This window comes from Pseudorca crassidens, chromosome 14 (assembly GCF_039906515.1).
Source record: "Pseudorca crassidens isolate mPseCra1 chromosome 14, mPseCra1.hap1, whole genome shotgun sequence".
Taxonomy (NCBI): domain Eukaryota; kingdom Metazoa; phylum Chordata; class Mammalia; order Artiodactyla; family Delphinidae; genus Pseudorca; species Pseudorca crassidens.
The window spans coordinates 79,903,835-80,048,013 of record NC_090309.1 but is presented as its reverse complement, the minus strand read 5'-3'; the positions used below and the strand labels follow the sequence as shown (position 1 = coordinate 80,048,013).

The window sequence follows — 144,179 nt, the reverse complement described above, 5'->3', positions numbered from 1 at the left end:
CTTTATTGGAGTATAATTGCTTTACAATGGTGTGTTAGTTTCTACTTTACAATAAAGTGAATCAGCTATATGTATACATATATCCTCGTATCTCTTCCCTCTTGCGTCTCCCTCCCTCCCACCCTCCCTATCCCACCCCTCTAGGTGGTCACAGAGCACCAACCTGACCTCCCTGTGCTATGCAGCTGCTTCCCACTAGCTATCTATTTTACGTTTGGTAGTGTATATATGTCCACGCCACTCTCTCACTTCATCCCAGCTTACCCTTCCCCTTCCCCGTGTCCTCAAGTCCATTCTCTACATTTGTCTGCGTCTTTATTGCTGTCCTGCCCCTAGGTTCTTCAGAACCATTTTTTTTTTTATTCCATATATATGTGTTAACATACGGTATTTGTTTTTCTCTTTCTGACTTACTTCTTGTTCTGATCTAAATCTCAAATTAAAGCACGAACCTTGTGGTTTATAAGGTACATCAGGCAATTAAGTTTCGTGGTTGCTTCTTTATATCGAGGCTGCAAAGATAAGCACCTAAGTTAATTACAGAAATGTCACTAGTTTGTTTATTAAACATCTTCAAATATGATTTTTTAATGGGGATGAAAGGCAGATTCAACTGTATATGAAATACACTAGACAGGGCCTGTCCCAGGCTGGGTGTCAGGAATCAGAGAAGAATACTTGGCAATTCATTTATTGAGCCTATATTCATGTTTCCTTGGGGAAGGGTCATCCTTCCTTAATTCAGGTAGAAAGTTTGATGTCTTGATCCTAGGTTGTTAGTATGACAACCTAACATACTAACTGAGCCCTGGTCCCTCTTGGGCGAGGCAGGATGTATGAGCCACAGATGGACATGTGCCCATCATCTTAGTCCCTCTATTGATTGTCCAGAAGTGAGTTTAATGAAGACAGAATGTCTCCTGTAAACACATCATTATTCCTGATCAAGGAAGTGTAAACAGAACCTGGCCTGGGAAGCAGGCTCTTGGTCTCTCCCTACCACAGACATGAAAATGCCCAGGCTCCAGGGATTTGCCAAGAGTCTGGAGTCAGTAAGGAAACTTCCTGGAGCATAGGGGGAGGACCCAGAAACCGGACATGCCGAGAGCTCCGACAGTGTCTTCAACATCAGATCTTATTCCAAAAGTTGGAAAGATGGAATTAAAACATGAATAGGTGAACCTTATCAAAAAAATTCAAATAATCTTAAATGCTTAAAATGATGATCTAGAAGGAATGGAAATATATCACAGAAGCATCTGCTATAAGAATACTTTGAATGATAGGAACTAGAGTGGGATTCTGTTTACCTGATCTTACTAAAAGCAACATTTATCTCTCAATGTCCTCAAAAAAATCATTAGAACTTCTTGATTCTTCATTTATAGTATGTAATCCATCTACTTTGTATTTGTAATATATACTCTATAAACTTTGGTTAATTTGCTTTTTTTTTTTGATGAAGGTAAAGCTGCTTAGACAACTATAAAGTGTCAGGTAGATACAAGGGGTTATATTTATACAACGTCTAGCTCATCAGCCCTTAATAGGTGGTTGCTCTTATAATTGTTATTATAATTATCATGATCTCCATCATTCGCACCATTTAATTACCTCTGTATAAAGTGAAGGGTGTAAGTATGTTTTAATTAATAATGTAATAATGGATACCTCTTATTGATTGTAAACTATGTGCCAAGTCCTACACTAGGTGCTTTGCATACAAATTAACATTTTAGTTATTGCAGAGACCCGGAGACAACGACATTATGAGCATCATTTTACTGAGGCTTGGGGAAGCCAGGCATCTTGTAGACAGTCCACAGGGTCTATTTGGAGGAGCACTGGTTCAAAGCCAGATCTGTCTGACTCCACACACCTTGCTTTTCCTGCCATCTCGTGCTCCCTGTTTTGAAGAGACGGACAACGCATTTTAGAATTATTTCAGGTTGGTATGTTTCCCCCTCTAGATATATGTCAACTGTAAGACCACCTGAAAGACAGGCTGATCCTCCTTTCTGAAAGACAATGCAAGCCTAGAGAAGTCCCTTGGAAGGTGACGATCACCCTCCCCATTTCATCACCCTCGTCCTGATTGTTGCTATTCTCATAGGCACGGACTCCAGCTTCATTCCATTAGCGTCTCCTGCGCACCATCCCTGCTCCAGCTATTTGTGAGCATTTTACATTGTAAACCTGCCTTCCCACCCTAGATCAGCCCACCAATTGCCTGAAAGCGGTCCTGTGGCTCTAGTATCTCCCTGCGGTCATAATTAGCTAGGACCACAGGCGGGATAGAGCAGAGATGCTTTCTGTGTCCTGCACTTTCTCCCCAAAGCCACAGAGTGGCTGCATATCAGTTACGCTCAGCAAAGTGCTCTTTAGATACACTTGATTGCCTCCAGTAACAGGAAGCTCACTACCTTTAAAGGAAGCCCATTCAATTATTGAAAAGCTCTGGTGATTTGGAGATTGGATATAGGCATTTCTTCTTCTTTTTAAAATTGATATATAATGGACATACAACATTGTGTTAGTTTTTGGTGTGCAAGATAATGATTCGACACAGGACATAGGCATTTGTATAAAAAAATAAAGGAACACAAGTTGGTACACACTTTCTAAGTACAATTTATCAATAGGTATCAAGAACTTTAAAATTGTTCTTTCTTTTCAATCTGCTGATTCTAATTCAATCAGCTAATTTTCTTCCTCGAAATTCACGTTACCAAAAGAAACCAAGATGGTGGAAGAACTGTTGTAGTTTTAGATGTCAGCATTATATTATTTATAATAGTTTAATGAATACATGCAATAATTAAGGATCTCAGTGATCTTAACTCTTACTCAGACAGCATGGCGTGTAGATCCTGAAAGATGACTTATGAGAGGAATGGTTCTTCACCATAATTCCTCAGTAGAATGTCCCAGACCAATTAAATGAGAAACTTTAGGAATAAATCCAGACATTAGTCTTTTTTTTTTTTTTTTTTTTTTTTTTGCGGTATGCTGGCCTCTCACTGCTGTGGCCTCTCCCGTTGTGGAGCACAGGCTCCAGACTCCGCGGCAGGTGGGATCTTCCCGGACCAGGGCACGAACCCGTGTCCCCTGCATCGGCAGGCGGACTCCCAAACACTGCGCCACCAGGGAAGCCCTAGTCTTTTTTTCTTAAGTTGCCCTAGTGATTCTCATTGTGTAGCCAAGGTTAAGAGCCATTCTTCTAGAAGTTATATAGTCATCAAAATGGCTTGTTTAAGTCGCTAAAGCTCTAGTCTTCAGAAAGGGAAGCAGGTGAGAAAGCAGGCCACCCGCTTTCTACTGCTGTGGTAGGGAATCACTGTTTGGCCCTGGTACCCCAGGGGCTAAGGGGTTCAGCACTTGGACCTTCCCATTGCATCGTACTCATATCCAACCATCCAAGGGCCCTCATGAGCCCCTCATCCAGATGAGTCTGCAGCCCTGCTGGGAGGTCCAGACAATTTTGAAGAGGGAAGGCTCCGAGGTGACAGGCAGGCTGGGGTCTCTTTACTTCGAAACTCTGGGTTTCCATTTCTTTTGTAAAATGAAGATAATGACTCCTGCCTGACAGGGAGCTGTGAGGTTTGAAGCAGAGAGTGGGGATGGAGACTTTCTATGCTCTGGACCAGATGAAGTACCCACACCACCAGAAGTCAGCTTCGTGGAGGAGGAAAGAGAGCGCTTCACATGCACCCGAGTGTGGGAAGCGGACAGGACAGACTGAGCTCACCTGGGGACTGTACTGAGATCAGCTCCTCCCCGCCTACCCCTCCGCCTGTGAGACCCCTGTGCCTGTCCATTTCCTCCAGGAAACTGACCAGTGGTGGTTTTTGTGCTAGTCAGCCAGCCTTCCTGGTCCTTCACTGCCATCTGCATTCCTTAGAGGTACTGGCGTCTCTTTTAAATGCCATCCAGGAGGACCAACATTCCCACTTTTATCCCCTCTGGTGATTTCTTTTGCACAAATTGGAAAAGGCATCAAAAAAAAAGAAAGAAAAGAAAAAGAAATCCACCAGTCAAACAGCTCTTCCTTTCTCTTCAAAAATAGCGCTTCTGGGGCTTCCCTGGTGGCGCAGTGGTTGGGAGTCCACCTGCCGATGCAGGGGACACGGGTTCGTGCCCTGGTCCGGGAAGATCCCGCGTGCCGCGGAGCGGCTGGGCCCGTGAGCCATGGCCGCTGAGCCTGCGTGTCCGGAGCCTGTGCTCCGCAATGGGAGAGGCCACAACAGTGAGAGGCCTGCGTACCGCAAAAAAAAAATAAAAAATAAAAAGCTCTTCCGGTCCCATACCACAGGTAGGGGTGTAATTCACACCTTCTGTTCTTTGAGCGTCTATGTCCCTCACAGTGGCGGGTTAAGGCCACTGTGAGATATCTGGAAGGATTTCTCTGAGAACCGGTATTTAGATCCTCCAGATCTGGTTCATTTGTTTGTTGCTTGTTTACTCATTCATTCATTTATTGAGAATAAGCAAATGTTACCATACCTTGCAGAGGGCAGCTTTCTTGGACAGACACTTGCCTGAAGTCAGAGGCCAGGCAGTTGGGAAGTAGACAGCAACATACAGCCGGAATCTGCCCATCCCTCGGCACCACCACCACACTTCCCCTGGTCCCAGCCACTGCCACCTCTTCTCTGGTTGACCGCGGTAGCCCGCTAACTCCTCTCTCCATTCTCTCCTTTCCTCCTGCCCACCTCGTGGGCCAGTCTCAAAAAAAGTCAGAGCGCCCTTTTTTTGTAACCATTTTTAAAAATTGAAGTATAGTTAACTTAAAATGTTGTTAGTTTCAGAATGCTCTTTTTGAAATGCAATTTAAAGTATGTCGCTTCCCTGCTCAGAATTCTACAGCGACTCATCATTTCGCTCAGGGTGGAAGCCCCAATCCTTATGATGACCTGGCAGGTCACTGGATCTTGCCCTGCCCCAGGACGGCTCTTAGCTCTCTGGTCACTATCCGCATGCACACCCACTCCAGCCACGTGGCCCTTCGCTCACCCTCCATCACCTCGGGTGTACGTCTGGGGGTGCTGTGCACTGCCACCCCTTCACTCTTTTCTTGCAATCCCAATTCAGTGCCCTTGATGTGCAGTCTATTTCAGAATGCTGCGTTCCCTGCAGCCTCAGCACAGGAGACAGCAGGGCGGTCTGGAGTTTGGACATGTTCAGAAACACTAGTCTCTTCATTAAGGATTTCCTCGTCTGCTTCTACCTGAAGCCAAACATCTGGATGGAATATGCAGAAGCCAGACCACATGTCTGGGGGTTCTTCACATGCTAACAGAACACAGACCATCTGGGGACTGTTGCTGTTTCACTCTTCATCCTTGTTAAGGTTCAGTTACTTTAAGTTCAACAAACGTTTGTTTACTCCAGCTTTTTGCCTTTTTTTTTTTTTTTTTAATCTTTTCAATAGAGAAATGAACAAGTCCCACCACGAAGGAACTGACAGGCTAGAGGAATGGGTGACACGTCACAGGTAATTCTACCCAATTCCACCCAGTGCCACGTGAAGGTCCCAGGTCTGGATCCAGCGGCTGCTTCATGGAGGGACGCCCGAAAGACAAATCAGAGGCCATCAGTGAGCTGGAACCTCGGAAGCTGTAGTCTTTCAAGGTAATGAAACTGAGCCCAGAGCTCAGTTGTTGCCTCTGTACAATGAGGGGAACACCTTTGGGGTGTCCAAGGCTGGAGTGGACAGTAAGGAAAAGAATTTGAGGTCATGGTATAGGGGCACTGCTGTCCTTATCAGGCAACAGGGGAGAGGTGCATGCAATTTACAAATCCTCTGACTTTAAAAGTACAGTTTAACCCATGGGCTAATCAAATGGAAGGGTGTTAGCCCTTTTGAAAGTAGATCCTCCCTTGCTGTATTTACCGGGTAAACATTTCCTCATCGCTTAAGACGCAGCGTAATTGCCCTCACCCTCCTGGAGAAGTCTTCTCAACTGTGAGTACACTGGCCATTTCTGTCTGTCTGCAGCCACCTTTCACCAGGCTAAGTTCTGCCATACTTTCGACCCCACCACGTTCTCACTGTTTATGTCTGGGACCTGACACAGACCAGATGGAAGGGAATGCGCGTCCCCCTCCCTGGATCCTCTAGGGCTGGGCATCTTTTGCACTCCAGTGTGGCACCTTCTCCAGACACCCTCCAGGGAGCAAGTTCTGAAGGGATGACAGGGAAGGGACAGAAGGACCCTGCATGGCTGAGATGGGAGATATAGGAAGACAGGGACAGTGCCCGGGGGCACACATCGTCAAGCCCTCGGGCTTTCTCTCAGCACAGAGGACGTTTTTGGACATGCACCGCTCTGCCATGGGTAGATATGGGGCATCTTGGGGGCACCTTCCTTTGTTTTCCAAGCCTTCCATGATACATGCGCTATTTTTTTAACTGTTTATTTTCTATTGGAGTATAGTTGATTAACAATGCACTATTTATGATGATAGCTTTAAAAGACACTAGGCAAAATTCTGATGCTCCCAGACACATAGATTATTGTTCTTTGGTCTTGCAGGAAACCCTTCTCCCTAGTATCTATCAGAGTCTCTGTTCCTGAGAAAGCAGTAGAATAATCAATTGCCTGCAAGGCTGCACAGGAAAAAGAACTTGATTGAAAACCAGAGCAGATGATTCCATCTCCCATCTGCTCTGAGCAGGCTTTTCTTCCCGGTCCTTTGGAATCTTTGGCCAGCATGGCTTCTTGGTAGCAAGGGTCCATCTCCACGCTGGGAATGGCGAAAGGCAAGTTCCTATGCTGATGCCAGATCTTCTCCTACCCCAAATGCTGCCACATAACATCTCAGAAAGTTGTTCCTCTTGTTCTGTCTAGATTTAGAGACTGGTTTCAGCTGCTGACATGGCGCTTCTACTGTCTGTCCAATCTGAATGTTGAGTGTGGTCAAACCCAGCTGTGTTGATGGGTCAAGTCTGCTCAGCCACAAGGAAGGGGGTGATTGGACCAATCTGTCACTTCAGTGCTTTTCCCTGAGCGCATTCTATGCACTGAGGCTTGTGCCAGGAGCCTGAGGGGAACAGAGAGGGACGCGACTGAGTCCCCCCACACGGGAGCTGGGGGTGACAGAAATAACATAACTCAGGCTGAACATGTTCAAAAGCAAGATGCATTTGTTTTGCCTACAAACTCACTCCTATTTTGTAAATGATCCCGCCCCCTGACCCAGTCACTCACTCATACCAGAAACCTGACGTTCATCCTGGATTTTTTCCTCTCTCTTCCCCCCCAAAAATGATCCTAAATTCTCTAGATTCTTTTTCTGTTCCTCCTTTTCCATCTTATGAGCTCTGCCTCCGTCCAGCCATTTCTTTGATCTCCCTGAATCTCCCATGCCATCCCTTCTACATGACAGCTCATGACAAATTTCCTTTAAAAAACTTGCCAGTGACTTTCCATATCTTTCTGGGTCAAGCATGTCCAGGCATCTGAAAACCAGGTGACCTCCATGATGCAGCCCCATGGGACATTTCCCATCTCATTTCTCCCTCTTCTCTTTTGGGAGTCAAAGCAGGTTCTTTACACCCTCCAGGATTCAGTTCGCTTTCCCAATGCCTCCCGCTTTCTTTGGTGACTTTCATCCTGTCTAGAATGTATCTCTTTTTGTCCAAATACTACCTGTCACACCTAGCTCAAATGCCACTTCCTACAGGAAGGCTTCCCTGATCTTCCAATACGAGGGCATCTTTCTCTCCTCCAAATCTCTTGAAGACTTTGAAACCGACCAGGACCCTGTGAGGCCCTCCCGGGTACGAAAGCCTTTCCGTGTCCCCTGTTTCTTAATTATACGATAAAGGCTTCAGCCTCCTAGACCTTCCCTGAGTTCCAAAGAGCAGAGTCAAACAGTTGCTAATCAGGGAAGGGAGGGAACACAGAAACAAAGGAGGGATAATTAAGAAACTATAGTGCAGCGATTAAAGCAGGATCCTGGTTTCTTCTCAGGGAATATACATAATACCTTTGAGTTCTTCTGCAGGAACTAAGGCCCCCCACCCAGGTGGAGGATGGCAACTTCACGTTGAGCACAAGATCCTTGGAGCACAACCCTGTTACCTCACCGCCAACCAGTCAGAAGAAAGTCACACATCCTGCAGCCCTCACCCCAAATTTTGCCTACAAAAACTTCTCCCTGAAAACCTTCAGGGAGTTGGGTTTTTTTCCGAACATGAGCCACCCCTTCTCCTTGCTTGGTCCTGCAATAACCCTTTCTCTGCTCCAGACTCTGCCATTTCATTTTGTTGGCCTCACTGTGTGTCAGGTACACAAACCTATGTTTGGTGACAACTGTTTGCAGAAGCTTTGTAACTAGAGCAGAAGCTTGAGATAAAACGAGCTTGGGCTGGAAATTTGATTAAGCCACGGAATAAGCAGGTGCTCTTAGGGGGTTAACCTCTCTAAGCCTCAGTTTTTTCATCCATGAAATGGAGAAGCCTCATGCTTCCTACATTTGTTGTGAGGGTGAGAGATGACATATGCAAAACACTTAGTGCGACGTCCATTAGTAGGGGTTTGATAAAGGGTGGGTATTATTATTATTCGAGGCCATAATTATGCACTCGCTCTCTTTAAGTTATGGGGGTATTGGCCAAGGCTCCTGCCTGAGACCTGAGTGCTTCTCAAGGGGTGAGGGGTGGCTGTCCCAGGGCCCGCCTGGTGGGTGATGAACTGCTGGGGACATGGCGGGGGGGGGGGGGCGGCGGTGTCTGCTCTGGGGCTGCTGAGGGTACAGAGCCGTCGCAGAGAACAGCAGGCTCAGGGCTCACGCTATCAAAGGCCTGAGGCCCCAGAAGGACCAGCTTGTTTCATTAAAACAAAGAGAAGGGTTTCCTTGAAAATCCCACCTCTTCCCAGATTTCCCTCTCGGCTGCTTCTGTGGTCACACATGTTTCCGATGAATCCACATTCAAGTGAATTTCGGTCGACAAATAACTCGATACAGCTCTTTGGTGGGAGAGAATTCCTTCGGGATGAGGTCATGGTTTGGCTACAGTAAAATTAAAAATAACCCAGAACCCCCCGCCGCCCGGGCTGGCTTCAACCCAGGACAGTGCATTTGGGAACCATTATCGGGTTTATCGGGGTAACGTATCGCAGAAAACCTGCTTCTGTTTATAGACCATTTTATTATTCCGTTTTGACATTTCCCTTTTTTCTTCAACCTTTTTCCCCCTTAAGCAAATATCTATTAGACCGAGTTGAAACGTGAGCCATCCAAACATACTCTTTTTCAACTTCAGGCTAAAGCAGGTCTGACTAGAAGCAGAAATGCTTAAATGAAAAGTTATGATTTACTTTCTTTCTAAAGGGAAACAGTGTCAGAAAGAGAATTTTATGTGACAAGGGAACATTCGGAGCACAGAATGACAGCTGGCAGCTGACACAGGCCTTGCCTGGGAAAGGAGTGATACTTAGAAGGCTGGGCATGATCCCACCCGGCACCTCCCACCCCCAGGCGCACCGGGAACCATGCACAGGCAGAACCTCAGTTACTTCCAAAACGGCAAAGCTCCCGGATTGGATTGTAGGCATAACGATGGTCAGATCAGGAAGACAACTTTGCAATAACACAGCAGTCTTTGTGCCCATTATCTTACTGTTGGATAAACTGAGGCCCACAAGGTGGCAGTGACTTGCCCAAGGTAACTCCACTGAGGTATGGTATTAACGGGGTTGGGTCTTAGGCCAGAGCTCAGATGGCATGAGCTTGAGGGCCAGCTCTGCCCCGTGATCTTAGGCAAGAGACTTGGCTTTATTGTGCCTCCAGTCTACTGACTGACTGTAAAATGGGATAATAATTTCTGTCTGGTTTGTATCATACCGCTGAGGACGATCCAAAGAAGACCCAGCTAGTATAGCAAATATTTACCGAGTGCTTTCTACGTGCCCTGCACTGTTCTAAGCCTTCACAGAACCCACTTACCACTCACAGCAAGCCCACCAGTTAGATACCAGAATGATGCCCATCCTGGGGATGAGGGAGCTGAGTGAGACTCAGAGAAGTTCAGTTACATGAGCAAGGTTACGTCGCCGGAGGATGATAGAGGCTTGATTTGAGCCTAGAGCGTCCCACACCAGAGCCTGTGCTCTTGACTCCAACCAGTGGGTCTCTGGGACCTATTAACTCCGAGCCAGGATGCAAAGGTGAAACACCAGGATTCCTGCTTCCTGCTCCATGGCCTTTACAGGACCCTGAACTGCCCCAGCTTCTGGAGGGGGAGGTGGTCAGCCTACTTTCCTACCCTTTCTCTCAGGCCTGGGGCAACAGATTAAATGATGACATGGAAAGACGGTTTGAATTCTCTTTGCATGCATCTGAGTACAGACCTGAAAGGCATGTGTGCTGGTGAGGGCTGGGAGTTCGAGAGGCGGGCCTTTCCTGAAGGAGGGCTCCCCGCCGCCACACACACACACACACACACACACACCGTGGTTGCCGAATAGCGCTCTGCCCTTGCGTTTGCTCCCCTCCCCTCTTCCTCTTTCATTTCGATTTATTGCTCCCAGGCCTGACTACCTCCTGGCTTGCCTCTTCACAAGCCCCTGGATTCTGGGATGATCTGATGACCTGGCCCCCAACTTCCTCTTTAATCTCCACCTTCCTCTCCCTTTCGCCCTCTGGGTGTCTGTGTGTGTGTGTGTGACCAGTTCTTGAATGCATCAAGTTCTCCCCCTACCTAGGGGCTGTTACGTCTGCCCAGAATGTCCCACACCCCACACTTCACCCTTCTGATCCTGGTCCAAACAGCTTTCCTCAGACACAACTTCCATGCTCCTCAGTCTTATCTCCCCCAACATCTCCGTACTTCTCTCATAGAACCATTTCTTTCCCTTTGTGCCCTTCTTACCCTTTGCACTCAGACATGTATTTTTTAAATCTATCTCTTTATTTAGACCAGGGATCTACAAACTCTCTATTACTGTCATAAACTTTTAATTACAACCCACATGGCCTACGAATTAAAAAAAAGAGTTTTACATTGTAAATGGCTATGTAAGCACCTGCGGAGTATCTTTGATTTTGCTTCTTCACCTTGCAAAACCTGAAATATTTTTATTTATATTTATCTTTTAAGATGAAGTTTGCTAACCTGTTCTAGACCGTGAGCCCATTACAGCAGAGACTGGATGTCTACTCTGCATATCCAGTACATGACCCAGTGCCTGGCGTGTAGTCGATGTTCAATAAATATCGGTGTCCTGAAATGATCAATGGATTCTTTCTTCCTTCTAGCTCCCCCCAGGGGGAGGCAAGAAGTTTAGTAGGAAGACTTCACGCTGCATCCAAAATCTCATTTGAACTCCAAATTTGAACTCTGCTGTTTACTAGCTGTGGGACTCTGGATAAGTCATTGTCTTTGAACCTCAAACCTATTATCCTTTAAGTGAAATTAGTAATTGGAAGGATGCAATAAGGTGATAAATACAAAGATGACTTAGCAAAATGTAAAGACCGTATAAAATATTAATTACTGTCATAATAATTTACGTTATTGTGCCAAATGTCAATTTATCACCTCTCAGCTCCCAAGCACCTTTCATTGCTTGCTCTGTGATAATGGAGAAGGACCCTGTACATATTTTCTCTTTGCCAGTTCACACAGCATTTAGCGCTCTCGGTACAGGGCGCTCAGGAGACACCTCAGAAGGAAGGGGCTCCTCCTCTTGCTGCTGTGCTGCTTCTTGCTCCTGTCATTCTGCTGCCAGCATCACATTCGGGGACATTCACCAGTGCTTACTCCCGGCAAGTTTCGGTTGTACCTCTACGGACAATTTCCCTTTGATTTTCAGTGGTAGCTCCGTGGGCAGATCCCCACTGAGTCCCCCAGGCAGTCCAGTGGCCAGCTTCCCAGCCTGGCCCGCACACAGTAGGTTCCCAGCTTGCCATTCATGGCTGTGGGTCCCCACCCATCTGTCTCAACCTACCTGTCCCTAGACGGGGTATTTCCTTTCGGCCACTTTCAGCTGAAGTTCCCTACTCACCAGCCTCAGCCTAGTGTCTGTGGACCAGCGTTGACTTGGGGTAACACAGTGAACTTCCCTGCCATCCAGCAGAGGATAAACGGCACCTTCCCCAGCGAGGTGACGCCCATCCTTGGAGAGGGCCTCTGCCTTCCAAGTTTATTTCTTCCGTAGGTGCTCTCCGTCAACCTTAGGGAATTCTTTAGAGTACTCTTTACTCCTTTATAGATTACTTATAACTGTTATAGTTAATAATTCCTTATATTTTTTTCTGTTCAAATAACTGTATGCCATCTCTCTCCTGATTCAACCTTGACTGAGACAGAATTGTTATCGGGAATGGTCTCAGGAGATAGACACACAAAGTTGGGATTCAGGAATTGGCTTGGTTGTGTCTCTGAACTCGAGTGTAGTGCTACTTTTTGCCAATAGGAAATGAGGTGCTAGCAATCCATGGCATGCAATGGCATCGCCATTAGTCCAGCTGTCGCCTGTGGTTGAAGATGATAAAGTGCCAACGGAAGACATGCCTTGGAAGCCCGTGGCCTTTGCGGCAGTAATGATGACAATGGGACTGTGGTGTGCGAGGGGGTCTTCAAAGTGCACTTGAGCCATTACTGAAAGAAAGTGACAAACGCTAGTCCTTTCACTGTCAGCTCAAATCACAGATTGAGGAGCAGAGAGCTTCCAAGACGGTCCTAAAATATGTTCTCATTTCTTACAGCTTCAGGGCTGATATGGTGGAAAAAATCAACAAAAAATTTATTCCGCAAGTTACTGAGTTACAATAACAGTTGAATTCAGAGTCTTGCCAAGTTTCTCATGCGAAAGCGAGGACACTTATTAGGAAAGATTAGGAGACTAAAACTAGGATTGAGAACACCTGGTTGGCCACAGATGAAACTGACAATCTTAAGCTTCCAAATCACTCTGGATTTCCCTTGGCACCGAAATTAGCTTGTTCTCCTGTACACTGGAGTTAGACCCACATTCCTGTACCTGAAAACCTTATTATTTAATTTTACCTGGGGTAGATGACTTAATAGTGGACAATCAATCTCTTTAAGATCTACCACAATCGCCCTCTGTTGCCAACAGACCCACAGTTAGAGTCACATCATTTTATGCTCCAGAGATAAGTACATATTAAGGCCCAGGTGGAAATAGCTTACACCCAGAAGAATGGAAATTGTGCTACTATATTGGCAGAAACTTGGGGAACGTGAGTAAGAATGGATTTTATGGGCGTTCAGCCAGGGAGGGTAGACTATAACAATAGATTGGACCAAATTCATTGGTATTACTAGAAGTTCCACATAACATGTTAACTCATGCATCCAGGGGTGGCTCTAACAGCTCACTTGGGAGCTGTGAGCCGGCAGGAGAGGTGGGGTTTGTACAGTGAAGAGATACAGAGAATTTCTGGTCTCATCTCCACCCTGCAAAAGTCCATGACTCTGCTTGGGAAAAAAACCACATAGATCCATGTGAAAACGAATCAAAAATAATCTCTCAGGAAGGCAGCCACCTTGAAACAGCAGGAAAATAAGCAGCATAAACAGTCAGAACTGTGGCGCTCAGGGAAGAGAAACTCTTACAGGCTGGAGGACTGTTCCGTGGAAGGAAGGAAAGGGCTTTTCTGGGAGCTGGAGATGCCTAGGTTTGAGGAACCCAGGAGAATAGTGGTAAGTGAGAGCGAGAGGCAGGTTTTTAGATCAAGACTGAAAGTGTGGCCACAGACCAGGGCTCATGAGATCTGTGGAGCTCAACAATTATCCCACAGATGCTTAGGGCAACTCAAGGCCCCAACAGGGCACTGACTCCTAATGTGTAAAGCACACCCCCTGAGCTCAGCATCTTCAACCTGTGCCCAGGGCTGTAATGCCTCCTTTCCAGATCCTAACACGTTAGGCATGAACTTTACACTTTCCTCCCGGAGCCCATACATCCGGGCATTTACTGTCATCACTGTCTGATCCAAGAGCATCCGGGCTCTGAAGAGTAGGAATCACCACAGCTGCGTGTTAACCTCCTTGTTGATTCTAGTTTCTTGTCTGAGGAATAGACCTCTTTCCTGAGGTGGCTGGATGGAAAGTCTGCTCTTTTTAGGAGAGATGCTGCTCCTACCCTAGAAGTGTGGCCGACACTCATACCAATGGCTGACAATCACAGTAACTGGATTTTGACAAGATACAGTAGACCTCTCAGAAGAGGTTACCCACGTATCATCAGCACGGAAAAAAAAAATCAGTGGACTTTCTTCGTTCTGCCTTTTGGACGTTGATGTCCACGGTATTGTCTTACTTTAGCCTTCTGACCATTTGTCATGGTTGGTTAGTCAAAAGTGCTGCTAAAGGAACTATAACCCTCCCAGGGCAAGGTGCATGGCCAAGAGGAGGATATGCATTGTATCTGGCTCCAGATTGGGGTGTGTTTAAAACCTGTTACGGTCGGATGCTGGATCTTCTCTCCGGAAGCTGAGCTGCTCTCCAGCTGGAGACAGTCGAGTCAGCGCAATGGGAGAGTCACTCAGTGGGCCAGGTGGGGTCAGAAAGTCTAGCTGACCTTCCCCACAAGGAGGTTCTCCTACCATTCTTGTCTGGGATGATCTGATTTATATCTTTGATATTGAAGGCAGTTCCTGATATAGGCATGTTGCGTTGGAGACAGCAGAGAGCAGGCAGGGATCTAGCCTTCACCAGTAGGTTGGTCACCATCACAAACTGAAGGAGAAGGACCGGGAAGTGAAGGAGCTGGACAACACGGCGCATGAAGGAGAGTCGAAGAAATGGGGGGAAGAAGAGAAATGTAGACAGGGCTTAGTCAGTGTCTCCGGACCTCTGGGAACTGGGGGTAAACACACTTTGCTTGGTTTCAGTTTCTACCCATTCCCTTCCTTCCAAAGGACTGTAATGGAGAGTAAATAAATGTTTGAATAATGAAGGAAGATCCAAAAAGTAGATCCAGAATCAAGTGAATGTAAGGTAAAACCAAGATATATTTTAGTTGAATATAAAGAATGCATTAAAAATCAATGTCAAAGAGCTAATTGAGCAGTGTTCCTTTGGAGGGATAAGCTCCCCACCACTGGGGTGTGTAGGCATCAGCAGAATGGCCCATTCCTAGGAGTGCCATGAAAAGGCGTTCTGAATGGCATAGCACCCAGGGACACAGGCCAAGCTGTCGCCCTCTGGATTTATGCTGGTCAAGCTGTGAGATACACAGGTGAGGCAGTCACTTGGGATTGCCGGACTCCACAGACCACAGCAGGGAAAGGAGGGCTTCCCTTGTTCACGATCCATTGCTAAATTCATGAATGTTAACAACCCTGATTGGTCAGTATCTCAAGCTTTTCTCTTAAGTAAAGCACAGACCTGTAGAAAGAAACAAGAGAAGACACAGAGAGCTGGGTGACTGCCACAAGGCTAAATTGGATATGCCATGAGTAATAAAATAAAGATGAAATATGCCTTATTATTTGAAAATTTTCACTAAATCTATTAGAAATATTTAATTGCAGCTATAAACGTTGTCATCAAAATGGCCTACCCTAATGTGAACATAAAAAGAGTAGACAATGAAATCTTCATTAGTTAAATAAAATTTCTTAATTTAATGGAGTGTCATCCTGATAAAGTTAAATAAATATGGTTTGCTCTGTAGTTTACACATGAAACCCTGAAAATAAAAACGGTTCAAAAGAATAACACTCTGTCTGTGTTTCGCTCATTCATTCATTCACACAACATTCATTCATTCCATGCCCTCACTATAGTTACTGCAACACACGAGCTGTCCAATGTCAGAGCCGGAAGGACCCACGGCAATACGTGAGACTCAGTAAACATTCCTACATGCACAGATGATTGTCAATGCTCAACCAGGGCTCATTCAGAGGAAGAAACACTGGGGACCAAAAGTGCTTGCACTTTATTAGCGATAAAACATTTCATCTGCAAGGATCTTGCTTTAATGGCAGCATTACAGTCATTATCTGTCCTCACTGGGGCAACTGCTCAGTGTAGATGCCAGTGACTGTGTTAAATTGAACATGGGGTGAAAGAATGAAGACGATTGGATGCCTGTCTCTCCCACGACTGCATGGCACTCATTCCTCACAGATCTCAAAGTGAGTTTAGAAACTCCATTAACTGATAAAAGTCCCAGCACAGGACTTGCTGTAGGCAAGTGCAATAACATCGGCCCCGGTGAAAAGGTGGACCAACCCCAAGGACCCAGCAGGTGGCATTATTCCGACCTTAGGACATGGGCTGTGTTAACCAGCTGGTGTGTCCAGATCCACTTGGTAAAGGATTCCCTTTCCCCTCCCATCACACCTCTACTTTGATTGAGTGATAGTCATGCACACCACCTGAGCTGAAATCGATCCTGGATCTAGATCTAGTCTTCAGAGATTGACTGACATCATCATTTCTCAACCCTCCATTCATATCCCCTCACCACCTCATGAAGCTCTGTCTTCCCTAGCTCTGAAACATATCAGTCCCTAGACTGTGGAGTCCCCAAGGCCCAAGATCCAACTTTGACTTTACTTAGGGCCATAGCAACTGGCAAAAGCTAGCATGTAGAGAAGAACCCCACAAGATGATGAGAGCCACGCACGCTGATGGAGAAGCAGTGTGACCCAATCTCTCACTTCTCATCTACACCGTGGCGATTTATCACTGAGCCTGGCGTCCTGCAGGACGCTTCAACCTTTAAACCTTCATACATACTAGCTGTGCAGACATCCATGTTCAAAATATTGCCCACGTTTCCAGGCCCAGTTTATGGATCACAGGCGCTAGGGAGATGGCCCTGATAAAACTCCATCTTCACAACCTATATCCCCATTCTTTAGGGAGTCAGAACCATAGAGCTCCTGGGAAGCTTCCATAACCTCTGAACCAGCAGTTTTCAAAGTGTGAAGTTCAGTGTCTTTGTTCTATAGTGCTTCACAGAGATCAGGCAGAGATCACACCTGCTCAGGTAGGTGTCCCGACCCATCACCTCCACCGTGTCAACAAGCGCGACGTATGCTTGTTTACCGGCTGGGATTCTAGTTAAGTTTTTATTTGAACAAAGGGGTTTTTAGGCAAAAATATGGAAATCCAAAGGTCTAAATCAGTGTTTCTTAAAATAAATCACATCGATGCATATGGAAAATGAGGGTTTCTTGGCTTCTTGCAAAGAAATTCTGATTCAGTAGGTCTGAAATAGAAGCCAGAAAAGTGCTTTGCAGAAAATTGTCCAGGAGGTTTTGACACTGACGTTTCAAGGACTGGGGAGCTTGCAAGCCCTCTTCCATAGAACTTTCAGCCATGTAATTCCTCTTCAATAGAACTTTCTGCCATGATGGAAATGCTCTCTCTCTCTGTGTCACTACAGTAGTCATCATATGTGGCTACCGAACATTTGAAATGTGGCTAGTAAGACTGAGGAACTAAATTTTAAAATTTACTTAATTTTACCTAATTTAAATTTAAGTAGTTACATGTGGTTAGTAGCTACCACATGGATGGTACAATACTGATGTTCTCCCTGTGAAAAAGTCTGCCCTGTAACATCCTTAACGGTTAGACATACATTTTTTTTTTTTCAAAGACCTCTTTGCCTACGACGAAACATTTTCGGGTTGGGTTGCATTAATTAATTTGCTTATCTCCTATTTAATATGTATCTGGAATATATGGATAAACAAATTAGGGTCCCTTTCTTCAAAAAGCTCAGTATCTAGTGAGGAAGATTTTAGTCAGGGAAATCAGCAAGTCCAGTCACGTCAAAAGAAGTAAAGAGATTCCGATCTTGGCAGACTGATTTTAATTCATTCTGAGTCCTTCAGTTTCTAACATCCACGAGCGCTTTATATCAGGTAAGTTTCTGCTTCAATAGTTAGAGCCGCTATGGAACTCCAGCAATCACCTGCTGATGGGGAGGACCACGGCAATTAAAGGCACAGGCTCTGGAATGAGACAGCTTGGGTCCTAATCTTCCATCTGATCTTTATTAGCTGTGTGCCCTTGGGAAACTTATCCAACCTCCCTGTGCCTCAGTTTTCTCATCTGTAAAATGGGGATAGTACTATCACCTACCCTCAGCTATTGCTGTGAAGAGTAATTGGGATAAAGTATGCTAAGTGCTGAACCCACTGCCTATACATACACACAGTGAGAGCCCATAATCGGGCAAGTTTCTGTAGCACAGTTATTGACAGCGTGAACTCTGGAACTCGGCTGCCTGGTTTAGAATCCCAGACCTGCCACTTACAGCTCTGAGAACCTGGAGCATTTACTTTACTTCTCTGTGCCTCAATTTTCTCCTCTGTAAAAATGGGATTTATTAAATGGTAGGGATCGTGTAGAGAGGTTAATATGCATAATTAACTTACGGTCTAGCTCCTGGTACAATGCATAAGCATTTATATTTATTTGTACCCTTACTGCTAATTGCTGGTTTTCTCTCTTCAGTCTATATTTTCCAAGCCATCCTCCCACACATCAGTCAGAATAATCTCTGAAAGGCAGAAATTTGACCGTGTCATGTTTCAGTTTAAAGTCTTTCCATATCTTCCTATCACCCTCATAGCCTTTCACTTTCTTGTTTGGCCTCACCTCTCGTTGGGTTTCCATCTTTTATCTCCCACCTCCAGGAAAAACAGAACCCATATGCCCCATCCATATAAAGCCCCTGATGGTGTTATGGCCTCTTGCCTTTGCACGTGGTGCTTTTTCTATCTGAAACAGTTGCCCTCTATCCCTTGCCCCTCTGGGGGGTATCAAAGCCCTTTGAGTCTTCAAAGCTCAGCTGCCTTTGCCAAGATAACCTCCTTGACTTCCCCGCAACCAGGCTAGGTTAGGTTTCCCATGTCCTTCCTGTCACGTGACTTTCTGTTTATCTGTATCATAATACTTATCGAATTGAATCATATTTATGTCCCCCCAGTAGAATGTGAATTTTCTGACTTTCATAACCATATCATTGGCAATTAGCACATGGGTTTTATACTCAATGTAACTAAGTCAGTAAGTGAGAAATAAAAAAAAAAAGGGGGGACCGAGTTCTGGGCAATAAATAAAGGATATTTTCATAGAGAACTTCCTCCCTTTTATCCCTGGGTCAATGATCTTCACTTATCACCACAAGAATTCAGAGATGCTAATTTGACACCCCTTTGAAAAAACTGTACATGTGAAACTATAATTCCACAGGTACAGTTTAGTTATCTTGAGGTTACAAAATGAGCTAATAACAGGTAGTTTAAATCAACATAGCATGCATGGCTGCTTCTCAAACAGCCCAACTCTGTCTAAGGCTAGAAGGGGACATTTATTAAAAACACTGGCAAAGTCTGTCAGAGGGAGACCTTTCATATCCATAATTCCTACCATCTGTAACATCTTATGTTACATAAGATCCCAAATTACCAGTAGCAGTGTTAATCCAGCATCTGTCCTAAATATTTTTAGATGTTCCTTATATACTCTACTTAGCTCCCCTTTCTGCTTTTATAAATGTATGTGCTTTACTTGCCACAATTAATTTTATGCTGACTTTATCATATCATGGGACAATCCAAAATCCTTTGGGATGATTTTTCAGAAGTAGTATAAGGTATAAAAACAAGTTATATTGAAACCAAAGAAAAAATTCCAAGTCTCTTAATTAAAAAGAGGGATTCAAGTTTTCTCCTCCCACCATAAAGTATTACACATATAATTTCCTACAGGGTTATTATTTCTATCTAGATAAGAAGTTACTCTATAAAATTTGTGTTATTATTTGTAATAAAAGGAAAAAATACACTTCCAGTAAACTATTAATGCTAACGATTTCAGATTGCATCTATTCTGTTCTTCATCTGCATGAGAGAGTTATTTACTCTTCAAGTTACACTTTGACATAAAGAAACTCTTAGTCAAATAAATATGAGCTATTATTTACCGTCTGATAAATAAGAAGGTTCTACACCTCTGCATCTCTGTGTCTTTTGTAATGGTAACATGATCTCATATTCCTGAATAGCATTGTCTGCCTTGTGAAGTACTGAGCTACTCTTTGATACAAATTTAGAAGCAAAGGCTGGAAATTATACCCCAAAGAGCCTTAAAAAAATAAAACCTTATCATTGGCACACTTTACAAATGGATGGAGATGATTTTGTGTGTAACGTACAAGATGGGCTCCCACACCAGACCCCCGAGGCCTATCCAAGATGCCAGGGGCGGCTTCAGTAGGCAGTTCCCATACGCACTGTCAGTGGCCTGCCGGAGGCTGGACTTTCTCTCTCCACTTGTCTGTTTCCTGGCTTTCTCTGAAATGAAGGAAGGTTGCTCAGTCCATTCACAAGTGCAGCCCAGGGGGCTGGCAAACTGTGCATGGGTGCTCCAGCATCCAGCCTTCAAGGAGATGATATTTAGGAGTTTCTGTACAGCTCCTTAGAGAGTTTTCAGAAGGACTGGGCCCTTCTTGCCCTCAGAAGTAACTTGCTTAACGGCGCATCTGTTATTAGGTCCTCCTCCTGCCCTGTCTCTTTCTCTCTGTTCTCCTGCCCCTGCTCCCTGGGTTCATCTCCTAAATAAACTACTTGTGACTAAGTCCTAGCATTAGGCTCTGCTTCTGGGGGGAATTCAAACTAAGATATCAGGCTACAAAGAAAACCTTGATTAATTCCAAAATGATAGCAATGGTATAGGTCACACATTCTGATCATGATACAATACTACTAACATAAATGACAAAAACTGGAGTACAAAGCCCAAGAAAATCCTTAACTCTTTAGATATTTAAAATTACGCCTAAATTATGCATAAATGGAAGAAAAATTACACTCAGAGTATAAAATAACCTAGTAAAAATGATAATGATGTGAAGCTAAAGGTGTTATCATAGAAAAATGCATTTCCTAAAAGAGTTTTTTCATGAACAGAGGAAAAAAAACCACTAAATATTCCACATAAGACATCATAAAAATAAGAAATAAGAAAGGTAAAAAATACAATAAGGAACTTTAACAAAGTGGGAAATAATGAAGATAAAAAATTACTACAATAGACAATAAATATGACTAACGATTGGTCACTAGGTGCAAGGCCCTTTGTCACATTTTTATAATTAACATAATTTCACAGATGATAAAATTGAGGCACAAATAAAGTTGCCCAAGATTACACATTTAGTAAGTTAGGTGACCTGAATGAAAACCTAGGCTGCTGTTTGGACTTTGAGTACCTTCCCTCTCTTAAATCATGAACTGCTCTTCGATAGCTACTTCTTACAACATACACACACATGCACGTGTGCATACATGTATATACAAACACGAACAGATAAATTATGTTTTTGTCTGGTCAAGGTAAAAAAAAAAGAAACACAAATTCAAAAATGTTAATTCTAAGGAAGTAGATGTAACCACAGGTAAAAAGAAAATAATAAAATAATGAATAATTTCTAAAAGGTTTTGCTATTTTTAAATGTGGATAAAATGTACCATTTTCTATGAAAATGTAAACTACTTAAATCAAAAGAAATGTATAGGGCTTCCCAGGTGGCGCAGTGGTCGAGAGTCCGCCTGCCGATGCAGGGGACACGGGCTCGTGCCCTGGTCCGGGAAGATCCCACATGCCGCAGAGCGGCTGGGCCCGTGAGCCATAGCCGCTGAGCCTGCGCGTCTGGAGCCTGTGCTCCGCAACGGGAGAGGCCACAACAGTGAGAGGCCCACATACCGAAAAAAAAAAAAAAAAAAGAAATGTATAGACTACATGAACAAACCTCACAAATATGGAAAAATTCAACACTACTTACTGAGAATACCTGCCTAAAAATGTCAGTTGAGATGGTTTCTTAAGTGACTAGTGTTAGATCTTCAAATGGTACATAATTATTATTTTTTAAATTACAGAGTTGATTGAAAAACAAAGATTCTTTTAAAGAAGTCTCAGATGTGGATTACTATTTCTATGACATATTTGGGCAAGAAAAAAAATGAGACCTAAGCACAGCTGTTCACCACTAATCTCTCTGGTACCACCTAAATCTGAGAATGGTATAATGGAGATGGGAACATGGTAACATGCAGGAAAGAGTAACTAACTTCGTTTGGGTAAAGCATGGAAAGAGTCAAAGAAGAAGAGCCATTTGAGCAATGTCTTAAAGGATGAACAGGATTTCACAAGACAAGTTAGGGGAAGTAGAATTTCAGGCAGAAGGAACAATGTTATTAGCAATGTTATAAATATGAAGAAAATAGATGTTATATCAGAAAACTGTGAATGTTTTTTATAGCATGGAAAAATGGGATGCACGCTTGATAGAAGGTAAGTGAGATGGGAAAATTAAGTTGTTAGGTTTGATTAAGCAGCGTTTCTGCAGAATGCTAATGTCCATGAGAAATCATAGATGTTCTGTGAAATATGAATTCTGTAGACAAATACATTTAAGAATTGCTACATATCATATGCTCTAGCCTCCTGTGGAGATTTACAATGAATAAAAAATTCTAGTAGAAAAAAGAATAAGTAAATAAAATAATCTGTTTAACCTGTTTCACAGGTACTTGAAAATTGATTTTCTTTTCATGGAACACCAATTAACATCTCCGAGACTATAGTTCAGGGAACTTGCTAAAGGCAATAGTACGGCACAACATTGTCAAACATATGTCACAGAAAGATGTGTTAGCTGTATGCAGAATGGACTAGAGGAGGGAGAAAGGAGAGGCTGAGTGACCTTCTAAAGAAGAGATGGTAAAGCTTGGAGTAAATAAAGCAAAATGAACTGAGGAGAATTTGACAGATTTTGAGAGCTCTTTAAAAAGGATATTTGTTAGGTCTTAATAATCAGCTGGAGGAATAGGGGTAAAGAAGAGGAGAGATTTATTTTTATGAGTTTGAATTTTAAAATATTGTGAATATGAAAACGCAAGATGATATATGGGCCTTTCCAAAACTACTTCCTGCCCATCTTATGTGATATTCAAAAGTCCCAATACAAAGAAAAATGCTTTTCCAGCTACCGTGAAACTTTAATTTTATAAGGAACATATTGTCTTGATAACCAGCGTTCTAGAGACAAAGTTGAACCAACGAATAGGACTTATGGATTCCAGGGTACGTGGCGGTGGACGGTCAGGGCGACAGGCCTAGATTGCTGTCCAAGGTGCTGAATTGATTGGTCAAGTTATTGGAAATTGCTTCACTTGCGTTTCTGCCTCTGCCTCAAGGTCAACTCTCTGATGGAGTAGCAGCCTAGCACCAGACCAAGCAAAACTTCATCCAGCTAGCATGTCTGCCCTTGCCGGAACTAGCTGACTCTGACTTGTGGTCAAGACAACAGCTTGATTTCTCAGTTGGACTCCTGGCAGATCTGCTGCAAGCTGCAAACTCTCTGTGTCCACAGAGGCTAAAAATACCCTGACAGGTAGGTAAACATTTCCTCCACGAATGAAGTCGACCAGTCAGAGGAGCTGGTAGTTTGTGGCTGCGGATGGCTGTGAGCTGTAGAAATTAATTATCAGGGTCTCATTTCAGCACACTCAAGTGTCAGGACCCTGAAATTTTCTCTCTGCAAGCAGCTCCTATTGGCCACTGGCCTATGTTGATCTTGACACTCTGTAGGTCACATTTTCTGCCCACAGGAACTTACAACTCTAATGGACAAACCAAACACATGACTTAAAGTACTGTGCAGTGGCCTATATTTAACATCAAATACATTAAATGCATTAGGAGGCAAAAGTAGAGGATTAGCATGGACTGGGTTAGTTAGGTAAAGCTTCATGGAGGAAGTGGATCATCAAGTTTACTTGAAGCCCAAGTAAACTTCAGATAGACAGTGAGGAAGAGGGTGTGCGTTAAAGACAGCATCACGGGAGTGGAAATGCCCATGCAACATTTTGGAGACAGTAAATACTCACCTGGTTCAGCCTAGAGCTCCCTATCCTTTCATCCTCCCCACCCATATTCACATGTAACACCACCACCTTTATAACTTCTCCCCATAGTGATAGCATTATTTCTATCACACAAAAGGAATAAAAAAATCCTTTCAAATCTACTGAAATTTGGAGGGAGATAATTTTATAGCCTCCTCCAAGTACTTTTGATATTTTCTAGAGACAAGCTTCTTCAAGGTGTAAGAAGCCTTTTAGAACTACCAGTCCTCGAGTCACATCATTGACAACTATAGCTCTTGGGTGGCTTAGGAATGTTAATAAAATATAGCTTCTGACTTGAGAAAAAGCCTGTTATGGGGCAAACAAGGACAATTTAAAATGAACAGAAAGTGCAGGCAGAGAGAAAGAGGAATCTGGAAATATGCAATTTGATAGTGAAAACTGGAAGATCTTGGAGAGAAAAGACTATTTTGAGAGTACAAGAACTTTCAGCCTAAAAGGCACTTTCTAAACTAAATTCTGGGACATCAGGCAAGGGAAGAGCTAGAGTAATAAAAACGCAGTCCCAGGAACCTGATGTGACCAGGGCAGAAAAATTCCCTTCTTTGGAGTTTGACCTGTGAGCTGGAGCAGACAGAATGGCCAAGACCTTTCTGTTTACTGCGTAAGAGGTACGTGTAGGATGTACTCAGTCAGGGGGGAGGTTACTAGTAGCAACCAGGATTTTGGTGTTGGATAGATTAATGTGCTTAATGAATATGACTAGTTTAAATAAATTAATCAACATTATACAGTATTATTTAATTGGTCATTTACATTGTGATGACTAATTATCCTACACACCTTTCAAAGAGCAAACATCTAGAAATTGTCTGCTTGCTGCTAACTTAAAGCACGAAATCAGGGCTGACTACAGATTGCAAATATTCACCCGGTTTCAGGAATGTGCCATCTGAGCTCTTCACCATCCTTCCAAGAGAACTCTGATTACAACCAAATTTCTGGTTGGTGTGAAGGATATTCAGTTCCTCACCAGCTGTGCTCCTCTTGACACACTTATGCTTACTCATTTCTTTTTCATGTCTTTTGACTCTCATCACTTATTTAATTAGGGTCTCTCTCTCCCCTTCTTCTCTCTCTCTCCTCTCTCTCTCAAAGGCCCCATTCATTTTCTTTCTTTCCAGCTTTTGTCCGTTTATACTTTGTGTCAATTTACAGAAAATTTACCATTCCTATTCATTTCCCTTTGTGTTTTGTATATGGTCTCATGGAAGGTCTCTACTGGGGACTCTAACCCACTGAGAGCACACACAATTAGGTCTCAGGTGATTAGCTTGAAAGGTTCAGGGATTAAAAGTAATGCTCTAGAAAAGTTTCAGTGTTTAATAGTTAAGAGAATAGCTTTAGAGTTTACGTTGCCTGAAAAATGAACTTTTGTGGAATAGGCTATTGCTAATTTTGCCAAATCCATAAAGTGCTACTGTACTCACGAGAAAAAATAAAAGAGCAAATAAATGCTCTTGTATTTCTTGGCATCCTTGAATAAGTAGGTCTCATGCAACTCTAGATATCAGTCACGTATCTCCGTATTTTATGCCTTTTTAAAAAAAATAATGGGGGTCTTTGCTGAAATGAATAAATACAGCTGGTACCAAGACTAGTTCATTTTGGGTATTTCAGATTTTGGGTATATGAAATAATTGAGGTATAGAGAGGTGAAGGGCAGCTGGTGTGATTTCCTGGTCCGCAGAGCAGGTGTTCAGCAAACATCTATGTTTAGTAAGTATCTGTGATCATGTGCTTCCTACCCACTTAACCTTGAACATCATATAAAAGAGATGTATTTTTAAATATATGTACCAAACTTTAATTTTCATTTCACACTCAAAACTTCTGTACAAAAAGAGGCAAAGCAGGCAAAAAAAAATTACAGGGACTTCAGCAAACAATATACAACAACTTTTAAACAGCTTTGTGTATGCAGCAGCCTTTATAGATGTAGTGGGGAAATTGGGTTCCAAAGTTTTTGTTTCTTGAAGATAAAATTCCAATGTTTATTATTAACATCTAGAAAAATTTGTATCTGTCTGGGATACAAGACTGAATGAGAAGTTTCTGATGTCTACTGCACCATTAGATTCCAAGATTGAGAGAGCTTCATTTTTCTTTTGAGAAAGCATGAAATTACTGTTATTTAAACGTGATGATGTATTAAAAACCTCAGTTTACCATTAATAACTTGATACAATGGTGACGGCTAGGAGCAAACACCGATGAAGCATGATATTAACTAATAGTTAAAGGATAGTATCCAGGATTCCCTTTCTGGTTGTTAATTAATACTCCAGCCCCAATGGGCCACCACAATTCAAAACATTCATTGTCACTTTGTTTTCCTAATGCCTAGTGGCACATAAAATGTTTCCAAGAACAAAGTTATAATGCCAAAGTAGCAGTGCATCTGAGAAATGTAATTTTCACCTTGTTGCTTGCCCCAAAATAAATATCTGAGTAATGGAAAACACTTTTATTTGAAAACGACGAGACATGAAATATGAAATATAGTTAACATGGACATGGATACTGTGGCTAGCACTTTCCCCTGAACCACTCACAGGCTGTGGACACATGTGCATGCAGCACAAAAAGCTGTGATTTTTCAAAGATGTCTGATGCCTGGTGGACGGTCTGTTAAAAGAATTTGTCTCCCACAATAGCTCCGGAGTGGACCCAAGGCCCATCACCTGTTAGTGATCACAGACATTCAGTTAACCGTCCCCCTGATAGTCAGAGGCAATAGTTCAGGTCCTGGGCGTTTGCGAATCCACGTACTAGTGAATCTTGGCTTTGAAACAAGGTAGCTTGGCTAAATCGGGGCAGACCGGCAGCCTCTCCCCTATGTTTGGTCCCATTTGATAGAAAGTCTAATTAAAAATTATAAACGTGCTCAACTATTTACTCTGCAAGTCCTTTCCCCTCTCCAAGACTTCATCTCCTTCCCTGATATGGGAGGAAAGTAAACCCAGTGACGATAAACATTGAGTGCATCTATACCTCTAGTCTTGACAGTTGTTTCCCAAAGATAACATGGGCCTGCCAAGTAAAAGAATGTTTCTTAAGCTGAATATTTAATGAATTTGTTTACCCAGTGTTATCCTAATTGCTGGCTTCCTCTAGGGTTTTAGAATGCCTAGGTTTGGAAAGGTCTTGAAAGCCATCTAGTGCATTTCTGTTCTGATGAGAGGACCCTCATCCAAGCAGCTGTACTTGTTCACCTGGAAAAGCTCCAAGGAAAAGGGCCTTTCCTCTACTCGTTGACTGACGTTTAGATGCAGGCTGGGTAATCTGTTCTGTCACTTGAATGGATTTCTTTGTGAAACATAAACAAAACCAAAGTGTGTCTCTCCTCTTCTTGGAGGACTCAAGGGAATGCCAGCTGGCCACCAAAGTCAGGAAAGTAATGGTGTGACAGCTCATTCCTTGGGACATTGTGAATGACACCAAATCCTGATATAACCAGACCCAACTTTGGGAGTTACCATTCCCTGGGCAACTCTTTCCTTCCATCAGAAATAGGCAAGCAATTATATGGTTCAGGCCGAGGGGTTATTTAAAAGCGTCCAGTACCACCCCCATAGTATGTATGCATAGGCCACGTGGTGAAAAAGAAAGGGCTGGAGTCAGGAACGAGGCATCCTGGGTTCTAGTCCTACATGGGGGTGATCCTGTTAGACTTCATCCTCTGTCTCGTTTTTCCACTTGGAGACCAGAATAGAAGATCTCCAAGATTCCATTCTAAACTCTGTCTGCAGACACAATGACCCTTGTCATACTGCTAAGCATCAAGACAAGGTGGGGTGATGCTTACTGGACTCTACTTACAAAGGAAGGATGTGAGAGTCAGTCTTTTTAGTGGCTCATAGTCTTGTAGGACTACTGGAGATTATCTGTTTTATTTGCCCATTTTATAGAGGAGGAAAGTGAGACACAGAGACCTTAAGTGAATCTCCCAAGATCACTCTGTGAATCAACAGGGCGAGGACTTAACCCAGGTACTCAAGCCAGAGTTTATACATTGCAACAAGCTAGCAGTTGGGTCATAAAGGAGCTGCCATTTAAATATTAGATAACCAGAAAACGAAAATCTCCCCTCTAAGTTCCTCTAGTTTTCTGGTAACTAATTAAGTGTCTAGGTCTCTGCTGCCACATGGATGGTCCCCAGAGGACGGGGCTCCTATTAGGAGGGGGTGTGTACGCAGTGCTCCACAGACAACAGGAATGTTAGCAACCTTACCCACAATTTTAGCCAGAGCTCCATTTCCCTGTCCCTGGAGACAGAAGGTTGAAGCAGAGAGATGACTGTCCTGTCGCCTGGGTGCCCTTCCTCCCCACCTGTGCCCCACTTCCACGACAGCCACCAACCCATCCACAACAGCACATCTATCTATCCTTGCTTCCCTCCCATGAACTGATGCAAACACACTGATTTTTCCTCTTGCAAAATGGAAAGGGAACATTAGGGGGTATAAATCAAAACAGGAAGAGAGTATGCTGATAAATAAAATACATGCAACAAAAAAGTTGCACGTGTGCTGCGCTGTCTGAGGAAAGAGAGGGGGTGCGCTGAATTCCAAACACTTGGCTTTGTGTCTCCACGTGCATTTGTCTTTTCTGGGATCCCTCTCTCTCTGTCAGGATAACAGCTGTGTTTCTTGTAGTTGAGCTGACCCAGGAAATCAAATACTTTGTGTTTCTATAACTATACTTCCCAGAGAGATTACACATCTAGAATTAAAACATGACCACAAGCTATTAGGAATTTCTGATTGTTAAAGGTGTAAGGAACTCCAGTAGCAAAGATCAATGTCTCCAAAATTTTCCTTTTGGAGAAGCGGTTTTCCTTTCAGCCATCGAAGATAAGGCTCTCCAGTCAATTTATGCTCTGCTGGGTTGAGTCAGTCGGGATACAAATTAAGGTCCATATATTTCAGGGACAAGAAGGAAACGGTTATGTAAATACACGAGTATTAACATCAATCTGTATTAAATTATGTAAACATATACATCTTCTGAGGTCAGTTCAAAGATCCTCTTCACTGAGCAAAGCTTTACTGAAGCATGGCTCGAATCTGTTTGGAAGTCGATTCATCATTCAAGTGTTTTGTAGTGAACCTGGATGGAGAGAAAATGATGGCCGTCAGTGTGTAAACAGCACTCTGAGACAGCTTCGATCGTGACTCTCCAGCTCATCTTTACCTTGGGAGACTTAACTGATATTTAGAAATCAAACTTGGCATTGGTTCTTTAGACAAAGAGCCACACTTCAATGCCCAGAGCAGTCTCAGATTTAATATATATATATTTTTTGCGGTATGCGGGCCTCTCACTGTTGAGACCTCTCCCGTTGCGGAGCACAGGCTCCGGACGCGCAGGCTCAGCGGCCACGGCTCAACGGGCCCAGCCGCTCCGCGGCATGTGGGATCTTCCCGGACCGGGGCACAAACCTGTATCCCCTGCATCGGCAGGCGGACTCCCAACCACTGCGCCACCAGGGAAGCCCCAGATTTAACATTTGATCCTTCCTTCCAAAGGAGTTTTATGTTATGGTTATTAAACAAGTAGATCTTCCACCTAATCAAATAATTTCACGGAGGAGACACAAGCGATCTCATTTTCCAGGGAGGCAGACTTCACGTGCTTGAGCGCAGGATCTTGGCCATCTAGGCCACCCCCGCTGAGACACAAATATTAAAATATGGGTTTGCATATAACAACATTACCCAACACTTAAACTGTTAGGGTTTTCTACTTTTATGGGAATACTTGTCCTCCTTGCCACCACAAGGGGGCACGATGGCAGGTCCATATACTGAAGAAAAGTGGTGTCGTTTGTCTCCTCACATTAACTGGTGTAGATAGTTCATGAAAAGAAAGGAAAAGAGAAGTAACATGTAATAAAATCCTGACCGCGTCCCAAGCACTCCATGGAAGTTTTCCACTCGCACTAACTCTTTGTAGGACAGGTTATTGCCTCCATTTTACAGATGTGCAAACTGAGATTCGGAGACGTTAAAGACCCGTTCCAGATGACAGATACAACGACGTATGATCTGTAAACAGTTTGTGATTTCTGATTTGGATCCAGGTCTGCCTGCCTCAAAAACCTGTGTTCTTTGACTTCCCCACAGTGTCTACAAGAGACACCAAATGCCGAGGTTCAGATGGAACTCACAGCCTACCGCAGTGCCCTGCTCTCGAAGCTCTGCTTGACTGAATGATGCTGGAAAGCAAAACAAACAAACAGAAGCCAAAGTCTTCTTACTGAGTGTGGAAAGCCAGCCTTTTGTGAAATGGGCACCAATGGAGAAAACCTCGGTTTACCCACAGAATCTGGAAGGCTCTTGGGTTAAAGCTACATCTCTTCTGAAATGATGACTTAGCAACTTCATGAAAAAGGATTAGCCTCAGTGTGTAATTATGCATTTCATGTGCATCTCAGTTTCTTCATTTATTAGATGGGGTAACAGATCTTATCACTCTGACTTGTGATGATTCAATGAGAGCAGGAAACATGTGTGTTGTACGTGCATAGAGGATCACTGCTCCATCTCACTTATACTTATTGAACATTGACTACACGCATGAAGTTGAGAGGAACTGAGGGAAATCAGTTGAATGGTGATGATGAATCATTCAGATGAATGAGACAGCAGGGACCATAAACTTTCCAGATTACAATCCCGACTGTCATGATTCAGCAAACTCCTGTGGATACGTCACAGCTAAGAAACGAGAATACCTCCCCTGAAGTGGATTAAGCGCACGTGTCCTCGGGAAGAGAGCAGGTGCGCGGGCATGACGCGTTAGCAGCGAGGAGACGTCAGGAACACTCGCCAGCTACAAGGGCATCCAGACAGGGGACAGCAGGGTTCTCAGCTTTGGAGCTGCACGTACGACTCACCCAGGGACCTTCAGAGCAAACCCACACACACAAAATGGACGCCTGAGGCCCTAGCCCAGTGATTCGAACTCATTTGGCCTGGATTGGACCCTGAGCGTCAGTGTTTTCAAAAGCTACCCACATGATTCTCCTGTGCAGCCAGGGAACCACAGGTGCAGGGGGAAGTGAGACCGGGGAAGCTTCTTCTTCTGCAAGTCCCCACCAACCACAAAGCACTGTGGCTGGGAGTTAGGCCTTTGACCTGCGGGGTCACCCAGGCCTGGGTTTAGATCCTGGCTCAGCCATCTGCTGTGTGACTTTGGCCAAGTGAGTTGACTTCTCTAAATTTCAGTTTCTTCCATCTGTAAAAAGGGGATGATAAAAATGGGGCTGACCTCAACAGGCAGTTGGGAAGATGACATGTATTAACAGATGCAAAGGGGTTAAGCCTGGCATTCTAGCCCTCGGACCCAAACAGCACCTACATTTGCAATGGTTCGGAAGGGTTGGCTGCCCCACAGGGCTGAGGCTCACCTGAGGGCGTTCAGCAGCCCCTCCACACTGTCTGGGGCCTGTTCCTTCAACACCTTTATACAGCCTTTCATCTAGAAGAAAGCACGAGAGTTTGTTAATACCCCAGTAATTCCATCGTAGTACCTGTCCATCACAACATCTGTTCATAATAATATCACATTATTTCTTCCCATAGAAATCAAACTCAGAAATGTCCAACACACCTTCCTACCCCCTCAGGCCAGTGAGGTGTTTCTCTGGGCTTCTAGAAGGTTCTGTGCCAGTTTTCTTATGATACTGCAATCGAACATTCTATGTGTCTGACTTCTGGGGACAGCGACCTGATTTTGATTTTCTTGTCTTGGACTCCACAGCCAAGGGGAGAGCTCCTCCTCTAGCCTGTGCTCAGTTGAGACTGACTGAATGAATTGCAAACCTGATCGTTTTATGTCATCTCTCTGCCCAGAATGCTTTTCCTCCTTCAGCTGTGTGACTGGTAAACTCAACAACTTAACAAATTTTTTTTTTCTTTTTTTTTTTTTTCGAAGGAAGAATCTGGAAAGAACACCATCACTCATTTTAAGCTCAGACGTTCATGCACTGATTTGGGTATACTGTACTAAGGGCCTCTTTTATAAAGGTCACTTATAAAAATGTTCTTGTATGTTGCAAGTTTTTTCCTAAAGCCCTGATAAACGCTGTTGGATTGATGGGGGCAGCCAGAAGCCCAGGGTTGAGAATCATTTGGGGCCATGTTTAGGCTCATCCAGAAAGAATGTCGTGGTCGATCAGAGATGCTTGTCATAGGTGCAGGATGGGGTCAAGCTCAGAATGAAGAGATTTGGTCCCTCTCCCGAAAGAGCTCATAGTCTAGTGGGAGAAGAGAGACAAACAGCTCATTATCATCCTGTGATATGTGTTCTTGTAAAAAGTGCCCAAGGAGGAACGGGGCCATAGATGAGAGAAGAGGCAGAAGAGCAGTGGATACTCTTTGGGAATTTCGAGTTCTATTTCAGGCTGATGAAAGCCTTGAGTGTGAATAACAGGATGCAGCCAGAGGTGTAGTCAGGGCCAGATTCAATGTGGGTTTAACAGCATGTTCGGGAGTTGGGGGCCTTTACCTGTGGAAAACACCCGTGATAGGTGTTAAACAATCTAGTAATGTGATTCATACTGAAAGGGATCGGAGGAAGCACGACTGGAGATGCGAGGGCCAGTGGGAGCCCCTGAGGGGGAGGGTGTGAGAGCAGCAGTGGGTCAGGGCAAGACGGGAGGATGCATCTGAGGTCCAGGTCACAGGACGCGGTGATGGAGAAGGCGTGAAGGTGAAGAGGGAAGAAGACAGTTCCTAGGTTCTGAGGGACAGTTCCAGGTTTCTGGCTTTGAGACTGAGTTGGAGGAAGGTGAAATACCTGAGACAGGAACCCGGGAGGAGGAGAAGCAGGTCTATGGGGGAAAGGATAACCTTTGATTTGAGGCCGGCCATGCCTCAGGTGTCCAAAGGAGGGGGTGTCTGGAATTCTGGGTGAGGCTTGGGCTGGGGACCACGGTTTAGGGGTGATTCTGTATTGGATCATTCCATACAAGTTTAAGGAAATCAGTTGAAAATGTCATGTCACTCCAGCCTGCTTTCCTGACACCCACGATTAGCATCAGTTCTCTAAATGATGCATAACCCTCTGGGCCTCGATGACTTTGCGCTGATGATTCCCTCCGCCTGGAGTACTCTTCCTTCTCCCTGTCCATTTGGTAAAAATCCTCAAGACCCACCTGAAACGTCACCCTCTGCCTCTGCCTCTATGCAGAATGAGTTTCTCTCTCACCTGGGTTTCTAGAACTCAGGACCTCCATTTTGGACTATAGAACACATTCTTTGTAAGTGCAGGTAACAGGATCTATTTCAATATTTGCTTTTTCACAGTTGATGCGGATACCCTAAGGATTTATAAAACAGTGCAAGTAGCTGCTGGCTTAGAAGCAGACTGGTATCTGGAAAGAAACCCTTATGTCATCAAAGAAAAATGGCCCATCACGTACACGTTGTGCTCCGTAAACCTGAAACTTTCCTAGAGACACATACAATCTTCTACGAAAAAACCTTCTTAGTGAGACATACGTGAACAAATGGACGTCATCAAGACTGGGTAGGGATAGATCTAATATTATATAACGTTTATAGCCTCAGCAGAAAGACTTAGTAAATAACAAGCAAGGACAAGCTTTTTAAAGGCTAGGGCTACAGGACATAATGGTACCCAGTGTATTTTTAATTACTGACTCTGTGACAAGTTAACAAAAGACTGTGGTAAATGAGAATGTCCTATGAGTACTAGGTAATCAATTCAATCCATATTCAAATGATATTCACGGGTTATTAACAGAGCTATTTATACTTAATCTATAGCATAAAAACGTTAAAGCCTCACATAGAATACAGTAAAAATATTTATTGGTATGAAAAGACTTCCATAATATACTGTTATGCAAATTAAATATGTTTTAAAATAGAAATTAAGGCAGGGGGCTAATCTGTTAAGTATATACACACACAAACATCTATATAAGATGAAGGGACATATATATGTGACACACATATTGACGGTGGTCATCTGTCCATGGTGAGGTTACCACTGATAAATGTAATTTTCTGTGTTTTGGGTTCGTTTGTTTTTTCTGGCTGCCCCGTGCAGCGTGCGGGGTCTTAGTTCCCTGACCAGGGATCGAACCCGCTCCCCCTGCAGTAGAAGCATGGAGTCTTAACCACTGGGGCACCAGGGAAGTCCCAATTTTCTGTATTTTGATTTCCTGTATTTTCCCAATATATAAGTTATATAAGTATTTATTTTCTTGATAAATAGAAATAATTACGTTAAAAATAATGAAGACTCTCTGAAGAACCATGGCTAGCTATGCTAGGGAGCCAGAACCTCAAAATGAGTACTCCAAGTTGCATTATTAATGGATACATTTTCTTGCAATCTTTAGATTCACGGCCCCTCTGGGCACATGGACCTTTGTCTGCACAGAACTAGAGCATCAGAGATGCTGTTCTGTATGGATGAACGAGCATAGAGTGCGCACGCCCCGACTGAGCCGCGTCAGAATCAGTCGGTACCAAGAGGTCCTATTCCGTACTGAAAAGGCTTTAAATTAATACAGGGATACGCTACTGGGTGTCACTGCAGGCAAACACTGGGCTGAGAGGAGCCTGTTTTATCCCACAATCAACAGGAAATCACCTGCACACCACAATCATTTGTTTTCCAATCATATCCATTCATTCAGCAAAAGCTATATGGAGTATCTATTGAGCGCCGTGCTGTATGTACCGAGGACACTGCCAGGCATTGAAGCAGACATTAGGTATACAGATCTTGGTCTCTGCCCTTGTCAACAAACTCAGAGTCCATGAGGGAGTCAGAAAACCCAAAATGGTAGGCGCTCTGGGCCCGGAGGAGAAGCAAGGCTCTGCTCCATGCGGGGCACAGGAGGTGTGCTCCAAACGAGGTGACATGTGAGGAGTGTCTTAAAAGAATCCCCCCATCAGAGAAGAGGGAGGGCACTCTGGGCAGAGAAAAGGGCTCAAGCATATTCCAAGGACAAGAAAAGGCATGGGAATCAGGCAGAGCCACCTGCAGGGATGGTGGGAGAGGAAGCTGGAACGTTGTGTGGGATTTGACCGCGGTGCCTTGTAATCTAGGATGAGACACATATAACATATAATATATGTTTCTATGGCACACTGGGTAAGCTGAAGGGGCAGCCTGCAGCTAGGGGACTGTTTGCCTCTCAGCTCCTCTACAGCCTGAGGGAATCAGCACCTCCACATTCCCCTGTGTCTCTGAGGTTGGATGTGTTTGCTGCACACATATGAACAGGACTGGACTTCTTGCTACGAGGAGAGCTGCCACGATGGGGCCTGCATCTGGGAGAGTCCACTCCCGCGGCGGGGGGTAGGGAGTGTGGAGGGGAGGGAGAGAGGGAAGCAAGGTCTGTTTGACAACATTTATGAGCTCTTATTGGGAAATCACAGTTCGTAACTATTCTTACATCGATCTTGGATGTCTTGCAGAAAGCTCCCACGGGGTGGACGTGGTCGTAGAGGATGATGACCCCCACCATCACCCTCATGCAGAACATCAGCGTTTCTTCGCTTGTAAACCTACTCCTGTACTCCCTGGAAGAGAGGACAAGTGGCAGAGATACTACCTCCGTGACAGAGCACGTTCATCTCTGGCTCCACAAATGGCTACTTCAGTCTCCTCCTATCCTCCCTGGAGAACAATTCCAGACCTGCAGAACCAGGTTAATAAGCTCTTAAAGAAACCAGCGATGGTAATTCTCCTTGAGTCTATCTGACCATTGTGAAAACAAGGTAAATTAGAGGGCAGTAAATTCTCTTCTGCCCTCAGCAAGCCAGCTCATCACGTACATAAGTCCCCCGCCCATCAATCTTGAATATTTTATAGCAGGTCTCTCTGGCTGTCCTAGATTATAGAGAATAATGGCTTCATTATGGAGAAAACGAATCAAGTTCGTTTCTATAGAGCAGCTACCGTGTCTCCAGTCTGGGTAACTTCTTTTGTAAAGATACAGGCTGCAGACTGAATTACATTGGCAAAGGTACCTACCAGAAATTACATACCATTCATTGGTCTGAGAGTATTTGTGGAGTTTGAATTTTGTTCACCTACCTTGACAGGGTCACTGATGATTCAGGTAATTCAAGCCAATTCTAGAGGCTTTCTTAACATCTACTTCATTACGGTTTGTCCCCACAGTGATGATGATTACTATTTCCATCTTGGAATAAATCTTAAATATAAGTGAACTATCTGAAATTAACACCACCTTACATTTGAACAGAGCACCAAATTTTATAAGGCACTCTTGATGCCTTTGGGCCTCCCAAACTCTCTGCATCATAGATGGTATTATGGGAACCTCATCAGATGAGGAAACCAAGGTCCAGGCAGGTCAGACCACTTGTTTATGGGCACAAAAGGGGCTACAGACATACGTGGAATAAGTGGAACCCTGACATTGGAGTGTAGGTTTTCTCATTACCATACTGCCTCAACCTCAACAAACTCAACCATTTTTTAAATCTAGCAAGTAATTTAAGTGCAAGGAAACTGTTGCATGCACGAGAGAGAGAGAGAGAGAAAGAGAGATCTTCATTATCATTTTTGCAATAGCCTTACCACTTCCACTCTTGGTTCGACATCTTCTCTCAAATCCTTTCTCCAATATATTTATAACACACCCAGTCATTTAACCCAATCTTCCATCTGATCCTTATACAACTTCTCCTGCATCTTTGATTTGACGTTTGATTCTGCCATCTAACAAGCTATGCAATCTTTGGGAAGAAGTCAGTTAATCAATTTACGCCTCATCTTCCTCAGCTCTAAAATGGGGATACTACACCTTGCACCCAGAATTCTTTATGAAATTAATTCAGTTAATATAGAAGTAGATGTTAATATGCTGACCCACATGTGAGATGTTGTCACCACCGTCACCATCATCACAGAGACAGGTGAACTCTTGACCACGAATACACCTCTGATTTAACTTACGGAGTTTCCAGCATGACTTTACAAACGCTCGTCATCGTACTGAGGCAGTCTGTGGTATTCTCTATTGGCAGCGTTTTGTTCTAAACGGGAGACACAAATGGGTATTAGCCCTGTTAGTAGCTTTTACATGCAATCGGGCAAAAGGCACCTCGTTGCTCGACGTCGCTTACTTCGGAGACAAAGTGCATGGTGGCGTTGCTGAGGGTTTTCAGCATGGGCGTGGCTTCTGCATAGAAGAGGGACATTCGGTTGGCCATCTCATTGTTGACTTCGTTCTCAATGTCTAGCTGATGAAAAGAAGACGAGAGGATGCGGTTGATAAAGAGATGGTCAACATCTCAAAACAGTGTCCTCTGGAAATGGAATTACAGACAAAGGCTCTGTCTTCTCCCTGTGCCCCTCCCGATGCCTGGAGCATGCGTGTGTCAACCTGGGAGTTCCAGGGACTCACATGCATGTTGTTGATGCGGTTACGACTGATGGTCCTTCTGTAGTAGCTGAAGTCATTCTGAATAGCCGGGTTCCTCATCTGAAATTCAGAAGGGAGGAAAGCAGGTCATCTCTCAGCATCAGGTGCAGGACATGCATCAGAAGCCTGGACACCAGATTCCGCACAGATACCAGGACTTCTCTTTGTTACCCAAGAGTCAAAGCAACTTCTGGTTAAAAATAAATACTCGGGGCTTCCCTGGTGACGCAGTGGTTGAGAGTCCGCCTGCCGATGCAGGGGATGCGGGTTCGTGCCCCGGTCTGGGAGGATCCCACATACCACGGAGCAGCTGGGCCTGTGAGCCATGGCCGCTGAGCCTGCGCATCCGGAGCCCGTGCTCCGCAACGGGAGAGGCCACAATAGTGAGAGGCCCGCGTACCGCAAAAAAAAAAAAAATAATAATAATAAAAAAATATGCCCTGGTTTTACCCTAGGCTAGATTTCAGGGAAAGTATACTTGTTCCCAAAGAGGAAGAGACATTTGAAATGGTTTTTTCTGGTTGCATTGGGCAGATTTTGAATTTCCATGTAGAAACCACCATCTTCAATCACTTTGACCACAAGGAGTTCAAATTCTCACCACATGACACGCCTCTCTAGGGAAGGAGCTACAGCTCACTCATCTCTCTTGCCCCACAGCACTGCAGGGCACCTGGACACCTAGGTGCTCAGTAAGAATTTGTTAAATTGTCCAAGCGCACGCGGCCTAACCTTCAGTTCATCAAATCGAAGGGTGAAATGCAGAATTTCCGCAAACTCCTTTGCCAGGGCCTGCTGCCGCTCCAGGTGTTGCGTTGGTGTGTAGGGTGGACAGGTCAGAGATTCCAATAAACTCTGAAGAGCTTTTTCTGGAAGTCAAAGGGATACAGACATATTTGAGGTGGCCCGCAGAGATCTTTTCAAAAAGCACAATTTGAAGCCCCAGTTGACATTCTCAGAGATAACCTGCTTGAGTCTTTCCACTCCACCTTTCCCCCCAGAACTGTGTGAGATGTGACATGGGTAGGTAAGGAGGAAAAGGAACCCCCCATGCTCCGCCTCCACTGGAGAAGAGCCCCGGGGCCACACAGTCTTGTAAATGTCTCCCAGAGCTCAGCCGGACCCTCACATGTTCTGTCATCCCAATTCCTCACACTGTTAGAAAACCACAAAGAGGTGACTTTGGAGCATGTGCACGAGATAGCCATTCAGAAGCCAGGATGAGATGAGGTGGCCCTGATTGCGTGGGGTAAATAACCTGCTTTGCAGGGAGAGGCTTCTGGGTCATTCCAGCTCTTCTCTGCATTTACACTCTCATCAAATCCCAGGAATATTTTTCTACAAACCCACTGCCATATCTACCTCCATTACTGTCCTGGAAAGAGTCTCATTGCTCCCACTAGTCTGTTTCTAAAACTTCCTTCCAGTTTTTCCTTCCACGTATTTCTCCTAGTACCAAGTCACTTAACCAATCCTCTAGAGCAGGGGTAGAAAACTATGGCCCACAGGCTAAATCTGGCCCACAGTCAATTTTTGCAAATAAAGTTTTATCAAAGCACAGCCATGCTTTATTTTCATTCCCCTAGGGATTGACTGTGGCTACTTTTGTGCTGCAATGGCAGGGTTGAGTGGTTGCAAATAACATAGGATGGCCCACAAGCCTAAAATATTTATTAGCTGGCTCTTTACAGAAGAGTTCACTGTACCTGCTCTATCATCCCTAGAGTCCTTTTACAGTTTCTTTCCAAGGACACCACTAGCATTTTCTGTCTGTGGGAACAAACTGTCTTCTGAGGCAGCTCGCTTGACCTTGGAATGCTCTGATGGGTGGATTTTTCCTGTCTGCTGAGCTGAGTGTTGGCTCCTTAGGATTTCAGTTCATTGGGTCTAGACACACACTTGGAAGAAACAGAGAAATCGATTCCTCTTCAACCTGAGTGTCTTCAGAAGCTCCCTCTTCTTGAAAAACTGGTTCAGTTCATTGAACTATTTCCTTTGAGTCTTAGCTTCAAGTTCTCTCAACATCATGGCTATTATTCCCCCAGCGTACTTCAGTTTCTCTGTTTAACTCTTAAAATGTGGCGCTCACTTATGGCAGAAGTAGAGTAAAACATGACCACACGCTTCCTCGTTCTAGATGTATTATATTAACCAGGGAAACCTCAGACAGCTTTACTGTTCGGGGAGGGGTTGTATCATATCGGTGGTCACGTAGAGCCTACTGTCAACCAGACTTGATTTTCCTCTTGCTCCTGCAAAGCCATCCTGTGCCTGCACAGATTCTTTTAAGCTTAAGGATTGAATGTTATGTTTGTCTTTCTTGTATTTTACTATATTAAACTTAACACATGATTCCAGCCAACCAACTTCTTTTTGGGTTAGCAGGTAACCTGTATTTTCTCTGTCCTTCGGAAATGTGATCAGACATGGTAAACCTGTTAAGAGTCAGACGTAGCTGAGAACAAAACCAAAGGGACACCCACTAGTAAAGACACTCTAAATGCACCAATAAATGCAGGGGAAGAAACTCTGAAGTGGATTGACAGAAATAGACATGGCAGGTGTTTTTGTACAAGTGGCCTCTGACGATGCACAGTGACGGACCTGGGGTAGTTTCCAACGCCCGGAACCTTTCCTGTTGCTTTCTCAAACGCCGTAACAGAATTTCACATGTAAGACATGAAAACCGTAAACGCATACTCACCTAGCCTGATAGAAAACTCATAAAATCTCTTTAGCCTCACGACCAAAGGACACACTGCATTCCACGCTTTTTCTTGAAGCTGAATGTCATTGGGATTTTGAATGGCCTGCCAAAACATTATGGAATTGTCTGTTTAAAAACAAGCAGTAAGCTCCCCATCAAAACGACTTAAGATTGAGAAAGAATTTGAGTTTAAAAGATACGATTCCTGCTGTACTTTGCTAATGTGTATTTCCTCAATGGACATCAGTTCATCGGAGTGTCGTCCAAGATGCTCAATTAGGATGGCGATCTTAGCCCTTGAACATAATGTAAATGGCTCGGCAATTAGACACCACGTCATCTTGTTTCTCTTATCTTCAATGCAAAACAAATGCATGTTTAATTGGAAGCAATTCAGTCCTCCTCCATCACCGTTTGATTCTTTTAAAGTAGAGCTAGTGCTCATTGGGAAATGCAGATTCTGCGGTACTTTCCTTTCTTTATAATATGTATTACATTCCTGCCGGTCTGTGATGGTACCTAAATTACCTAAATTAAACGGTGACCCCTAAGTAGAAAAATAACCTCTTAATAGGCTAGTTTCTTCGAAATGCTGTTTTGTCTGGGTTTCAGCAGCTGGAGGATTATGACGCTAGCAGTGTTTTTGTTGTTTTTGTCGTCATGGTTTGTTTTGTTTTTAGAAAATGGTGGTGGCAGTATGTGTGTGTGTGCTGATACTTCCACAAAATTAATTATTTCAAACAAAAGGAGTGTGAAGTTTCTTGCCTTGAAGGCATTATGGAGTCTCAGAAGTCACACTGACAATTTTCCTTTTTTGTTTTGTTTGTTGTTTTGTTTTCCCTGCATTTATTTTTAAAATCTCACATGTCATTCCAAGATGACAGACGAGCAGACTACTTCAAACGAGATCTTTTATGACTCTTGTTTATGATACTAGCAGAACCTGCCGAAATTATTACAAATTTTTGTAAAGTTCATATAAACCCAGACTACGAATCCTATTTCAATTGTTGTTCGTAGATTTCATATGTATGTTTCCCTTACATGAAGTAACACAGGGACAAATTATTGTTTAAATGTGAGTCCTGCAATATCAAATGTATGCTGGAGAAGAGAATGGCTGACACTTTACACAGTCTACAGCACTGTGTGCTCAGATCAGCGTACTAGAATCAAAAGGACCATTCATACATTTTTTAAGGACACATTAACCTCCTTGTTCTTCCTAGTACGCTAGGAAACACTAGGGCTATTACTTAATCTTGCTGTGTGTGTGCGTGCATGGGTTTCCTTTCTCCACCAAGGGTGCTGTCAGCTCAGTATTATTATTGGCATACGTCTCGGATCTCTGGCCCCGCGCCCTTGTAAGCCTGCAGGTCTGCGAGGATGCTCTCGGAATCCTGGAGGACGGCGCTGATCTGGTTCCATATTTCCCTCTCTCCTTCTGTGGGCTGGGCATCTAAGCAGGTGGGAAACCAAAAGACACAGAGGGCTTGTGTTTATAAACAGCCCGAGAAGAGGCTCGGCATTCAGTTCTACCTGCTAGACAATCCTATTTTAACTCCTGCAGGCTTAGTATTTACTCTTTAACATAACAAGGTGCTAAGAAAGGAAAACGAACAGAAATTCTGCCCATTACTCAGTTCAAAATAGTCATCAACATTTCACACACATTAAGCAAAGCGTGTTGGAATCATTGCAGGCACTCCTTTATTTGTATGGGTCACGTTTTTTGCATACCTACTACGTGCCAAGCGGTACAGTGGGTGATAGGAAGAATCAACATTATCTTTTGGGATCCACTTTTAACAGAAGCTATTGAATATTTCTGTTATGATTGAAAGTCTGTGAATCTGAGTATAGATAGGAAAATAGTCTCCCTTATATTTCCATACTACAAAAGCTTAAAATATTAGATAATGAATCCTTCAGAGCCATGACAGAGATGTATCTTTCTGGAACACAATGATCTGTAGAAAGCTTTGGGGTTTCTCTTTGAACATGAACTCAAGGAGTGCCAGGAGTTTTAAAGGCTCCTGTACTGTTCATCTTTGGTATTAACCGTGAAATTTATCCACAAAAATAAGTAGCACATTTAAGCTTAAATAATGAAGAACGCATTCAAACAGCCACAGAAACGTCCCCTTAGCCCCTCAGTGAATTCCTACTTGCTTACATTCCTGGAGCCAGTGTTTGCTCTTGTCTGCAGGAGTATTTTGTGGGGGGCTAGTGGGTGGAAGTTGAATGGTGGTAAAGATTGGGTGTTATTTATCTCACGATGCCTACAAAATAGGTTTCTTGCCCAGGCTAGTTAGGAAGTTAATCTGCATCTAAAACGAAGGCACTGCTAACAGAGAAAGGGGATAGATGTCATCTCCTAAAAATCTGTTTTCAAAAATCCAAGTCCTAAGGCTCTGAATTCTCCCAGCGGACCTCACTAATGAAAGGTGGGATGGAGTCATACCTGGTCGAACATTGCCCAGATCAAATCCCAGTTTTGACTAATCTTGGTGGGGGTCAGAAAAAACAGAATTCATAAAATAGGTAATTTTTAAGTGAGGCATTGACCATGCCAACTGGGTCTTCAGAAAGGCTGAGTATCAGAGTAGACGTGGGCCAGATGTGGTTGCTCCTGCTTCAGTCACCATCTGCTGGACCTATACTAATGCAAGGCCAGACCTCCGAGAAGTGATGCCCATGGAGATTTTTAGATCATTTTATTTCTCAGGTCCTGTTAAGGCCTAAGAAATTGGTGGAGTTACCTGGGAAATGAAGGGTGAAATTCACCAGTGCATAGTAATTCTCTTTAAAAGAAAAGAAATCATAGGCCCTCAGAGATTACTCAGAAACCCTGAAACCTGTTCCTTCTACAAATGAGACGGATTTCAACTAGCGGATGAGGAGGGCCTAAAGTACACGTGCACCGGGGTGCAGAGAAGGGAGAGATGAGTGTGGTCTGGGAGAAGCGGAAACTGCTCCATGTAAGGGCTGGGACTGGAGCTGGCTGGCTGGAAGCCCCAAGGGAGGGCGCCCATGAAAAGCAGGAGGAAGACTTGGCAGGTGGCCCAAGAATGGCTGGACTTGAAAGAGGAAAGGGACCTGCCAGGTTACATTGTTGAATCCAGCCTGGGAAGCAGAGGAGAGAAAGAAACATGTTTCCCCTTTATCCTTTGCTATCCTTCTCCTGCTTCCCCCAAACACCTGGTAAGTTGTCTCAGGTAAAATGTTTGTCACAATATACTATATATTTCATCTTTTCCTGTTTTCCCAAACTTTTCTAAAAGCAATATGGCGTCTTAAACAGAAACCTAAAACCCACAAGCTAGGAAGCCTGTAACTGAGGGACACATTTCAATGAACAGAATTCCAGGGTAAGGCTGGCAATTCCCAAGTAAGAAGAAAGTCAGGGAAGAAAACATATGACAAAAATGCAAAGATCCTAGAGAACAAAAAATCAAATACTCTTGACTCAAATCCTTTCGCCTTTGGATGAAAGTATCGAAAACTCACAAGCTAAACACAAAGACAATTTCCTATAGAGATTTATATTTGAGAAGGAAAAGGAAAAGAGAGTCTGGGACCAAGATTCTGAGAGGTAAGTCTATTTGAATATCAATACAAAGAAGTATGGGAGAGGAAGGCACTTGGAGAACAGAAAAGGCTCCTAATCTTGGCTGTCATATGACTCCGTCTTAGCAAGTCACCACTTGATCAGTTTTAAACAAAACAGAATTAAAGCCAAGTGGTCTAGAAGAGGAGCATTGGAAAAACAAAAACAAAAAGCCCCCATTCTTTTGATGCTTACTGAAACACCAAAGGAGAAAGATTTCAAACTCAGTTTTTAAAAACAGAGGCCTTTCTTAAGTGCTTCAAAAGTAAGACAGTTTCCAGGAGAGTGGCCTAAAAGTGGTACTGGCCACAGACAGGCAAGCATCTCTCCATCCCAGGCGAAGTGACACTTTCTAATACAAATTCACATTGACGTTGATGTGACCACAAAGAGCTGGACGAGTGACATGGAGGACGACACCACTTCTCTCCCAGAGGTGGCAGAGTTGGGGGCTATGGTGAATCACTTCCGGCCTGCAGTAACTCCCTCCTGCTAGCCAGAGTGATCTGTGAAACAGGACCCTCAGTCCCCAGCCTCCTTCTCTGGGAAAACATTTCTTTTGGCAGATATCCTAGTGTCCTATTGGAAATGTTTCTCATGTGGACCTGTTCGACAGGGATGGGGTAGGGAGGGGTGGGAGAAATCCAAGCCATCATTCCTTCTTTGGGAATGATTCTGACTTAGAAATGCACTGGCTCATTTTCTTCCATAATTTGCTAGGCTTATTGCAAGCCCTAGTTTTTTCCGCTCTCCTCTGTCAAGGAACTTAAGTCACCTTTTCTTCCAGCTAATAATTAAGCCCTTGGGGCCAGCAGCACAGTCCCTGTCTTCTGGGCCAGGCAGCTCTAAGAGTCTCAGGGGACTCAAATCACAAGTGGCATCAACTTCTGAGGCAGAGAGTCCCAACTGGAAGAAGCCCTAATCTGTCTGTCTTCTTCTTTTTTCAAATGGGAAAAGGACTGTGTAACCCTAAGTGACATTTGGTATTGGCCCAAATCCCTAAGTTCATGATTCATCCCACTTTGATCCCCCAGCTACATGATCAGACACTTAGGACTCATTAGTGAGAATCTGATCTCTGAGCCTGTAAGACTCAGGCCTTATTTGTTCCATTTGATATCGTATCTCCAGGACCTAACACAGTGCCTGGCACGCAGTAGATGCTGGTAGAAAAATGTGCTGAATAGTTGAAACATATGATTTAAATATACTTCTCACATTGTTTTGTGATGGTTTTTCTGCTTGGCTTTGAATTCTGAGATCTCTGGAGACAGGGTCTGTATTCTTGTCCTTAGTGCTCCCATATGCCCTACCCACTGGAGACACTCACTAAACATGTCATGACTCAATGAATAAATGAGGAAATTGACCAGGTGACAGAGAACGTGGGCTGTGGGAAGCAGCAAAAGAAATGAAGATCCTATTACTTCCAGATCCTCTCTTCTGTCTTGTCTCTCTAACAGTGCTGCCTGTCTCTCTATTACCATGAAGATAATATGCACTCACCTACAATCAGATTGGCTGTTCACATCTTCATTAACATTGTGTTTTTAAATCTTCCATCATTTATTTACAGCGTCAACGTTTCCTCAGTGTGGTTAACACATTAATAGAATATTTGATGAGTGAAAAACTGCGTTTAATGTTTATTCTCCCAATTCTAAGGCTGTTATCATTTTGGAGTAGTCCTTTGAGAGGCTCTGGGGTCTATACTTTTGGCATTCTCCAGATTCAGATTCAGTTGGTCACCATGTTTTTAAAATGTACTGTCTCTTCGGATGTCAAGGAGAGACATCTTGGAAAAGACTTTGAAGAATTAGTGATTGAAAAGGTTACTATATTTAACCTGTCAGCAACCTCCTAAAGCATTTGCTGAGTGAACAGGAACTCTGAATTATGGGTTTTGTTTTTCTATTTTTAACACAAAGATTGACCTTTAGTCAAAGGTATACACACACACAGGCACACACAAATGCCCCCCAATAATATTAATGATGGAAATGGGTCATTATTCCCAGTTGCAGTCAGTGAATTATTTGGTGATATTTTTTCTAAGAATCACATTCTAAATTTCTAATCATCACCAGTTATTTCATCAAAATTAAGGAGGATGGTTACAGAAAGCTGGGCTGTTCCTGTCTCACGATGAAGCTGTTAAAAACCCCTGTGATTTACACAGGCAATTTCAGAAACCAGCAATTCTAGGAGCCCTGGAACGAGCCTATCCAGGCTTTTCCCCGGGTTAAACCCCCTCTTCCGGACGTGCTATTGTAGAAAGTATGAAAATGTATCATGTGCACTGTGACCTTGAACACATATATTTATTGTTAAGAACTTGCTGAATTCCAAGTGCCTAGAATTTTTAATGGAAAAGTACCATCTTATCAATTAAGAAAGTTAAACAGTATTCATTCTGTTTACAGGGGATCTATTTATCCTCCTTTAGCTCAATTTGCTAGTGACAGTGGATATTCCCTGCCAGCATTTTGGGGTCACCAGGGTCAGGTAGAGGTTTCACAGTGGAGGATTGTGGTATTTACTGAAAGCAGAATGCTTGGCATTCCACTGTGCTGATGGAGAGGAAGGTGGCCATGGGCTTTGTTTGTCAGGAATGGACATCTTTGGCGAACATACCCCAGGGCAAGGCAGCAGGGTTCAACCCAGAGCAGGGCTGTCAAATCAAAGGGTTCTTATCTCTGCAAATCAGCCAAGGACGAGCCCTGTCTCTACAAGCACCGGGAACCCACACACCTTTTCCTAACAACCTATTCAGTACTGTGTGGAAAAGCTGACAGAGAATCAAACAAATTAACCAAAGATAATGTGAGAAGAAGACACCATTTATTTGGAGATGTCTTTGGCTTGGAAGGAAGCCCTGGCATTTCATCAATAGGATACATCCCTATCTCTGTACCCCACTGGTTGTTGTATAAACACAGAAGAAAGGTACAGCAGAAAGAATCTGCCAAAGCCATAAATTAAATCTATGGCCCTTCCTCCCCACCCACTTCCTCACTTCTCCACACCTCGCCCCTTCAGGATAAACTAAGAAACATAACTATCTAATATTAAAATTTGGGCATGCAAAATGGAAATGATTTATAGCACAATACTAACCGCTTACAGAAACAACGTAAAATTGTGAAGGTCCATTGGAAGATGTAAGTAAGTGTGACTGGTTGACGTATTTATTTGTACAGGAGCATTAGCCATCACATGCCAGAGCCCCTTCCCAAGGAACAATCAGATGAGGGACTGCAAAGAACAGGGAGGGTTAAGATACTCGAGGGCCTGTTTATTTCATTCACGTGCTGTGAGATCCCTGTGATGTCATGGGGGAAGGGGGAGTTCCAAGGATGTAGTTTTGGAGACCCAGATCCTACCATCAGTTTTACCACTCACTAAACATGAGACCTCAGGGAAACCCTATTAATCTCTCTGGGTCTCATATTAATTCTCGGTAAAGGGAGGGAAGCTAACAAGAGCCCCGTCTCCTCCCTGTATGTTCCTGTGGGGTCTATGACATGTAGGAGCGTAATGAGGATGTTGACAGATGAAAAGCGCTTAAAAAGCAAAAGTGCTAGAAACTGCAAGAATCTTTGTGAATGAATCCCTACGATGGCATAAACAAATTCCTTCCCCGGTCTGTTCTGTTCCTTTGCTCTTTGTTTGTGTTGTTTCATTTGTAAAGTGACCAAAAACATTCTTTATTTTCCTCCTTTACTCTTCTAAGATTATCTAGCCTCCTGTGAACAACCTCAGCAGATGTGAGGGTACCGGAGAGGGAGAGATGAAAGAAGAGATCAGTAGCAGCAGGAAGTGGCCTGAGTCAACAAAGAAAGCCCAGATGATCGCCTACTCTGACAGCGCCCCCTCCCTTGCTTTAAAGAGTAGGAGACTGTAGTCCTAACAGGTCAAAATATTCAGACCCTTCCTGAGAGGACAGTGGTTTGGAAGCTTTAGAATTTCCCTCTTAACCCCACCTCCTTCCCCATCAACCACCATTATTGTTTTTGGCATTCCTATTATGCTCATAAAGGTTGGTTTTTCTTATAAGAAAATCATTTTTCAGTTGCTATGTGCTAAGAAACACATCTTCGGCCCAGCCTAGAACCTGTACTTCTTTTGGCCAGCCCATCACTTGCTCTCTCTATTACAGACTTCTCTGCTACCTGCCCTACTGTCTCTTCAATGTGTTTGCATCTGATCTCCCCAATAAAGTTATATACTCCTTGAAAAAAAGTTCATGTTCTTCTAATGTTCCTATATTTATGTGCTCTATGTCTTTCCCCCCATGCTTCTCTGCTCCACTAAGACACCACCCCCACTTCTGCTGGTCCTTCCTAATGCTAGGATGCAGGAGATGTTCTGCAGATAGTTACTGAATTAGCATCAGTGAAGAAATCAAAATTCCTAAGCTTATACTTCATGCCCAGGTCTATGCCAGATACTGAATAAGTCATGTACGATATAAGCACAAGATGCCATCCAAATCCTTTCCACAGGGAAGTGGAATAATACCAAAGAGACCTACTTATGTCAGAAGGAATGGAGAACACTGGAATAAGAAAATGTGTGAGAAAATATAAAAGATCTATTAAGATTACAAATACAAACATATACACGTTTAAGAGACTATTGCAAGTTTAAAGTTAAAAAAAGATATTGTAATGAGGAGTTTATAACATATGTACATAGAAGCAAAACATATAGCAAGAGCACAAAGGGTGGAAGGGTGGTGATTGGATGTGTACCGTGATAAGTTTCTTAAATTCTTCATGACGTAAAGAATACACTTTGAAGACAGATGGCAATAAGTTAAAGATGTATATAATAATCTCTAAAGTAAGCACCAAGAAGCATAACTAAAACGTCAACATAAAAGACAAAAGAGAATACTAAAAATTATTTGATTTAATCGAAAGGCAGGAAAACATTGAGACACCAAGAGCAGAAATGGAACAAATGGAAACAACACCAAGATACACTCAAATACGAACAGTAATTAAATGTACATGGGCTGAACATGCCAATAAAAAGGTAGATATTATCAGCTTGGATGAAAAAAATTGGGCCAACTATGTGTTGTTTATGAGAAACATGCTATAAAGATAAAGGCAGACAGAATGGGGAAATATATACCATTGCAAACAGTAAGCACAAGAAAGCTGTTATGGTCAAAATATGGCAGGCTTGAAGGTACATTTAACAAAAGTTATGTGGGACCTCGAAAAACTATAAAACACTGCTGAATGAAATTAAAGAATATCTAAACAAATGAAAACATAGACCATATTCATAGGTGGGAGGAATCAATACTACCTAGATGTCAATTCTCTCCAAATCGATCCCTAGATTTTATGTAATTATAATCAATATCCCAGCAAGATTTTCTGTAGACATTAAAGGCTTATAAAAGATAAATAAAATTATTTAGAAAAGTAAAGGAGCTAGAATACTCAAAACATCTTGAGAAAGAACAAAGTTGAAGGACTTACTCTTCCTGACTTTAAGATTTATTAGTTGTTACGTTTTGGTATTCATTGGTGAAAGGGATCAATCAAGCAATGAGAGAGAATAAAAGGTCCAGAAGTAGCCCGATACATATTATAGTTGACTAAATTATGATAAGGGCACTAAAGCAATCTCCCTGCGCTAGAATAATTTTATATCACATGAAAAAAAAATAAACCCAACACCTCTCTCATAACACACACAAAAATTAGTTAAGGATTGACCATTGACCTAATGTAAAGCTTAAGATTCTAAAACTTTCATAAGGAAATGTAGTAGGATATCTTTATGACCGTGGAATAGGCATGATTTCTTAAAGAAGATACAGCATGAACTTAGTACAAAAGGAAAAAAATAACACTTCATCAAAATGTAAAACTTCTGTTCATGGAAAGAAAACAGTAGTGGGATGAAAAAACAACAATAAAAAGACGTTAAGTGATCGTGTAGAAATGTGACCATAAACTGTAAAACCCTCTGCAAAGGGCAAAAAATTTAAATCAGATCCACACAACTGGAAAACCTAAGGACAGATGTGTCTTATTTTGTATTATATTTTGACCCAACCTAATTATATCTATTTGACCCAGTTCAATTATATTCCATCAGTGACTTCAAAAAGAATATTCAACACTCAAAGTAGAGGTGCCAAAGGCCTTTGAGTTGTTGCTGTATACTGTTCAGCCTTCCTTCCTCCTTCTACTTCTTCCTCCTTAACTCTTTTGTAATCCAGCCTCTGTACTCAAAGTGATAAATCCTGAATCTGTTGGGCAGTTAACTGCCCAATCTGTCATCCCCTTTTCAAGCTTTTTCCTTCTTGACCACTCTTAGCATTTGAATCCATTTACACTCCCTCCTACTTGAATGTCTGTGTCTCCTGGCTGCCTGATCTAGCCTGTTCTATTCTGTTTCTTCACATGGCCAGCATCTGTTACTCAGGCTCATTCACTGTCCAACAGTCCAGGCTCAATGCGGGCTGAGTGCTGGGTCGCCAAACTGGGTGGGGTCCAAGCCCTGCCATCAGGAATCTCAACTGAGTAAGATGAGGTTCCTCCTCAGTGTGGCCTTTCTCTCCTGGATCCTCTAACTACTCAACCTCCCTTTAAGTATAAGCACACCTGAAGTTCCCATCCCCTCAAGCTCTTGCCTGCTCTAGTTTTCCTTTAGGGATTTCAACTATTCTCTTTGGAAAAGTCTTCTAGATCTGTAGAAAAAACACTCATTGTTTTAAGTCCATTCCAAATGCCACCTTTGCAAGAAGACTTCCCCAATCCCTTCTGTAGTCATCCATTTCCTGAAACTTGATGTATGCTTTCTCCCTCTACTCCCAGGCCACACCGTGCCTCTCCTAAGCCCCTTACTTTACTTTGTCTTGAACTGTGTGCCTGTATTGTCCTCCACACCTGCCTGGGGCTTCATTAGGCAAAGGCTGCTCTTGTCTAGCTCTGTCTCCCTGATGGCACTGTGGCTTACACGAAGGCTCATAACCATTCTCAGTATACTGCTACTGTACTGAGCTGAAATCTATATACTCAAGGAAAAATCATGACCACAGCCCATCTTCCCCACCCTTCCAGTCCATCACCCTTTTTTCTTGAAAGCCAACTTTAGGAAATACGATTTGCAGGATCAAGAAACCAATTTTTTTTTTTTCATGAGACATCTTAGTTTGTAGATGATTAAGACTTCTCTCTCTAATCAGGAACAGAATGATGGCTGTAGCACTTCCTGGAAGCTGTCTGTGATGAGCACTTAAGGGAATCAAAGCAGAGGGAGGAAGAAAGCCAAAGACATCTGTGTTCCCATCTCAGTTCCCCAATCATTCCCTGTGAGACTTCAGCCCAGTGATTTATCTTCTCAGTCTCAGTGAAATAATGTTACTCTTCTTGGTCTTGAGGGGGAAATAAACAAGATTTTATATATTTCTATAAATTTATAGTTTTATATTTTCCTTAAATACTATAGTTCTAGTCCTAGTAGTGAGCCACCAGACATGGAAATCCATTCCACACTTCCCCCTCTTAGAGAAATTATAGTATATCTACAAATGGAATTTTGGGACCATAAGCTGTTATCAAAATTCAAGATATTTAAATGTTCTCTTCAGCCACCATGACCTTCCCGTAAATAACATATTAAGAAAATGTCCAAGGTACAAGACTGAGCAGATCAGAGTCCTTGGGTTGTAGCAGAGAGGAAGTGAAGCCCCTTTGCTATGGTGGTGGGGAAGGGGATCCCCTGAGATGTCGCCTCAGAACACTGCTGCTCCAGAGAACATCAGTTGAAAACTACTGCTTTAAATTCCTATAGATTTTACTTTTATCACTTTAAAGGATTTTGATATTAGACTTGACAAAGGACTCAACCCTATTCTATGTGGAAGCATGGAAAGCCAAAATTCAAGAACAGCGAAATAGGCAAATGGGGTCACTCTGGTAGTCGTTGTGAGAAGCACACACACATGCATGTGGACTTTAGGGCTTCCAAAAAAGAACAGGCATGTAACTCCCCTAGGTGTTTATATGTCCCTGAAGTTGTGAGTGAATGGGGTGTTTTACCCCCATTTGGGCCTCTGTGCATGCTGAATGAAACAGTGTAAAGTGCATTTGACAAGAAGTGGAAGGGGTCAATTAAAAATGCAAGTAGTAAAATTAGGGTGTTGGAATAATGGGTAATTTATTTTGTAACAATTCTTTAAAGTTATTAATAAATCTTCCTGTAACAACAACAACAAAGATATATGTATATTACAGAGGAGTAGCAAAAGTCACACAAGTAAAAAAAGCCCATTCTTTTTGAAGTATCAAATCAATCTGGCTCTTGAGTTCCCAGCTGTACTTCTTACCAAACCCAACCAAACCCAGCCAAACCCAACCAAATCCAACCAAACCCAACCAAACCCAACCAAACCCAACCAATCCCAACTAAAATCCTACCAAACCCAACCAAGCCCAACCAAAACCCTACCAAACCCAACCAAGCCCAACCAAAACCAACCACACCCAATCAAATCCAGCCAAACCCAGTCAAATATCAAGAACAACAGCAAACCGAGTTAAATCAGAAGTGAGATCTCTTTCGTTGAATATAATCTACAGTAAAAATCTTTTTCAGAATGCAAGAGCTTTGGGGACACTTTTCCTTTTCAAGTAGGTATTTTAGACATAGCAAAGATTTTAAAAAGATACATCCAAGGAGCTTTCATCATTTGGTTTGCTTATCTTAGAAGGGTCTTCTAGCATTTACTTAGAAAATCTCTGTTAGAAGGTTTAATGTATACGTAAGGAAGTTCCAACTTATTTTTAATATAAATAAAATACTTGAAATATTACAGTTTAAAGCAGATTAAAGTTTGGAACAGATGAGTACTGGACAAAGGACATTTAACTATGCTTAGCATTGCGGAACTGCAATTCAAAAAGAGGAGAACACAAGAGTGAGTGTAGAAATGTGAGGCTAGTTGATTAAACATGAATGTGTCTTTCATTTATAAATACAGTCAATCAAAAAATAACAAGGTAAGAAAGAATCTCTGTATGTATTTAGTCATGATTCATAAGCCATTTTGCCTTAGGAAAAAATTTAAAGTTTTTGACAAAAGAAAAATAAACTTTCAAATGAAAGTTATATCTTAAACTCCTGAAACAGTTTTGAATTATCAAATAATATAAAAGAATAGAGATGACTCAAAAATACAAAATCTGTAAGCCTCATTTCTTGTATATATCACTTTTTCTTTCACGTCTAGTGATATTTGTTCTATATTAATCTGTGTCAATTACTATGTATACTATTTTTCTTTGGAATATGACATAAAAAACCTTGAAAATTATTAGGAAAATACATGTTGATGATTTATGTTAGGCCTACAATAACTGTTTGCTTCTAAAATCAAAGAAAAGCCTGGGCGTATTAAAAAGATATTCTTTGGGGGTGTTTTGAAAATGTATGAAAAGAAAGAAGGAAATGATCTTTGAAGACTCAGAGAAATGCAGAGTGACATTTGGATGTGGTTTAAGTATCACACACAATCTTTATCTTATAGCTTCCCTATCAACAAGCTATAAAGAAAGTGAAAAGTTTTCATCATAATCTTTTAAGTTTTGGAACTTACTTTCAAAATCCAGGAAAAAATGTGGGTAGTTTTCAATTTCCCTGGTAAGGACTTTGAGCAGGTTTCCCATCCCAGCAAACCTAGGAGAGGCAACACAAAACCAAATACCATTAGCAGTATAAAAAACAAGCTTCTTAAAAGATTGGACATTTTTTAATAACTTGCATAAATACCACTGAACCCCTATAACTACATCAGAAGGCCCAATAGAAAGTATCTTTATACCAGGTGATGAGTGATAACTTAGCAACTATTTTTTATTCAAAGAATTAGGTATTTTAGTCATAGGAGGCAGAGTTTACGTATATTCTACAAATTTCTTCCCTTTCCCCTTCACTAATCCCCTGAATCCTTACGGTTAATATTTCAGCTTCGCTTTGTTTCTGTTCCATTGATGTGGGAACATACCATGTCAATGGACAAGCAGAACAGAGAGGGCATTATTAAAATACCTATCCAAAAAGGTAAGTTTCTTAAAGTTCCTGAGGAAAAGAGTTTAGAAAACAGATTTATACTCCCAGGAACCCCTCTTAGCCTGTACGGGAGGTCATGTTTCCCAGGCAAGTCAGAGGTTCTTGCAATTTGACATTTCAATGGTAACGAAATTAGGTACTTCATGAAGTGTAGAAATGGGAAGGTATAATAACCAAAAAGTTTTCTCAATGAAACTGCAGCCTGAGGCATTTGCAAGGGTGAATCAAGTCTATAGAGAAATACAAATTTGTTACATATCTGCAATCCCAACCTGAAAAAATAGGGGAAATGTAGTTATTATTTAAGTAAATAGCACAATTTCTACTGCTCTCAGCTCTAGACATTAAACCGTCTTCTTCAGGAGGCCGTTGTCCATTCATTTATTCTACACATATTTACGGAGCCGTGATTTGATGCTGGGTACTGTGCTCTTTGGAAGGCATTTTTCTAACTCATGATTCAGACACCTCAGCTTGTGAAGGATCAACTTGAAAAATCACTGGTCCAGTAAAAGGGAACTGCAGGGATGTAATTTTCTATCCACATGGCTTCTGACAGTATTTATGTTGCTATAGGCATTTAAAAAGATAAGCCACTCTAAGAAAGATGTGGTGAAAGAGGAATATACGAAAAGGATGATGTTGTGCATGAAAATACATAGCAAGCAGTTCCCTTAAGTGCAGAAGGTGGTATAATCTAGGCTCCATAATACCCCCTTCTGAGAAAATAACTCATACACTTGCAGACATCATTCACGGTATAAGTCACTAACGTGAAGGTAGAAAAGAGTCTGCTTAGGGAGGGCTGTTTGCAATCCTGGCTCTGTTTCCTATTAGCTCTGTTATCCGAGGCAAGGTCCTTTACTCTCTAAGCCTCAGTTTTCTCATCTGTAAAAAGAATTTTTGAAATGTATCTATTTCATCCATCACGAATATTAATAAAAATAGAAAGTGTTTAGCACCGTACTTATAGGAAGTGCTCAAGGCACATTACATGATAATTACCACCATCATCATCATGATAATTATCTTAACAGCCTTCAAATACTTACTTAGAATTCTCTTATGGAAAACGAATGAGGTCGGTTATATGTGGCTCTAGGGAAGAGAACCAGAACCAATGAGGAAATAATGAGGAAGACCTTCATTCAGTGCTGTGAAAAAATTTCTAACCATTAGGGTTGTCCGCATATTGGGTGATTTGCCCTGTGAAATAGTGTTTCCTGTCACTGGTGGTGTTTAAGTGGAAATATGGTATATTACTCCTGAAAAATATTATAAAAATGAGTTGGGCAGAAGGTTGGAATAGATTACCTCTTAGACCTTGCCTATCTTGGAATATATGAATGTGTGGGCATGTATGACATGTACACACACACAGACACACACACACACACACAACAGGAGGCAAACACCATGCTTCTCTCTTCCAAAAGGATCATCCCTATTCTTTCTGTCATTTTCTTCCTCCCTTGCCTTTATGCACATTTTCTTTTACGGTATTTTTGAGCAAAGCCCTGCATGAGACAGGTTCTGCCAGATTAACACTCAGAACTGGTCTAGCCCATCCCTGCCACTGGGCAACATTCGCAAATCCTCCTGGGTCTCTAGGAAATAATCTGTTTCCAATTTAATGAACAATTCCAACTCAGACCCCGAGGCACTTCGTGTAGGAAGATGATTCTACTGTTTAGTAGCAGCCCTGACTTTCATATAAAATGCCTTAATGGAAGTTAAATATTCCTAATTTCCCTAGCTTTGTGCTATTAACATGTCACAAGAGACCTGAATGGATTTAGCTTCCTGCTAAAAGTCTGACTTGTGTAGGATTTTACTGTCAGAGTGCCTGGGTGGGAAATACATTAAGCCTTTAAAATTAGTAACAGACTGAAATAAACACACGTGGAAATACATCCAGATACTAGCTGGCTGCAGAGTTCTGTTCAAAACGTGACTTAAGCTGGTTGGCTGATGCAGCCCAATATTTTGAAGCATGATTCTAACAACAACCCAGGTCAACTAACTGGAAATATTCTAGATGTACTCTAGACGTCTCACATCCCAAACAGGAACTGTCTGGAACAATAATTGATAATTACGGGATATTATGTAGTATTAGGGGTCAAGTCCAGTCCCATGGAACCTAGAAGACATGCATTTCAATACAAGCTCCTTGAATAAACACAGAAATAGTTCATCTCCTTCATGGAAAAAAAAAATGATGCTTATTGCTCCCCTCCAATGGGACAAGAATTCATGGAAGTATATTCTGGTTCAAGGTCTGCAATGTGAGTTAGCATTACACAGATGGGCACTGGGTAGAGACCATGGTTGTTTTTTATTAGACCTCGGGCTCCACTTGGGAAGACCCTCACCCAAAGAGCTTTTACTACACCCCCAGCTACATTCTTCATGACAGAGCCTCTCCAATCTTTTCAAACAGCTCCTAAGTGCGTACAAAACACATTTCTATGAACCATGTTACTAATGAGATGGCTTAGTTAATCACTGTGAGGATTATTTTTTAATATTTGATCTTGTTCAATAAAAGAATTTAAGATAGGGCTTCCCTGGTGGCGCAGTGGTTGGGAGTCCGACTGCCGATGCAGGGGACACGGGTTCATGCCCCGGTCCGGGAGGATCCCACATGCCACGGAATGGCTGGGCCCATGAGCCATGGCCACTAAGCCTGCGCGTCCGGAGCCTGTGCTCCACAGCGAGACAGGCCACAACAGCACAACAGTGAGAGGCCCGCGTACAGCAAAAAAAAAAAAAAAAAAAAGAATTTCCGGTAAGTTATTATACACTATCAGAAAATGCAAATGCTTACATAATGAAAGTGAGGGGAAGAGGAAAATAAAAGGAGAATCATAAGATGAAGGTAGAGAGGCAGGTAGTACATGAACTATAGGTCGTCCAGGCAATAAGATCTTCACATCTGCTGGAGATCAATTAGGATCTAAGCTTCTGAGTGCCAAAGCAAAGGGAAAAAAAGTCTCTTTCAAGATGTGGTGTTCAGAAAATAAAGACAAACTGGTGACACTGGAGAAGTACAGCTTTTTTTTTTTTTTTAAATGAAATAGTGATCTGGCTAAGAGAGAGTTGAGACAAAGAGAAATCTCCTCTTAGAGCTCCCATGGGCACAGCAGTGTTTTCACAGCTAAAAGGCGGGGAGAGAAGCCTGGCTGGCAGTCCAGGACTGTATTTAGGGAAGCCGGGGACTCTGGTTTCCATGTTCTGTCTGGTAACTCCATGCCTACACTCCTAATGTGACCTGCTGCTGGGTCAGCCCCAAGGAACTTGCCAGATCCTTGCCACTCTCCACTATGGATTGGGAGCTCATATCAGAGAGAATACGGCAATCCAGCAGGTGATGATTCTAGGCAGTTTCTACAGGTAAAGAAGCTGCTTATTAAGTTCAAGGGATAGGAAAGGTCTCCCCAATAATAAAGGAGGAGATGGAGAACCAATGTGAAGGAAGAGGGAAGTACAGCAAAAAATACAGATGTGAAAGTACTAAAATACTAGGAATAGAATTCATAAAGGAGGGTGCTAAGAAGGATTCCAGGCCTAAGGGAGCTCCAGCAATAATTTACAAAGCATGTTTATTATTTAAAACTAGTATGCTGTCTATATTATAAAGTTTAGGCTTATTTGAACACTCACACACACACACAAACACACAATGTCTCCCTTGACAACTTCAGAGATCATCTCAAAGTGAAACCTCCCCGGGACACGTGATAGTTTGCAGTGGTGCCTGTGAGTGTTGTGAGATCTGAATTCACCCCCTCCAGGAGGGTCTGGTAGGGGCAGAGCAAGGGAAGATTACAAGATTTGGTCTCTCAGATGAAGACAGAGGGGAGATGCCAGTTGGATAAGTACTCATGAGGCGATGGGCCTTGCAAACTTTCTTTCTGGCTCTTACTTGGGATGTTTCCTGCATTGGAGACTGGCATTGGAAGGTGGTCCTCTTTCCGTCTGTGGCCACTCTGGATGGCCTTTTGCTCTTAGAGACACCTGTCTTCCTCCATGACCGGGTTCTCCAGGACCGTCTCTTCTCTACCAAAGTGAAGGTGTGTGGGCGTCTGCCACCACGGCTTTGGCTATGTGCTGGGGTTGTTCTCCCAGAGCATTGCAGGTTGGGACTTACTGATAAAGATTAAGACACAGTCTGGAGGATCTGTAGCACAGAGGAGGCTAAGATAAAAATGTGGCCTACTGATATTATCAGAAGATGCACAGTGTAAGTGGTAAATGATGAGCTCCTAGAGAAGAGTTTGAAAGAGCTGCACAAATATGAAGCCCTGTCTCACTCCCCCATTATGCTAGAGCAAGTGATCGTAGCTCTGAGTCTCGGTTCTTCACCTGCAACAACAATAGTATAATAATCTCTCCTACGTGAGATTCTCGCAAAGACTACTGAAATGAGTGTAAAACTGCTGCGTAAAATACTATAAAACACTGCGCAAATATTAGCTGTAATTACTCAGCATTACAACTCGTTTCATGGTTTAAGTTATTCACGGAATCAAAGAAGTATTACATCCTCAGAATCATATAAGTTGCGTGTTTCTTGATATTTCAGGTTTGGTCTCCCAAAATCCATGACTCTTTATGTAAACTGCTTTAATGTCAAGCTATAATCAGGTAAATATTTAAAGGTATTAATAGCTAGCACCGCAAGAGATTTCCCTACATGCCAAAGACTGTATTTTAGATACCTTTTCTTACTTTATCTTCAAAATATATCTAAGAGGAAGATATGTTGTTTAGGAATGAGAAAACTTAAAGGTATTAAAATTAAATACAGAAGCTAATTTTAAAAATATAAATCTTTATGAAAGAAAACTAAATTTTCAAGAGAACAATATTTATATAAGTGTGTGACAGTTAGAGGCTGGGGTCTTCAGATAACTCTATGTAAGTTAATTCCCATTTCCAACACGAAAATCCCAAGCAGAAACAAATGCTTTGGAAAATAGCAGTAAGGAGATCACCCTTTTAATAAATACTCAAAAAAAATCATCAAAAACTTCAATTTTTAACCAAATGGTTGTGTCTATGTTTACCCCTTTTCATAAATATAGCATATAGCACAAATATCTAATGAAGAAAATCCCGCCAAAGGGACTCATGAAATATCTCTACTGAAAAGGAATGAAATGCTAAAGGGCAAAGGGGCAACACAGATTTTCCAACAGTCAAAAGAGGGGGTCGGTCAGGATCACTGCCCACTCAGGTCCCAGGAGACCTGGTTTATCTTCCTCAACACTGACTCTCTTGGTGACAGTGATCTATCTAAATAAAAGGAAAAATCAAACTCCTATCCTCCCTAAAGGGAATCTGGTAACAGTTTGATGGGAAGTTTCTTCTTTTCCCTTTGGTTTTCTAATAAAAACACCACCTTGGATAATTGCCCCGAGGGAAGTAGTCAATCACTGGTTGAACACCCTGAATACCTGCGGCCTGTGGGAGTGGGGTTTTCAATGACAGAAGCCATGGCTGCAGTGCTCAAGTGATACACATGCTATTTAGGGAGACAGCACAAGTTCAAATTAAGAATGTAATCGACCTGGAAGCACATAACAAGCTTCTGATAAGTGGTGAGGGCTCAAAAACGTTAACTGAATGTGAAAGTAGTAGTATGTACCCGATACACAGTAAGTACCAACCAGAGGGATGATGGTGATGTTGAAGATGATGATGACAAGGGACAAGAAAATGCACATTTTATTATTGCACATTTTATTGAGGGTCCACTGTGTGCCAGGCACTGTGCTTGGAGCTTTCACACACTTAAGTTCACTCAAACCTTACAGCAATCCTTCAGGTAGTTATAATTCTCGTCATGTATTGGAAGAAGAGGAAATTTAGTTGGTTAAGCATCTTTCTGAAGACTACAGGAAAATAAAAGATATCGCTTGAGCATCTAGGAACTCAAAGTCCATGCTCTTTTCCCCACAGGAGGAGACCTGGGATTCCAGACCCCTAGGAGGCCCCTGTGTGGGGACTCTGAGAGTCCGTGGTCTGTGGAAAGTGCATGCTAAATAATGTATTATTGTACATATATGCTCCTTTCTCTGGGGAGAGAGTCTATAGTTTCTGTTAGATTCCAAAGCAGCCTGCTCTACACTAGTAGCCCCCCAAGGCATGGACAGTGAAAGACATATTTCTCTAGGAATTTAGAGAAGACAGAAAACCACGTGGGGTGGAATCTTCCAGAAAAATTAGCGTCATAGAAGAAGTGAACTCCACCCAGGCATGAAGGACCCTGGGAATCTGTATTGGCAGAAAGGACGCCTCCAGCTGGGGGATCTAGAGTGAGAAGGGAACAAAAGACACTAGTTATGTGACTGGTGAAGTCTTCCCAATACAGAAGGCTTATTCCTCAAGGTTCATGTACAGCAATACAATTTTGAAATGGATTCTTTCACATGTTTTTCCAAATTGTCTAGAAAGAGGGCGTTTCTCTAGTCACTGTAGGAGTGTTAATAGTGCCTTTAAAGACTGCCCGCACGTCCCTGCCAAGGGAGGCTCTCATCTCCCAGGGGTGACTATTTGGGATGTATGCATGGTATTTTCTATGACTACTTTCTTGGCTCTGAGCTCAAAACCACTTCCATGGGAGCTGGCTCTAAGGCTGCTCAGTAGAAAACGATGACCCTCCTAAAGAAATCGTCCTCTGCTAACATTTCAGTTCCAAAAAAGAGAAGGGGATAAAAGTGCGCTGCACACACACACACACACACACACAGACATGCACATGCCCATTTTTTTTTTCCTATTTAGAACTCGGTTCTTGTTTGGAAGAAAAAAAATAATAAGATTAGTTGTATTCCCAGAGTGTAAAACCAAATAAAATCAACTAGAAGTGACTTTGAAAAGATGTGGCCATAGTTGGTGAGGAAATTTATTTGTTTACTATAAGTAAGACATAACAAAGGACTCAGGCCCAGGGTGTGGGCATTGTGAATTCTGACCTTTGCCTGTGTACAACAAGATTTCCATGCCCAATTCTCATGATTAGAGAACAAGCACTTAGAAAATTTCTTTTGTAGCTATAACTATCGGAAAGGAGACTTTCTAAGCCAATACCACCTTTTATCAATACAGAGCAGAAAGTGAGGAAAAAAAGAACAGCAGCCCCACATGGTTCTATTGCTAATATTTTTCTTAAGGTCTAAGATGATAAATACTCAATGCCTTTACCAGAAGGGATGGGTTTTCTTAGCACTCTGAATGAGACAATACCTTTCAGAATCTAAAATGTCTAGCATCCCTGTACAAAGACTTTAGAAATCAAAGACTTAGATTTTTTAATCTATAACTCCATATTTTGGAGATTAAGACGTCCTGGTTGAGCCTAATATTTTTCTGCCACATAGTTAGCATATAAGCCCCAGACCAATCACGAATACAACAATGATGTATATTTATATAACATCACATCTTTGTCAAAGATGTGTCTGGCCTCATTCATCCTCAACATGAGCATGTGTCAAAGGTAGGGAAGGTGATATGGGACCCATTTTACAGATCAGAACATGTGGGTCAGATATAGTCAGTGTCCTTCCCAGGGTCTTCCAGATGGAAGTCCCAAATATCCTCAGAATACATTCCATATTAGAACTGGGGTCATCTTTTTAAAGCTCTTATTTCCAAAAAACACTTGCCCAAGGACCCAAAATACATTAGGGCCAAAGAAGGAGCCAGAAGGAAGGTGTCCTGGCTGTCAATCTCTTGCTCTGTCCATTAACACAAAAAGTAAATGAGACAAATTCATTTTTTAAAAGACATTAAAACATAAGGTTGGGGCTTCCCTGTGGCACAGTGGTTGAGAATCTGCCTGCCGATGCAAGGGACATGGGTTTGAGCCCTGGTCCGGGAAGATCCCATGTGCCGCTGAGCAACTAAGCCCGTATGCCACAACTACAGAGCCTGCACTCTAGAGCCTGTGAGCCACAACTACCGAGCCCACGTGCCACACTACTGAAGCCCGCGTGCCTAGAGCCCATGCTCTGCAACAACAGAAGCCACCACAATGAGAAGCCTGTGCACCACAACGAAGAGTACCCCCGCCTGCCGCAGCTAGAGAAAGCCCGCGCGCAGCAATGAAGACCCAACACAGCCAAAAATAAATAAATAAAATACATAAATTTTTTAAAAAAACATGAGATGCATATGGTAGTTCTATTTTTAGTTTTTTAAGGACCCTCCATACTGTTCTCCATAGTGGCTGTATCAATTTACATTCCCACCAACAGTGCAAGAGGGTTCCCTTTTCTCTACACCCTCTCCAGCATTTGTTGTTTGTAGATTTTCTGATGATGGCCATTCTGACCTGTGTGAGGTGATACCTCATTGTAGCTTTGATTTGCATTTCTCTAATAATTAGTGATGTTGAGCATCTTTTCATGTGCCTCTTGGCCACCTGTATGTCTTTCTTGGTGAAATGTCTATTTAGGTCTTCCACCCATTTTTTAACTGGATTGTTTGGTTTTTTGATATTGAGCTCCATAAGCCATTTATATATTTTGGAGATTAATCCTTTGTCTGTTGTTTCATTTGCAAATATTTTCTCCCATTCTGAGGGTCATTTTTTTGTCTTGTTTATGATTTACTTTGCTGTGCAGAAGCGTTTAAGTTTAATTAAGTCCCATTTGTTTATTTTTGTTTTTATTTCTGTTACTCTAGGAGGTGCGTCAAAAAAGATCTTGCTGTGGTTTATGTCAAAGAGTGTTTTTCCTATGTTTTCCTCTAAAAGTTTTATAGTGTCTGATCTTACATTTAAGTCTTTAATCCATTTGGAGTTTATTTTTGTGTGTGGTGTTAGGTAGGGCTCTGATTTCCTTCCTTTACATGTAGCTGTCCAGTTTTCCTAGCAATCCCACTACTGGGCATATACCCTGAGAAAACCATAGTTCAGAAAGAGACATGCACCACAATGTTCATTGCAGCACTATTTATAACAGCCAGGACATGGAACCAACCTAAATGTCCATCGACAGATGAATGGATAAAGAAGATGTGGCACATATATACAATGGAATATTACTCAGCCATAAAAAGAAATGAAATTGCGATATTTGTAGTGAGGTGCATGGACTTAGAGTCTGTCATACAGAATGAAGTAGGTCAGAAAGAGCAAAACAAATACCGTATGCTAACGCATATATATGGAATCTAAGAAAAGAAAAATGGTACTGATGAACCTAGCTGCAGGGCAATAATAAAGAGGTAGACATAGAGAATGGACTTGATGACATGGGGCGGGAGGGTGAAGGTGGGGCGAAGTGAGAGTAGCATCGACATATACACACTGCCGAATGTAAAATAGTTGGCTGGTGGGAAGCAGCAGCACAGCACAGGGAGATCGGCTAGGAGCTTTGCGATGACCTAGAGGGATGGGATAGGGAGGGTGGGAGGGAGGCTCAAGAGGCAGGGGACGTGGGGACATAGGTATGCATATGGCTGATTTGCTTTGTTGTGCAACAGAAACTAACACGGTATTGTGAAGCAATTATACTCCAATAAAGATTAAGTAATAATAATAAAAAAAAACATAAGGTGCGATGTATCACTGCCAGTGGAGGGTTTCTGCTCCATGGTAGTAGGGTCTCCCTAGAACAAGCTAAACAGCGTGTTAAACAGGACATCCCCACTGGTGGTTCGTAACACTGTGTGCACTTCTCTCCTTCCCTACCATGATTATCCTAATTCAGACCCTCAGCAGAGCTTCCGGCACCCTGCAAAGAGCCCCCAAACTGACCCTCCTGATTCCAGTTTTGTCTCCTGCCCATTCGTTTCCAGTTTTCCAAACACAAATCATTGTTACAAAAGTAACAATGTGACTTCCTTGCTTAATATGCTTCCACGGCTCTCCAGGGCCCACAGGATGTAGCACATACCAGTGTGTGCACTGGATCCAGAAAACCTGGCCTCCAGCCCCTGGCCGTCTCCTCTGTCCCCTCTCTTCCTCTGCACCCCTGGGCCCTCCCCTCCGCTCATCACACCCTACACTTCTCTAAAGCAGCCTGCTCTTTGTTGCCTCAGGGCCCTTGCACATGTTGCTCCTTCTGTTTACAATTAAAATGACAGCTAACATTTTGTAATGATCTGCAGGCCATAGGGATGAGAGCTTTTCATGTATTATCATATTTTAATTTTCACAACCGCCTTATGAGGTAGGAACTCTTATCATCCCAACTTTAGAGATAAAGAAATAATCTTAGAGGTTTTAAAAGTTTCTCAAGCCCACAAGTGGCAGAGCTGGGTCTGGAAGTCAATTCCATCTGAACTCTAAGCACTGGCTCTCGGCCGTTGTCTCCCCAGAACCTCCTTTCAAGTATGAGTTTGGAAATCAGGACCTTCAGAAGAACCCCCCTAAATCTCCCCTCCTCTTTGACTCTACCTCAAATAAAACAAAACCCACCCCCTTGGGTAAGCTCGGCTTCTCTTTGCTCACCTAACTTGCTGTGTTTACTGTGTGTTCGTGCCTACAGTGTGGACCATAATTACACACTTTCCCCCCATCTCTGAATATAAGGTCTTCTTGGGCAGGGCTGTTTTTACACCTCCTTGTATTCCCAGCACTTAGCACAGGGCCTGGTACCCAGTTAGCACTGGCAAAGAAATCCTTAAGATTGTTCTGTCCAGTGGTACCAAAGCATCAACCAGTCCAAGGCAAAATGAGAAACTAAGGCTATGGCATGAGCCCTGCATTTCTGCTAGAGTTATGCAAACATCTCTATGCTACAGTGTCTTTTATTTATTTTACAAAATGATAGTGATAGCTGCATCCTAAGTCCCCGAAGTTTATTTTGATATTTTACCGTTTTATGAAATTCCAAAGTCTAGGAGTCACTACCCTGGTCAGTTACTAGGCCCAGCTTGGGAGCAGAGCTGCTGGTCTCTGCTCTGAAGCTGGCGCCTCCAGCTGCACACTGTGGCCTGTGTCTCATTTAGTTTTATGATAAGTCTGATCTCCTAACTACAATGGAGCCCTGAGATTTCCCCAACAGAGTGGAGGAAAGAAGTCCAGTTCTGGCTTCAGGAGTGTTTCTGGCGACTGGATGTGATTGTAGGAGGGCTATTCAGACAATCTGCCCTTCAACCTGATCAACAAGGTTCAGATTTGGAGAAATCCTGATGGCAGCCAGGTTGGCCGCTGCTGTCAGCGACGAAAGAGGCTTGCAGGCTCCCCACACCGTCCCCCAAAAGCAAGTGACCCCTCTGGCTTGCCTCCCATGAACCAACCAGGGAGCTGTCCGAGCAGGGAGAGTACAACCCTGATACGTCTGGTATTCACACTACCCAGAGACACTTTCTCCTAGTAACCATACAACCCATCGTACCTCATTTATACTCCTTGATTGCTTACAATGATAAGCAAAACCGGTTGACAGTCAGCCTGTAATGTATCAGATACAAAACAGGTGGCTTAAAAAACTACTTCTCAACAAAAGGAAGGGTACGTTCCTTAAATGACAGAAGCACCTGCTTTTCTTTGGCGGTGGGGGGGCGCGGGAAATTCATGGATGGAATGAAGTAGCTCAGCCTATAAATTCCGGGAGCAAAACCAGGTGAGCGATTTTAGATAGTTGGGCTGGGCTGGAATTCCCTGCCCCAGCTGCCGCTTCTGCAATGAAGTCATAGGGTTCTCTGTTCCGTTGCCGAAAGTCGTGCCAAGAATCCAACAGATGATTTCATTCCAAGACGAAGGAGGGAAACTAGAGTGAGTCTATTAAGCACTTTCATCTGACAATAAAAATGAGTTAATGGCTAAAATGTGTTTTCAAAACGTTTTAACACTACAAGTAATGGCACTCAAATGGGAAAATGCCTTGAATACCCTCATCCATCATTAATACCACGGTGTCCCTCAAAAGGGCTGGGTGTTCCCGGTGGAATACAAGCTGCTAGAGTCGAGTTGTAAGACAGTCCATGGGAATTCTCAAAAAAATACCGAGAGACCATTACAGAGCTGAACGATTAAGTGCAGGTTTAAAATAGTCCTTTCAATATCTGAGTTCAGTTTTCTAAAATAGACTATTACCTCATCACAGCTAATTTCCCCATAAACATCAATATTACAGCAGCAAAAAGTCTCCACAAGAAATGAGAGTGAAATTAGATTCTTTTTTAGGGAATGAAAGTCAATGTGCCCCCCGCCCCAATTTCCAATACCAGTGAATATGGAAACCATCAAACTGGGACTTTGTTCTGGACCAGCCCACCGCTGGGAAATCATTAGTGAATTTGTTCCCTTCCACTTGTGACATCAAGAACACGGTGAGGAGGAAACTGCTTGATAAGCTTGCCCCTTCCCTAGAAGGAGGGCTGACCGTCACAGCCCACCCAGGCCACTTCTGCCCGATTTCAAAGGGAGAGTGACCCCTGCAGGGCAGCAGTCTTGGAAGTGCCTTCCGCTTACGGAGCAGTGTTGGGAAAGCTGTTTATTCCACCTGTCTCCAATGGCTTCGCTTCAGTCTAGAACCTGAAAGGGAACACGGAGAAGTCGCCCAAAGTTTGGGCTGTTCTGACCATCAGTGATTTAGATTAGACAGACTCTCGTTTCTCTTGGATTACAGATCTCCTTCTTCCAGAATTGATTCTCGGGTATTTCAACCGACAGAAGCCGGGGTCCTCTTTGCTCTGAGTGAGGGGCTGCAGAGGAATCTTGCCCTGCGTGCTGCTGGCCAAGCCCTCCCCCGCCGAGATGCTGGAGCGCCTCCTTACTGCCCCCTCATCTCTCTGAACGGTCCTTCTTAAGTCTCCGCTTCCTCCATCTAACCTTTAAGTGTCTGTCTCCAATGCTCGTTCTTCACACCTTGTCTCCCCGTCCCGCTCTAGTCCCAAACTGGACCTCCCTCCTCAACTCCTGGCCGGTAACTCTAAGTGAATTTCCTGCAAGCATAGCAATTTGGGGAAGATCTTAATGGCCTCAAGTTCCGCCCTTCCCAAATGTCCTCCTCCTTCTTTGTTCACAGAAAGGCATCATCGTCCATTAAATTATGAGCCAGAAACCTGTGTCCCCCGAGATTTCTGCACCTGCTGCCCCCTCTTAGACCTGGTGTCTCACCAAACTCTATCCAGGTACCTTCCACGTCTCCCCTGGCCGTGACTTCTCTCTAAGCCCTTCTCCTGGCTGCAGTCTCCAGCCATTATCTTGGGCTCTCTCTCGCCTCCCCCAATCCAACACCAGATACCCCGAGCACCTCGGATCACACAGGAGACTCTGAGCGCACGTTACAGGAAATGTCCTGTGTAAAGTGAATGCTGGTGAATTAAATCTCTTCTATATGTTATCTCACAATATAACCTAAAAAAAAAAGAGAGAGGAAAAAAAAGAAAAAGGCTCCCCCGCCCCCCGTCCCTGCCTGGCTCTCGGTCCCCGGCAGCTGTTCCACACATCTGTGCCTGAGGTCTCTCTGCCTCCAGAGGTCACTGTCAAGTGGTGAAATATGACCTCACAGGTCAAGGCACCGGGAGGCACAGTGCCCGCAGATGCAGTACTTCTGGGAAGCGAAAGCCCCCTGAAGAACCCCACCTGCCCCAGTGCCAGGGACTGACTTGATTTGTAAGTCTAGGTTTCCAGACACTGAGTTTTCTTAAACGGAGGTCCACCTGTGCAACAAAGGAGGCTTTGGAATTGATGGAGGTGTCAAAGCATTAGGTATATTACTTCCCAGTTCAAAGTTATTTGGGGGGGGGGGAATGTCAAAATTACAGAAGTACCAAAAAGACCACCAAAAGCCATTTCACATACTGAAAACCTAAAGAATTTGAAGCCAAGGGAGGTTGGCGCGGTCCATTACATCTCAAGTGTCAAGGTCGGCCAAAGGGCGGAAAACATCCCTTGAAATCTCAGAGGCAGGAGGGGCTTTGCTTTGGTCTCCAGTTTCTGAAAGGAGCAAATGCCTTGATTTCAAAGTACGCTTAATCGCAAACCAAAGGAACGCTTTAAAATAAAACCCCTAGCGTGAACCCCAAGCAAGCACTGAAGACCGTCACTGTAAGCTGGGACAGGAAAGGCGGGGGGGGGGGGGGGGGGGGGTTGGGGGGGGGAGTGTGCTGAGTGCCTGGGAGGCCGGCTCTCCTGCCTTTCTGAGGCAACTCCCCCGCCCAGCGCGATGTGGAGCTGCTGGGTGGAAGGAAAAAGGCATGTTTCAGTGTAAATGCTCCCCAAGCTGGCTGTCAAATTAAGATGGGTGCAATTTTTCACATGGTCCTAGAACCTGACCCGAAGCTCTCTTTCAAGTTTCAGCTCCTGTGAACACTCTGTGCTTTGGTCACACCAGCGTATGGACCGTGCCAACAGCTCTGGCCTGGTTCTTGCTTCTGTTTTTGTGCTCATATGCTGCTCCCTTTGCTTGGAATGCCCTCCCCCTCTCCTCTGCCTCTGGATGGCCTATCTTTCAGGGCCCAAATCAGATTGCACTTCCTTCCAGAAACCTCCTCCCTGAGCCCCAGGCTGAATGAACAACCTTTCTTCCTTACTGTGGATTCTTTAAAGGGCTATGTCTTCTTCATTTCCAGAAGGTTACCCATTTCAACTACCCCCCACCCCTCCCCAGCCAAGCTCCAAGCACAGGTCCAGCACGCAGTCCAGTCCAGCACTGATGGCCACTGAAACGGAATGGAAGATTCGGTAAGCAGTCACTGCATAGCAATGACAGGAAGATTGTCAACTGCAAACAAGCCGAACAGAGGAAGGGTCGTTGGGAAGAGAAATAGGTTGGAGAAAATAAACATTTCCCAAAATAGAGATATTCCTGTTGTTTTATGATCATAGATGACCTTGAGAATCCGATGAATATCGGCCTTCTTAGAAAAACGCACCCATGAACAGACCCACATGTTTTTGCATATAATTCCAGGAGGTACAACACACACACTGACACCCAAGAATGGAAATCCCTCATTTATTTTAAAATCGCTAATTGAGTGTATGGACAGCCAGGCAGGATGAGGGAGGCATTTCCAAGTGTGTGGACCGTGGACCACACTGAAGGAGAAAAGGAGTTCTTCAGTGGCAACAGCACAGGCTGAGGAGACCTTGGGTAAGTCTACTCTTCTGAATTTGGGTTTTCCTCGTCTGTGAAATGCGAATCATAATACTTCCTTAGCAGTGTCGTTAGTGAGTAAATAAAATAATGCAGGGAAAGCACCTAGTATAATATCTGGCACGCAGTCAGCCTCCAGCAACGAATGCTAGTTTTCTGCACCTCCTGTCTCGCAACCACAATGCAAACAAGTCATTTCCCTTTTAGCAATAAATTCTGCACGGCCGCTTTGGAGCGAGGGAGGAAAGCGACTGAGACCGCCGCCTCGGCGAAGAGGTGAAGCCGGTGCCGCGCGGCTACTGCGGGCGCGTTCGCGTGGCTATTAATCATACAAGAGCCCATTTATGACAAACACAGGTCACTCCCTTTGCATGACAAGCCCTATGGGTCCACAGAGGCCCATTATCCAAAAAAAACAGAGCATTGTGGGCGACGCGGGCGAAGCCGAGTGCACACACACAAGCGGACATTGTGAGGCTGTTTGCACAACCCCGCGGTGCTCCTCGCGGATTTCCTGCCAGGGAGACATTTCCATCTCGCGGAGGCGGCTGCAGACATTTGCTCATTCAACATGGCTTCGGGCCGCGGGCTGCGAGAGCCAGGGGCGCGGCGCCCTCTGCCGGCCGTCTCCAGACCGCAGGCGGGGATGGGCGGAGGATAACGGCAGCCGCTCTCAGCATCCCAGCCTCCTCTCTCCTTCCCCTTCTAAAGGAAAGCGGTGCAACAGGCTTGAGCTCTGGGGTCTGGAAAGCCTGTAACATGTGTTGGCCGCAGGTCCTTGGACGAGCCATGTCACCCCTCAGGTCTTACTTTCCTAGGTGGAACCCCCAGCACTCATTTGTTTGCGGCAAGCCCTGAAGGAGATGACAGCTACACCGCCCAGGGCCTGCCCCTCGGCCAGTGTGGAATCAATCCCTGTATTCCCCTTCTCCACCTGTCTCCCGTAGGGTGGGGTTTGTCATCTGCCCTCTGAAACTAGGAAAGGAAATCAACCAGCACCTATGGGTAATGTCTTGGCTTCAACTGTAGCCAGTGTTCAGAGCGCATGTATGACTTTATCTTCCTGTGTCATCTCCTTTTTTCAAATTGTTCTCTCTTGCTTTACAGTGCGTGTTCTGTGTCGGCAAGGGCAGCCCCGACATGCAGTATTCCACCCAGCATCTGAAACGCCCGACCTTCAGGACAGGCTCAGCTGAAGGTGGAGGGTGAGCTCGCAAACATTCTCAGCTAAGCTGTCTTTCTCAGAGATAAAAGAAAGACCACCCTATTGAACTTCTTAAACTGAGCTGTGATGTTTAGCATAGCAACAAGAACATGAACTTGGGTTTGGATCACAGCTTAGCTATTTATTAGCTGGGTGGTCTCAATCAACGTATTTAACAACATTTACTTAACCTCCCAGAGTCCGAGTTTCAATATGAGTAAAACAGAGATGAATTCAACCTCTTCAAGGCTGGTTTGTAGAGACAACGACACCACACATGTAAGGAGCCAGAGGCATAAATGGTAGTGGCCATGGTCACGATCACTACTCTCATTTTCTTGTTCCACTCACTGGTCTTAGTTCTGTCCTCCTGGCCATGAAGAAGGTGGAGGTGCTCTGTGGCATTCCGGAAGCAACTGAGAAGCCGCCGCAGTCCCAGCCCTCCCTTTCTTTTTTTTGAAAATTAACTTTTTATTTCTAACATGGCCAAGAAGATACATGAAACTCAAAACCATCAACAAGAGATGCACACAGAAATATACAGACATGACTTGAGTGCAGGCAGTATTTTTTTTTAATGGCTTTATTGGAGTATAATTGCTTTACAATGGTGTGTTAGTCTCTGCTGTGTAACAAAGTGAATCAGCTATACATACACATGTATCCCCATATCCCCTCCCTCTTGCGTCTCCCTCCCTCCCACCCTCCCTATCCCAGCCCTCTAGGTGGTCACAAAGCTATGCGCCTGCTTCCCACTAGCTATCTATTTTACGTTTGGTAGTGTATATATGTCCATGCCACACTCTCACTTTGTCCCAGCTTATCCTTCCCCCTCCCCGAGTCCCCTTTCTGACACAACTATTAATATCTATTAAATACCATCTTAGAGGATGTATGCTGATGACTTCCAAATTTATAACTGTCTCCTTGTTCCCCTCACTTGAACTCCAGACTCATTTATCCCACTGACTGCTTGACTTCTAACAGACACCTCACACTTCACATATCCAAAATTCAAGTTTTGTTCTTTTTTCCTAGAAATCTGCCCCTTCTTCAGTCTTTCTTCTCTCTGTAAAGGGCAATTCCATGTTTCCAGACACTCCGACTAAAAACGTCAGTGTCATCCTCGGCTTTCCTTTCTCTCACACCCCATATCTAAGCTAACAAACCTTCAGCTCTCCTTTCAGGACGCAGCTTGAATTTGATCGTTTCTCGGACATGGAGGCCTAGATACCCACAAGGCATCTCATCTCTTGCCAACACTATCATACTCACTTCCTAAACAGATTCCCCAGTTCCCAATCAGTCAGTCAATTACCTATCTGGCAGCTCTAATGATGTTTCAAAAGTTTCAGCATGTCACTCCTCTGGTTAAATCCCTTCAATGGTTTCCTGTGTCACTTAGAGTAAAATACAAGATTCTTATCACAGTCAACAAGGCCCGAGGTGATGTTACCCCAAGGTAGTTCATCTCGTACAACTCCCCTCCATCGCTGGGCTACTCACGGCTTCTGGCCTCTCCCCCTTCTTCATTCTTGAACTTATCACATGTGTTTCTGCCACAGGACCGTTGCTAGTCCTCAGTCCTAGAATGCTTTCCCCCAATATATCTGCATGGTTTTTCTTTAGGCCTCTGTCCAGGGTTTACTTTTCAGCGGAGCCCAACCTAACCACCCTCTCCAACATCGCACTTCACCCTACTCCCCACTCACTGTCTTTATTTTTCTTTTGAATCTCTATCGCCATTAACATATATACCCCCAGATCCCAGACTAGGGCCTGACACACAGTAGGAATTCCATAAATACAGGTGGAATGAATGAAGTCATCTGTTCGTAAACATGACTCCCATGATCCCCTGGAGCTTCTCTTCCATCCAAACATGAGATTCTTCCTCCAGGTCCGTGGGAGGAGAGGCTCTCAGGCCATCTGTTATTTTGGTCAGACACTCTTATTTGGGTAAGAAAAGGGGAGAAGTAGTCCTTTCACGGGATGGGAAAGTGCATGGTCAGTGAGCCTGGTCCTAATGAGGTACAGCACGAACCTCTAAAATAGAAAGTGTGTTTTGGGGGGAAAGTAGAGGGAGAGACGGTCAGGAGAATCTACTGAAGACTGATTATATAGGAACTTTGAATTCAGAAAGCAGAAGCAAGGAAACTCCAGGGCAGAAATGCGGCTCGGTGCCTGGGGCGGGTCAGGCAGTTGTTATGTAACCCTGGGGCCTGAAGGTCATGGAAGCTACCGCGACTGCAAGGCCTCTGCAATGCCACCAAATGCACGGGAGTCACTGTCTCTTGTCCCCATCTGTTTTTAGCCACTTGTTTGCTACAAGACCTTGGAGAAGGTCACTCCCTCCATCTGAGTCTCATCCTTATCACATCTGTAACCCACCAGGACTGGCTAGATGACCTGGGAAACTCCTCTTCGTTCCAACATCCTGAGGTTTTAATGCAATGAGAATGTCCAACAATTTCCAGAAATGTATTCAGGCAACCTAAGGCCACAGCAGGAGCTAAGGTAATTAGAAATGGGATGAGATTTCCATTTAAGAAACAGAACTGCGCCTTGACAGCACTTGCACAGAGCATCCCTGGCTTGTTCCTTGAAGCCCTGTGGATTTCCAGCTATTTGGGAAGGACGGTGGTGATAGATTCCCAGCACCATGCTATCTCAAAATTGGCCACTGCTGCACTCAGGGAGTACTCCAGAGTTTACCTCCGTGAAAAAGCAGTAATTCAGAAATCAGGTAGAACACTTAAACTACTAAAGAGAAATTGTTCTCGAGCCCTTTTGTACTTCCGAAGCAGCAAACATCATGAAATACGCAGACAGGCTAACTACAACTAATTTTCATATATTTGATAAAGCGGGTCCCAAAGCACCTGTATTAGGCAACGCTTGGGCAGCCAGCTTTCATCTATCCCGTGTATTCAGAGGTCTAATATGACGTTCTCTAATTCAGACTCTTTTCCTCTGGAATTCCAGAAGCAATTGAAGAGCCGCCACAGTCCCAGCCCTCAGAGCCCAAATCAGATCTCACTGCAGTTACGATAATAATATAATTGTAACATTAAGGCACTAGGTTAGGGATAATTGGCAAACACCAAAGCTACGTCCACTGGCTTTCAAAACAATTCCAAGAGATGGTGAAATGATGCTGTTAACTCCCAAGGCTTTGGAAGTCTACTTACTTTGCCCAGGAAATGGCAGCATTCAGCTGAAATAAGTCATAAATTCTTTCAACATTTCTAGAAATTACCAGTAACACTGAAGATTCTGTTTAGTTGGCAAAACTCTGTTGACTCTGCCGGGTGATCTATCCACCTACATTTCCCTTTATGTGTGATTTGATTCAGCTGATCCCCACTTCCACCCAAATCCAACACCCCTCCTCTCCCTTGCCACTAGCTCCCAAGTTAGAACTGGCCTCTTCCTTCTTATGGCCCTAATATATACACCCCGTGTATCCTGTATATTTCTAACAAAAATATAATATTCATATGTGTCTGCTCAGCTTCCTCAACGCAGGTCTTAATCGTTGGTCCAGCCTCCACACCCAGCACAGTCCTTGACAGAGTCCAGGAAAGTGGGTGCGTGGTCAAAGGGGCAACTGCGTGAACATTTGCTCTTTTTAGAAACTAGAGCTACGGTCCCTGCACCATCCAGTGAGGGTGAGAGGCTATGTTTAAAGCCAGCTGTAACGAGTGGAAGATTCTAGTGAGGACTGGTATCTGGGAAGAGGGTGGAAGAGAGGAGAGGAATCCTCCGGCCGGAAGGATCTGGGAGGGTTTCATGCAGGAGGGGGCTGTGGAGTGGGAAGGAGGCCAGGGAGAAACTGTCAGTGAGGCCTGGGGCTGGGACGAAGGGAACCCCAGGTCCCCCACAGCTGAGATCACACTCTCGGTGGCTGGAGTTGAGAGGCCTTTGGAGGGACAGCTGTCACAGGCCTGGCCCTGAGACCTGTCGGCAGATCCCAGTCTCCTGGTTATGATGAAGTGGTGGGACCCGGTTTTCCTAGGTGGCTTTTTTTTTTTTTTTGGCGGTACGCGGGCCTCTCACTGTTGTGGCCTCTCCCGTTGCGGACACAGGCTCCACGCGCAGGCTCAGCGGCCATGGCTCACGGGCCCAGCCGCTCCGCGGCATGTGGGATCCTCCCAGACCGGGGCACGAACCCATGTCCCCTGCATCGGCAGGCGGACTCTCAACCACTACGCCACCAGGGAAGCCCCTCCTAGGTGGCTTTTAAACCCACTATAAAGGTGGTTCTCTGCCAGGCAAACTTACATCCACCACCAGCCTGGGGCCTGCCGTGCTCCCGGTGCCAGTCCTGGGGGGACGCGCTGCCCTCCGCTCCTCTCCCCACGGCCCCGGGAGCCCTCTCTCAGCACCTCCCCATGGTCCTGTCACCCCTGCTTACCTGCCTGCCTCTCCTCTTAAAGGATGAATACCCCTAGCACCGGAACTGGGACTGGATTGTTTGAATCCAGAGTAGGCTGTTCAGGGAATATGTTTCCGAATAAATGAAAAAGTGAGTGGAGCAGAGATGGCGTGGATGCCCAAATCTAGACCCAAGGACCTCTTGTCCATCATCCACTTAGAGCAAGAGGGAAGGAAAGAGGAGGGGCTGGTGGGAGAGGAGGAAAAAGTGAGAGAGAAGGAGGAATGAAAGGAAGGAAGAAAGGGATGAAGGAAGAAAGAAAGGAGAGAGGGAAGACAAATCGTTTCCCCACTTTCACATCCCGTTTGATAAAGATGTAACCAGCTTCAGGCGCATGAAGAAACAGACTCGTAGGAGTCTCATCCTATGCTTGCCAATTAAAAGAAAGAAAACTTGGGTCATCAGAAAGGCAAAATACGGCCTCAACGATGCCCACGTTAACTTCCGAAAAAGACATCTCCCGCCGCTAGGAGTCATTTTCACAAAGAGTGGCCTGTGGAGACTTCTGAGCGTCTGGAGGCTGAGCCGGGAGAAGTCCAAGGTCAGGGACAGGCGTGGCAAAGGAACAGTGCCTCCCCGTCAGGTGCAGGTGGAATCGCATTGCGTGGAAGCTCTTTTCAATCCAAATCCCCGCACGGTGGGGAGGCCTGTATTCTGAAGTGGCCGGCACTGCTCTCCGCCGCGGGGCAGTGGGTCCTGCCCCGGGTAAATCCTGTCCACTACTCTTCACTCACCTTTCCTACTACGTAACAGTGTGGGCACAGAGGGCGCTGAAGCTGAAATCCTGAAGACTCCAGAAATGACGTCCCTCAACCCCCTGCTTCCCAAATCCTCATTCTCAGATAAGCGTGATAATAGCAGTTGCTGACTGTCATTCCTGCACTCAGTGCCATTTTAAGTGCTGCCCACAAATTATCTCATTTAATTCTCACGATAACCCTCCAACGTAGACAAGTAGTTTGGCTTTAAGAGTTACTAAAGCGATATATTTCTGTAAAAACCGAGAGCTTTTCTTTGGGCAAATGTTAAGAGCTTGCAGTTAAGTACTTTCTCCACTAAGGGGCGTGCTCATCTCACGTTAAAAATGCCAGACCTGGTCAGGGTAGGTACTTAGTACAAAAGCAAAAGTTTGGAAAAGGGACAAAGCAGGGGGATCAATTTCAATGCCCTGAATATATTTATTCTTAGTAGTAAAAAGGGTTCAGATTCGCAGCTGTGGTACCCAGTGCTTACTTAACACACTAACTCACTTCATTCCTGTTCAAGGTCATTTCAAAAGCATTGATCTTGACCACTTTGCTGGAAACGGAGCCATGACATTTGGGAAAGAAAAATTAATAGATTCAGCCAGTTGGCTTAGTAATCATCTTCCCCTGCCTCTTCCCCTAATGTCTTAAATCACGTGTTCCAACCAGGGAAACATCTGTCTGGTGGCTGAATCAACCTGACTTCAGTTGCAAAATGTAAAGAATAAAAGAAAGAAAGAAAATGCTGAAATCTTATCCAAGCTTATCAAAATGAATTACGACAGCTCATTTTGGTGAAATGTCCACTTAAAATTATATTTTGGATCTGGAAAACACTCTGGAAGTGTAAATTAGGAGAGCGGGAGATCCTCCATCAGCGATCGGTAACCCCACCCTGTATTTATAGACAGAGAGGCGTGCAGAAGTACAGCACTGCTTTCGCAGAGGATGCCCCTGCAGGAAACTCAACATACACAGAGAAGGCAGCAGAGTCACAGTGGAACTTCCCTGTTTGGATGGATCCAGCAAGACCACAGTTAAACCAAACAAACAACCTTCCCAAGTTTATCTCCAGACTGATGTCCAAACCCGGCCGTGCTCTTGATGACTCAACCGTGCACTACCCTGGTTTAAACTTTACCCTGCAGCCGGGGTTCCCCGGCTGGTGCCTGTGGCCACAAATGACTAAATTTGAAAGCTGTGCCCTGCATCTGCTAGAGGGCTCTCAGTCCTCACAGACAGATCAAGTACTGTTCAGGCTACTTCTAACTTCCACTTGAAGACAGCACATTGTTACTCAAGCACCAGGTCTGGGACTGCTCCGCAGTTCCTACCAGCTGAGAACCCAGCTAAAGAAAGCAATCCCAGGTCATTTGATGAAGTGGAGTATGGAGTGTGGGAAACACACTGAAGAGACAGTGGAGACACGGGCTCCCCTTTCACTTACTAGCCTATGGCCCTGGCCATGAGCTTGAGAACCACTGCACTGGACTAAGGATGTGAAGTTCCGGTGTCAAATCCCCTTTTCTTCCTGTATCTCACAAGTAAACGGTTGTTTTAGGATTGATTATTTTAAGATAAATGAAACTAGCGGTTCCCCTTGGACTGGTTTCATATTCATTTTGTTTTACGAGTGAGTTCCTTTATTGACCCCATCTGGCACAAGTCAAAGCTCAAAAAGTAAGCAGGGATAGCAGAGTAAGCCCTCACTAGGGGTCTTATGCTGAGTACTTGTCACACAGGGTCCGAATCCTGGGTGCCTATAAAAGCTTTACTCCTGTCTCCCATTCTCCCGGGTTCCGTTCACTCATCTGAAAAGAGGGTCAGACAGACTCAAGAGCAGGTGATCTCACAGATCCCGCTAAACAGTAAGCTTTTATGAAACTTCCAAGGCAGAACTCACTATAAATCTTTGTTAAAATAGAAAACCCAGGTGTTTAAATGCAATACTTACTTAAGCTAAAACACACACACACACACACACACACACACACACACACACACACACACACACACAGAGAAAACAATCCACCCATTGTATGCAGCAATTAAGTAATGTGACTCACTAATATTTTGTCCGTCACTGACCAGGCAGCTAGCATCTCTCGGAACCAATACAAGCAGCTCCCGTTCGGCTCCAACCAGAACGCCCGCAGCTCAGGGCTGTCCCTGCCGGGGTGTGACCTGGAAGATGCGCAGGGCACACGCGGCAGGCGCCCTCTTCCTACCCTCAGCCAGGGGAGCGGGTTGGCATGGTGACGCCTGAGACAGCTTTCACTTGATTCCTCCCTCTTCCCGTTCACTCTATTATCACTGTGTGAGATCTTGCCCCAGAAGAACAGAGAAATCCTGAGGGCGAGGTCTGATGTCAGGGGAGAACAAGCCAGTCTTTGTCAGGCCCTTCAAGGAGGAGGCCCGGCCAGGGCTCTCGGGCCGCACACAGAGGGGCCTGTGCTCGCTCTGCCGGGAGCAGAGGGGCCCTTTGCTGGCGTATCCTGAGCCCTCTTCCTCAACTGACACCGAAGCTGGGCAAAGGGGATGGATCTCCACCGGGGGGCCCCAGGCATTTCACACCAGAAAGGCTTCAAGCAGAGCCTACCGCCCACACCAACACCAGAAAACCACTCTCAAGAATTCCACCCTCCTTAGCTCTTCCCCCAGTCTCCCACTCAGAATGGACCCCCTCCCTAATCATCCTTAGTCAACTCCTCCCTCCTTCTGTCAACCCACTGTCCAGCCCTCGGCTCAGGCCTCCATCCCCCCCACTTCACTCCAGGCCCCCAGCTCCTCTGAGAAGCCGCCTGGCTCAGGGAACTCTCCAGCCTCTGGTCTCCTACAAGGCTTCACTTGTCCCAATGGCAAAGAAGGAGTGATGTCTCACTGTGTTTATCATGTTGCCGACTCCGGCTTTGAAATGCCATCATCTAGGACGAGTTCTGCACCCAGGAGATGCTTAATAAACAGCCAGTAAACGATTGAACCCACAGCACAGCCCAGAAACGGAATAGAATATTCGATTCTAGAGGCTTTAGATCAAAATAAAATGGGCGAACACTCACTGAGCCCTGACTATAGGCCAGGTACCACTCTGCACCCTTAACGTGCATGAACTCACATCCCTGATCACAGCAGCCTCGTGTGGCAGGTCCTGTGGGCTCTCGTTCTGCAGATGAGGACAAGCTGGATGAGACGTCCGGTCAGCCCGAGCTCACCAGCTGGAAGCAGCAGAGGAGGGTCCCAGCCCGGGCTGTCCAGCTGCAGTCTGTGCTACTAACCACGGCAGGACACAGCATCTCACGACAACCCCAGTGAAAGCAAATCTCACCCAAAGCCCACTCTGATGTACACCATGCCATGTGGCCTCCCTTAGAACTAGGGACATGGGCCTTTGCAAATGTCATCACATGTCCAGCTCCTTGTATCCACGTTATGGTAACTGAAGAAAATTGGTAGATTGCCGTTGCCCTCCTTGCTTGGCTAGCAGCCGGGTCAGGGCGGAAAGAGCTGACACGTGGGGAAAGGGGTCCTGCGGGGCACTGATGGCCAAGCCTGCGGTCACATGAACGATTCTGCAGGACTCTTCTCTCTGCCAGTGTGCAGCGTGCTCCTGACCCCCGGCTTCCTTCCTGCTCTCCAGGTCAGGGGCAGTCTCCCTCCTGGGACTCCTGGACTGGCAGCTTACAGGTCCCCAAGAGAGAAAGGAAGCTTGCCATCAGGGCGGAGCCCAACACTCCAAGCTGATTCTCCTCTTTTCCAACCCTTCTCTGGGTTGGAAGACAGAGCTGCAAGGAGGCCGGAGGGCTGGAAGAGGGGATTGAACAAGGGCAGCAGCTACACCGGGGGCTCCCAGCAGAAGGCTGGGAGGATGAGGTACCGCCGAGCCATCCTTTTACTCTGTACTGGCTCAGCTGTTCTGTTTCCAGGGCTGGTGGAGGCCCGGCCGTCCATGAGGAGGTGAGGGCCTTGGTTTCTCACCTTTGAGAGCTTCCTGGTGGTGATGATGCAAATTCGAGTCCTACACTGGGGTCCCCCGGCACGACGTGGGGAGTCAGCAGGATTCAAGGACTCTCCTTGGGGACGAGTTCAGAAATGGAAGTTGGACAATCAAGCCCAACACCCTCCTAGCGATGACGGGAAGGGAAGGGGTGTCCAAGGTCAAAGGTGAGTCAGTGCCAGGCCTGGACTAGAACCCAAGTTAACCCTGATGCCTGTCATTCCATCCCTCCCCCCCTGCCTTCCTTCTTTCCTCCCCTCTCCCTCCCCTGCAGGCCGAGCTATAGAGTGCTTGCCAGCGCTGGAGGGATCCACAGAGCGTTTCCGGACACGTGCATCCCTGACTCTGGTGAGTTGCCACTGGCCCTGCCAGCTCTGCAGTTTGAAGCCCTAGTTGAGGGACCCTTCCAAGGGCAAGTCTTAGTTGTAGAATCTCCTCCTTGGTTTACTGGAAGCTTCACCCATTTATAGATAGGGTGACGCATGGCATATACAGTGGAAGAGGGACAGTTAGAAGAGGGTTTGAATCCTGACCACCTAATAGCTGTGGGCCTTGGGCAAGATGCTTCGTCATTCTGAGCTGCAGGCTCCTCTTCTGTAGCTGACACCAAGACTCCCTTCTGCTGTGCCTGTGAGCATCCAATGCCATGACCTTTAGAGACTCTGGCACATCTGGGGATGTGTGCAGGTCAGCAAGGTCAGTTCTAAACCACACATCCATCTCCAACCAGCAAGTGTGACTGGAGGTCATGGGCACCAGGCTCTGTGCTAGGTTAGAATAAATTCTATATAATATAAATGGGCATATACATGTATAGACGCACTTACATACATATCATGCCATATACACATGAGAACGTGCATATACATCACACACACACACACACACACACACACACACACATATATATACACACCTATATTTTTTTTTCTAAGAGAAAGGTAGAAGGACAGATACAGTTTTAAAAATCTCTTGTAGTTTCCACTGCGAAGAAGCAGACCCAGGTCTCTGTAAAGTTGAATTTTGCCACCAGACAGCTATGCTGTTCAATCAGTGTTTCTGGATGATGGAAATGGATTCCTCCTTCTCCTCTTTCTACTTCTTTTCTGGCCCCCCACCCCTTATCCTATTCTGCTCACTAACACCTCCATAGCGTCGGAGAAGAGATGAACTCAAATTAGTCAATTTCATTATTTTCAGTCACCGCTGGGAACGAGGTGGGAGGATGGCGACTGGCGGAGTTTTAAAAGCAGAGCTGAGGCATTATCTGTGCATGACGATGCCTCTGGCTATTTCCTCCCCACCACCATCACAGAGAACTGAGTTGATGACAGTGTTGTTCTGTACTCTCTCCCAGATCCCAACTCCTACTCATCCTTTAGTGCCCAGCTCACATGGCCCCTGTTGGAAGCCTTCCCTGACTTGCCTGGGCAGAGGGCAGGCTCCCTCTCTGCACCCACGTCACTTTGTTCATGCCGGGGCTCTTGCCCACCACCTGCTCCCATGACTGTTGGCTCCTCTGTCTTCGTCATGAGCTTATGAACTCCTCGAGGGGCTGACTGGGCTTGATTTGTCTTGATGCTTCCAGGCCTAGCACAGTGTCTGGGGCACGGTGAGGGCTCAGGTATTATCTGTTTAATGAATGTGCACATTTTAAAGAAAACACTTTTATTTTAGTGTTCAGCAGAGAGAGGGTTTCAGAAATGGGTATCTGTTTTCTGACCAGAAAAAAACAGATCAAGATCTAAATGCCATCATTTCTACTAGAATAGCATGGACTGTTGCCAGCCACTTTCTCTCATCAGAAAAAAGGCTCCTGTTCTAACCATTCACCAGTAATTTGTGCAACAAGTTGCACGTGAAGTGCTGTCAGCACTTACCACTCCCCAGGGCCCTGGGGGGGGAAAGGCCATGTATCTACCCTCACAACCTCCCATCCGGCTGATCTGTGTGAACCCATTTTACAGCTGAGGAAACTGTTATCTTATAATATTACAGGGAGTAGATATAAAATATGCACTTTAGAGAACAGGGGGTCAAATAAAATTCGGCCCTTCGCTTTGTAAGACTGCAAGTGCCATCCATCTTTGCTTAAAGCTCTGTTACCAGCTCTGAGCTGTCCTCAGAATGGACTCAACTCTCTCAGCTCGACACTCAAGGTCCCTGGTTAATCCTCCCAGCTTCCGTCTCTGAGTGAGTCCCTCTCTGACTCACCTCACCTCACCTGCACAGCCACAGCGAGTCCCTCCAAGAGGCAGCCCTCGTGTATGCTTCTCCTCTACCTGGAGACCTTCCCTGAAGTTTCTCACCCTCCCCGATATTCACCTAGCAGACCACCCCTCATCTCTAGGATGGAGTGGAGACAGCGTGTCCCCAGGAAGCTTCCCCGGCTCTGCCCCTCACTCTGCTCACATGCTTCCAAGGACGGGGAGCTCACTACCTCAAGCGCCCCACCTCTTGGTCCCTCACACCCACTCTGATCAGAACACTGATAACTGGGGTGCTGTCTAGTCACTAGCAGGCCTCCTAGTGAAACCATAAACAACTTGAGGGCAGGAGCTGAATCTCAGCATCCTTTTCCCTGGTGTCTAGCACTGGCGCTGATACAGAATAGGCACTCACATGTTTGTTGAATGGATTGGTCCTCCCTCTACCCAGAAGGCCAGACTTGGCAATAGTCTAGGTGGATGAATTCCAAGAGAACTCGTACCAGTGACCTGTGGGAGGTCCCAGGGGAAATTCCTACTCTAGCAAATTGGTATCACAATGACCAAATTAGGACAACTGCTCACTGGGACCTGATTTATCCATGCATCTTCTCCAAGCAGCCTTGAACCAGTGCCGGGCCACGGGCTCCTAGGACAGGGCGGCCAAGTCTCATTTACCTCCAGAGTGTCGGTACCCAGTATCCAATACGGGTTTTGGAATGAATGGCAAATACTCTACTGGTCAAGAACATCCATCTTTATTTCTATTTCAGGATGTTTTAGGGATGAAGCCTTTGAGACTCTCTGGGGAAGAGGGAGGAAGGGTACAGGATTCTCTGGAAAAGCCAACCAGAACACACAAGCCCAAGTCTTCACGGTGGCTCATGAGGCCTGCACCATCTGACCACTTCTCTCTGTCCTCACCTCCTTCCACTGTCCCTCGTTCCTTCCGCTCCAATCCTCTTGCAGCTCCTTGAAGCCCAAGAACATTCCCACCTGAGAGCCTTTGTTCCCTTTTTCCTTCAAGCCTCCCTCCCTCGCTTTGTTCGGGTCCTGCTCCAATGACACCCAATCGGGGGGCCTTCCCTGGTATCCTGCCTAAAACAGCAATGCCTGTTCCCCCGACTTCCTCTCACTCTGACTTGGCTTTATTATCATTATTTCTGCTTTATTTTTTCCATAACACTTAATACTACCTGGTATAATATACGCTTATTTATTTATTGACACTCCCCTGATCCCACTAGAATGCAAGCTTGAAGAGAACAGGAATTTTGTTTGTTTTTTGCTTTGTTTTGTTTCGTGTGGACCCCTAACACCAAGAATACCCCTGCTGCGTAGGACATGCTCCATACAGATTTGTGGAATGCACGGATGGCTGGATAAATGAATGCCCCACAAGACCTAACAGTCCACAGTCAAGGAAGACAGCCAGTGCTGTGGGCCTGGACGAACACATGCTCGAAACCTAACTGTCTCGCTGAGGGGCCAGGACACCTGCTCCCGAATCAGCTGGCCCCAGCTGTGAGGACATTCCTCTGGGTCTTGGAAGTACACTGGTTTGAAGTGAAAAGGCTGCTGGGGGTGAGTTAGTTTTCAGCTACTATCCGATGGGACAAAGGATGGACTCAACAGGCCGGGAGGGTGGTGAGACCTGAGGTTGGATGTAACAGGGCAAACCTTCAAATGGCCGAACCACAGAGTGCGATCTGGCCAAGGCGAGGTGAGGGCGGGCTGCTATTGAAGAGGAACTCTGAAATCAAGATTAACAGCTCTGGGCTTCCCTGGTGGCGCAGTGGTTGAGAGTCCGCCTGCAGATGCAGGGGACACGGGTTCGTGCCCCAGTCCAGGAAGATCCCACATGCCGCGGAGCGGCTGGGCCCGTGAGCCATGGCCGCTGAGCCTGCGCGTCCGGAGCCTGTGCTCCGCAACGGGAGAGGCCACAACGGTGAGAGGCCCGCATACCAAAAAAAAAAAAAAAAAAAAAAAAAAGCTCTTCTCCTTCCTCTGAAGTATGCTACAGCTCAGGGACCCCTCTGGAGAAAGAAACCATAAGAGGAAGAAAGGAAGGGAGCACAAGATAAATCTGTTCCCCTCAAGAATGAGAATCTGGTCTAAGGACCAAGTCTGGGATAAAATAATCCCAGGAAATGAGAATTGGAAAATACCTGAGAAATCACCTGGTCTTACCTTCTCAGCTTTATGAAATGCTTCTGGTTTTAGTTTTGAGGGAAAATCAGGATATCTAAATGCAAAAGAAGAGCTTTAGGAGAGGAGAGCAGGTCACAGCAGCAACCGCTGAAAGAGTAACAGGTGTGAGATCATCTCAGTGTACTGTCACTTCCTTCGTGACTCCTGACCTTGGATGTGTGGGTGCCCTGGACCAGCTTAGAGGAGATGTGCTAATACAACAAAGTCCAAGGAGCTGAAATCAGCAGACCTTGAGTCACTGGAGAGGGATGTCAGCCCATGTCAGGTCCAAGTTCAATGATGAAGTTCAAGTAGGTGTGGCCCTCTCCTTCCAGATAAGAAGAAAAGTGCCCATAACTGGGAGAAGGTGAAAGAGGGAGAGAACCAACGTGCTGGCGGTGAGGGAAGAGGGCAAGGGGCGTGGTGATCTGAGGCTGGTGCACCGCAGTGCCGAATTTACCTCTAAATCCAGCTGCATTTACCTCTAAAAACGTTACAGTGAGATGCCAGCCAGACTTCCGGCATGAGACCTAAATTCCACGCCAGGTGGGCTACTTCTCTCCCTGCTGGTCTCAGTCTGGATGGCCAGAAAGAAGCCCTCAGATGCATTCTGCAGGGACAAAGCGACCTCCAGCAACAACTCTAATCTGCTCTCCCCCTGCATGTAGTTCCAAGCGACTGTTTCCTGCCTAAACACTAAAAAGACTCAAGATAGCAACAGCTCCCACTCAGAAGGCAGTTATAGAACCCAGGGACATTTAAGCACTTCAAAATTACAGCTACTTTGAAGTGCACATCAATTCTTCATTATGTCCTTGTTTTTTTTTTTGCTTTTTGGTTTTTTTCCTTATACATGTATGTGGTGTTAGGAAGCATGGCTTCCAATCAGAGATGACAAATCTGGTGGAAGGACCATCCTCAATACTTGCAGGTATCCTGTAAGCCTGCATACCGCAGATTCTCTGCACTACAATGTCGGTCATCACCGTGCTGCTGGCCATAAGCAGAGACAGTTGATTCTTACCTGGAGATCTCCCTTGTGACTCAGATTCACCAATCCAGGCTGATGGAACGAACCAGATGAGCAGCTGTTTGGCCAAGACAAGTCTGGCTCCCTAAATCAGGGCTGTGGTCCTCCAGAGTCCTGTGGTTTCTCTGTCCTTGGTGAGTGATAACCTGCAGAAAGGGAATGCAAGTGACGTTACTAAGGAGAGGCCGTTTCCTCTTCTCCTCTCATCATAATACATTCTTTTAAGGAGAGCAGAGAGAGTCCCAGAATCACAGATTCCTAGGGCTGGAAGAAATGCAATAACCTTGTCTAATGCTTCTGTAGTTGAGGAAACTGAGGCTCAGAGAAGAAAAGAGCTTCACTCAGCCGCTTGGGATGAGATTCCAGATTAGAATGTGTCTCTGACTCTCTGGTCTCTGGAATTTTTTAAAAAAGCAGCCAATGATCGGGCTGGCTTCTCAAACAAGTGGTCACTGACCCTGAATAGAAGTCTTTTCTTTTATTTAACGGACTTTCAAGACGAGAGGTGGCACTTTTCTCCACATTGCTGTTTCTGTAGTTTTACTCCTGGGAGCTAACTGAGTAAAACTGTCCACCTCAGGCATGGGGTTGGGAGGATTCTCCCTTTTTCTCATTAGAAAAATATTGTTATGGAATAGTGGGACCTGTGGGCACAGCAGTGGGTGGACTTGGTTCTTTAATGATAGATGTATGTGCACCCAGCCTCTAGGTCTCCTGGTCTCTCTCTGTCTCTGTCTCTATCTCTCTGTCTCTTTCTGTCTGTCTGTCTCTCCATGTTTCATGAAAACACAGGAACAGACATGGATTTTCCTCCCATGAGTATCATTTATTATGTGATTTTTCTTGTTTTTTTTTATTAAAGTCTAGTTGATTTACAATGTTGTATTACTTTCTGGTGTACAGCAAAGTGATTCAGTTATACATGCACACACACACACATATATGTTCTTTTTCAGATTCTTTTCCATTATGGTTTATTACAGGATATTGAATATAGTTCCCTGTGCTACACAGTAGGACCTTGTTGTTTTATTATGTGATTTTTCTGAACACCAAACATTTGAACAGCCACTCCTCTGGGCCGAAAACCAAAACCAAAGAAGGGATCTCACATTTGTTAAGCAAATAATATCTAACAGGCACATCAGGTGAACCTTACATTTTCCTAATTTGTCCTCAAAAATTCTGCTAAAGGTACCAGGAACTCCATTTTTCCAAAGGGTTAGGGAACCGAGCTAGAGAGAACTAGAGTGCCCTGAAGAGTCATAAAGAGAGTTCGGTGCAGAACCAGGCATGAACTCGTATCTAACTCCCAAATCGATGTTTTGTCCATCTAAACTGGACTAGAGCTATTAGGCCAAAACACTAGTTGTCTTATTTTTCCAGTGTGTTAGCTGGAAGGCAGGAGAAAGTTCTTTGGCAGGTGTTAACGTTGCAAGGACGTGAAGGGTTATTCTCGTTAGATTCTCATTCAGACAGGAGGCTCTAAAGGCCCTGGCTTCCTGTATGCTGCCAGCCAGGGCTCATGTGCCCCAGAGAAGCCAGGCCAGCCCTGGCTCTGAGCAACCAGAGGGCCCATCAGGAAATCGTGATGATCAATGCTCGGTCTCTGTTCCTGTTCTGGGACAGGGCTGGAGAGATGGGGTGGGGATGGAGAAAAGAGGAAGAGAAAACAGGAAGTTGGGGGGAAGGGAAGGAAATGATAGAGAAAACACAGCGACTTTAGCCTGATGAGAAAGTGATTTCTGAGCCCTGCATTTTGGGAAACCAGGTCACAGTGGTAGTGGCAGAGAGGAGTTTGTTTCCTCTGAATTTGGGGTTGTGCCTGTGAATTCCCATCAGAGCACAGCCTGAGGAAAAGGGTGCCTGCCACAGGTGCTGTTTCCCAGGGGCACCTGAGTGTAGATACTGGAGAAGGTGAATTTCTAAAAAAGAATCCCCAGGTGAGACCACCTCTCTGACCTCTTGGCTGTAGCTGAGGCCAGATGAGTCATAGAAGGGCCTGGAAAAAGAAAAGCTTTCGAGGTGATCAGGCATCAGGGGCGCTATCCCATCCCCACCACTTTCCTTCTCAAATGCCCTCAAAATTATAACCCATTTTCAGTGTATTTGATTAGGACTTGATTCCCCCAGTGGGCCAGGAAGAATCCCGCCTTCTTCTACCGCAAAACTAAGAGGGTCAGGCCAGCAGAACGATGAGCCTCCTCCAGACCGTGACTCTTATAAGATACTTCCAGAATCTTTCCCTACCATTCTGTCCACTCTACTTAATTATAGACACTACAAAAGTTCCCCAGCTCCCCATGCTCGTCACGAAGGCTGGCAGTCACCTGGTAAGCTGAACAACCACACAAATAGACAACCCTAAAAATAATCCAATCACACTGTAACACAAATACTAATAATACTGTACAGTTTCCCGATGTGTACTAGCAGGTGGGCAGGGGACACAGAGCCCCCTAACAGGCAAGCCCTCAGATACCAATTCCACCCACTCCAGTGGTTCCCCAAACTGGCTGTGCAACTGGAGAAGCTAAAAAGCAAAAAGTACCATCCCAACCTGGAGTAGGGGCCAAGCTTCTGGAGAGTTTTCTGTCACCAACTGGCTCTGGTCCACGGATCAGCATTTAGACACTTTGGATCCTAACCCAGCCCTCGCCAGGTCCCACCTCTTGCCATCTTACTGATTCAATCATGGAGACCCTACCATGGAGGAGCTCGCTCCAGGGATCTGTCCTTGACTCTCTAAACTACTCCCCCCACCATCCAAATAAACACAGAGCAATAAAAAGTAAGCCTATCCTTGAGAGGATTCCAAGCTTTTTGAAGAGATGGCTGGTGGTTTCCTGTGTGAGTCACTCACAGGCCAGAGGTCCCTCAGGGAGGACAGAGATCGAGTAGGGAAAGACACTTACATCCCCCGTCTAGGTCCCCACCAGAAGCCCAACCTCACACAACATCCACAAGTCCGCTTCCATCGCCAGTGGTTATGAATGACCGGAGATGCTGCCAGCGTCCCTCTGCTTCATGAAGGAGACTGACACCACCTGGGACCGTCAGGAGGTGCACACCTGGCAGCCAGAAACACTTTTCAGCTTCTTCTCTTCTTGGGTCATTTTAAGAGAGGGACAAAGCATGGGGTCATTAGCACATTTTAAAAATGGGGAAGCTGAAATCTAGACATAAAATGACTTCTCCCAGGTCACACAACAGAACCAAAACTAGAACAGCCATCTGCTGACCTCCAGTCCAGTGACCTGTGACCTTACCACTACCTCCTGTGCTCCCCTTACCCCCCACGCCCCCATTCACAGCTGACAACAGCTGTGTGTCTTCTGCTTTTGCATGGTTCTGGAAGTGGCAGGGCTGGGCGAGGGGCAAACTGAGAGAAGGCGATGCAAACAGATGGTGAGGGGACTGGAGGGCCTGGAAGACCACCCTCCTGCCCTCCAGGCTGAGCAGACACGGAATCTAAAGCCCGGGTGGGAGCCTGCTTGTTCAAGCCCCAAGTTAACCAGCAGCGGAGCCTATCCCGAGTCAGGGAACCTCATTATGGCCTCTCCCACAGCACCAGGAGTCCTGGCCAATGAGAAGAATTACAAACGGGTAGGTTTTTTGTTTGTTTGTTTGTTTTTTAATATCTTTATTAGAGTATAATTGCTTTACAATGGTGTGTTAGTTTCTGCTTCATAACAAAGTGAATCGGCTATACATATATCCCCATATCTCCTCCCTCTTGCGTCTCCCTCCCACCCCTCTAGGTGGTCACAGAGCACCAAGCTGATTTCCCAGTACTATGCAGCTGCTTCTCACTAGCTATCTATTTTACATTTGGTAGTGTATACATGTCCATGCCACTCTATCGCTTCTTCCCAGCTTACCCTTCCCCCTCCCCATGTCCTCAAGTCCATTCTCTATGTCTGCGTCTTTATTCCTGCCCTGCCCCAAGGCTCTTCAGAACCATCTTTTTTTTTTTTAGATTCCATATATATGTGTTAGCATATGGTATTTGTTTTTCTCTTTCTGACTTACTTCACTCTGTATGACAGACTCTAGGTCCATCCACCTCAGTACAAATAACTCAATTTCGTTTCTTTTTATGGCTGAGTAATATTCCATTGTATATATGTGCCACATCTTCTTTATCTATTCCTCTGTCAATAGACACTTAGGTTGCTTCCATGTCCTGGCTATTGTAAATAGAGCCGCAGTGAACATTGTGGTACATGACTCTTCTTGAATTATGGTTTTCTCAGGGTATATGCCCAGTAGTGGGATTGCTGGGTTGTATGGTAGTTCTATTTTTATTTTTTTAAGGACCCTCCATACTGCTCTCCATAGTGGCTGTATCAATTTACATTCCCACCAACAGTGCAAGAAGGTTCCCTTCTCTCCACACGCTCTCCAGCATTTATTGTTTGTATATTTTTTGATGATGGCCTTTCTGACCGGTGTGAAGTGATACCTCACTGTAGTTTTGATTTGCATTTCTCTAATGGTTAGTGATGTTGAGCAGCCTTTCATGTATTTGTTGGCAATCTGTGTACCTTCTTTGGAGAAATGTCTATTTAGGTCTTCTGCCCATTTTTGGATTGGGTTGTTTGTTTTCTTGATATTGAGCTGCATGAGTTGCTTGTAAATTTTGGAGATTAATCCTTTGTCAGTTGCTTCACTTGCAAATATTTTCTCCCATTCTTTTTATGGTTTCCTTTGCTGTGGAAAGCCTTTTAAGTTTCATTAGGTCCAATTTGTTTATTTTTTTATTTCCATTTCTCTAGGAGGTGGGTCAAAAAGGATCTTGCTGTGATTTATGTCATAGACTGTTCTGCCTATGTTCTCTCCTTTAAGAGTTTTATAGTGTTTGGCCTTACATTTAGGTCTTTAATCCATTTTAGTTTATTTTTGTGTATGGTGTCAGGGAGTGTTCTAATTTCATTCTTTTACATGTAGTTGTCCAGTTTTGCCAGAACAACTTATTGAAGAGGCTGTCTTTTCTCCATTGTATATTCTTGCCTCCTTAATCAAAAATAAGATGGCCATATGTGCGTGGATTTATCTCTGGGCTTTCTATCCTGTTCCATTGATCTATATTTCTGTTCTTGTGCCAGTACCATACTGTCTTGATTACTGTAGGTTTGTAGTATAGTCTGGTAGGCTGATCCCTCCAGCTCTGTTTTTCTTTCTCAAGACTGATTTGGCTATTCGGGGTCTTTTGTGTTTCCATACAAGTTGTGAAATTTTTTGTTCTAGTTCTGTGAAAAATGCCATTGGTAGTTTAAAAGGGATTGCATTGAATCTGTAGATTGCTTTGGGTAGTATAGTCATTTTCACAATGTTGACTCTTCCAATCCAAGAACATGGTATATCTCACCATCTGTTTGTAACATCTTTAATTTCTTTCATCAGTATCTTACAGTTTTCTGCATACAGGTCTTTTTTCTCCTTAGGTAGGCTTATTCCTAGGTATTTTATTCTTTTGGTTGCAGTGGTAAATGGGAGTGTTTCCTTAATTTCTCTTTCAGATTTTTCATCATTAGTGTATAGGAATGCAAGAGATTACTGTGCATTAATTTTGTATCCTGCTACTTTACCAACTTCATTGATTAGCTCTAGTAGTTTTCTGGTAGCATCTTTAGGATTCTCTATGTATAGTATCATGTCATCTGCAAACAGTGACAGCTTTACTTCTTTTCTGATTCAGATTCCTTTTATTTCTTTATCTTTTCTGATTGCTGTGGCTAAAACTTCCAAAACTATGTTGAGTAATAATGGTGAGAGTGGACAACCTTGTCTTGTTCCTGATCTTAGAGGAAATGGTTTCAGTTTTTCACCACTGAGAATGATGTTGGCTGTGGGTTTGTCATATATGGCCATCATTATGTTGAGGTAAGTTCCCTCTATGCCTACTTTCTGGAGGGTTTTTTACCATAAATGGGTGTTGAATTTTGTGGAAAGTTTTTCTGCATCTATTGAGATGATCATATGGTTTTATCTTTCAATTTGTTAATATGGTGTTTCACATTGATTGATCTGCATATATTGAAGAATCCTTCCATTTCAGGGAAAAACTCCACTTGATCATGGTGTACGATCCTTTTAATGTGCTGTTGGATTCTGTTTGCTAGTATTTTGTTGAGGATTTTTGCATCTATGTTCATCAGTGATATTGGCCTGTAGTTTTCGTTCTTTGTGACATCTTTGTCTGGTTTTGGTATCAGGGTGATGGTGGCCTCATAGAATGAGTTTGGGAGTGTTCCTCCCTCTGCTATAGTTTGGAAGAGTTTGAGAAGGATAGGTGTTAGCTCTTCTCTAAATGTTTGATAGGATTTGCCTGTGAAACCATCTGGTCCTGGGCTTTTGTTTGCGGAAGACTTTTAATCACAGTCTCAATTTCAGTGCTTGTGACTGGTTTGTTTATATTTTCTATTTCTTCCTGGTTCAGTCTCTGAAGGTTGTGGTTTTCTAAGAATTTGTCCATTTCTTCCTGGTTGTCCATTTTATTTGCATATAGTTGCTTGTAATAATCTCTCATGATCCTTTGTATTTCTGCATGTCAGTTGCTACTTCTCCTTTTTCATTTCTAATTCTATTGATTTGAGTCTTTTCTCTTTTTTTCTTGATGAGTCTGGCTAATAGTTTATCAATTTTGTTTATCTTCTCAAAGAACCACCTTATACTTTTATTGATCTTTGCTATCGTTTCCTTCATTTCTTTTTCATTTACTTCTGATCTGATCTTTATGATTTCTTTCCTTCTGCTAACTTTGGCGTTTTTTTGTTCTTCTTTCTCTAATTGTTTTAGGTGTAAGGTTAGGTTGTTTATTTGAGATGTTTCTTGTTTCTTGAGGTAGGATTGTATTGCTATAATCTTCCCTCTTAGAACTGCTTTTCCTGCATCCCATAGGTTTTGGGTCGTCGTGTTTTCATTGCCATTTGTTTCTAGGTATTTTTTGATTTCCCCTTTGATTTCTTCAGTGATCTCTTGGTTACTTAGTAGTGTATTGTTTAGCCTCCATGTGTTTGTATTTTTTACAGATCTTTTCCTGTAATTGATATCTAGTCTCATAGCGTCGTGGTCAGAAAAGATACTTGATACAATTTCAATTTTCTTAAATTTATCAAGGCTTGATTTGTGACCCAAGATATGATCTCTCCTGGAGAATGTTCCATGAGCACTTAAGAAGAAAGTGTATTCTGTTGATTTTGAATAGAATTTCCTATAAATATCAATTAAGTCCATCTTGTTTAATGTATCATTTAAAGTCTGTGTTTCCAGGGCTTCCATGGTGGCACAGTGGTTGAGAGTCCACCTGCTGATGCAGGGGACAGGGGTTCGTGCCCCGGTCCGGGAGGATCTCACATGCCACGGAGCAGCTGGGCCCGTGAGCCATGGCCGCTGAGCCCGAGCGTCCGGAGCCTGTGCTCTGCAACAGGAGAGGCCACAACAGTGAGAGGCCCACGTACTGCAAAAAAAAAAAAAAAAAAAGGGCTTCCCTGGTGGCGCAGTGGTTGAGAGTCCGCCTGCCGATGCAGGGGACGCGGGTTCGTGCCCCGGTCCGGGAAGATCCCACATGCCGCGGAGCGGCTGGGCCCGTGAGCCATGGCCGCTGGGCCTGCGCGTCCGGAGCCTATGCTCCGCAATGGGAGAGGCCACAACAGTGAGAGGCCCGCGTACCGCAAAAAAAAAAAAAAAAAAAAAGGCTGTGTTTCCTTATTTACTTTCATTTTGGATGATCTATCCATTGGTGAAAGTGGGGTGTTAAAAATCCCCTATGATGATTGTGTTACTGTTGATTTCCCTTTTTTTTTTTTTTTTTTTTGCGGTACGCGGGCCTCTCACTGTTGTGGCCTCTCCCGTTGCGGAGCACAGGTTCCGGACGCGCAGGCTCAGTGGCCATGGCTCACGGGCCCAGCCGCTCCGCGGCATGTGGGATCTTCCCGGACCGGGGCACGAACCCGTGTCCCCTGCATCGGCAGGCGGACTCTCAACCACTGCGCCACCAGGGAAGCCCGATTTCCCTTTTTATGGCTGTTAGCATTTGCGTTATGTATTGAGGTGCTCCTCTGGGTGCATAAATATTTACAATTGTTACATCTTTTTCTTGGATTGATCCCTTGATCATTATGTAGTGTCCTTGTCTCTTGTAATAGTCTTTATTTTAAAGTCTATTTTGTCTGATATGAGAATTGCTACTCCAGCTTTCTTCTGATTTCCATTTGCATGGAATATCTTTTTCCATCCCCTCTCTTTCAGTCTGTATGTGTCCCTAGGTCTGAAGTGGGTCTCTTGTAAACAGCATTTTCATGGGTCTTCTTTTTGTATCCATTCAGCCAGTCTGTCTTTTGGTTGGAGCATTTAATCCTACCTTAAGGTAGTTATTGATCTGTATGTTCCTATTACCATTTTCTTAATTGTTTTGAGTTTGTTATTGTAGGCCTTTTCCTTCTCTTGTGTTTCCTTTAGCTGTTGTTGTAAAGCTGGTTTGGTGGTGCTGAATTTTGTTAACTCTTGCTTGTCTGTAAAGGTTTTAATTTCTCCGTAGAATCTGAATGAGATCCTTGCTGGGTAAAGTAATATTGGCTGTAGGTTTTTTCCCTTTCATTACTTTAAATATGTCCTGCCACTCCCTTCTGTCTTGCAGAATTTCTGCTGAAAGATCAGCAGTTAACATTATGGGGATTCCATTGTATGTTATTGGTTTTTTTTCCCTTGCTGCTTTTAATATTTTTTCTTTGTGTTTAAATTTTGATAGCTTGATTAATATATGTCTTGGTGTGTTTCTCCTTGGATTTATCCTGTATGGGACTCTCTGTGCTATCTAGACTTGATTGACTATTTCCTTTCCCATATTAGGGAAGTTTTCAACTATAATCTCTTCAAATATTTTCTCAGTCCCTTTCTTTTTCTATTCTTCTTCTGGGACCCTTATAATTCGAATGTTGGTGCATTTAATGTTGTTCCAGAGGTCTATAAGACTGTCCTCAGTTCTTTTCATTCTTTTTTCTTTATTCTGCTCTGCAGTAGTTATTTCCACTATTTTATCTTCCAGGTCACTTATCTGTTCTTCTGCTATTGATTCCTTATAGAGAACTTTTAATTTCATTTATTGTGTTGTTCATCATTGTTTGTTTGCTCTTTATTTCTTCTAGGTCCTTGTTAAACGTTTCTTGTATTTTCTCTATTCTATTTCCAAGATTTTGGATCATCTTTACTATCATTACTCTGAATTCTTTTTCAGGTAGACTGCCTATTTCCTCTTCATTTGTTTGGTCTAGCGGGTTTTTACCTTGCTCCTTCATCTGCTGTGTACTTCTCTGTCTTCTCATTTTGCTTTACTTACTGTGTTTGGGGTCTTCTTTTTGCAGGCTGCAGGTTCGTAGTTCCTGTTGTTTTTGGTGTCTGCCCCCAGTGGCTAAGGTTGGTTCAGTGGGTTGTGTAGGCTTCCTGGTGGAGGGGACTGGTGCCTGTGTTCTGGTGGATGAAGCTGGATCTTGTCTTTCTGGTGGGCAGGGCCACGTCCGATGGTGTGTTTTGGGGTGTCTTTGACATTATTATGATTTTGGGCAGCCTCTCTGCTAATGGGTGGGGTTGTGTTCCTGTCTTGCTAGTTGTTTGGCATAGGGTGTCCAGCACTGTAGCTTGCTGGTTGTTGAGTGGAGCTGGGTCTTAGCATTGAGATGGAGAGCTCTGGGAGAGCTTTCGCCATTTGAATATTACATGGGGCCAGGAGGTCTCTGGTGGACCAATGTCCTAACTTCGGCTCTCCCACCTCAGAGGCACAGGCCTGACACCTGGCTGGAGCACCAAGATCCCATCAGCCACATGGCTCAGAAGAAAAGGGAGAAGAAAAGAAAGAACAAACAAATGAAAGAAAGATAGTAAGAGAGAGAGAGAGAAAGAGAGAGAGAGAGAAAGAAAGAAGAAAATTTACAAGTTGTTAAAATAAAAATTTTTTTAAAATTATTAAAAATAAAAAAATTCAAAAGTAATAAAAAAAAAAGAAAGAAAGAAGAGAACAACCAAACCAAAAAACAAATCCACCAATGATAACAAGCGCTAAAAACTATACTAAAAAAAACCAAAAAGGGATAGACAGACCCTAGGACAAATGGTAAAAGCAAAGCTATACAGACAAAACCACACAAAGAAGCATACGCATTCACTCACAAAAAGAGAAAAAGGAAAAATATATATATATCTTTTGGGAAGTCTGAAGTCTTCTGCCAGCACTTAATAGGTGTTCTGTAGGAGTTGTTCCACATATAGATGTATTTCTGATGTATTTGTGGGGAGGAAGGTGATCTCCACGTCTCAGTCCTCTACCATCTTGAAGGTCTCTCCCAAACGGGTAGGTTTTTAGATAACAAATATGACTCCTGTTCTTTAGGGACCTGTGGTGCATCAGGCATCATTTAATGCTGGACACCTGGTGACTCCCTGAAACCTCTCAGCAGCCACACTAGACAGACAGGCGTTATTCTTGCCCACTTTTACAGACGAGGAAACTGAGGCACTTGCCCAAGGGATCTGGCTTTTGAGTGGCAGAGCCAAGATTTGAATTCCTGCAGTCTGGCTCCAGGTTCCTGCTCTTAACCGCTATGTGCTTAACACTCCATCTCAAAGCAGTTACATTAAAAAAAAAGAAAGAAGGAAAGAAAGGGAGAGTCATGCACAACAGTCAATCAGTGGAAAGAAACAGGGATAAAGGAAGGGCACTAGGAACAGATAACACCTTCATTCCAAAGGCAGAGGAAAGGAGGAAAGTCTCCAGGCGGGAAATATTGATTGAAAGGTGCTGAACAGGCAGGACCAGGATTCTGTTCCCCAGCCCTTTTTGGGTGGCAGCCCCCCCAGTGTCAGCCAGCACCAGTAAATGACTTCCTGGCCTTGTTGCTGACACAGCAACACCCATGGGAGGGGTAAGTGGAGTGGGCGGGGGAGGGGATGGAGGGAGGGCCCAAGATGGGAGAGTCATCAGGGTGGGTGGAAGGGATGATGTTTTGGGAACCCAGCTCCCATGTCACAGAGGGCGGGACCCACTGGGCAGGCTGGCTAGCAAGATCCTGCCGAGAGTCCCCACCTCAAACGGTGAGTGCACACACACTCCCAGGGCCACCCGGTTCTGGGGATTTTGGGTGAGTTCAGCCTCACAGAGGCCCAGAGAGCAGGGCAGGACAGGGATCACCCCTCAGCATTTCACAGACGGGGAGACTAGAGCCGCGATAATAACAGTCATGACATCATCGGCGTCAGCATCATCATCACCAGCGTCATCGTCATGGCAACCACCATTTGTTGGAGCCTGTCATGCATCAGGAAATGAACTAGATGCTTTCCATGGGTTACTCAGTAAACATCAACTCTGTGAGGGCCGTAACATTATTCCTAATTTATAGCTGAGATACGCTAAATAATATCCTAAAGGTCAAAAAGCTAGTTGGCTAGGAGGAAGGATTTGAACTGCTGTCTGACATTTTGGCCCACGGTGTCACCTCTAAGCCACATGTGCCGTGCAATGGTGACAGGCTCTGCCCATGACTGATGGTCTAACCCACAGCCACTTCTGAGCTGTTAAAGCACATAGGTACAGGTCTTTAAACTTAAATATATCATCCACACTCCAACTACACTAAGTGCACACACACGGTTACACACAATTAAGGTGACCGTGTGATTTACCATCCAAACCTGGGTACTCCTGAGAGTGAAAAGGGTCTATTACTAATGCTGCCGGGACAAGGCATAAACCAGGCCTGTCCCAGGCACACGAGGACATAGGGTCATCCTGCTATAACCCACAGTCCCAGGCTGAGTTCTTTTACGTCTCGCTGTGTTGGAGGGAAAATCTCCTGAACGATCCCCTGCTTTTCAATCCACCCAAACACTCCCTGGCAACAATTCACTCTCCCTCTGCTCGCCAGAACGTCTTCTGAGTCCATTGGACTGGCGGGCCTTATGCGAGCTGATCTTAAGGCAGGCATGCTATGGTTCGGGAAGCAAGGGTGTGACTAGTTTGGCGATATATTTTGAAAGGACTGCTGGGTGTCCTGTGCCCTTGCGCCCAGAACCTGAACGTGCAGCTGTTCTGATCATCAGCCAGTCCCCCAACCCTGAGGGCCTGGTGGCTCCCCCATCTCCTGTGGCCTAAGGTAATGACGGGCAACCAGTGGGAGCTGGGCTGCCCGGCCCTCTGGAGAAACTGTCGTCCACTGACAGGACGCAAGACCCCGCTTCCTCGGGGGGCAGCACGCGGCTGGGACAGGTGGCCTGTCTCCATTCCCAGCAGGCACTGACCTCCCCCAGCCCCGGAGGGTGTGGGGCTGTAGCCCTCTGGCCAGGGATCTCCCCTTTGATCCCACAGGCCTGGGGAGGATGGAGGCTGCACTTAAAGCTTGCTTTTTGTTTCTTAAGAATCTGCCTTTTTAAGAATCTCTGGTAGAGAGGAAAAAGAATCTGCTCTTCTTTTGAAACCAGGAAATCAGTCTTGAATCAAACTCACACATGAATACAAGTAAAGTGAAATGCTAACAAGAAAGCAACAGGCGTTAGTCCACTCTCTGAAGAGGCGTTTCCTGCATTTATTTAATCAGTGGCGTCCCAGGACTTCTGGTCCTGCGATTTCCTGACAGCTCAGGGAAGCTTCGTGATGCTGGGGAGCCCAGACACCCCTGAAGGGGCTCAGGGCTCTGACCCTGCAAGAACACAGCCAGCCACCCTCTTTACTTCTTTTGCATAGAAGGTTTTGCCAGTGATAGTTTTTGGTAATGAGGAAGACCTTTTTTTTTTTCCAAATTAGGCCACATTCACAGGTTGTTGGGGGTTAGGGCATGGACTTATCTTTTGGGGGACCACTATTCAACCCACTACTGCTGTCATTATTATTGTTATTACTATTATTAATATTATTACGAATGCTATTCGGGGGACACCTGAAACCTGGGGGTGGTAAGGCACCGCCACCCAGCAAGTAGGTGGAAAGGCCAGGACTAGAACATACTTCTCCCAACTGACTCCTGTGTCTTCTTCCTCAGCATGTGGCCTCTCAGGCTAGCGGCCCAGGGTGCGAAGCCAAGAACGGAGCAGGAAGCAGCCTACAGACAGACAGTGAGTGAGCCTGGGCTCAGGCAATCCTAGACTGTCAGGGGGCAACAGAGGAGGAGGGTGATGGGACCATCACAACTACAGGAGTGTCGCTTTTCTGGAGGGAAAAGGGCACCACTTGACAGGTTTGCGTGCGTGACCATCACAGGTGGCACAAGCCTGGACGCCTTGATGTAGCACGAATGCTTCATGGTGGGTCAAGGAAACCGTGGTGTACGCTGAACTTGGCCTTGGCTGGGCTGTGTGACCTTTAGCCCCTCACTACTTCTCTCTGATCTTCAGATGCAAAGTCCGCTCAATGCAGACTTCCAGCCCTATGCACCAGCAAGCCTCTTTGGGCTACTCTGAAGATCAAACGAGCCTTTGCTTCTACAGCACCACAGCTATTTATGTTCATGCATTATCTCTGCCATTGGATGGAAAGGTCCTTAAGAGGAGGGGCCCACCTCTTACTGATTTTCACAAGCTATTGTAATAGGCCCGAAGCCCTGCACAGATGACAAATACTGGCGGTTGAATTGGTACGAGTCAGCTTCCCTGAGGGCAGCGAATGGCTCAGTGTGGCTGGGGAGGGAGGAAGAGGCAGCAGAGATACAGCAGAAATAGGCTGGTGTCAGGCTATGGTGGACTTTCCCTGCGTCCATGCTTTTTGTGACGTCAGACAGCAAGCTAGTCTATCAGATGCTTTTGTAAGTGTCAGTAGGAGGATGGGGCTGTGGAAAGAGCCTGGGGTCTCGCGCCCAACAGTCGTGAACTGTAACTTCTTGGAGCCTTGGCTGCCCTGTCTCTACAATGGGAACGATCACTCCCTTGCAGGCATCTGGGTCACCCAAGATTAAAAGTGACCAGTGCAGCACCTGGAACCTAACTGAACTTCAGCAAATACAACTGGCCCCCTAAATAAGTGGGACAAAACTGACTTGGGCTGTCAATGATTGTTATGGAAGTTCAAGGTCAGTGCTGCCTGGAAGTAACTAAGAAATGGTACCATGGCCATACTGCACTGAGCACAGCCTGAGAGGCAGTCTGGCTGGAGGGATTTGTTGGCCAAGTTCCCAACGACTCTGGTGCACTCCAGCACCTCGTGCAAATAGTGGCGGCACTCATGCACCCCAAAGCCATGAGGGTCTCACATGGCAAATACCACCCAAGCACCACAAACCACCTGTGAACTCCCAGCAGCCCCTGGCCATCGGCTTGTGCTGGGTGTTAAGTGGCTTGTGTTGGGTGTTCTAGAGACCCTGCTCACACCACAAGGCTCGGTGGGAGGCGAGGCACTGGAGGTCAAGAAGCAGGAGATCTGGGCTCCAGTTTCTGCTCTGACCCTAAATCTCTCTCAGACCCGGGGCACATCACTCACCGCCCCCTGTATCATGAATGAAATGGTCTTTGGAACTTGGGGCTCTCAATGTCTAGAACAGCCCTTCAGTGGAGCGTTTCTGGAAGAGCTCAGCCTGTGATATATACTGCCCTTTGAGAGGGTGATTTTCCGACAAGCCAGGCCTCTGCTAAAAGCACCGTGCAAGTGGAGGCCTTCCTGCAGACACCCCAGGTCAAATCCAGCAGGTTCTAGTTTTCACCCCACCGATTCCTGCTGTGCAACCTTGGGTGAGTCACTTTACCCCTCTGAGCCTCAATTTCCTCATGTGAGCCTCAGAGATAATGATATTTAGCTCATGCCACTTCCCAGCAAACTCTGTTTTCTAAAACATCACAGAAAGTACAAATCTCATTTCTCTCGGACGCGACAAGGCTAGTCAGCCTTTACCTTCCAGGACAGAGCCAGACACACCTTCACAAAGCAGCGATGGGAGAAAACAAGCGCCTTCCATTATTCGCAGTAAGAGGAGAGGGGCCCAGTCAACGTGGGGAAGAGCGACTGAGAACTACCTGTGGTGACAGCTGGCAGCCGGCTTATCTGCACTGATGACAAGACGAGGGTCACTCTGGCCCAGGCAGACAAACACTGGGGATCCTCAGACAATAGCACAGCTGCTCCGGTTCCTGGGCCCCCTGCTGCCAGGCAAATTAGGAGTCATTTGATCAACATTCATCGTCAAGATGCAAAGGGATTCTGCCTTTTCCAGTGGCACAGGGATGCAGGGGGCGAATGCACACACACACCCCCATCAGGGTCCTGGGGTCCCTATACCTTGCGATGGGGAAAAGAGAAGTGGGAACTGCGGACAGAAAAATGCCTGGGATGAGATCCTCATAGAAACCGACTACAGGAAAATGCACTTCCTCTGTAAGACCCACTAATATCCAACAAAACCCATATTCCTAAGCCCAGTGTTCAGGTCTCTCCACAAACACGTCCACACTGATTGAGAACCATCCTTATATAAGCTCTCAATTTAAGCCCAGTGTGGTTTACTGCAGCTTTGTGTTTTCTTGCCCTGTTCCGCAGCCTAGACTTACCCCTTCATATACCTCCATCCTTTCTACAATCCATCCAAGCAGCAGTGGCCTCACCTCCTCCATGAAGTCTTCTCTGATACTCTTCTGATACCCAGTCCACACTGATACCCAGTCCACACTGACCTCTCTTTTGTCTGAACTCTCATAGCACTTTCTGTCTGCACCACTCAGCATTTAGTGCCAGTGGGTTGCTTCATCACTTTTTGACTGGACTCTTCCATCAACCTCCTAACTGGCTTCATCCTGCCTGGACTCTGTCCCCACGCTCTGCAGGAAGAGCTCTCTAAAGCACATCTGATGATGTGTCTTCCCTGCTTAAAACTCTGCAAGCACTTCCCACCACTTCTAAGGTCAAATCCAAATGCCACAGCATACTCCCACCCCTCCCCTGAGGCTGCCCACACTCCAGTCACCCCGAAATACTCCTGAGGTTATAGAATGAGGTGGTACCAAAAGTGGGACAAGAACTCAGCTGAGGGTTCCTCCCACAGTCCCAGGTTCTCCCAGGTCTAATGCTGGACCACAGAGAAGATGGCTAGGAGCAAATGCCATTGAACCATGGCCAAGGTGAAAGAAATCAAGACCAACGAAGTCCTTAGTCTTGATAAGCTTACAATATTATGGCAGTCAGCCAATCCACCCACCAACCAAGTGGGAGAGTAGGCATCTGAGACTCAGACATAAGATAGTTCATTTGTTCTTTACAACAACAGGGATGACGACATTTTCAAAGCTGTGGAAACTGAGGCTAACAGAAGTCACAGCTCATATCTGGACTAAAACGCCAGCCAAGATCTGACTTTGATGTTCCAGAATGGTATATCCCATAGCCCAGTGGCCATTACTACATTGTACCTCAAAGCACCTTACACTCAACATGTCTGGTGCCGAACAGTAGCACTTAGCTCCAAAGAGTTCATTCTGTCCAGGCGACCCTACTGATGAGCTCCTGCAACTCCTTAGATGGAAAGACTGTGAAAACTGGATGTTCCTTTAACAGAAGAGGGAGAAAATTCCACTCTAACTGTTCTATACTTATCCAAAGACGTGATCAAAAACCCTAACCAGGCTAATGCTTCCTCCATCACACTTCCTAGTAATAATTGTGTGTGTTTATGGGGGAAAGGGTAGAAGAACAAGGTCCAGAAGAGAGCAAGACTAATATTTGGACAGAAGCACGCATGGAACCAATGGGAGCCTGGAGCCAGCTGGCACCAGCCCACCATAGCCAATTATACGTATGTCTTCCCAACTTCATATTCAGTGAGGTCTTGTAATTAGAAACCAGCCACGTGGGAATGTTTACACCATGGAAATTGGCAAACACTCCTAGTCAGGTTTGTTTTGTTTTCGTTTTTCCCAGAGAATCAGTTATTAAACATTTACCAGCCACCACTCAATGGATCCGTGAGAAGCCAGAGTTGGGATGATGGGGGATTTAAACTGTAGCCATAGCTGTACCCCCGACTCACTGTCTGACCTGGGCAAGTATCTTCCCTTCCTGGCCCTCAATGACCTTAACTGTAAAAGGGGAGCAAAAAATCCTTGCTTTCCTGACATACGATTTGATAAAGTAGGACAGTGGACGTAAGGGCATTTTGGTAAATGTAAAGCTATGAGGACATATTTGGCAATGTCTGCGGACATTTTTGGTTGTCACAACTGGAGTGTGTGTGCTGCCACTAGCACCTCATGTGTAGAGGCCAGGGATGCTGCTAAACATCCTACATCGCACAGGAGAAGCCCCACAACAAAGACTTATTCTGCCCCAAATGTCAGCAGTGCCAAGGTTGAGAAGCCCTGATCCAAAGATATTGCAACACGGTGGCCCGTTCAAGTTCCCTGAACACAACAGCATCCAGGAGAGAGCTAAAGGCAACTTGGGTCAATTCGCAGGAACCCTGGACGGTCAGTGGGTGCAGAACACTGTGATATGTGCTGCAGGGCGACAGCACAAGGATGCAACAGAGTTCCTGCACTAACACGGTGCCTGGCACAGAGCAGGTGCTCAGTAATGGTTTGTGGGAAAAGCAATGAGTCTAGCTGGAACCACAATGTACTCTCTCTAGCAGATCCACACTCCGGTGTGGGCACACTCCCCCTCACAGTGACTCCAGGTAGAAGAAACTGACAAGAGGGATTTCACCTCCTCTGGGAGGGAGATGTGAAGAAATGGTATGAAATCCCAGCCCTGGGGACTCGGGTCAGACAAATAATCACTGGCCTGGCAATCACAGCAGCAGCGGTCAGAGAGCAATTTTATTTAAGTCACTTTCTAATATGAGTTGAAAAATCTTGAAAGGTGAGGTTTTCAAACCCTCTCTGGGGAGTCAATTGTTAAAAACACACAGCAGGCGGTCTTGCTTTCCACACATTCAGAAACCACTGTTTTTTTAGACAATCCTTTTCTCCCTGTACCACTTGGGACTGCAAATGCATTTAGCACAAACCACCCGAAGTGGAAATGGTGTTGGTTAAGAAACACTCCAGGCACTGCGGCAACCACAGGGAACCAGGTTGGCACGGCCCAGACACGAGGAAAAAGCGATGACACGCCACCCACCGACTGTCCCACGCCTCTGGGGCCTGGAGTCAGCAGGGCTGTGGGGCGAAGCTTCGCCACAAGCCTTTCCTGGAAGACCCCCCGTGAGACTCTCAGCCCCCCGGCCCTGCACTGGACTGGGAGAGGCAGTCCATTTCTCAGGGAGTAGATGACAGGACAGGACCTCCCTCCGTGTCTCCCTGACCGTAAACCATCTGACTCACAAAGCCCTTTAGTTAAAAGCCCAAGGGTTCAGAGCTAATTCTAGATGTAGCAGAAGCCAGCAGCTTCTCTGGCACCAGACCTGTGAGCAGACTAATGAGGGTAATTTTGCCCCTCCTGGTCTATGAATGATGACAACTCACTCAACTACAAATTAGACTCACAGGATGCCGGAGCTGGAGGCCACCTGAGCGCCTGCCTCTCCTCCCCTACTCTGCTTCAGGGATGTGGGCCCCTGGGCCAGGGGAAGGGGCACACTGCCCAGACCTGCTGTGGAGTTTCTTACTGACTCTTAGTCGAGTGTAGTTTTCTGAGCGCTCAGTGACTCTTTTTTGTTCAGGTCTCTGAACTCTAAACCTTAAAGCTCATTTGGAGCTCAGGAATAAGCTAGTTACAATCCAGGTAGGACCTGGGGCCACAGGATGGATGTAAGACAGCTTCAGGGGAAGAAATTTCTAAAGTAACTACTTGGTGAGAACCTGGCTCCATCATTGGATGAACTTGGCCCCTTCGATCCTCACCTCTCATTCATTCTTCATGTCCATGACCCGAAAACACAGGTCTTATTCTGCCCACAATGGAGGTAAGGGGACTCAGGCTAAGAGGAGTAAAGAAAGTGCTGACGCCCAAGCAGCTAGTGAATCCCTTTGATTCTGATGCTCTTGCCTTAAACAAATTCTTTTCTTTTTCATTATCAAGTCCTAATATTGAAAGCAACAATACGATAACTTCTTCAGGAATGGCAAAATCATTTTGCTACATTACTTACATATATTATCATGTTTTAATAATAATAATACATAATATAAATATATTTTATTTAATAATAATAATAATTACTAATAATCTCCAGAATTATTGGATGGCAAGCTTGACTTTTTCTCATACTAAAATGGTCAATATTTCTAGATGTGGTGTCAAGGGCCTGGGTCAGTGGAGGTGGTAAGTAAGATGGCCATCGTGACCTCATCTTGGGGTCTGAATGCAGCCACACACCTGAATGACACACAGAATAAAACCCTACCTGGCGGGTTGAACCCTTGTTTGGGGTGCATCCAGACAGACGGACAGCAATAAGGAGGAAGGATCCCACTGAGGCCCACCCTGCCCACTAGCTTCCTGTATTTCTTCCATTTCGGGGACGAAGATTCTGAGAATACAGTGCGGCACCTCCCTTGTGTTTTCTGGTAGCTCATGAGCTACCAGAAAAGATAAACACATGAAACAACAATTAGAATACAGTCTGGCTGTTGCCGTAACGGGAAGCACAGGCTGAGGTGGAAGCACCAACGATGGGCATCTAACTCCACCCACGTGGTGGGGATCTGGTTGGTTAAGGCTTCGTGGAGGGGTCAGTGTCTGAGCTAAGTCTGGAATCCACACAGGACTTAGCCAGGCTAATGGGGGATATGAGAAGGAGAGTGTGGGGAAGGAGGGCAGAGGTCACAAGGCAGTAAAAATGGACAGGAGTGATGGCATTCCTGATGTAAGGAACTATGTTAGCTGGGTATGGCCGGACTGTGAGAAAATGATGGGTCAGGTGGGAGGGAAGCCTGGACTGAACCTGGAGGCCAGGGCTGAGCTGGACCACAGGCGGCCAGCAAAGCCTCGTAAACGAATCCATCCTCCAAATGGGAGCTGGATCACAGTGTTCCCCTTTCACTACTTGGCAGGGACAGGGTGCTGTTGTCAGGTTTATATCTTATGTCGTATCTCTGTGTGTGTGTGTGTGTGTGTGTGTGTGTGAGCATACATATTATTCCATCCTGGCTGTCAATTATTTTATCTCTAAAATGGGGAAAACATGATGTGCTCCACATCCCAGAAGTGTTATATGAATGAGATATTTAATAAAAGGTCTATTAAAGATTAAAAAAAGATGAGAAGCCTATATGAAGAATGATCGCTGGCTTCTCTCAAGGCACTCTAATATGAAAACATGCACCCCAGAAGAATGACCTGGGAGGAGATCACGGCACACAGAGCAGAGGAGATCACTTCCTGCAGCCGCAGGTATTCTCGTCTGGAAGGCCCTGCCCCACGCCGCATCCAGGCAGCAGCTTGCACTGGGCGCCCGTGTTCAGGACTCACTTTCCGATTAGCAGGACAGATATAAGGAGGCAAAAAACTAAACACCAAACACCCACCTGTCTTATTTATCCAGTTAATGTTCCCATTTTGAGATAAAATAATTATTTTCACAAAGCCCTGCTTGAATCCTAGAGAATACATAGGTGGGTAGAGCATATTTGCTATTCAGATGAAATGGCAAGTCCTTGCCATAAAAGGTGGGCAGAGAACCGCCCAGTTGATTTGTTTCTCCTCTCCATCAGCCCTGGCTCTTGGGATGTCTGACTGCTGCTGAAATCAGGCAAGACAAAGACAAAGCAGACTGCCCGCCCCAGTACCTGGAGCCAGGGCCGGTGCGTAGGGGGAGAAAAGCTTCCTTCAGAGGGGAGTCGTTTCCAACTGGTCCACGATTACCTTTATTAGCATAACGTCGTGTCCTGCGTTTTGTAAAACACTTGCTTTTTCCATCTCAGGAGGAATGCAGCAAGAGAAATCGCTGCTACTGGGGGAAAAAAGTCTATAAAATTTAAACCATGGGGCATTTGTTCAAGACTCCTGGGTAATGATGTCTCTTGATATATAATTCATGATAGCCTTAAAGCTTGGCCTACTTCTGACACAGAGATCATATATTTTGGATCCGTCAGGTGGAGGGCAGGGAGAAAGAGAAAAATCACTTTGAAATGGTTCAGCTGTGCTTCGCCTTTTGAGTAAAGCCAGACCATATTTTGGACGACTCTTTTCTACCATAAGGGCTTCCCTTAAAGAGCTTTTTTTTTTTTTTTTTTCTCTTAAATAGAAGAGGCAGCATATCATCCAGTTTCAGTTTTATCTTCTGTAACACTAGATAAAGATGAGGCTGAATCCATCTGTTAACACATACAGACAGGCTGCAAACTGTGTGAAAGAGCCCGCGCGCGCGCACACACACACACACACACACACACACACAATCCTTGCAAAAAGGGAGAAAAAATCCACACTTTAAAAAAATTTATCATCAGCAATGCTACCCAATGCCGACTAGATAGCAGCACTTTTATCCTTTTATGGGCAGATTCAGGAGGAAGCCAGCCTTGCCACAAAGGCTGCTCCCCCTACGCCGCCACATGAATTGGGATCCTGCGACTGGCTGCGGGCCAGGCCCTTCCCCTATAGCCTGGGGTTCCAACCTCATCAAACTCAGCGACGATCCCCCTGGGCACCATTACCTGCCATGTCTCAGCGCACTCGAGCTGATGCTAAAAGAGTCGCAGGGCAGAGGGAGGGTTTCCACCCTCTGGTGCAAAGGCCATGCTCCCGTGGCTGGATTTTCCGGGGAAAAGGAGCAGGCAGGCTGCCTGGACCCCATCTGGTCGCTTGGCATTTCCTAGGGCACTGCTGGTGAGGGTGGCACTGTGGATTACCTTCTCTAGGCTTTTCTTTTTTAATCTTTCTTTATTTTTTGGTTGTGCCGCACTGTATGTGGGGATGTTAGTTCCCAGACCGGGGATCGAACCCTCGCCTGTCCCCTGCAGTGGGAGCGCAGAGTGCTTAACCACTGGACTGCCAGGGAAGCCCCATCCTCTTGAGGCTTTGGAAACTGCTTCTGCTCGACAATTCCTGAAAACGCTGTATGCATCTGATCAGATCAGATGCAATAGATCAAAGATTGGAGGCTGGAGGTGACCTGGATGGGCCCTCGCCAGAGCTCGCACTGCTCATACGTCCACAGTGACCTCTTTCAAGTGGGCACCGTGCAGTGGAGAGTCCTGAAATGCACAGAGTTCTTTTGTCTCTTCAGAAACCGTGTGAATCACAGAGTTCCAAAAATAAGTGAGCTTCATCTCATTAATGAGGCGGAGCTCGAGCACCGCACAGCTCGGAAGAGGATGGGGGTGGAGGTGATAAGCACAGTGATCGCCGAGGCCACTGCACTTGCAGAGGCTTAGCGGTCTCTAGGGAGGGCCCAGAGTCCATGTACCCTGCAGTCTCCAACACTAGGTCCTGGGGATTCCACGTCTGTGGTGTCTCACGTCGCCCCCTGCCCCCTCTTCCCACTGCTGCTGCCCTGATTTAGGTGCTTATTATCTTTCTGCTGGATGGTTTTGCACATGCAGCCAGATGACTCTTCCTGAAGCAGCACAGCTATCATTGCGTCACTCCATGGCTCAGAAACCTTTAACGATTTCTCCATTGACTAAGAAACAAAGCCCAGCTTCTAATTTTTGAGGCCTTCTTCAGTAGGTCCCGGCCAAAATTCTAGCCTCACCTGCTTTTTCTCCTTCCCATACCCTACCCTCCAGCTCAGTGTCACCTTTCCAGCTGTCCCACCTGCATGCCCTTGCTCCTACATTTCCCTCTGTCTAAAATAGTTTTCTCGCTATTCCATCTCCTGAATCCTATTCATCCTTCAAGACCAAATTCAAAGGCTACTTTCACCGTGGTCTCCAACTTGACCCCCAGGGAAATTTTCTCTGTCCTCTGACCTCCCATCATTTTACCATGTCAATCGCATTCTTTTGCGAAGAAAACAGATTCTGTAAGTGTTGCTTCACTCCTTAGGCTGTAAGACGAGGGCAGAGGACTGCTCGATTGACTTAGCAGGTTTATCCTATCTCGATCGGTCCTGGCACATAGGAGATGCTCATTTATGTTAAATAAGTGACTCACATGTGGTGAGGAAGGCTGCAGGATTGCAGACGTCTGGCTCTTTTGTGGGAGCACAGCTATCTAAAGAGATCAAATGAGTGCAGTGTAGACACGCATCATTGAAGGACCCTAAGGTATGCAGGGGAGGCAAGCTGGGTGGGCCGGGGTCAGAGGTGGATGATGTTAATGACCTCCATCATGATAAATCCAATGGTCAATTCTCAGTCTCCGTCTTTATAGACCATCAGCAATTGTGCAGAATTGAGTCCTCATCCCTTCTAGAGAGTCTTAGGAGAGCACAGTCTCTGATTTTTCCTCCTAGTTAATGTCTGCTCCCTCCCAGTCTCCTTAGCTGGTTCCTTTTCTTTTTCTCCAAAACTCTTGGCATCGGCATTCCTTAGGGCTCAGATCTTCCGTCTCTCTCTCCCCTATCAGGACTTACACCTTCGGTGATCTCACCCGGGTTCACGGCTGTAATATCACCTATGTTTTCATAAATCTCAAATGCCTATTTCCAGCTTTGAACTCTCCCTTGCTTGCGCTAATCACAGCCTGCTCAAAACCCACACTTGGATGCCGAACTCAAACTTAAAGTGGCCCCAAACTGAACTCCTCCCTCGTCTCTGCTGCCAATCCTACTTCATCCACAGTGTTTCTCATCTCAGCTAATGACAATTCCAGCCTTCCAGTTTCTTAGCACAAAATATTGAGTCATCTTAGCCTCCTCTTTATTTCATATCCCACATCAAATCCTTCAGGAAATTCTTTTGGCCTTACCCTTAAAATATATCCAGCACACATCCAAATGTACCCCCTTACTCTGCTTCATTTTGTCCCATGCTCTTTTGACCTCCTAGTAAACTAGAAAGCAATCAACATTATTTTATTACCTTTGCCTGAGTTATAATAACTTTATCATCTGCTTTTTCTAATGTCTCACATGCCCGGTGCCTAGAGCAATGCATGGCACAAAGTAGGCATTCAACAAGTATTTGTCCAATGCATGAACGAGTGACTTTAGCTGATGACCTCTGAACGGTAGCTTAAACAATAAGTAGCCTTTAGCCTCAAAGAAAGGCAACCACAGCTGAAAGGCATCTGTAGGTAGGGCGACTGGAGGAGCAAGGCCCTAGAGATAGAGAGAACCTTCTTCAACCTCTTCAGACGCAGCGGTGTCGCGAAAGCCTGCCTGCGGGATGCAAAACCATGAAAGAAGCCGGACTTGAGCAGTTTTCAGCTTGTCTGTACCAGCCAAGAACGTTTTCAAGGGACTTCAATGGACAGCTATGTTTTCTTTGTGAAAAAGACATACAATCAAAATGGAAATGGAAGACACGAAAGTTGGTAAATAATTGTGTAGAGACACCCCCTGTACAATTTTATTTACATTACACATTATTTCTCACTTTTTTTCCCGCTAAAATATTACAAAGACATTAGCCCTGGTTCTATCCATTTTCACCCATAATTAGACATCCTGTAAGTACACGTTCAGGGCCAGGCCCATGTCAATTCTGCTCCCTGTCATACCCTCTGTGCCCACCCAGGCATAGTAAGTGTTTTAAAATTATTTGTTCAATGAATGAAGACATGAATAAATGCCTTCTGACTGTCTCCTGCCAGGACCAGTTCCACGATGTAAGAATATATTCTGAGAAAGAATGGAATGCGCCTTGAGACTTGTCCTCAAGGCAGAAAATACACCAGCCCTCACTTCCACCCAGCGCCTTACCCAGGGCCTGGTTTCCAGCAGACATTCAAGAAGGATTCAGTGCCTAAAAGTCAAGTTCATCTACAGTAAGTCCTCTACATATGAACCTTCCAGTTTTAAACTTTCAAAGATGCGAATGTGCGTTCACATGTCCAATCACGTAAGTACATCCTCTACAAGTGGTTGTGTTTTTGTGTACTTTACTGTACAGTACTGTATAGAGTACAGTAGTACAGTGTCTTTATTTCAAGCCCAGGATGTCTGGAAACAAGCATAATAGCATGATGTAGCTGGTACTACTGTACTTTTCAAGGTATGTACTGTAAGATTAAAACTGTTTTATTTTTTGTGTTTGTTTGTTTTTATGTACTATTTGTGTGAAAAGTGTTATAAACCTATTAGAGTACGGTACTCTATAGCCGATTGTGTGAGTTGGGTACCTAGGCTAACTCTGTTGGACTTACGGACAAATTGGACTTACGAAAGTGTTCTCAGAACGGAATTCCTTTGCATGTAGGGGACTTACTGTACATGAAGACCTGGAAGTGGGAAAGGGCGCTAATGTACATCCATCTTCTTGACCCTGTGCTAGCATCTCAGCATCTCTACTCTGTTGCTGGGATTTGATCCAGGGTAGAGAGCTGGTGTGAAGCACTTGGGCGTGGTGTCCACTCTGTCATCCAGGGAGGTTATGGCTGGAATCAGAAAGGCTCTACTCTACAAGGAGTCCTTTTAGTGGATGGGCTGAGTCACAGAAGCCTCAGTGTTTGCATCTGTAAAAAGGGAATTACCACACCAGCAGGTCACGTGAGGACTGGTAAGCCCCTTGGAAGACTGACCTCACTCAGTTGTAGCCTTGGATGACCATTTCTTCTCCGGGGGCTCCCTGCCATGTCCCCCAGGGAGATGGGGCTTTTCCTGCTATTCAAGATGCCTCTGTCCAGCAGATGCTGTGGCTTAACTACTGTTGTCCAACAGAAGCTTCCTCGAGGCATGTTTTCTTCGCTGATGTTTGTGAAGACACTTGCCGTTACCAAACTCAGAAGCATGATTAGGGGCTTCTGGGCTCTGAATAGAGTCAGGAATTAATGGGGCTGAAGAAGTGACTTCCTTGGAGACCACACTTAGATAATCACGTGGAAGATGAATCTGGCATTGCTGTGCAAGCTTTCTTCTGCCTTTGGGGGGGTCTTTAACATGGAAGGGGGTCAATGATTGCCATGGGAAATAAGGGGAAAGTAGAGCAGAAAAATTAAGGCAGGATGTTCACAGCCCTGCTACCCATACACACACACACACACACACACAGCCACTAAGCCTCCTGGAGGTCGCAGCTGACCAGATTCACCTCATCTACCAAAGAAACTGATTATCAAGGAAGCTGATTAACAGCAAAATGAAAAAGTATCAATTCCCATTTTCACTGTGGTAGAAATCAAGGGAGGAAGACCTGGGTCAGAACATTCTTTCATCTGAAAGTCATATTTCAACTGAACTTGCAAATGTTCTGGGGGCCACTGGCAGGAGAGTGGCACACATTCATGAGAACCAACATTCCTTTCATTTGTTTTCCAAGACGAGGGTACTCTTACGGCCACTAAGAAAAATCACACAAGCCTTATGCCCGGCATTTATGAGCCTCTAAACTAATGAACTTCCCTCTTCTTGGCTTGTATATCTATTCAACAAACATTAGCTGAGGTGAGCAAGGACATGTTCTGGGTGGTGCAAAGCGTGTGGGATTTGGAGCCCGGGCCCTTGGCTTCAACTTAAACAGTCTTAAAACAGGCACCTCCTCTCTTGGAGTCTCAGTTTCTTCATATAGTAAAATGAAGCTAAGCGCCACCCCCATGTCACATGGCTGCTGAAATTTACACGAGCTCCTGTCTTACAGACCTAGCACAGCATCTGATATGTCACAGGCCCTGGAGCAACACTGAATCTGAATTGAATGCCTGTTAAGTAAATGCTACTCTGTTACTTGAACCACATGTACTTCTGACTTCAAAGTGGTCTATATTATTGGAAAGGGAGATTGGAATACATGCACCAACAACTCTAACGGGAGAGAGAAACTAGTGAAAGCTCTAAGACATCACAAAGAAAATGCTCTGGAGGGTCAGAGAAGGCAGACATTATTTACAGCCAGGGACATTCGGAAATGCTTTCTGGAAGAATGGATACTCAACGGAACAGGATGTCACAGTTTATTTTAAAGGATAAGGATGGAGGACGGTTTATTTATACTTTAATACATAGAAAAGTCCAAGCCATTATGCTTGGTTATTTGGAGGGTATAAGAAAAGAAAGAGAACATGACAAAAACCCTGTCTCTAGATAATTAATAACCCAGTTGGGAAGAAGTCGTCTATATACACATACACAAGTCAGCTGTCCCTGACAATTTGTAACAAATGGTTGATGGATAATTCAGAAATCTGGAGTGACTGAAATGGCAAGGAAGGCCATGGAGTGCAGTCACTAGTGTGCAAGAAGGTCTCAAGTAGTAACCGGGGAGCTCTGGTTTCTCCCTTCCTGGGTGCCAGTATTCCCATCTGTAAAACAGATCCAACCATGTGGCAAACACGTGCTAATTTACGTCCTTAGTCTAGGGGGACAGCTGATGGGCTTAGGGTGGCCAGGCCACACCCCTGGGGCCACAAGCAGCTTCATCCATTTCCTCTGTGTGCTGTACAAATATTACCATTTCCCATGTGGCTATGAAACAGAACATTTTGAAAATCCCTAGTCTAGATGATGTCAAAGAATCCTGCTTGTCTGGTCAACCTATCACGCAGAGCTTGAGTATGGCCCTGAAAATGGAGAGGTTTTGAAATGGCTAAAAGCGGAAGCCAAACTGGTCTATGCAAGGGGAGCTAGGGCTCTGGGCATAGCCCTGGCAGGTGAGCTCTGGCCTCCCTTCAAGACCAAGTAAGGCACATAAAGTGCTGAAGCCTCCTCATTGTAATGTTCCGTTTTCTTTCATTGGTTTTATATTTTTCAAAATGGTCTCTGTGATGGTTAATATTGTGTGTCAACGTGCTGGATGACAGAGTGCCCAAATATTTGGTTAAACATTATCCTGGGTGTGTCTTTGAGGACGTTTCTGGCTGAGGTGCGCATCTGAATCTGTGGGCTGAGTAAAGCAGACTGCCCTCTCCAGTGTGGGTGCGCCTCATCCAATCCATTAAAGGCCTGGATGGAGCAGGAGACTGAGCGGAGGAGAATCCACTCTCTGTCTCTGAGCTGTGCACTGCTTTCCTCCTGCCTCCTGACTTGCATCATCAACTCCCCTGGTTCTCAGGCCTTTGGACTCAGACTAAAACTATACCATTGGCTCTTCTGGGTCTCCAGCCTTTAGACTGCAGGTCTCGGACTTCTTGGAGATATATATTATACATTTATATATAATATACATCGATTGGTCCTGTTTTTCTGGAGAACTCACACTAACACATACCAGGTAACATGGCATGCTAATTTGCTCAAGAAATGAAATTACATCTGGTACAATTTCCCTTCCAAACAGATGTTTTATAGTTACTAAATGTATTAACGTCAATAAGTGACTAGACATTGAGCCTTCCTGTGTCATCACAGTTGATATGAAGCAGAGAAATGAACACATATATTCGAATACATTCACGAATGTCTAAATAAATGTCAAATGTCATAAATCATTAACAAATGTCTAAATCTGAAGTAGGTCTGGGATGTGCTCTGAAATCCGAAAGGCCTTGTCTAAACGCTGGTTCTGACATTTGTGAGCTGCCTGACTGCAGGTAAGTAAGCATCTCAGTTTTCTCACCTGTAACACCAGTACCAGATACTCTTGTCACGTTATTATAAAGCTTAGAGGCAGCTCAGAGGTTAGTGCACAATGGGTGTCAGTAACTGTCAGCTTCCTGCCTCCCGTTAAAAACCCATCATCCTACAAGGCCCTACAGATGCAGTCTGGCCTCCACCTCACCCCTCCCCGCTGCCCGCTTCACTTATTCTCCCAGACAGACCGCAGGCTCTTTTCTCTGATGAGGCAAAGCACACTCTCACCTCGGGGTGGCCCCCCTTTCCCTTTCTTCTGCCTGTACGATCCACGCTCTTCCTGCAGGTGTGGATGTGCCTCCCCTCCCACTTCTCTCAGGCGTCTGCTAATCAGACTGCCTTCTCTGAACCACCCATATCAACATGAACCTCTTCACTCTCTACCCGCTTTACCCGGATTTACTTCTCCTCGTAACTCTCACCACCGCCTAACAGTGTGTGTGTGTGTATGCATGCATGAAAGCTAACAGCAGGGCCTTTGTACTGTTCAGTCCAGCAACATAGTAGGTGCTCAATAAATGTCTGTTGACAGAATGGAATGAGGGAATGAAGGAGTCAGGCTCAGTCATCACAGCCCGCTGCCACCGCACATGTGCAGAAGTACAAAAGCAAGGTGTTCAGTCTTGGATAGAAGCTGATGACAGGGTATGGATGGGAGGAACTCACCCACCGGGGAGCCCCAGCTGGCTTAATTAACCCTGAGCTCTCCTTGCTCTCCACGGCTGGGTGGAGAGGGTCTCTGTACGGGGGACCACCTCTCCTGACCACGAGGATCACCCTCACACAAGCACTTGGAGCCACACTGGAAAGGTTTTCATAAACACACATCCTCACCCTCCTTGGCCTAAGCAGCTAGGGAGATAATGTGTTCTCAGAAAGCTTGGTCCAGTCATCACATAACTGACCACTATCCTATGTGGTGCCGAAAACATACGCTCTGAGTCAGACACACCTGGGTTCAAGTCCTGGCCGCTCCATTTACCAGTTATCATAACCTGAGCCAAGTGCTCCTATGAGGCCCTGAGTCTTAGTTTCCTCTTCCATAAAATGGGCATAAGTAATAAGGTGTGCTTTCTAGGAAGAGTAAGGGAGACCATGCAGGTGGGAAACCGAAAATCCATGTCCTTTAACTTGAATGACACATATCGGAGCTGCACACAGAACGTCTTCCCCCACTAACGCCCAGAAAGGAAAATGATTAAGATGTCAATAAGGCCTATATTTTCCCCATTATTACTAGAACACAGCATTCTAAATGAGCTGTTTTGTCTTGTGAAAACCTGTTAATGCTGGTGACGAAAGGGTTAGATGCTGAAGTGGATTTTGAAATTCCTGGACACTCAGGATGAAATTATTTACATTAAAGGCATTAGAGAAAAGGTAACTTTCAATTACAGAATAAAAAGCAAAACGACGTTTCATTATTTGCAAGTTAAAAATGCAGTTTACACTGGCCTCTCAGAAGGTGCCTTCTCGAGGTCTGAGGGGAAAATAGACGATGATGGTTTGCCAGGACCCCCAGAGGATGTTATACACGTGAGAAGCGCTGCCTGCTGTGTGGGCGCTCACCTGTGTTTTAACCGCCCCCTGGGGTCCGGTGGGTCCCCTCTTGCCTGCGATTGGCTTGCAGTGTGTTTCCTGAGCTGCATTTCATGCATAGAGACCCCATGCCTTCGACAGGCTGGCCCGGCACGGCGTCAGCAAGATACGATCAGGGGCCCCGGACAAACGTCCCTATGAATGTCCCTTGTGTCTCCAGTGAGCATTGCTTTGGGAAGTTCCTGCCTGAGTCAGCACCGCAGGTTGAGGCCCCTGACTGGAACTGACGAGAAGTCCTGCCCACCAGGAAGCCCAGTGGGCCCCTGACCACCCAGGCTCAGGTACAGCAGGGGCGAGGGCCCTGAAGACTTTTCCACTCTCTGCACCACGTCAGGACAGGAGCGCAGCCATGTCCCTTCCTTCTCACCATCCCTGGAGTCCCACACCCCGGCCTCAATCCAAGGCCTCCCCGCTACCTGTGCTCTCCCTTCTCAAAGACCAGCGACACAGAGGACGGTGCCCGAGGAGCAGACGGCTGCTCTTTGCTTGCCGCTCTCCCTCCTGTGCCCAGAGCTAACAACGAAGACGGATCCTGAGCCCCCACTGTGTGCCAAGCGTGGCTCCGAACACTCCACAGGCATCACCCCATTAAATTGTCACAGCACCTCCAGGAGGAAGATGGAGTTATTACCATCCGTATTTTGCAGATGTGAACGAGGCACAGAGAGGCTGAGTAACAAGCTCAAGGTCACACAGCTGTGGAGGGGAGGAGTGGTGGTCCACGCCTCCTGCTTGGCCTCTGGCCCTGCCCTCACATCTTCGTGCCTTGGTTTTTGTTTCTTTAAATTTAAGAGACTACCATTGCTCCCAGCAAGACAGGAAGGTACAATAACAACAACAAAATAAATGTTTTGGAAAGCTCCAAAGAGAGACACAACAGTCAAAAGTGCGGTTATTACTGTCCCTCACAAGTACAGTGATCATCAACAATACTGGGGACCCTGAGTTACGTTTGTACCCTGAGAGTTCTTTGATGTCATGATATGAGTTCCAGTGTGAGGGGCAAAAAGGCTTCAGAAATGTAATTATATTTGAATTTAAGAACTAAATTGATAAACCTGTTTATCTAGCATACAGTTAAAATACATGTTTTGTCAAATGTTCCCATCTTAAACAGACTGGAAACCTTAATTCTATTTGACTCTTGGGCTCCCAGAGCACTGGAGCAGCTGTGACCTCATGGAGTTACTCAGAACAGCCAGCATGGATCCAAAACCTACTATTTGCCAGGTACACTGCTAGGTTTTACCCCTAGCGTAGGCAAATGACCCCAAATTTCTTCCATCCTGGAGAAGCTACGTTCGAATGTAATTGAATGTTGGCTGGTGCAGTGTAGTCTAGTTGACTTAAATATCAACATCAGATATGAGCTCAGTTCCTACTAGGCCATCAAATATTATTTTACTAAGAACATTCACATCCTGTTTAACATGTTTACAGTATATGGGTTGTAACAAGAATATATTTCTGGCTGCCATGTGACTTGTATGTACCTCCTCCCCTCCCGTGGCAGGCGGTCACAATTGATATAGGACTTGGCCATTGGCCCTGTTTAGCAAATGGAGTGTGAGTAGAATAAAGCAGAAGTTTCAAGAAGCAGCTCAAGTTTCTGCCACCTCGGTCACTCTCTTCCCTGTCATGAGGAGGACACTTTCCAAGAAGCAGCTGCCCCTTCAGCCCAGGTCTCAGAATAAGAAATGTGGGGGGCTTCCCTGGTGGCGCAGTGGTTGAGAGTCTGCCTGAAGATGCAGGGGACACGGGTTCATGCCCCGGTCCGGGAAGATCCCACATGCTGTGGAGTGGCTGGGCCCGTGAGCCATGGCTGCTGAGTCTGCACATCCAGAGCCTGTGCTCCGCAACCAGAGAGGCCACAACAGCTAGAGGCCCGCGTACCGCAAAAAAAAAAAAAAAAAAAAGAAATGTGGGGCAGTACCATGAAGCCAACCAGTAGCCCCTGACATGTGACATAAGTGAGAGACTTATTGCTACCAACCACTGAAATTTGGGGGTTATTTCTTACTGCGGCAAAACTGACTAATACACCACCTGATGCCATATTAAGTCATTTCATATTCACAGATATTATGTTGAGGTCAGCAAAGGAGGAATCACATCCATTCCATGACTAAGGTCCCGAAGACCTAAGGGCGGTTAAGTGATGGTCCAGAATCAAACAGCAAAGAGATGAAAGCCATGGAAACAAAACTATATACTTTACCATACCTGATTATAATTAAAAACAGGACTGGCTCATCTTTAGTGTAAAAAATCTCTCTTTTTTTTTTTTTGCAAACTACAGATCAATTCAAACACTAGCCAATCATAAAGATTTCATCGGTCTCTGGGTCAGTTCCTGGTATCAGGGATGATGTAGCAAAAGTACTTGAGACACTTAATAAAATAAATGCAGAACTGAAGGGCAGGGCTTCCATCTCCGTTGAACTGACAGGGATCCTAGCCTCAGACCTTCTGCCAGTGGCTGAGAGGCTGTTCCCTGGCTGTAGGAAGGCTTCCTGAGCTGGACAGTGTAGCTCTGCAGCAGCTACGTGACAAATATCCCCAGAATGCCCATCACAGGCCTGGAACCTGCCCAGGGAATGGTGTGTTATTTCACCAGGAAATTCAAACATAAAGAGACCCTGACCTTAAAACCTTTATGGGGAGGTATTCATTCAGGACAGAGGCTCACAGGATCTGACATAAGTGACTAATTCCATTTTCTCGTTCCTATTGTTTTAAATTCAAATCCTATTGTTCTTTGCCTCTGCTTTATTCCCTTCTTTCCCTCTTACTTTCACTTTTTAAAAAAGCTCCTTTCAATGCGAATGAGTGAGTCACCTTAATCATTTATTTAGACACATTTCAGGCTGGCTCAAAGCTCTGTCCCGGCTTGTTGACATATAAGGAAAGCATTCTACATTCTGCAGCAGCTGATCTTTTCACGAGACAGCTCAATTTTCAACAGCTATTTTTTGTGGGGTGGGGGGGGTCTGACAGAGCTGGCACCCTGCATGCTTTTTCATGGTAATTCACACTGCCGGTTTCCTACCCTGACCCATGCAAGGCCAACTTCTGACACCCTCCTCCTATCTTACCCACAGATGCTGTTTTCATACAGCACCCAAGGCCTTTCATATCCTGAGCAACTATCCTGGCCTTTTTCTTCCATTAGTGTAATATCAGCCAAAGAAAACCATCGGCCCCATAGTGTTTAGGTAAACACGTACACGTATACATTTTTAAAGCATTGCACTGAACTGCAGAAACCAGACACTAATAAAAAAATCAGGAAAAACAATTCTGAAAGCTGGAAGAAAGCCCAAACAGGCAGTCAGAGACATACCAGGAGAAGCAAAGTTTAGAAAAATTAAGTTGTGAATGAATGTTAGACTTCATCCAGACCTCTCACCGGTAGGTACCACATTGCTAACAGAAACCCTCACGGCCATGTAAGCAACACCTTGCAATTCGTACAGAGCTTTTTACGTGTTGGCAAAGCTTGCTGTGTTCTAATATCCCTGGGAGGGTTGAAGATCAAGTCCATTGGTGGGTGAGGAGACGAAGGTCCAGAGAGACTGTCACTTGCTTTACACAGATCATTGGCAGGTACAGAAGTAACTCGCCATCCTTTAAAAATCAGGTACTGTGACTTTTTATTTCCCCACCTTTAAATCTTTGCAACATGCATTTGCAGCCAGGTCATTCAAGGGATCTTATCCCATGTGCTCTGAAGTATGGTTTTTCATAAGGGCTGTGTTGATCTGCTGTGTCTATACAAGCATCCAGCTCGGTACCTGTGCACAGCCCATCGTCAAGAGAGTTGTTCAATAATGGCAAGACAAATCTTTGCTTTTTCTTTTTTTTAATTTTTAAACCAACCCATCACCTGACACACCAGTGGAAAAGGAATCGCTTCCCTCCCCATCTCTCCATGACGGACACTCCATCATTTTATAACTATGTCAGACACACTCTGACACACACATACCTCTGGCTGGGAACCCAGTTTCATCACTGCCTCGTTGAAATGCCCTAATGGCTTCCCAAGGACTTCAGAATGTTTTCCAGCCTCAGTATCCACTAATCGCTACCCCTTCCCCCAGGGCTCCGACCCTACTGAGCTACTTGGACCAACTGCTCTGAGTTGGCACAGAAGGTGTGAGCCTCCATTTGTCCTGAGGATGCAGGATTGGGACTGGGAGCAGATGTGAAGGTGGGAGCTGACAGCCAGAGGAGGTCCCTGACCTTGACGAGTCACACGGAGGTCAAGTGTGTCTGCTCAGCCCTCTTCTCACCCCCGTTTTAGCTGATCTGCATTTCCTAGGTTCTTTCCCTGCCTCAGAAGAAGCCCAGTCCTCTGAGACCAGTATTCAGCTCTGTGAGGGAAACTCCCCAGCAGGGAGAATGCTCTTTTCTTTCCTGAAAGGTCTCTAGAGACAAGGCCTTCCAGGTCCCTCTGAGTCAGCAAAGTGGTGAGTGGAAAGTCCTGGCTGGACTCCCGACACACTCTGAGGGTTTCCCGAGAGCTCCTTGCTCCAGCCTTGGCCACTCTTTGTAAACACTGGTCCCCAGCAGGGGTCCTGGCAGCCCCCCTAATCCCAGGCTTTCTGGTGAAGCCCTCTTCCTCCACGTAACACCCTCCTCGCCACAGCTTCCACTTCCAGCTTTTTCCTGGCCCGTCATTCTTTCCCTAGCAACCCTTTGAAGGTTGTCCAAAAAGGAACTTGCTAATTGGAGTTTAGAAGTGGCATGCCTTCAAACTCCCCATGTTATCAAAAGAATCACAAATAAACTTTCATTAACATTCTTTTTTTTTTTTTTTTTTTGCGGTACGCGGGCCTCTCACTGCCGCGGCCTCTCCCGTTGCGGAGCACAGGCTCCGGACATGCAGGCCCAGCAGCCACGGCTCACGGGCCCAGCCACTCCGCGGCATGTGGGATCCTCCCCAGCCGGGGCACGAACCCGCGTCCCCTGCATCGGCAGGCGGACTCTCAACCACTGCGCCACCAGGGAAGCCCCTCATTAACATTCTTGGCTTAAAAAAAAAAAAAGAAAATGGAAAAGAATATATTAAAAAAAGAATGTATATATGTATAATTGAATCACTTTGCTGTAGAGCAGAAAATAACATAACATTGCAAATCAACTATACTTCAATAAAAGAAGTTTTAAACTTAAATAAAAAGAAAAAAATAAGGAGCAGAGTTATCATAAATGCTGCACTCTCCTGCTACTCCAGGCCTGGCGCGAGGTGCTGGGGATGTGAAAACTAAGGGTATGTGAGGCCTTCCCTCCAGGGTGCACAGGCCAGTGTGAGGACAGACCAGTGGAAAAGGAGGCTGCAGACATACAGCAAAGGTTCTCAGTCAGAAGGGGCAGCAGGAGAGCACTGAAGTCCCTGGCCAGCCCTTGGCTGTGTCCCCGACCTCCCCACCTGCCACCTGTCCACTCAACCACAGCCCTGGCCTCCGTGCTGCTCTCCCCGGGCCAGGTTTTGAGGTTTTGCACTTGCCGACTCTCCGCCTGGAACACGTTTCCCCCAGCGAGCTGTGTGGTTCACCCTCTCACTCCCTGCAGGCCTTTCCCCCACTGTCATCCTCTCTGAGGACTTCCCTGACCACCCAACCTAAAGGAGCAACTCTTTCCCCCCAGACCCTGTCCCCACACCCCTCACTCTGTACACCCATCTCTGCCTCATCTTCCTTCATCAACATGTGATGTCTAACATCATCTCCATTTTACTTGCTTATAAGTCTATGGTCCATCTTTCCCTGATAGATTATAACCTCCACGGGGGCAGGGAGTTTGTCTGTTTGGTTCACTGCTGACTCTCCAGATACTGACCCAGAGAAGTGACTCATTGTGGGTGCTCCATAAATATTTGTTGAATAAGTGGCTGGATGATGGATGGATGGACGAAAGAATGGACGGATGGATGAATCTGATGGGGAGTTGGGGGAGGTTTCCAGGAGAATGTAACACCAGAAGTAAATCTCAGAGAATCTGTCTTGGTAAGGAAAGAGCATCTTGGAAAGAGCATGCATAGCTCGTGTGTGATCCTGGGTAAATCGCATTACCGCGGTCTCTTCTGTAATATGAAGCTAATGCATAACATTGGTAAGTCTGTGATGAGCCGTGGAACTAGAACAGGAGCTGGGGCCAGCTCAAATAAGCCAAGGATGGTACAGGCTGATGCAAGATGGGAAAATACAAGAGGAACCACGCCTTTCTCCACAACCACCAGATCGGGCTCTGACCGCAGCAGAGACAATGAGGCTGAGAGCTGGGTGGGTCAGTTGGACTCCATTTCATGATTCAACAAGGGGTGCTTCGGTCCTCAGCCAGAGGTGAAATCCCAAGCCCCCGGAAGAACCATATTCTGAATTGTTAATTCACAAAGCAAGCCACAACCTTCCATGTGCTGTCTTCAGGTAAAAAATTACATCTCTCTGAGACTTGTTTTTTTTTTTTTTTTTCGGTACGCGGGCTTCTCACTGCTGTGGCCTCTCCCGTTGCGGAGCACAGGCTCCGGACGCGCAGGCTCAGCGGCCATGGCTCACGGGCCCAGCCGCTCCGCGGCATGTGGGATCTTCCTGGACCGGGGCACGAACCCGTGTCCCCTGCATCGGCAGGCGGACTCTCAACCACTGCGCCACCAGGGAAGCCCTGAGACTTAGTTTTGACCTCTATAAAATAAAGTCCACAACATCTCCCATTCAATGAAACATGAAAGTTTCTAGAACAGTGTGTGGCACTTGAGGAGTGCATGGCAAAAGTGTGTTATGTGGAATATATTATTTGCATGAAGTTTACATTATGGGAGGGAGAACCATGGGACTCCACTCTGCAAGGAGGCGAAGAACTCCAGCTATGATTGCATTTTCTGAGGCTTAAGTAGAACCATGGCAGGAAAAAAAAAAAGATTTGATTTTCCTAAAAAAAATAAAACTGTGGGCTGGAAGCAGTGGGAACTATGTGGTGTGGGAAACTGTAGGGCTTTGAGAGCCAGACAGACTTGACTCAAAATCCTGGTGCCCCATTTGCAATCCTATGTCCTTAAAGCAAGTTTTTAAAACTGTCTTAGCTTCAGTCTTTATCTGCAAAAGAGAGAGAAATATATCTACCTTGCAAGGTTGTCTGTAGGGTGAGGGATGTGTACAAACAGACTAGCAAAAGAGAACTGACAGGTATTAAAAGCATGCTGCAGATCACAATTCAGTGTCATGAACACAACTGAAAATGTGGTACACTTTGAAAAATCAGGGGCCGTGTCGGTATTGGGTAACCTGGAAATAACTATGTAGAAAAAAACAACTCAAGCGCACATACTACGAAATCGCGAGCACACTGTTGCTATTTTAGCTGATAGGAGCTACTCAAATCATTTCCTGAATTTGAGGTGGAACAGATATATCTGTACAACCCACAGCCTTACTAGCAGATTACTGAGTGGACAGCGTGCAAGGGGACTTCACACACAGGTGGTTTAAAAGGAGGAAACAATAGGGGAGATGCATAGAGCATTTCACCCCCACCAGCAGGAACTTGCACGCTCGCCCCCAGTTACGTGGGAGGAAGCCCCCGATTTGCACACACGGACAAGAGAGTTCTCGGCCACAGCAACTGCAGGCCAAGAAACTGAGGCGCAGAGAGGGACAGGATTACAGAAGGTTAGGTGGGTCAGTGAGAGACCTCAGCTCCCAGGGGACTCCCTGGACAGGGTGCTGTCCACCACCCCGAGAGGTCTTCTTGATCTCGAGAGCTTAGTAAGCAAACTGTGCAAGGATCCTCAGCCCCCTTCTTCTATCCATCCACTTCCCTCCCCTCCAGCCTCCCGACTCTGCTAAGCCCGGCCTGGGTTTGGCCTGGAAGAGTCCGGACGAGGAGACAGGCCTGGCGCCTGTCACAGGGCGAAGGCAGCTCAAACGGTTTCTCTTCTGTGTTTCTCTTTCTCCTTCCATTCCTTTTCGCTTTCATAATCCTTTCCTACCTTCCTCCACCCGGCTGTCAAATGAAACTGACCGTATCCCTAGTCCTTTATTTTTTAAAACCCATATTAGGCTTTTCTCTTGTTTATCTTTACTTTTAAAGTCTCATGCTCAAATGACTTGTGTCTTTTCAAATATGTATAAAATCAGCTTTGACAGGGTTCTGGGTTTCCAAAGCAGAAGGATTAGATATTTCTCCCTAAGAAAACATAATTTAGTTGTTTCCTGCCAGTTAACCTCCGAATTGCCTTTGTCGGTGGTCACTGGTCTCTGAAAGATTAAAGGTCCTTCAGGCCCTAGGGAGCCGCTAGGTGGTCAGTTCCATTTGGAGCCACACAGAGGCCGCGGGTCGGGCTGCACGGAGCCGCGACCGGACAACGCCAGGCCCGGGCCTTGGTAGCGCCTCCCAGGATCTGTAAGGACCCGGGAATCCACGCACTCACACCTGCTCACACATACACAACCTATGCCGCGCACACACCACACATCGTGCACGCTCACGCACCCCCATAGCAGGCATACGCTCACACTCACACGCGCACCCACAGGAGTCCAGGCCTCGCTAACTTATAAGGACGAGCCACCCCCAGAGGTGCCCTCCTCTCAGTGTGCCCTGGCGTCAACCAGATTTACAGCTGCCCGGTGGATCCCACAGTCTGTGCGAACTGAAGGGTTTCAGGACCCTAAAAGTCAAGGTCATTTCTCCATCGTGCAAACCCCCATCCAAGGTCAGGGGCCCGGTTCCTATCACGGGTTACTGCTAAGTGAGCATCTCCTGGGTGGGCAGGGCAGGGGCTCTGAGACAGACAGAATCACCAACTTTTTAAACCTCGTTAGATTCTCCAGAAACTTTCAACCCGGCAAAAGTCAGAATTATGATAGGTTAAGAGTAAATTCCAAAGAGAAAGAAAGAAAGGGGGTGGGGGAGGGCAGGAGGAAGGAACGAAGGAAGGAAGGAAGGAAGGGAGGGAGGGAGGGAGAAAATGAGAGGGAGGTAGATGGGTCCCCAACGCCCTTTACCTCAATGCGCTACATGCCAACCCCTCGCCCACACAGGCCATTGCGGGGACCTATTCCATCTCCATGGGCAGAACTTGCACTGGTCCTGTGCTCTGCAACTGGGAACTGCCACTCTCCTTCCCAACACCCCCTCAGCAGTGCCTAGCATGGCCTTGACCATAGCCCCAGTGCAACCCTCGGCGCTGGCCATCACCAGCGGGGCAGTTTCACCTGCAGTGCTCGGTTAAACATCCCGCGAGCCCTCCCTGGGCATCAGGGGAGGTGCTGGGGACAAAGTGAATCCCACACAAACCAGCCTACAGTGTCAGAGGGTCGTGCTGTGAGAGCAGGAGAAAGGAAAGACCTGGGGGAGACCAACGAAGAGCACGAGGAAGCTGTTCACCTCCCTCCAGTCTGGCTGGAGGCCAGATGGATGGAAGCTGCGAGAATGCAGCCAGGGGGGCAGGTCAGTGCTTTTCACTCGCTTTGGGGGCCCCAGCCTCTACTCCTAGACTCTGAGAGACAGAGAGAGACAGAAAGAATTAAATGACTTCAAAACGGAGTTCCTAGAGCCCAGAGAAGGGAGGCAACATGCCCAAATCACTCAACAAGTCAAGAACAGACCCAAGATAAGAACCAAGACCTTCTCACTCCTACTCGGGCCTTTTTACTTCCTCCTGCTCGCTCTCCAAGCCCTGCTTCCTCCTCCCAAGGCTAAAATGATGAGTAGGATTTAAAAATTCCCTTCTATCTTCCCCCCAAAGGCCAGTTGTGAAACTCGATTATAAGCCACGCTAGATCAAAAATTCCCAGCTTATTTTAGTTCTATGGAATTTTTTAAAAACTACTTTGTCCCAATGAAACTTTGGAACCCACGCTTTTAAAAGGTTTTGTTATTGTTGTTTTTGTTTTGTTTTTGTGCCAAGCCTGCTCATTTATTTCCTATTATTTAAATTGAGGAAATAGAAAACTGGCCATGAAGGGTTCTGATGAGTACACGATGAATCATGTCACCACAGCATTTGGTATCAGGTAGACATTGGAGGGTCCCTCTGGTGCCTCCCCAACGCCCCAATCCCAGGGGTGCTGTGAGTTCCTTTGGGCTTTTAGAAAGGGAGATTCACAAATGCTTCTTTGAAACTCCTTGCTCAGATGTGTTTCCAAATTCAGAATTTTTCAGATTTTAGAAAGGTAATAGAGTACAGATAATAGCATGTTATATGTACCCCCAGTCTGGAGCACTCATCCTTCTGATGAAAAACTTGTTCATCCTGAGTGGGATAAATACAAACTAAAAATAGTCTCAGGTACCATCAGGCCAGCTTTTGCCTCCCGATGAGATATGAAAAAAAAACAACAACTGCATTTTCAGAGCATTTTGGACTTTGGAACTGCAAATAAGGGAATGTCAGAAAATAGCTTACGGCTCCATTGATTACTTCTGAAAGTACTCAAGGGCGCAGATTTCAAACCTCAACAGTTCAAGGGAAAAAAAAACATACACGTGCATTTACAAAATATAGGAAAGACAGGATGGGAGACGGATCATACAGTAGGTGCAATGCTGGATGCCGACTGGAATTCTTATCCTTATTACACTCCAGTAAGCAACACGGCCAGGTTCATTTCAAGTTTAAAATGAAGGCTTACGAGCTAGAAGTATAGGTCCAGAAGAGTGGATTTGGGGGGCTTTGTCGGGGCAATTCCGGAATGCGTCTGTCAGAGAAAGAAGTTCCCTGTTGTTTCCAACTTAAAACAACAAATAAAAAGGAGCCTCAAGGAAGTAGATCGAGAACTTTTCAAACACGTTTTCTTAAAAGATCAGGCAAAAAGGGAGACTGACAATGTTTAATTCATTTACAGGCACACCTCGGAGATCACGTGGGTTCGTTTTCAGATCACCGCAATAAAGCGAGTCACATGAATTGGTTTCCCAGTGCATATAAAAGTTATGTTTACACTAAACTGTAGACTATTAAGTGTGCAAGAGCACTGTGTCTAAAAATGTACACACCTTAATTTTTAAAATTTAAATTTTATTGCTAAAAAATGCTAACCATCATCTGAGCCTTCAGCAAGTTCTAGCAGTCACATCAAAGATCATTGATCACAGATGACCAAAACAAATCTAATAAAAATGAAAGAGCTTGAAATATTGCCAGAATTACCAACATGTGACACGGAGACATGAAGTGAGCAAATTCTGTTGGAAAAATGGCTCAGACTTGATTGACTGAGGCTTGCCACAAACTTTCAATTTGTAAAAAAAACGCAGTATCTGTGAAGTGCAGTAAAATGAGGTATGCCTGTATTCTTTGCAATATTCCTGGGTCACAAATATTATTAACTTCAGTTCCAAAATTAGAAAACTCAGTAAGCCTAAGACATCTGCCCAAGGGAAAAGCCAGGGTTCCAGCCAGGTCTGTGGGCTTCAGATGCACTCACCCTGCAGCCCTGGGATGGTCTCACGGAACTTCTAGGTGCACATGTCACCTCTCTGGATCTCAAAGCGTTGGCATCCTCTCCTTCCTAGGGTGGGTGGTAAGGAGAGACCACGCTTTGAAAGCACACAGACATGGTTTCAGGTGCCAGCTGTGCAACCTTCCTCATGATGTGACATTATGCAAGTTTCTTAACACCTGTGGACCTCAGTTTCCCCATCCACAGAATGGGGATATCTGTTTTTTAAAGCTCTTTAGGGGATTGCTAAAAGTGGATATTAAATGCTCATTATTCAGAAGGTTTTGCTGCCACCCACATTTTACACAAGGAAACACAAGACTCAGAGATGGCATAACTTGCGAAAGCCCAGGCTGCCTCGAGTGGGTTTTCTCTGTCTCTCTACTCCAGGTGCCAGGCATCCGGCCTCACCGTTGCTACTGGAAGAGCCTGAGTTTGGATGCCACTGGGAATGACACAGCTTGACGGTGTGTTGAGATAGTTGTGTGTCTGGCACTGTTCCTCACGGTCCTAAAACGATTATGCATTTTAATTTATTCTAAAACCCGGAAATCATCAAACCAAATGATTTTTTAAAACAGACATTAACTTAAAACAGAAGGGCATTCTGCAGTGACCAAAGCATCTCTGAGGTCAACCCTCCACATCCCAGGCGGTGGAGTCCTGGAACGTGGGAGTGAGCTGGTGACGGTCCTTCCCATCGCTGCTGAGCTCCTGCATCCCTCCTGGCTCTCCCTTTTGTCAATAGCCTTGACTTTCAACTATTTATTCGGATGCTCAATCAGACTTGGCTCCCTTTCTACCAGGGGGCGCAAGGTTTCTCTGTTTTTTGAAAACACCCTCGGCTCTCCCCATAACCTTGCTGACTCTGAAACCTTGCTGACTAAGGCTGCCAGGTTTTGCTTCTTCACCTGTCACTTTGGGACAGAAGCCCAAGGGTTTATTAGAATCATCGGCTAGGTGTTGGAAGCACCCTTCTAAGTTACCAAATCCAACCTTCCCATATTACCTACAGTGAAAGTGAAGTACAGTGGTCTCCTCTTATCCTCAGGGAATATGTTCCAAGACCGCCAGTGGAAACTACAGATAGTGCTGAACCTTACATATACTATGGTTTTTCCCATACAAACATGCCTATGATGAAGTTTACTAGGCACAGAGATAACACCAGTAACTAATAAAAAATAGACCCATTATAACAATATGCTGTAATAAAAGTTATGTAAATGTGGCCTCTCTCTCAAAGTATCTTATTATATAAATTTAATGTCTTTTCCATCTTCACTAAACACTCCTTATGTAGCCGTGACTTTTGCCGTATGAGGTGTGATAGCAAAACCAGTATGAATTTCTTACTCTAGATCTTACCAACCTCAGCAAAGATTTTTTTCTTTCTTTATTATGTTGAGAATTCTCACCTTTTCACTGAAAGGAAGCACTTTACTGCTTCTCTTCGGCGCATCCGAATTGCCAGCATCACTACTCTTGCCCATTATTAAGTAAAACAACGGTTCCTTGAACCCAAGCAACGTGATACGGCCACAGTCTATCTGATAACCAAGATGGGTACTAAGTGACTCACAGGAGGGGTGCGCTGGACAAAGGGATGATTCACATCCCAGGGGGGACGGAGCGGGAAGGTGCTCGATTTCATCACGCTCCTCAGAACGGTGCACAATTTAAAACGGATGAGTTGGGCTTCCCTGGTGGTGCAGTGGTTGAGAGTCTGCCTGCCGATGAAGGGGACGCGGGTTCGTGCCCCGGTCCGGGAGGATCCCACATGCTGCGGAGCGGCTGGGCCCGTGAGCCGCGGCCGCTGAGCCTGCGCTCCGCAACGGGAGAAGCCACAACAGTGAGAGGCCCGCGTACCGCAAAAAACAGAGAAAGAACTGTTGAGTTGTTTATTTTTGGAATTTTCCACTTAATATTTTCAGACCGAAGTTGACCGTGGGTACCTAAAACCGGGGCGGTGGGGGGACCACCGTGCCTGCCCCTCCTCCTCCACGCAGGCAGCGAGGACAGGGCTGAGAGCAGAGCCTGCTTTTCGCCGTCCAGGCTTGTACTTTTCTCTTTCAGGCTTCCTCTCCCTGCAACGTGTCAGGTGCGATTCAGGTGCACCACAGACAACACCCATGGGGAGGGAGGGGGCGGTGTTGCCGTAAGAGGTGAAACAATGACTTCCCCCTTCCTCCCCGCTCTCTCCGACACTCTCCAAGCTCCATTTTAGGTGTGTGTTTCCTGCCTGGAGTGAGAGCTATCTGAGGCCAGGGACAAAGCCATCTCGATCACTGCGTTCCATCTAGCTCAGCACAAGGCAGGAGCCTGTCCCGTACACATTTGCTAAGCAAATGAGTGAGTGATCTTATTTTTATGCTTGATCCATCATAAAACTGCAATTCAGCTCTTTGGGGGCATCCCATTTCCCCAGTTTATTTATTTTTTTAACATCTTTAGTGGAGTATAATTGCTTTACAGTGGTGTGTTAGTTTCTGCTGTATAACAAAGTGAATCAGCTATACGTATACATATATCCCCATATCCCCAGTTTCATTCAATGAAGTCATTAAATAAGCGGACACCAGACTCAGGCCCTGAGATAACTGCCAATAGAAACGGATCTGTCTGCAGAGCTAAGCTGGACCAGGTAAGCGTGTTGCTGGCAAACATGGCACTGTTTTCAGGACAATGGGTTCTCAGACCAGGGAAATTCGGCTTCTAAATTACCCAGGAAAGGCTAGGAGTGAGCCATTCTGTAATCGCTTTTCTACCTCCATCTTCCTAGACATGACTTACACTGACAGACGGAATCCCAACCACCCCTGCATCTGTAGGGCCACTGACCCACATTTTCTGACCTTCTTGCTTCTGTTCCTAGATCCCTGGGGTGCACCTGTCATGCTTTCCGTTCATACGTTCAGTTCTAAGATCAACTGAATTTATTTCAGCGACAAACTAGCAACCCATTCTTGGGCAAAGGAAGCTACTTTGAGCATCACCAAACATGTTTTCTGAACTAGGACACGCCAAACTCCTCTTCTCTTCACCACTTCTAGGAACCAAGCCTCAGTCAACTGCCGAAAGCCTCGTTCATGCTGTGCTGAGAACAAAACCCTAATAAAGTCTCTAAATATTTACTGTGGGTCCGAGTCACAGCCCTGACTGGTTCCACCGCCGTTAGAATCTGCTTGCATACTCCAAACGCAATTATTTTAAATCACTGACGTGCCAGCCAAGGAGACGACAAGGCTGTGTACGCCAGCATGAAGAGCAAGTCGGGCCCAGTTTTAAATTCTGGCCCTGCCACTTGCTAGCCGCCAGACTCTGTGCAAGGGACCTTTCCCGGTTTCCTTTACTGTCAAAAGGGCATGATAATACCAATGTCACAGAGTTGCAGTGATGGTTTGAGAAAATGTCTATCCATAGATAGGGTAACTTAAAAAAAGAACAGGAAGCTAAACATGCCCAGAATAAAAAATGTGAAGCATTCATGTTAAAGTATTGTCTGACAGAGGAGCCAGAACATGCAATGGGGAAAGGTCAGTCTCTTCAATAAATGGTGTTGGGAAAACAACAGCCACGTGCAAAAGAACCAAACTGGGCCACTATCTTACACCATACACAAAAAGTAACTCAAAACATAGACTGAATGCAAGACCTAAAACCATAAAACTTCTAGAAGAAGACGCAGGTGGTAATCTCCTTGATGTAGGTCTTGGCAATGATTTTTTTGGATTTGACACCAAAAGCAAAGAAAACAAAAGCAAAAACAAGCAAGTGGGATTACATCAAATTAAAGTATTCTCAGAGTAACATGTTTTTGAAACTCAGCCTGTTTGTTGCCATTTCAAATTTGTTCCCCTTTGAGGAAATCAAAGTGTTGCTGATTTGCAGTATCGCCATGTTGTAGAACACTGTTTTATCTGGTGAGAGATAACTCAAAGATTAACCAGCAGTGCTTAGAACCTGAGCGTGGGCAATCTTTAACCTTCCCAGATAATGAATGGATCTCTGAAGGCCAGAATTAGTCCAAAGAGCGCCCCACCATGGTTCTAAGAGGACCCAGAGGCCCAGTAACTGAGAACTCTTTCCTAATCAGTATAACTAAATAACAGCAAGTATGAAGTGGGCCCCATGCCAGACCCTATAAATACATAAGATCATTCACTTCCTAGAAGGCAAGTCTCATTATTGCCATTTTACAGGTACAAGAACTGAGGCTCAGACAGGTTAGATACTCCCTCAGGATCCCACACTTAGGACACAGTAGTAGTACAGTTTGAGCTCATGGCTGGTTCCCAAAGTCCGCTTTCTTCCCAAACACCATGTTGCCTTGTCAGGTAATTCATGTAGCCTTTGCGAAAGGATTTTGACCAAGATGAAATAGGAGCCAGAGGCTACTATGAGTGGATGAATGAAGACTCAGCAAGGGGGCTTCCCTGGTGGCGCAGTGGATGGGAACCCACATGCCAATGCAGGGGTCATGGGTACGAGCTCTGGTCCGGGAAGATCCCACGTGCTGCGGAGCAACTAAGCCCGCACACCACAACTACTGAGCCTGTGCTCTAGAGCCCGCACGCCACAACTACTGAAGCCCCTGCGCCTAGAGCCTGTGCTCTGCAACCAGAGAAGCCACTTCAATGAGAAGCCCGCGCACTGCAATGAAGAGCAGCCCCTGCTTGCTGCAACTAGAGAAAGCCCGTGAGCAGCAACGAAGACCCGACGCAGCCAATAAATTAAAAAAAAAAAAAAAAAAAGACTCAGCAAGGAAGGCAGGGCTGGCTCCTGCCACATGCCTCTCTCCCCCGACACTGCTCACAGAACTGAGGGGCTCGGGAGTCATCACCCATCCATCGCTGCGAGGGCCTGACCGAGGGCTTGCCAGGTGGGCGGTGCTAAGAGAGCTGTATTTCAGCCGCAAAGTACAGGCTGCCTGATTCAACCATAAAGGGGTGGGTGGCTAGTCAAGTCACCATCTCTGGGCTTCACATCTCCCTGCCTTTTTCCCGATCACACCACTTCTTCGAAGGTGTCATAAGGATCTCTTTTCATGACTGTCTTTACCCCCAGACTACATTCTTTGAAAGCAGGAATAGTGTTCATGTTTTTTAAATCCCCAGTTCCCCAAAGTGTATTTGGTACAGAGTAGATGCTCAGTTAATGGAAGGTGCATAAAGAAAGAAATGGATTGATTCAGCATCAACTCTGGACAAGATGACTAGAGCATGCCTCCACTCCTGAGATTTTATAGCTTAATTATTCCTAAATCAGTTCTTGATCTCTGGGCGGTGGTCTGGGGTCTCTTTAACACTGACACCTCCCAACAGGAGAAGAACATTATGCGCCCTTCAGGCTTTCAACTTTGTAAAGCAATCCCTGTAAACTACTCCATTCAATCCTACAAAAACAAGCAAATGTAACCATTCAGACAGATGCTATCAACCCCATTTGAAAGGTTGAAACTGAGGCCTATGTGAGTGAACTGACTGCCCCAGGGCTGGAATTTGACAATGAGGCTGCTGACTCCCTGGTTTTTTCATGCTACCACGGTGCTTTTCCAGCTCATTACTAACAGGCCTAGAGCACTGGCAATGTAAAGGGAGAAAGGGGAGGGATGGGAAAGAAAAGAGTGTGTAGTGAAGGGAAAAATAAAAGGGAAAAGGGGGGCAGCTTCTCTGGAGGGTGTCGCTGACAGCTGACCGCCGGTGACCCAGGGCCGGACAGCTCTGAACTCCTCGCCCAGGGCTGACTTGGGAAGGTCTCCTGGGTTCTCAGTGTCCCCGGCTCACCCGGCTGCATCTAAGCCCTGAGAGTAAAAGCAAACTGAACGCTTCTGGGTGCTGAGCAAAAACAGGAAGTCACAAGTGCCTTGACTCTCCTCCCAACTTGAGTCCCCAACAGTGGGGTCAAAGGTGCGCGAGGGACCTGACAGGCTGCTCTCTGGCAGTGGCCTCCATGGGAGTCCAGTGGGGAAACGGGGGAAAACCCTTCAATGAGTCTCCCAGCACATGGGTTTGGGGGAGCTCTGTTGGTCCTCTGGGAGCAGGACCTGGAAGCCCTCGGGGTGGCCAGGCAGCGAGCTGGGCTTTTGCACGCCAGCTCCATCACTTTTCCATCCATTCAACAAAATCTCAGCACGGAGGATGTGCTAAAAGCAGAGTGACCTGAGGGAAATAGCTCACTTTGAGCTTAGTTTTGTCATCTGCAGAGTGGGGACGGCCCCTACCTCACAGAGCTGCCTTGAAGATGAAAGGAAATCAACATTAGCGGGCTTCTGCATCACACTTGGGTCTATTATTAGCACCGAGGCAGCGGGCTACCCACTGTGTGCCTGAGACTGTGATGCCTCTGCCGCCCTCCCAGAGCTGGGGGCAGGAGGGAGTGTGGCCAGGTCTGTCCCCACCTCTTTCCCCGACTCTCCTCTCACAGGAGCCTGGGGCCAGGAAGAGGTGAAGTTCTGCCAGCCCCCAGCCTGGGCCCAGCGCCCATGTTTATGACTGTTTATTTCAGAGCAAATAGAAAGGAGAAATTAGAGCCATAAAAGACAGAACAACAGACCAATAAAAACCAGCTCCCAGAAGAGTCAGAAGAAGGAAGAGAGGCAAAACTGTCACCATAGCAACACAAGACAGAAGCAGGCAGGAAAAACAGCCCCTGCTCTGCCCTCTCTCTTCACAGCAAAGCAAGCCCTCGGACCCCCTTTGGGGCTCAGTGAAAGCCAACGACCCACCCTAAAGCTCTGGCCCCCGGGCCCAGACGCCCAGCCCGACCTGGCTAGCAGCCACCCTCCTCGTGCTGGCCCAGCACACGTCCCAGCCCTCCGTGGTCCCAGCCCAGCTTTCTGTGCCCTGGGGACACAGCACTGTGCAGATGGCCCAGGCCCAACCGGAGTGATGGTGACCAGCAAAAGAGGGGAAAAGTTTCTAACAGGGAAAGGAAGGAAGGCCAGAGGGCTGGGGGGGAGACCGAGGCCCTGAATCCCAGCTCCACTACTCTGCCCTGGGTTCCCCCGGGAGCAGGCAGCCGGGAAACAAGGGCATGGGAGGGGAGGCCAGGGCCAGGATGGTGGACCCTGCACTCCCACCAGCAGGGGTGGAATTCTGGGGAACTGGGGGTGGGGTCAGCAAAGAGACCTGGAGGTCTTAAATGACAAAGCTCTTGGTCCTGGTCTCTGGGGTCACTCGTCAGCAAGTCAGGACAGCTTGGAGGAGGACCCAGGGACCCGCTGGCCCGTCTTGCCAGAGACCGGTCGGTCTTTCGGCTGGCAGGCAAGACAGGTGTCTCCACCAAACAGCCGGGCTGGCCCGGAATCAGCCTTTTGGGAAGTGGGTCAAATTGTTCCCAAAGCTCAGGATCCGTCAAGTCCCTTTCTTCAGACTGGGATTCTGAGATGGAGGAGAGTGATGGCAAGGAGGCCTGGGTGCGGTGCACAGCAGCTGGCTGGCTGGCTAGGAAGAGTCCCTGGCAGGTGGCAGCATTAGAGTCCAGGTGTGCAGGCCCTAGGGACGGGGGTCATCTCTGCCTCTGGGGCTGTAGAGAGTGCTGGGGCGCCGGGCCTCTGGTGGTGGGCATGGGGAAGCAAAATCGGGGGTCTCCTGGAAGAATGGCTTTGGAGCTGAAGATACCTGGCGTTGGGGGTTGGGGGAGGAGGTTGAGTGGCTGAGGGGCGAGGGAGGTGACCTGGAACACAAGCAGGAGGCTGTCCTCGGGAGAAGGGGCAGTGGGGCGCCTAGTCGGACATCTGGACGGCGATCTCTGGAGAAGGGCTAAGGGACTGGGTCCTCGGCTCTCCCTCCCGCCCTCCCCCGAAGGCTGCGTCCGGAGCTGGGGAAGGATGGCAGTGCTCGCCGGGTGCCTCCCGAGCCCGCTTCCCTGCAGGCCCCCGGCCGCGCTCCCCGCCGCGTCCCCGCCGGGCCCGCGCCCCGCTCACCCCGTGCCGCCGCCGCCCTGCTCGGCCGCCAGTCTGCCGCTGCCCCAGCCGCCACTGCTGTGGACGCCTCTCCCGCGGCCGCCGCAGCCTGCGAGACGGCCCCGCAGCCCCGCCCCGCCCCGCCTCGCCCCGCCCCGCCTCCAGCCCCGCCTCCAGCCCCGCCGGCTGCGGCCGCCCCGCCCCGGCCCCCGGGGAGCCCCACCCCACCCCCGCCGTCTCCAGGCAGGGTCCGCAGACCCGCGCCAGATCCCTTGCGCAGACCATCTCCGCACGCAGAAACCCCTGCCCTTTTCTAGGCCTTGGCCGCTGGCTTTGCCCTCCAGGAGGAAGCCCGGATGTGCCCCTGCTGCTTCTACACACGGAATCCCTCCGTACCCACTCTTCCTCTAAAAAAAAAAAAAAGACGGGAGAAAGGCCCTTTGATCCACCCCTGGACGCACACCCGCCCTCACATTACTGCTCATGCACCCAGTCAAGCCGTCCCAAACTCCACCCCACTCCCTAATTAGTCTGACTCCCGATCCCAGCTTTCTGCCCTGTCCTCCCCGCACGTACTATTAACAGATTCCCAGCCCTGGGGGCCGCCGTTATCTGATGGGACCACCAAAAAAAGTTTTTGCAAATACTTAGTCCAAAAAATGTAATTACCCTTAAGAGCAAGTCTGCAAAAACACTTGAAAAAATTCTATGAGGCAAGGGAAAGTAGGGGATTACAGTGTCATTGTCATGATCATTGTTTTAAAACATCTGCCATTAGAGAGAGAGATTCAGGAAACCAGAGAGGGCTGCGCAGTGCCAAACAGGTTGTGAGTCAGAGCTCCTGTTGAGGGGGCCCTTCTGCAGGCCCAGGCCTCTCCTGCTTCCTTTCCCAGTCAATCATGAAACTTTATCAAACCCCTACAATGGGCCAAGCCATATGCTGGGGGCTGTGTCAGTTGCTGCAGGAATGTGCGGGTTGCAACATAAGGCGCCCAGGTCCTGGAGTGCAGAAAGCTTCAGGAGACCTTGGCCAAGTCCTTTTACTTTCTGAGTTCCAGGGTCCCCTGCAGGACTTGATGTGCCAACCCAGCCTCCTCCAGACTCTGACAATCAGTCTGAAGAGCTTCCATGAGCTGCTCAGCACAGCTCATGCTCTGAGTTTTGGCAAGAATTCAGACAAGGGCCAGGAGGGCATGGTCTAGTTAGAATGAAACAGTCTCCCAATGGGTAGGGGTCTTTCGGGTCAGAATGAACACGTCCCCATTTTTTATTTGTGTCAATCAAGGTGCCGGTACCTGGACCAGACCCTGTTGTGAATCCCCGCAAAGACGATCCATTTTTACTTTGGGTGGCTCTGTGGAAAAATCCTTCTTGCTACACCACCATACATGATAAAGATGACAGTGAAATTAAACTGTCAATGAGGGGGCAAGTAGGTTGAGACTAAATTTCAGTGGTTTTTATTCACAATATACATTTTTTAAAATGAACCTTAATGTCTTAATTAAACTAAATTTAAACCCAACTGTTCTAATTTCAAGGACATCCTTGTCATGTATTTATTGTTTTAAAGAGATGTCTTGAGCTTGGACAAAGTGTCAGGCACAGTGCTAAACGATGGAATCAGGACACATGTCCCTGGCCTGAGGAGTAGACAGACTGGTTGCCAGCCCAGTTTATGACAAGGCAGAATAGGAAACAGGCTAAGATAGAGGTATTTGCTCTGTGGGCTCAGGACAAGAAGGAGTTCATTGTGATTGGGGAAAATTGGATTCAGATCCTTTTAAGCTGAACCTTGAGGGATGATAAGACTTCAGTAGGCAGGAAATGGGGTCAACGGCACTCCAGGTGGAGGGACAAAGGAGGCGCTCAGGTGGGAAGAGGTCCGGTGTGGTCACGGTACCAAGGGCTGGACAAAGTGAGGCTGAGAGTAGAGCCCCTGAACAGCAGCCTGAGAAGGCTGCACTTGACCCTGGGAGCTCCCGGGGCCCAGACAGCCTTGACTGGAGCCACAAGTAAACAGACTGGTAGGGGGCTGGAGGAAGAAAAGGAGGCAGCAGTGAGAATGATCAGGAGAGAACTACCATCATGAACCAGGGGCTGAGCGCCGCTCTCCATGCACCAGGTTCTGCTCCTTCACATTTGGAAACGCATTCTCTGAAGCATCTGCAGTGCTGAGAATGATACTTGGCACAAACTGGTACACAATAATATTTACTGAATGAACAATAAGGTTGCAAATGATGGGCATCCCCTCTGGAGACAAAACAACAAGGGCTGATCCCATCCAGGGCTCCTCTCCATCCACTGAGATCCTAGGACAGGTGGAACATTCCTTCTAAATCCCTGGACAAATTAGATTTCCCTTTCGCAGCATAGCTCCTCTTCTTCCTTCGAAAGACATTTCTGCTTCTGAACCTTTGCTCATGTGTATAAATATAAACGTACCTCGGATGTCTCCCTCCTCCATCTCCAGCTACTAAAGACCACTGGTTCCAATGCTAATGATGCCTTCAGGACAGTGGTGGAGTACAGGCTCACACTTCTTTCTTCTGAATTCCTATAAAGTTGACAATCTGAGCCACTTACTCCTCAATTCATCACATATGCAAGTTTCTTGAGGACAAGGACCTTATCTGAGACACAGATAAAACCCCCATTTTATTTGGAGTCAAAGCTGAGCATAAATTCTGATTCTGTCACTCACTAGCTGTGTGAACCCAAGTTACTTAGGCCTTTAGAGTTTCAGTTTTCTCATCTCTAAAATTATACTAATAAAACTTACCTCAGAAGGTTGATGTGAGGGCTGATGTCAATTCTTTGTAGCTGTGAAAGAAAGAATAGTTGTGTGCGTGTGTGCGTGTGTGTGTGTGTGTTGCCTCCTAGTGCCTTGAATAATGCTGGCCATACAGTAAGTGCTCATTTCAGACTTGGTGGTTGGTGGGTTGATTCATAGATGAGGACTTCGAGTGGAGGCTGAACCCCTACAGTTCTCTCTGCTTGCTACTCCACGGGAAGGAGTCTTATTTTGCCCTTCCACTTCACTTGGTTCCCCAGGAATTCTATAGTGCTTGCCCTTTGGCATTACTATAATGGCTTCCAAAGCTGGTGGGTTTTCTTGCCAATTACAGGCCAGGGTTCCTTTATGTAACTAAAGGTTTCTACAGAAACGTGGCCTAGACTTCAGAGGGAGCATAGTAGATTTGATGATGAATATTGGGCCAATTTTCATGGCTGACACACTGCACACTTCCTTGTTGCAAAACGTCACAGCCCAAACTACGTAGAGAAACTTGGTAATGGCTGAAAATCCTTGCCTGTGGCTGAATTGGAGCCTATGACTTAACACAGTTGAATTCATCACTTTTTAAATCACTGAGTGTGTTAGGCTCTTTCAGACCTCCCTTTCTTTGCACATGGTTCTCCTCTGCCTTAAATGACCTTCCATCCTGGTTCATTCACTGAGCTTCTATTCAGTTTTACAATCCTGGCTCTAAAGCAACCCCTCTATAATGCCTCCTTCAACTCTCCAAGGCCAAGTCAAATGTTCTTTCTTGCTGGCTCTCATGGTATTGCATTCATACCTTTATCATATCACTCATAAAGCTGTGTGGATCTGATAAATTTATATGTGGTTGATTTCTGTTATTCCCAGTAACTATGTTCTATGAAGTCACCACAAACTCTGACCTAGCAAATACTGAACCATTGCTCCTAGGGGAAATTCAAGGTTAGGTTCCTGTGAGCTTCTGGTGATAACATTTTCATCAACTCATCGGTATATAACCTTGTTTTATGTGTGTTTCTGCTTAAAAACATCTATTTAATATATACTGTAGATTCATTCATTGAACTCACAGCCAACAGCACTGTAACTCATGCTTGAATGAAGCTTGTCTAACACACATATTTTCTCTGTAAGGCACATCACAGCCTCACACTTAGGAACACTAGACAGCACTTGAGCGCTCTGCTTGGGGACCATTTTAGACCATGAAATTACCAACAAAAAGCACAAAAATGTGAAAAACATGGTACTACATAGACCACAAAAAGAGCACTTGTTTACAGTATGAGAGCTGAAATAAGAAGGCAGAACTTTGCCTTAGTCAACCTCAGCTAGGAACACGCTCCTTGGTGACTCAAACTTTCGCTGCTTCGTGCATGTTGACAAATGACACAGAAGTACCAAGAGTAGTGATTTTGAGATCAGCAAGTCGGGAAATTCACAAATACAGAATCCACAAATAATGAACGTAGGCTGTATGTGTCTCCAGGCTAGACTATAAACTCTGCATCCAGAATCTCTGTCTTATTGGTCTTTGTATCTTTCCAGCACCTCAAAGAGCTCCTGATACATAAAAAAGTCGATGCATAATAAATGCCAGTTGAAGGAATGAAACATTCAGTCCATTTCTTTAGAGATTTTCCCAACCATTTATAAACTTCTATTAACAAAGCAGCAAAACGTCTCGAGTCTTCTCCCATATGAATGTCAAGGACCTGATTAGGTTCCTGTCAGTTACTTGAGAATAGTCCTGCTTTCAAATGCAAGGAACATTCCAAATGAAGCGGAGCCCTCACGTGTGGCATATCTGGATGATACAGATACTGACTTCTAAGATGCCTAAAATGTTATAAACAACACCATCCACCCATCCCCCACAAAATGAGGAGGAACAATAAATTCTCAGGGTCTGGAAAAATAGTGTCAAATGATGGTCAAGAATGGAGAAAAATTACATAGTTCAGAAACTGAAAGGGAGCACAGAGGTGAAATACAGAGTGATAATAGGGAAAGAAAATGGACACCTGGAGGCAGGGAGGCACGAGGGCCATGCAGGAGTTTTGCAGTGAGGTCAGGTTTAAATCTGCTCTCTTCTCCTCCACTTATGGCACCATGACTTTGGGCAGAACTTCCCTCTTCCTTGTTTCTCACGTATATAACATGGGGCGGGGGGATGGCAGGACTTACCGTAAAGGATTGTTTATGCAACTGATACTTACTGAGTGTCTACTGGGTGCCAGATAGACACATGAATGAGACAATGAATGTGCAGACAATGAATGAGTACCTAGCACAGTGCCTGGTTAACCCAGCTAGCAAATTTTAAAAGTGATTTTAATTATTTGCATTATAAACTTATTTCGGCTTTCATTCTCTTTTACTTCTCTGATTTGCAAGGATATATGACTTCCATTCTCTTCTAAGTCCAAACCCTTTGATACTCTTCCATAGGTCAGTTGATCTCTATCTTTAACTGACCAGGTAAATCCAGAAATTGCTGATTGCATCAACTTTTGGCACCTTTGACCAAATGAGTCAGCCCGTCTAGGGGACTCAACCTCACCCTGCAAAGCTCACACCATCTCCAAAATCACCACAAACAAAGTAATGACACGTGTAAGAGGGCCTTTGAGCAAAGGCTGAGAGCATTTTATAGGCATAGCCGAGTCATCTGTGCAGCATCACAAACAGTTAAGTAGGGGTCACTTCTGACTATACACATTTTATAGCCGGGGAAATGAAAGCTTGGGGGAACTTGTTCAAGGCATCAGCTGAGTCCTGGCCACAGCCATGAACATAAAACATAGGTGTCATGGATTACAGTTTAGGACCCAGCCTTGAATTCCTTGGACAACCAGATTTCCCTTTTCTTTACAAATAGCTTCTTTTCTCTGCAGGAAATATATCAGTGAGCAAGCAGACAGGTTGATTCAGACATAGACCAGGATTCTCTCTCTTGCTATCAGAGATTGTGTCAAAGGCAGGGAGCTAAAAACACAGCTGGGTACCAGGACCATGTTAAAATCCCCACCAAACAGAATGGTTGACCCTACAGAGTTTCTTTACAAGCCCTGATAGCAATATATGAATGTTTTATGTTTAAATGCCCATTATGACAATCACATAAATGGCCATTTTAATGGTTTTCATCCTATTGTGTTTGCCTTTTGACTCTCTAATCACTTGAGAAATGGCATAGAATAGTGATGCTAGCAGGAACCTTGATATATTTAGATCTCATACTTATCTTCTTTTTTTATCCTCCCTTGAACCATTGCCCAGATCAACTCTTTATCAGCTCTTGCCTGAGTTATTTTGACAGCATTCTGATTGGTCCCTCTGCTTTCGTATTCAGCTCATCCAGTTCACTGTCCAGCGATCTTCTTAAGAGACATATATGATCACAGCAGCCCCCTTATTCACACCCCCCGGTGGTTCCCCATCACCCCAGGACAAAGTCTTACATTCTTTGGAGAACTCATATGGTCACTTATAATCTGTCCTTGCTTGTTCTTTCTGCCACATTTCTTTCCACTCTTAAAGTATTAGATTGCTCCTCTCTTCCTCCGTATTGATATTTCCTCTTCCTGGAACGTCCCACTCTCCTTTGTCAAATGGATGAGCTCCAAATTACCCTTCCAGGTGGGAGAAATATCACCTTGTAATGAAGTCTTTTCTGGACTCTGATCCTCAGCGTACCCAGGCCCTCTAACTCACTTTATCTCACAGCATTTCAATTCTGCTTCCTGGAATTTATGAATTATATATATAATAGATCTCATATATTAATATATATGTATGTGTATAAATTACATATATAATAAAATGTCTGTGTTTTCAGTGCTTGAAATTTAATGTACACTTAATAATAAGTATCTCTTGAGTTGATCTGAGTTAAACTGAATCCCTTAAGATCCAGAGATTAGAAAAACTGCCCTTTCAAGTTACTTCTGGAAAAGTAAAGCATAAAAGTGTACTCAAGATAGGAAGAGGTCCAACAACACAGGACCCTTTTCATAGAAAGATCAATTTTAGGGTGCTTTTTTGTGAATAAATCAAAACCCCTATAATCTGCTATTCTAGTTGTGGGATCTTAAAATCCACATTAGTGATTGTTGATCAAATCCAAAAAATTGTTCTCAGCTTCTGATGTTAAAACACTTCCTTTCCTCCTATGCCAACACCTCTATATTTTCTTTGTTTTCATTATACCAAGCATCTTTTTTGTTCTTCCCTGGACATTTGCCTGGGAGGCTGGGGCAAGCTATAAATAATAGTCATCATCATTATAAGACATTATGTACACAGTCTATTTTAGAGCTGAGGACTGACTCACAAGCATGGCCCATTATGACCCTGAGAGAGACGCAGCGATTTCTTGGGGAGAGTCTTGGGCTCTTGAATATTTTACCTGCCTCAGTAGCGTCACTCATGTGACGTGACTGATCAGATGGTAGCCGCTTCATCCGATAAACTTCATCAACCTGCTTCGCATCTGTTAATGGGAGAGGAAATGGAAGAGTTTCTAAAATATGGTGATTTTTATGTCGTTACACATGAATGCAATTGGTATTCTGATTTCCACATTTCATGTATATCCAGGCAATCATGAATCTATTTAATTCATTTTTTAGTTTTAGAATAAAAGGAACTTTACCTTTTATAACATTTAGACATTTTAGGATCTTCAAAGAATCTCAGAGCAGAAGGGGCCTTAGAGAAAAGGAGGCCCAGAAAGGAAAGGTGACTTCCCAAGTTCATATGGGAAATGAATGGAAGAAGTATGAGTTAAAACATGGTGTGCTGGTTCCAGTCTGGTTTCTCTCCCTGATGCTGAACAAATCTTCACCCAAATTCTGATTAAGCACTAAAGTTTTCACTGTGTCGTATATCTAGGATGCTAGGCTTCTGTATAAGGGGCATCCAGTTTCTCATAAATCCCAAAACGATTTCACTGGCCTGCATTGGATCTTGTCCCTATTAGGGATGAGTCTATCTAGTGAAAGACCCAGGCCGATTCTGGAGACAAGACCCTGAAACTGCCATTGTAAACAGGCAGAGTGATCTGGTAGAAAGAGCTTCATGTCCTAAATCCTAGGTTCTAAGAACAGTTCTACTTTATTTGTTGTATGATTTGGGGCAGGTGAGTAAACTTCTCTTGTTTCAATGTTTTTATTTGTTCACCATGGATAATAAATGCCTGCCCTGCCTACCCGGGAGGAATTTTGAGAGAATCAAATGAAATGACAGATTTGAAAAGACTGTGCAGAAAGCTACAGGAAACATCATTATCTCATGCAGCCACAGCACAGCAGAGTATTTTGCTTTTGTTTATTGCCAAAGGGGCATGCGTGGTAATCTGATGCTGATTGCCTGCAGGTCGTCAGGTTTTCTTTGGCCCTTATTTTTATCCTACCAAACATCATTGAAGTTTGGAACCAATTTTATATTTTCACATATTTAAGGATTTATTTAGCACTTACTATACGTCAGACACTCTGACAGATGCTAGGGATACAAGGAAGGATGCTCTTGTGGACTCACTGCCCAGAGGGGAAACAGACATGAAAACACCTACAAAATTGCCTTATGGTATGTGAAGCTAGTTAAGGAACCTAGGGACCTAGTCTGTGAGAGGGCTTTCAGGAAAAATTGTATTTTTTCCCATGTAGGACTCATCCGGGGAGGAAAAGGGAAAATTAGAAATAACAAATGTATCAGGATGTTGATTTACTTGGGACATTATGAACACTTTGGTCTGACAGTAGATTGGGGAATGAGACAGTAGATTTAGATGGTGGTCATTACAGAGAGATTTTCTGATAGTCTAAGGAGCTTATACCAGTCGTTGAAAGAGAACAGGAATTTTTGATTAAAGTTTAATTTTAGCATGCATCCATTGCCTCTTTCCTGTCTTTTGTCCTGATCCAAGCACATTACACTACAGAGTAACGATGGAGAGGTGCTTACTCCATTCTAAGGAATACGTATACAAAGAATAACGTAACAAATGTCCATGTTCCCATCACCCAGAATATTACTTTGTTATTAGCACTTCATTTTTTTTTCCTATTAAATAGTAGGATATTAATGATCAACTGGAAATTCTTATGCTCCCAAGGGTGGTAAAAACTTCTAATGCTAAATCACTCTGGTTCTCTCCTTCTGGCCACTGGGAGGATTACACTCTTCCTCCTTTGTAGGACCATATCATCAGTTCTGGCCCATGGCTGGTGGGCAGACATGTCACTTCTGGGTTGGAACACTTAATTACCAGTGTGAGACCTTTCAACAACTTTCATCTTCCTGTTGCAAAATACGATGCCCGTCATCCTGGGTCCTGGAGTAAGAAGGACATTGAGAAGCTACCCCGCCACTGGCACCAACGCATGACGGACACATAATGGAGTTGTAAATACATCCTTGTGTTTAAGCCACTGAGATTTTGGAGTTGTTTATTACTACAGCATTACCTCACCTAGCCCATCTGATACATCTTCCAGCCCAGTTCCCCTTCCTCCCCGTCCAGAGAAAACGCTCTCATAAAGTTGTTGGGAATCTTTCCACTCACAGTTTCTAAATTTTCTAAATAAGGACGTATACTTACTATATTGTATTATACTGTATGATTTTAAAGTTTCCATAAATGCTATCAAATGGTATTCTGGTTCTTAGTTTTATTCACTCAGTTGTGTGGATTATTAAAACTATCCATCATGACAGCTACATAATTCTATAGACTATGTACCTGTGGAGTTTTACCCAATAGTAACTAATTCTTCTTCAAAGTGGTTCTATTATTTTATTACTCAGAGGACCAATGTCAAAGTGTGCTTACATCTCCACATATTTCCCAACTTTTCTATCGTCAAACTTTCTGGTATGTTTTTATTTGTGAAATGTAATTTTATTGTTTTCATGGACATTTTCTTGATTACTGAGACAGGTTCTTTTCACATGTTTATTGATTTTGTCAGGTTTTCTCTTCAAAAAGAGAAAGCTGTTCATATCCTTTGCAATTTTATCTATTGTGCCATTTATAACTTATAAATTCATAGTTCAGCTATTATTTTGTTGTCGATTTGAAAGAGTTAAAAAATTATATTCTGCATACGAATCCTTTGCTTATTATATGTATTACTAATTTCTTCATTTAATCTGTGACTTGCCTCTTAACTTTGTTTGTGGTGTCTTTTATCATATAGAAGGACTTAATTTTGAAGCTGTTAACTTATAT

At 45.3% G+C, this 144,179-nt stretch overlaps 1 protein-coding gene across 1 annotated transcript; it reads right to left on the bottom strand.

Moving 5' to 3' along the window:
- Nucleotides 1-25,726: 25,726 nt before the first annotated feature.
- Nucleotides 25,727-134,289, bottom strand: CYRIA (CYFIP related Rac1 interactor A). The gene is made up of 12 exons (XM_067703662.1): nucleotides 134,176-134,289; nucleotides 84,677-84,828; nucleotides 53,333-53,412; nucleotides 41,432-41,553; nucleotides 40,092-40,197; nucleotides 38,120-38,256; nucleotides 37,370-37,447; nucleotides 37,089-37,205; nucleotides 36,919-36,998; nucleotides 35,387-35,513; nucleotides 31,358-31,428; nucleotides 25,727-29,055 (listed from the first exon to the last, which is right to left on the bottom strand). Exons 3-12 carry the CDS (start codon nucleotides 53,400-53,402, stop codon nucleotides 28,992-28,994), a joined length of 972 nt encoding a protein of 323 aa, XP_067559763.1. The 5' UTR covers nucleotides 53,403-53,412; nucleotides 84,677-84,828; nucleotides 134,176-134,289; the 3' UTR covers nucleotides 25,727-28,991.
- Between the last annotated feature and the right edge of the window lie 9,890 nt (nucleotides 134,290-144,179).

What these genes read in the sequence shown, in the direction of transcription:
- CYRIA (XM_067703662.1), bottom strand. Translation starts at nt 53,402, where the DNA reads ATGGGAAACCTGCTCAAAGTCCTTACCAGGGAAATTGAAAACTACCCA. An exon ending in TGAGTTTTCTATCAGGCTAG is followed by an intron (nt 38,257 to 40,091) that starts GTGAGTATGCGT and finishes TTTGACTTCCAG; the next exon opens with AAAAAGCTCTTCAGAGTTTA. An exon ending in GGGCTGCTGAACGCCCTCAG is followed by an intron (nt 29,056 to 31,357) that starts GTGAGCCTCAGC and finishes CTCTCCATCCAG; the next exon opens with GTTCACTACAAAACACTTGA.